The 144179-nt window shown below is 39.6% G+C and overlaps 1 protein-coding gene across 1 annotated transcript; it reads right to left on the bottom strand.

Annotated features, from left to right (window-relative positions):
- Nucleotides 1-32076: 32076 nt before the first annotated feature.
- On the bottom strand, nucleotides 32077-134843 carry DDX21 (DExD-box helicase 21). The gene is made up of 17 exons (XM_053691860.1): nucleotides 134714-134843; nucleotides 132397-132525; nucleotides 132077-132280; nucleotides 129693-129848; nucleotides 129209-129284; nucleotides 108633-108811; nucleotides 104796-104913; nucleotides 104533-104718; nucleotides 67684-67829; nucleotides 67449-67601; nucleotides 48201-48362; nucleotides 38557-38676; nucleotides 37690-37763; nucleotides 34549-34708; nucleotides 34220-34354; nucleotides 32624-32668; nucleotides 32077-32398 (listed from the first exon to the last, which is right to left on the bottom strand). The coding sequence occupies exons 1-17, from the start codon at nucleotides 134735-134737 to the stop codon at nucleotides 32165-32167; spliced, it is 2301 nt and encodes a 766-aa protein (XP_053547835.1). The 5' UTR covers nucleotides 134738-134843; the 3' UTR covers nucleotides 32077-32164.
- Nucleotides 134844-144179: the final 9336 nt, after the last annotated feature.

Genomic DNA, 144179 nt, shown 5'->3' with positions numbered 1-144179 from the left:
AAAAATTCCAGAATCCTGAGATTCCAGAATTCTAAGTTAAGTTCGCTACTTAATGTTGACCTCCACTTGGAGGAATTTACAATGTTGAATAGAAAATAGGTCAAGGGTCCACGATGTGAAGACTTAACTCCTATAATTTTATTTATTGTTGGACATTTTCCAAACCTGTTAGTTAAAATGTATAGATGTAGTGTCTAATTCTTCCTAAATCTAGATACTTGCTTTGTGTTCATTATGCTTTGTCACTCCTAGCCTTTAAAAATTAAGAGTAAATCTATATAATGTCTCTAATAACATTTAACTGAGATTAACACAGCCGAAATTACTTTCCCTACAATTTACTTCAGAATAATGCCGGAGCGGATGGAGGTGACCCCTCGGGGTTGTATCAATGTGCTACGTCATTACAGGCCATCTTTGCCTGGTTCTGATATGTTTGCTTTAAATACATTGTTTATTGTTGCATTTATGATTTTTCATCACTCCACACACACAGATGTTAAAATTGATCTTATTTTCATTTGATGCCCAATATGGAACCTAATCCCCGTAAACTGTCCCTTGCCACTCAAAATGTCAAAGGATTTCACTCCCCTAGTAAAAGACATAATGCATTATTGGATTTAGCTAAATGAGGGGCAAATATACTCTTCCTGCAAGAGACCCATTAAAAAAAAAAATATAAGGAACCCAAATATTTTGGAACCCACTACACCCAACACTACTATAGCTCAGCTGGGGTCAAGAAAAGAGGGTTTATCAGTAAAAACATACCATTTACACTTCAAAAGTTAGATAGAGACAATGATGGCAGATTCCTTGGCCCCTATTTATCAAAGGTCTTGCGGACCTGATCCAACAGTGCGGATCAGGTCCGCAAGACCTCGCTAAATGCGGAGAGCAGTACGCTCTCTGCATTTAACATTGCACCAGCAGCTCACAAGAGCTGCAGGTGCAACGCCGCCCCCTGCTGACTCACAGCCAATCGGCCGCCAGCAGGGGGGTGTCAATCAACCCGAATGTACTCGATCGGGTTGATTTCCGGCGATTCCTGTCCGCCTGCTCAGAGCAGGCGGACAGAGTTATGAAGCAACGGTCTTTAGACCGCTGCTTCATAACTTGTGTTTCTGGCGATAACACGGCCCTTCAAGCTCCATACGGAGCTTGATAAATATGGGCCCTAGGATTAACAGGACTATATAACTATAGTGATAATCCCAGAACATATAACCATAAGTATGAAATAGGTTATGTAATTCTAAAATATATTAGGTATAGCATAAAGACTTCCAGAAGGGAACTTATCCAGGCATAGTATAGGGTAGTAAATTACTCACGGCTGCCAACCGCAGGGCTGAAGTTAAGCCAGGGACTCCATAATGCCAACCAATATAGGATCTATTTATTTATAAGTCCCTTATAAAAAAACTAACTATATGTACTTAAGTGGGACTAATTGGACTGTAGCTTATGGCGATATGTCCCTAAACATATCAAAGATTGTTATAGACACGCTTGAAAATATATAATGAGCACATCAAGCCATAATTTTTAAGTGACGTCATAATCATAACCTGTGAGTGAAACAAGAGGACTAAAGCAATCTTGTAAGTGAACAGAAAATTCCCACAAAGTAGTACAAAGTCCTGACACTCAGAGTCAAACGCTAACTTTGGTTGGTAGGACCCATTAGATAAGTAGGTACTCATTAACAACAAGCCAGAGAAAACACTATCTTATGATGTCTTATGATGTCTTATGGTGTCTTATGATGTCTTATGGTGTCTTATGATGTCTTATGATGTCTTATGGTCTCTTATGGTGTCTTATGATGTCTTATGTTGTCTTATGATGTCTTATGGTGTCTTATGATGTCTTATGATGTCTTATGATGTCTTATGGTGTCTTATGATGTCTTATGGTGTCTTATGGTGTCTTATGATGTCTTATGATGTCTTATGGTGTCTTATGGTGTCTTATGATGTCTTATGTTGTCTTATGGTGTCTTATGATGTCTTATGATGTCTTATGATGTCTTATGTTGTCTTATGATGTCTTATGGTGTCTTATGATGTCTTATGGTGTCTTATGGTGTCTTATGGTGTCTTATGATAGGTTGCGTGGGAGGCCTAGATCCCCTAGAAAGTAATGTTCAGCTGAAATGTAACTTTAGGAACAGGCTTATATAAAACAATACTAAACATACAATATTGACTGAACCATATAAACATCATACAGAGTTAGATGCAGATTTTTTTTATTTATTTATAGTGATCAGGATCATAGCATGAATTAACATCTTAACTTAAGGGTAAATTAAAGCTACAGTCATAGCGGAAATATAAATATGTAATTGCGCATCTATAAACTATGGTAAAAACAAATTAGGGTTGAATGTTAACCCCTTAATGACAATGGCTATTTTTACATTTCTGCAGTGTTTGTGTTTAGCTGTAATTTTCCTCTTACTCATTTACTGTACCCACACATATTATATACCGTTTTTCTCGCCATTAAATGGACTTTCTAAAGATACCATTATTTTCATCATATCTTATAATTTACTATAAAAATTTTTTATAAAATATGAGGAAAAAATGAAAAAAAAACACACTTTTTCTAACTTTGACCCCAAAAATCTGTTACACATCTACGACCACCAAAAAACACCCATGCTAAATAGTTTCTAAATTTTGTCCTGAGTTTAGAAATACCCAATGTTTACATGTTCTTTGCTTTTTTTGCAAGTTATAGGGCCATAAATAAAAGTAGCACTTTGCTATTTCCAAACCACTTTTTTTCAAAATTAGCGCTGGTTACATTGGGACACTGATATCTTTCAGGAATCCCTGAATATCCCTTGACATGTATATATTTTTTTTTAGAAGACAACCCAAAGTATTGATTTATGCCCATTTTGGTATATTTCATGCCACCATTTCACTGCCAAATGCGAGCAAATAAAAAAAAATCGTTCACTTTTTCACAAATTTTGTCACACACTTTAGGTTTCTCACTGAAATTATTTACAAACAGTTTGTGCAATTATGGCACAAATGGTTGTAAATGCTTCTCTGGGATCCTCTTTGTTCAGAAATAGCAGACATATATGGCTTTGGCATTGCTTTTTGGTAATTAGAAGGCCACTAAATGCCGCTGTGCACCACACGTGTATTATGCCCAGCAGTGAAGGGGTTAATTAGGGAGCTTGTAGAGACCTTGAAGGGTTAATTTTAGCTTTAGTGTAGTGTAGTAGACAACCCAAAGTATTGATCTAGGCCCATTTTGGTATATTTCATGCCACCATTTCACCGCCAAATGCGAGCAAATAAAAAAAAAAGTAAAATTTTTCACAATTTTAGGTTTCTCACTGAAATTATTTACAAACAGCTTGTGCAATTATGTCACAAATGGTTGTAAATGCTTCTCTGGGATCTCCTTTGTTCAGAAATAGCAGACATATATGGCTTTGGTGTTGCTTTTTGGCAATTAGGAGGCCACTAAATGCTGCTGCGCACCACACTTGTATTATGCCCAGCAGTTAAGGGGTTAATTAGGTAGCTTGTAGAGAGCTTGCAGGGTTAATTTTAGCTTTAGTGTAGAGATCAGCCTCCCACCTGACACATCCCACCCCCTGATCCCTCCCAAACAGCTCTCTTCCCTCCCCCACCCCACAATTGTCCCCGCCATCTTAAGTACTGGCAGAAAGTCTGCCAGTACTAAAATAAAAGGTGTTTTTTTTTTTTTTTAATTATTCATCTGTGATGGACCCCTGCCTTAGCCCCCAACCTCCCTGATCCCCCCCAAACAGCTCTCTAACCCTCCCAACCTACCTATTTGCCACCATCTTGGGTACTGGCAGCTGTCTGCCAGTACCCAGTTTTTCCCAAAAAAGCAAGGTTGATTTTTTTTGTTTTTATTTTCTTAAATAGCAGTTTTCTGTAGTGTAGCTGCCCCCCCACCTAACCCCATCCCCCTACCTTAGCAGATCGTATTATTTTTTTAAAAAAAAAACGTTTTCTGCCCCCCTCTCTCTTCTCATTAGTCATTGGTGGCAGTGGTTGCTGCGCGCGCGCGCGCCCGCAGGCCCCCCTCCACACGCTCCCTGCATCCGGCGTGCACATAGCACTTGAAGGAACCGGATGCCGGGGAGCGATGGGCCGCCCACCCGCCTCCCTTGTAAGCGACCACCCACCCACCAACGGCACCATCGCTACCGGTGCAGAGAGGGCCACAGAGTGGCTCTCTCTGCATCGGATGCTTTTTAAAGGGTATTGCAGGATGCCTCAATATCGAGGCATCACTGCAATACCCTGAGAGCTGCTGGAAGCGATTGCGATCGCTTCCAGCACTCTCTTAGACAACTGACGTACCAGGTACGTCCATTGTCATTAACTGACAGTTTTTGCTGGACGTACCTGGTACGTCAGTTGTCATTAAGGGGTTAATGTCTCCCAAACATCAGACATAGTTATTATTAGGGTAATACTAAACTGGACTGTGTAGAATTGTGTCCCAGAACTATACTCATATTTAGCAGTAAGGGAAGGCCAATAGGTAGTTATGGCGTAGTTTGTTGCCCGCATATATTTACTGCTGATGATCTTATGTTGCCAGTCTTGCAGCAGTTTGAGGGATTCAAGGAACCAAACTGCCTTTTACTGTCTGTAACAGACCCTCCAACTACAATCAGGCAAAGGCTTGGATCAAGATCGATATTTATATGGCCGTGTTGGGCTCCTAATATTGTGGCAAGTCTGATTTTGTAAATAATTGTGCTTTCTGTCATATGGGGCTTCTTAGAGCTTAGGATAGACTCACGTTCCTTGGTGTGTTTAGATCCTTCTGTTTGTCTATCCTCTTCTCGTGCCTCAGTGCCAGGAACTAGGAACCACTTGTCCCTTAGTGCGGTGGCGATATCGCTCACAGCCGTTGACTCGGTTTTTAGTTGTGAAGCCGTAATAAGTTTTATCACGCTGCAAACACCTCCTTGGCTATAGGGCTCAGCATCAGTAGTTTCACTGTTTGTAACTCGTCACAGACTTTGCCGTGGTGTAGGGGATTTAGCATGTTCCTCCACAGAGGTATCGTAGGTTTTGCCTAAACATCCCTTTACTAACTGGTGAAGCTTAAGAAAATGTTCCTCTAGCAACCTGAACAGTGTTGCTTCCAAATTCTGCATCTCCATATTTGAATGAGCCTTGCAAACTAGCTTGTACTGTTCTACCGGGATCACCAGGATGGGGGGATGGGGAGCCCGACACGAGGACGTCGCCTAGGATTTAGTTTTAAAGTTTGGCCTGCATTATCACCTTTAGGGGCCTTTTATCTGTCACTTATAGGAGGATCTCTCAGGAAGGATTGCAATATAAACCTTGGTATCGTATTATTTATAACATGTTGTCACACCAAGTCTGTTTCCAGTTAATTGGCCATCTGTATGTTGTTGTGATGCCGGTTCATTATGAGCCGCTGCGTCAAACAGGTCTGATCTTCGTTGAATGCTTAATCGGCTAGCCACAGTGCGGACCCATTATGTGTCAATGCAGATAGTGCCCCATTTACTGACAGAGTAGTACTCTCTGAGCCTGAACATGGTGTGTGGTCTCTGTACTAGGCCTATCAGGTGCAATCGTCCTTGGTCTACAGAAAGCCTTCTCAGCCTCTTAGTTGGTAATCACCGGTTTCTGCAAACGGGCTATCCAGAGTAGCTCATATGAGGTGGGAAATGGAAAGTGTTTAAATGGCGAAAAGACAAGAAAAGCTTATATTATTTTGACGTTTAGACGGAGCTCCGCCAAAACAGGTCTGCTCACTCTGGCCGCTAGCTCCGCCCCCTCAACTCTGGTTTCATTTTAATACAGCCTGCATAATTTAAATAACTATATTACAATGTGTAATCTGCTGTGTTTTATATGAATGTGAACAAATACTCAAATGAACATTTTAACAACATTATTTCTTTCATTTCAGGCACCTAGTAAGTACACATATAACTGGTATTTTAAATAATATCCTCTGTGTTTTATACATACAGATATGAAATATGAATCTGTATGGGACAATAATCCAATGTAGATATAATTGTGTATGTGATGTTGAGCGGATGGCTGAAGAAGGAAAGGGAATCTAGGATGAAGATATTATAATATATAAATAGTAAAAAGAGAGTAGATTCCACAAAATAAGTGAAATCTAAAAGTCTAGGAAGATAGCACATAAAAGAGGACAATTCATTAAAGAAAAACAAACGAATATGTTAAGTGCAAAATACTTTATGTAAATTCATGATATGAACATAGAGAAATAATAAAACCATTCATACATACACTCACACACAACAGTGGGGTCCCCCTATTGCAAACAGAGCAAAGATATGGATAAGTGGTGCACCACAGAAAAGTCCAGTAAACTGCAGATATAAATATGCAAAAGAGCAAAGCCAGGCATTAAGATGTTAAAGCATAAGTATTGCATAGAAGCAGTAAACTGGACTGAAAAGCTGTTCCAGACAGGTGCAAAGTCAGGCCGTCATGTAGTGCAAAAATTGTGGTCAATATCAAATCAAACACAATTGCTCTGTTAACAGATTATTGTTTCATGAGACACAGATATACTTGAAACGTGTGTGTGGTAGACCGAGCGCTAGTATTTTACAGCCTTATGCTCACTGGCAAAAGTCCCCTAGTGGACTTGGGATGTGATTACAATTGTGTGATATAGTGAGCGCTGGGAAGCTTAAAAGGACTGTGAGGTATGGATATGTTAAAAATGGAATGTATTTATTACAGTTAATATACAATGAAAATACAATATAATACATACAAATTAAAAAGCTTCTAAAATTCTTCCTAAAATCTCTATGGATCCATGAGATATAAGTCTTAAGGATATAGTGTTACCTATATCCGTGGTGTTGGAACAAATATTACGTTAGCTCCGACAACAGTCTAAGATCATAGTATTATGGTCTATAAAGTGCAGTTTAAGCACAGATATTTACAAACAGCAGATGTGATGTAAATGGCCAAAATTGGCGTAGTACAATGTCAATAATACAGATGTCAACAATACAGATGCAGTATAAAAGTATAAGTGATAGAAATACAATATAAATAAAAGTGTAGGAGAAATCCAATTGTGTAAAAATGGAAATAGAATTTGTTGAAAAAATGAAGAAATTTATGTCTCTCAAATAGTTTCTTAAAAAATGTCTCTTTGGAAAATCACAGTGTTCCAAAAAAAAAAAATATATATCAGAGTGTTCCACAAAAATTGCAAAAGTGTTCCACAAAAATTGTAAAAAATTAATCCACAAATAAATATCAAAGTGTTCAAAAAATATGGTGGGTAAGTGCGTTCAAAGAAATCCTAGATGATTAACTTCCAAAATAAAGTCCAATAGCTGTGGTAGACGTGAAGGAGATTATAAGAATGCAGAATATAAAAAATATATAAAAAATGTAGACTATAAAAATGCAGAAGAAAAAAAAAAGTACAATAATGTGGCGGGTAGGTCCAAAGTCGTCCTCCTAATCTGTGGGTGAAATAAAGTGCAATAGTGTAATAACGTCTAGATGTGGTATAATAAAATCAGAAATTTGCTCACCAGTATGTCGACGCGTTTCGGCCCTCCTAGGCCTTTCTCAAGACAATACTGGTCTGTATGTCTCTGGGAGCTTTATACCCTAATACCATAGGTGATTGGTTCTATTTTGGCGCCAAAAGTCGGGGTCTGCCCTTTCCTGTTTAGCCCAGTGTTACATGGGAAATATAGTTTTTTTTTTTTTGTTTTTTTGTTGTCTCTTATGTTTTAAAAGATATCTGTATTTGATTCACTTCATACGTGTTTATTATTTATATCGTATGTGTTATTGTTTGGGGGCATCTCTTATCTTACTATTGTAATGTATATCAGGCGGTGTATCTTATTTTTGATATCCCCACTTCCGGGGTGTTTAACTTACTATCCCTTCCGGTTCTTTTATCTGTAGCTTAACATCCGTTTTCGCTACTTCCGGTTTCGCTCTCGCTAATTCCGGTTTCGCTTTTACCGGAAGTGTGTATTTATTCTTATCCGGTTGTACTATTGCCGGATGTTTATCTAATTTGGAACCTTAGTCTTGTCTGGACCCTTTCTATATGGCCTGCATGACTATATAATGGGTTAGGGGTCCATCGTTGTCCTAATTGTGTCTATATAAGCCAGTGTTTGATTCTTTAATGCATATATACAAAACAGCCTTAACGTATATGTGTAGATGCTGATTATTGTATGTGCTATGATCGGTGCGTATTTCACAAATACCTAGGGATTTAAAACTGTAAAATATCATAAAAAATCGTAAAATATGTAAAAAATCTCTTCAAGGGCATTTAGAGTTGTTAAAAGTTCTCTGAAAATTCTCTAAAAGTTATATATGTACATATCACAAATATAGAAATTTGTGTGAATAAGTCACATGTTGAAAATGCGGGGTTTACTTAGAATTTGTTCCGTGGATGTAAAAGAGTATATGAAATAAGGATTGGGTTTTGCATATAATAAAGAGGCTTTTTAGGAAGCGTGTGGGGGTCAGGTCTCGCATTAGTTTAAAGAGGTTGTTAAACCTATTGGAGTTGGCATAAATGAATTTTGATAGTTAAAGTCGCTTGTCTGCAGTAATTTGGACGTCTTTATTTAAATTATTTGTACATGGAGGAGAGAATGGTTTTTGCTGGTGTACTTCAGGGAGAGAACCTCTCCGGTGTATATTGTATTTTGTATTCTAGGTGCTTAGGAAGGGAGTTTAGTTAGTTATATATTTTCGGAGCTAACGTAATATTTGTTCCAACACCACAGATATAGGTAACACTATATCCTTAAGACTTATATCTCATGGATCCATAGAGATTTTAGGAAGAATTTTAGAAGCTTTTTAATTTGTATGTATCACACAGATATACTTGGTAATACTCCACTGGTTGCCCTCAATGAAAGTGAGTCAAAGCAAACCACATATAGCTTGATTATGCAAATCTTCCATGAACCAAGTGCCACAGTTGCTGCGGATAGTTACATAACACACGCATCCGGCGGTGTCTTTGATATTCAGAAAAGAAGTTATACTTATCCACGCAAGGAATTCATCAACGGCACAGTTCCTATAAGCACAGAGGGTCAACAGGATAAGACGGGGATTTTCCCAAAGGTATGAGGTAGCGACCGACCAACGCGTCCCTGTGCACGTTTCGCTCCGCTCTCGTGGTCGCTCGGAGCTTCTTCCGGGTTCTGACATCACTTCGCTAAACAGCTCTTTTTATTGGACTTGATGAACATCTGATTTAAAGCAATACCATAATTCACAAAGGGCCCGTATGTTACTACACACACTACACACTTATTGGTTAGATCCTTAAAGAGGCAACATGTTAATAATTTCTTAAATAGCTGCTGAACTCGATGTCAGAAAAATAATAAAAGATTACTCACTCATAACAACATTCATACAAAATTCTTAAATATCGTAATATTGCCTTCTAAAGCTAACAGGAACAGTTAAATTTCCAAAAATAATGTACAGTTAATTTATATTGATTTGTAATTGAGGCAATAAAGTATTCACCCACAGACTGTCGATATCTCAAAACAGCACGACAATGTACCTAACTTTTCGCTTACAGAGGTCAAAGAACAAAGGGTGTCAGTTGAAAAAGGAGGCAAACTCCATTTTTTCATTTAACCCATAAGGGGATAATGTGTTTAAATGGTACATCCATCGGGTTTCTTTTTGTAAAAGTATTGTATCAATATTGCCACCTCTTTTACTAGCTTTTACAGACTCAGGCCCCTATTTATCAAAGGTGTTGCGGACCTGATCCAACAGTGCGGATCAGGTCTGCAACACCTCGCTAAATGCGGAGAGCAATATGCTCTCCGCATTTAACATTGCACCAGCAGCTCACAAGAGCTGCTGGTGCAACGCCGCCCCCTGCTGACTCGCGGCCGCCAGCAGGAGGTGTCAATCAACCCGATCGTACTCGATCGGGTTGATTTCCGGCGATTCCTGTCCGCCTGCTCAGAGCAGGCGGACAAGGTTATGTAGCAGCGGTCTTTAGACCGCTGCTTCATAATTTGTGTTTCTGGCGAGTCTTCGGAGCTTGATAAATGGGCCCCTCAATCCCAACAATTTTCAAACTTTCTATTTTTGATTGGTGGTACTGGGCAAAATGCCTAGCAATAGGGCTGTCAATATTGAAATCTTTGATGTCGTCACGGTGTTCAGTTATGCGAGAGCGAAACTCTCTGTATGTTTTTCCCACATAAACATGACAAGAGGTATATAACCCCTGTAGTTGAACAATTAATAAAGGATTTAATATGATAGATTTTCTTTGTATTGCTTGCAAATGTTCACAACACACACAGTGATTACAAGGAGAGCATCCTACAATTTTTTGAGAGTGCGCCTCTAACCAATTAATGTTTTTAACCTGATTAAATTCACTGCTAACCAGAAAATCTTAAATTGTTGGCCCTTCGTGCCGTCATAAGGGGATAGTTCCCAACATATTCCTGTAAAACAGGATCAAGTGAAAGAAGGTGCCAGGTTTTTTTGTAAGATACTTTTAACCTTTTCCCAATGGGAATTAAATTTAGTAATAAATCTAATTTTGGTAGCTGCAACATCACTTTTAGGTGCTCTATTTTGAAAGAGAAGATCTCTCCTATTGATGTTTTTTTGCTCTAAAAAGAACAGGAACTGTTGCAATTTGTATCTATCCTTAACCAAAATGACTTGAATATTTTTCTTACATGTAACTATAATGCCAATAAAATTGGTTTTCTGGACCTCCTTGTTGCTAAACAAGGAAACATGGTGGTAACTGAAGTATATCGTAAACCTGCAGCCTCTAATAGCCTTCTTTTGGGATCCATCCTGAAAATCTAAAGAAAAGTATCCCTTATGGGCAATTTTTGAGATTGCGTAGAATATGTACTGATGAACAGACCTTCAACAGACAGGCTGTTGAGATGGCTGGTAAATTCTATGATAGGGGGTACTCTAAAAGATGTGTAAAAAGAGCTCTTTTTAGAGCAAAAAACATCAATAGGAGAGATCTTCTCTTTCAAAATAGAGCACCTAAAAGTGATGTTGCAGCTACCAAAATTAGATTTATTACTAAATTTAATTCCCATTGGGAAAAGGTTAAAAGTATCTTACAAAAAAACCTGGCACCTTCTTTCACTTGATCCTGTTTTACAGGAATATGTTGGGGGCTCTTCCCTTATGACGGCACGAAGGGCCAACAATTTGAAAGATTTTCTGGTTAACAGTGAATTTAATCAGGTTAAAAACATTAATTGGTTAGAGGCGCACTCTCAAAAAATTGTAGGATGCTCTCCTTGTAATCACTATTCTAACAAAATTAATTAAATCTTATTAACTAAAGTATTCCTATTTAAAACTAAATACCTGTAAAATAAACCCTAAACTAGCTATAATATAACAAATAATTATATTGTAGCTATTTTAGGATTAATATTTATTTTACAGGCAACTTTGTATTTATTTTAACTAGGTACAATAGCTATTAAATAGTTATTTACTATTTAATAGCTACCTAGTTAAAATAATTACAAAATTACCTGTAAAATAAATCCTAACCTAAGTTACAATTAAACCTAACACTACACTATAATTAAATAAATGAAATAAATGACCTTATATATGTCTCTTTAAGACGTAACCGTCCGTAGAGTACCACACATACAGATGATACGTCAGTCCTCTAATGAGATGCAGCAATACATATTAGATCCTTATATATGTCTCTTTAAGATGTAACCGTCCGTAGAGTAGCACACATACAGATGATACGTCAGTCCTCTAATGAGATGCAGCAATACATATTAGATCCTTCTATATGTCTCTTTAAGACGTAACCGTCCGTAGAGTACCAAACATACAGATGATACGTCAGTCCTCTAATGAGATGCAGCAATACATATTAGATCCTTCTATATGTCTCTTTAAGACGTAACCGTCCGTAGAGTAGCACACATACAGATGATACGTCAGTCCTCTAATGAGATGCAGCAATACATATTAGCTGCTACATCTATGTCTCTTTAAGACGTAACCATCCTTAGAGTACCAAACATACAGATGATACGTCAGTCCTCTAATGAGATGCAGCAATACATATTAGATCCTTCTATATGTCTCTTTAAGACGTAACCGTCCGTAGAGTAGCACACATACAGATGATACGTCTGTCCTCTAATGAGATGCAGCAATACATATTAGATCCTTATATATGTCTCTTTAAGATGTAACCATCTGTAGAGTAGCACACATACAGATGATACGTCAGTCCTCTAATGAGATGCAGCAATACATATTAGCTGCTACATATATGTCTCTATAAGACGTAACCGTCCGTAGAGTAGCACACATACAGATGATACGTCTGTCCTCTAATGAGATGCAGCAATACATATTAGATCCTTATATATGTCTCTTTAAGATGTAACCATCTGTAGAGTAGCACACATACAGATGATACGTCTGTCCTCTAATGAGATGCAGCAATACATATTAGATCCTTATATATGTCTCTTTAAGATGTAACGGTCCTTAGAGTAGCACACATACAGATGATACGTCAGTCCTCTAATGAGATGCAGCAATACATATTAGCTGCTACATATATGTCTCTTTAAGATGCAACCGTCCGCAGAGTAGCACACAAAGATGATACGTCAGTCCTCTAATGAGATGCAGCAATACATATTAGCTGCTACATATATGTCTCTTTAAGATGTAACCATCCGTAGAGTAGCACACATACAGATGATACGTCAGTCCTCTAATGAGATGCAGCAATACATATTAGCTGCTACATATATGTCTCTTTAAGATGTAACCGTCCGCAGAGTAGCACACATACAGATGATACGTCAGTCCTCTAATGAGATGCAGCAATACATATTAGCTGCTACATATATGTCTCTTTAAGATGTAACCGTCCGTAGAGTAGCACACATACAGATGATACGTCAGTCCTCTAATGAGATGCAGCAATACATATTAGATCCTTCTATATGTCTCTTTAAGATGCAACCGTCCGTAGAGTACCACACATACAGATGATACGTCAGTCCTCTAATGAGATGCAGCAATACATATTAGCTGTTACATATATGTCTCTTTAAGATGTAACGTCCGTAGAGTAGCACACATACAGATGAAACGTCAGTCCTCTAATGAGATGCAGCAATACATATTAGATACTTATATATGTCTCTTTAAGATGTAACCGTCCGTAGAGTAGCACACATACAGATGATACGTCAGTCCTCTAATGAGATGCATCAATACATATTAGCTGCTACATATATGTCTCTTTAAGATGTAACCTTCTGTAGAGTAGCACACATACAGATGATACGTCAGTCCTCTAATGAGATACAGCAATACATATTAGCTGCTACATATATGTCTCTTTAAGACGTAACCGTCCGTAGAGTACCACACATACAGATGATACGTCAAACCTCTAATGAGATGCAGCAATATATATTAGCTGCTACATATATGTCTCTATAAAACGTAACCGTCTGTAGAGTAGCACACATACAGATGATACGTCTGTCCTCTAATGAGATGCAGCAATACATATTAGATCCTTATATATGTCTCTTTAAGATGTAACCGTCCGTAGAGTAGCACACATACAGATGATACGGCAGTCCTCTAATGAGATGCAGGAATACATATTAGATACTTATATATGTCTCTTTAAGATGTAACCGTCCGTAGAGTAGCACACATACAGATGATACGTCAGTCCTCTAATGAGATGCATCAATACATATTAGCTGCTACATATATGTCTCTATAAGACGTAACCGTCTGTAGAGTAGCACACATACAGATGATACGTCTGTCCTCTAATGAGATGCAGCAATACATATTAGATCCTTATATATGTCTCTTTAAGATGTAACCGTCCGTAGAGTAGCACACATACAGATGATACGGCAGTCCTCTAATGAGATGCAGGAATACATATTAGATACTTATATATGTCTCTTTAAGATGTAACCGTCCGTAGAGTAGCACACATACAGATGATACGTCAGTCCTCTAATGAGATGCATCAATACATATTAGCTGCTACATATATGTCTCTATAAGACGTAACCGTCTGTAGAGTAGCACACATACAGATGATACGTCTGTCCTCTAATGAGATGCAGCAATACATATTAGATCCTTATATATGTCTCTTTAAGATGTAACCGTCTGTAGAGTAGCACACATACAGATGAAACGTCAGTCCTCTAATGAGATGCAGCAATACATATTAGATACTTATATATGTCTCTTTAAGATGTAACCGTCCGTAGAGTAGCACACATACAGATGATACGTCAGTCCTCTAATGAGATGCATCAATACATATTAGCTGCTACATATATGTCTCTTTAAGATGTAACCGTCTGTAGAGTAGCACACATACAGATGATACGTCAGTCCTCTAATGAGATACAGCAATACATATTAGCTGCTACATATATGTCTCTTTAAGACGTAACCGTCCGTAGAGTACCACACATACAGATGATACGTCAAACCTCTAATGAGATGCAGCAATATATATTAGCTGCTACATATATGTCTCTATAAGACGTAACCGTCTGTAGAGTAGCACACATACAGATGATACGTCTGTCCTCTAATGAGATGCAGCAATACATATTAGATCCTTATATATGTCTCTTTAAGATGTAAACGTCCGTAGAGTAGCACACATACAGATGATACGGCAGTCCTCTAATGAGATGCAGGAATACATATTAGATCCTTAGCTATGTCTCTTTAAGACGTAACCGTAAGTAGAGTAGCACACATACAGATGATACGTCTGTCCTCTAATGAGATGCAGCAATACATATTAGATCCTTCTATATGTCTCTTTAAGACGTAACCGTCCGTAGAGTAGCACACATACAGATGATACGTCAGTCCTCTAATGAGATGCAGCAATACATATTAGCTGCTACATCTATGTCTCTTTAAGACGTAACCATCCTTAGAGTACCAAACATACAGATGATACGTCAGTCCTCTAATGAGATGCAGCAATACATATTAGATCCTTCTATATGTCTCTTTAAGACGTAACCGTCCGTAGAGTAGCACACATACAGATGATACGTCTGTCCTCTAATGAGATGCAGCAATACATATTAGATCCTTATATATGTCTCTTTAAGATGTAACCATCTGTAGAGTAGCACACATACAGATGATACGTCAGTCCTCTAATGAGATGCAGCAATACATATTAGCTGCTACATATATGTCTCTATAAGACGTAACCGTCCGTAGAGTAGCACACATACAGATGATACGTCTGTCCTCTAATGAGATGCAGCAATACATATTAGATCCTTATATATGTCTCTTTAAGATGTAACCATCTGTAGAGTAGCACACATACAGATGATACGTCTGTCCTCTAATGAGATGCAGCAATACATATTAGATCCTTATATATGTCTCTTTAAGATGTAACGGTCCTTAGAGTAGGACACATACAGATGATACGTCAGTCCTCTAATGAGATGCAGCAATACATATTAGCTGCTACATATATGTCTCTTTAAGATGCAACCGTCCGCAGAGTAGCACACAAAGATGATACGTCAGTCCTCTAATGAGATGCAGCAATACATATTAGCTGCTACATATATGTCTCTTTAAGATGTAACCGTCCGTAGAGTAGCACACATACAGATGATACGTCAGTCCTCTAATGAGATGCAGCAATACATATTAGCTGCTACATATATGTCTCTTTAAGATGTAACCGTCCGCAGAGTAGCACACATACAGATGATACGTCAGTCCTCTAATGAGATGCAGCAATACATATTAGCTGCTACATATATGTCTCTTTAAGATGTAACCGTCCGTAGAGTAGCACACATACAGATGATACGTCAGTCCTCTAATGAGATGCAGCAATACATATTAGATCCTTCTATATGTCTCTTTAAGATGCAACCGTCCGTAGAGTACCACACATACAGATGATACGTCAGTCCTCTAATGAGATGCAGCAATACATATTAGCTGTTACATATATGTCTCTTTAAGATGTAACGTCCGTAGAGTAGCACACATACAGATGAAACGTCAGTCCTCTAATGAGATGCAGCAATACATATTAGATACTTATATATGTCTCTTTAAGATGTAACCGTCCGTAGAGTAGCACACATACAGATGATACGTCAGTCCTCTAATGAGATGCATCAATACATATTAGCTGCTACATATATGTCTCTTTAAGATGTAACCTTCTGTAGAGTAGCACACATACAGATGATACGTCAGTCCTCTAATGAGATACAGCAATACATATTAGCTGCTACATATATGTCTCTTTAAGACGTAACCGTCCGTAGAGTACCACACATACAGATGATACGTCAAACCTCTAATGAGATGCAGCAATATATATTAGCTGCTACATATATGTCTCTATAAAACGTAACCGTCTGTAGAGTAGCACACATACAGATGATACGTCTGTCCTCTAATGAGATGCAGCAATACATATTAGATCCTTATATATGTCTCTTTAAGATGTAACCGTCCGTAGAGTAGCACACATACAGATGATACGGCAGTCCTCTAATGAGATGCAGGAATACATATTAGATACTTATATATGTCTCTTTAAGATGTAACCGTCCGTAGAGTAGCACACATACAGATGATACGTCAGTCCTCTAATGAGATGCATCAATACATATTAGCTGCTACATATATGTCTCTATAAGACGTAACCGTCTGTAGAGTAGCACACATACAGATGATACGTCTGTCCTCTAATGAGATGCAGCAATACATATTAGATCCTTATATATGTCTCTTTAAGATGTAACCGTCCGTAGAGTAGCACACATACAGATGATACGGCAGTCCTCTAATGAGATGCAGGAATACATATTAGATACTTATATATGTCTCTTTAAGATGTAACCGTCCGTAGAGTAGCACACATACAGATGATACGTCAGTCCTCTAATGAGATGCATCAATACATATTAGCTGCTACATATATGTCTCTATAAGACGTAACCGTCTGTAGAGTAGCACACATACAGATGATACGTCTGTCCTCTAATGAGATGCAGCAATACATATTAGATCCTTATATATGTCTCTTTAAGATGTAACCGTCTGTAGAGTAGCACACATACAGATGAAACGTCAGTCCTCTAATGAGATGCAGCAATACATATTAGATACTTATATATGTCTCTTTAAGATGTAACCGTCCGTAGAGTAGCACACATACAGATGATACGTCAGTCCTCTAATGAGATGCATCAATACATATTAGCTGCTACATATATGTCTCTTTAAGATGTAACCGTCTGTAGAGTAGCACACATACAGATGATACGTCAGTCCTCTAATGAGATACAGCAATACATATTAGCTGCTACATATATGTCTCTTTAAGACGTAACCGTCCGTAGAGTACCACACATACAGATGATACGTCAAACCTCTAATGAGATGCAGCAATATATATTAGCTGCTACATATATGTCTCTATAAGACGTAACCGTCTGTAGAGTAGCACACATACAGATGATACGTCTGTCCTCTAATGAGATGCAGCAATACATATTAGATCCTTATATATGTCTCTTTAAGATGTAAACGTCCGTAGAGTAGCACACATACAGATGATACGGCAGTCCTCTAATGAGATGCAGGAATACATATTAGATCCTTAGCTATGTCTCTTTAAGACGTAACCGTAAGTAGAGTAGCACACATACAGATGATACGTCTGTCCTCTAATGAGATGCAGCAATACATATTAGATCCTTCTATATGTCTCTTTAAGACGTAACCGTCCGTAGAGTAGCACACATACAGATGATACGTCAGTCCTCTAATGAGATGCAGCAATACATATTAGCTGCTACATCTATGTCTCTTTAAGACGTAACCATCCTTAGAGTACCAAACATACAGATGATACGTCAGTCCTCTAATGAGATGCAGCAATACATATTAGATCCTTCTATATGTCTCTTTAAGACGTAACCGTCCGTAGAGTAGCACACATACAGATGATACGTCTGTCCTCTAATGAGATGCAGCAATACATATTAGATCCTTATATATGTCTCTTTAAGATGTAACCGTCTGTAGAGTAGCACACATACAGATGATACGTCAGTCCTCTAATGAGATGCAGCAATACATATTAGCTGCTACATATATGTCTCTATAAGACGTAACCGTCCGTAGAGTAGCACACATACAGATGATACGTCTGTCCTCTAATGAGATGCAGCAATACATATTAGATCCTTATATATGTCTCTTTAAGATGTAACCATCTGTAGAGTAGCACACATACAGATGATACGTCTGTCCTCTAATGAGATGCAGCAATACATATTAGATCCTTATATATGTCTCTTTAAGATGTAACGGTCCTTAGAGTAGCACACATACAGATGATACGTCAGTCCTCTAATGAGATGCAGCAATACATATTAGCTGCTACATATATGTCTCTTTAAGATGCAACCGTCCGCAGAGTAGCACACAAAGATGATACGTCAGTCCTCTAATGAGATGCAGCAATACATATTAGCTGCTACATATATGTCTCTTTAAGATGTAACCGTCCGTAGAGTAGCACACATACAGATGATACGTCAGTCCTCTAATGAGATGCAGCAATACATATTAGCTGCTACATATATGTCTCTTTAAGATGTAACCGTCCGTAGAGTAGCACACATACAGATGATACGTCAGTCCTCTAATGAGATGCAGCAATACATATTAGATACTTATATATGTCTCTTTAAGATGTAACCGTCCGTAGAGTAGCACACATACAGATGATACGTCAGTCCTCTAATGAGATGCATCAATACATATTAGCTGCTACATATATGTCTCTTTAAGATGTAACGTCCGTAGAGTAGCACACATACAGATGAAACGTCAGTCCTCTAATGAGATGCAGCAATACATATTAGATACTTATATATGTCTCTTTAAGATGTAACCGTCCGTAGAGTAGCACACATACAGATGATACGTCAGTCCTCTAATGAGATGCATCAATACATATTAGCTGCTACATATATGTCTCTTTAAGATGTAACCTTCTGTAGAGTAGCACACATACAGATGATACGTCAGTCCTCTAATGAGATACAGCAATACATATTAGCTGCTACATATATGTCTCTTTAAGACGTAACCGTCCGTAGAGTACCACACATACAGATGATACGTCAAACCTCTAATGAGATGCAGCAATATATATTAGCTGCTACATATATGTCTCTATAAAACGTAACCGTCTGTAGAGTAGCACACATACAGATGATACGTCTGTCCTCTAATGAGATGCAGCAATACATATTAGATCCTTATATATGTCTCTTTAAGATGTAACCGTCCGTAGAGTAGCACACATACAGATGATACGGCAGTCCTCTAATGAGATGCAGGAATACATATTAGATACTTATATATGTCTCTTTAAGATGTAACCGTCCGTAGAGTAGCACACATACAGATGATACGTCAGTCCTCTAATGAGATGCATCAATACATATTAGCTGCTACATATATGTCTCTATAAGACGTAACCGTCTGTAGAGTAGCACACATACAGATGATACGTCTGTCCTCTAATGAGATGCAGCAATACATATTAGATCCTTATATATGTCTCTTTAAGATGTAACCGTCCGTAGAGTAGCACACATACAGATGATACGGCAGTCCTCTAATGAGATGCAGCAATACATATTAGATACTTATATATGTCTCTTTAAGATGTAACCGTCCGTAGAGTAGCACACATACAGATGATACGTCAGTCCTCTAATGAGATGCATCAATACATATTAGCTGCTACATATATGTCTCTATAAGACGTAACCGTCTGTAGAGTAGCACACATACAGATGATACGTCTGTCCTCTAATGAGATGCAGCAATACATATTAGATCCTTATATATGTCTCTTTAAGATGTAAACGTCCGTAGAGTAGCACACATACAGATGATACGGCAGTCCTCTAATGAGATGCAGGAATACATATTAGATCCTTAGCTATGTCTCTTTAAGACGTAACCGTAAGTAGAGTAGCACACATACAGATGATACGTCTGTCCTCTAATGAGATGCAGCAATATATATTAGATCCTTATATATGTCTCTTTAAGATGTAACCGTCCGTAGAGTAGCACACATACAGATGATACGTCAGTCCTCTAATGAGATGCAGCAATACATATTAGCTGATACATGTCTCTTTAAGATGCAACCGTCCGCAGAGTAGCACACATACAGATGATACGTCAGTCCTCTAATGAGATGCAGCAATATATATTAGATCCTTATATATGTCTCTTTAAGATGTAACCGTCCATAGAGTAGCACACATACAGATGATACGTCAGTCCTCTAATGAGATGCAGCAATACATATTAGCTGCTACATATATGTCTCTTTAAGATGCAACCGTCCGCAGAGTAGCACACAAAGATGATACGTCAGTCCTCTAATGAGATGCAGCAAAAAACATACAGAAAGGGGAAAGATTAACCACATATATATATACTGTGATTGATGATAAAAGAAAACTATACTCAAATAAATATAAGTATAAACAGGACAGAGATATTCCAACAGTATAAATAAAAAAAAGTAGCAATACAAACAGACTTAATAACTGGACGTCCAGCGTAAAAACCAGGGGTTAAAACAGAATTAACCTGAAAGTGCACTATAGTGAACGAAAACACTCGTGACTAGATGATCATACTAATAGCATTGGATCAAGCTAATGGGCGAGTGAGGTACCTTGCGCTAATCTGTGGAGCACAGATTGAATATTGTTCGTCCTGTAGGTGGGTGGTCTTCTGGAGGTGGGTGTGTACTCCTAGCGTAGTCCGCTTACATCACCCTTTCTGAAAATGTCCAGCTGATTTCTGGAGAAACGGAACGTAAACGATCTCCAGGGAAATAGCAATCCTTTAGATGATGGTAGATAGTAACTTCAAGGCACTCTTATTCCGTGGTGCTTAGTGCAGGTACTAGATCATCTGGCAGTATATTCAATTCGTAGACTGGTGTGCTCCCTCAGAGGGCTGTATTCAAATTCACAGACCTTGGGAGTAGTGAGCCAGGCGTTGGTAGTTGTCCTGTGTGCTTTTTCAACACGATAGCGATCCTTTCGGCAGCTGTATCAAGTTCACAAGCCTTAAAGGAGTTCAGCTTAGCAGTAGTTCTTCTTGTAGGAAATGAGACACAGTCATCAACCGGTTTCTCCCCTCACTTGGGGCTTTTTCAAGATGTGTTCTCATTGCAGGCAGGTATTCCTTTATAGGGCTATCCTGTATCCTTATTGGTTAGTTCAAAAGGGGTGTGTGATCCCAGTTAAGGTGGAAATTGAGTTATATCCCTTAAACTTTTAAGGAGGTATCTTATTGTCTCTTGTAGTTTTTGGAAATGTCCCGTTGTTAATTTTAGTTTAACAACCAGTATACTAAAAGTACATATTGCTCCGGAAAGAAACAACCATACGTTTAATATGGTCACATCCATGGTGTCAAGTGAAAGAGACTTAAATTATGAGTAAAGTCTGTTCAAGAGTTAGTATTTTTTGAAGTCCTCAATTTGATTAAACACATAGGTAGAGGTAAAAGACATATGTCAGTATTGTATCTATCAGTTCCGCCTGGGGATCCCTGGACCTAGACTCTTATCTCGGATGCTTGGCATTCTGACGAGATGCCATGAGATCTAACTCCGGCCGACCCCATTTGAGAATCAGGCTGGAGAACACTTCCGGATGGAGTTCCCACTCTCCCGGATGAAAAGTCTGCCTGCTCAGAAAGTCTGCCTCCCAGTTGTCCACCCCTGGGATGTGGAGCGCTGACAGATAGCAAGAATGGGCCTCCGCTCACCGGATTATCTTGGCTACCTCGGTCATCGCTAAGGAACTCCTCGTTCCTCCCTGATGATTGATGTAAGCCACTGTTATGTTGTCCGACTGGAATCTGATAAACTGGGCCGAAGCCAACTGAGGCCAGGCCAGAAGAGCATTGAAGATCGCTCTTAGTTCCAGGATGTTTATAGGAAGAACAGACTCCGCCTGAGTCCACACTCCCTGAGCCTTTAGGGATCCCCAAACAGCTCCCGACCCCAGAAGGCTGGCATCTGGTCACAATCACCTAGGACGGTCTGCGAAAGCAGGTTCCCTGGGATAGATGATCCAGAGACAACCACCATTGAAGTGAGTCCCCCGTCTCCTGTCCCAGGGTTATCCGAGGAGACAAGTCTGCATAATCTCCATTCCACTGCCTGAGCATGTTTAACTGCAGAGGTCTGAGGTGGAACCGAGCAAACGGGATGATGTCCATTGACACCGTCACCATCAGTCCGATTACTTCCATGCACTGAGCCACTGACGGCAGAGGAGTGGACTGAAGGGCTCGACAGGTATCTAGAACCTTTGATTTCCTGACTTCTATCAGAAAAATCCTCATGGATATAGAATCGATTAGAGTTCTCAAGAAAGTCACCCTTGTCTTCGGGATTAAGGAACTCTTTTCCAGATTTACCTTACACCCGTGAGTTCTTAGGAAGGATAGCACAACGTTGGTATAAGATCTTACTTGTTGACAAGATGGCGCCTGGATTACAATATCGTCCAGATAAGGTGCCACCGCAATGCCCCGCAGTCTTAGAACTGCCAGTAGAGACCCCAGAACTTTGGTGAAAATTCTGGGTGCCGTGGCCAGACCGAAAGGAAGAGCCACAAACTGAAAGTGTTTGTCCAGAAAAGCAAACTCAGGAACCTGTGATGATCTCTGTGGATAGGAACATGTAGATATGCATCCTTTAAATCCACTGTTGTCATAAATTGACCCTCCTGGATCAATGGAAGAGTGGTACGAATAGTTTCCATCTTGAATGATGGAACTCTGAGAAACTTATTTAGACTCTTAAGGTCTAAGATAGGTCTGAAGGTTCCCTCCTTTTTGGGAACCACAAACAGATTTGAATAAAAACCCTGCCCCTGTACTGGAACGGGAACAATCACTATCAGGGAGGAGAGGTCTCGTACACAATGTAAGAATGCCTCTTTCTTTATCTGGTTTGCAGATAATCTTGAAAGAAGAAATCTTCCTCTGGGAGGAAAATTTTTGAGCTCCAGTTTGTATCCCTGAGACACTATTTCTACTGCCCAAGGAACCTGAACGTCCCGAACCCAAGCCTGAATGAAGAAAGTCTGCCCCCAACAGATCCGGTCCCAGATCGGGGGCATGCCCTTCATGCCATTTTGGATTCAACAGCATGCTTCTTGGATTGTTTACCCTTGTTCCAAGACTGGTTGGGTCTCCAAGTAGGCTTAGATTGTTCTAGTTTAGAGGAAGAGAAAGAATTTCCGTTGAAATTTCAAAAGGAACGAAAATTACTCTGGCGTCCTTTCTGTTTGCTTCTCTTATCCTGAGGAAGGAGATGACCTTTACCTCCCGTGATATCAGAGATAATTTCTGTAAGGGCAGGTCCAAACAAGGTCTTCCCCTTGTAAGGAATAGCTAGAAACTTAGACTTAGATGACACGTCCGCAGACCAAGGTTTTAATCATAAGGCTCTGCGGGCTAGGATAGAGAACCCCGAACTCTTAGCTGCCAATTTAGTAAATTTGCAGAGAAGTGTCCGTAATAAAAGCATTAGCTAACTTTAGAGCTTTAATCCTACCTTGGATCTTCTCTAAGGGAGTCTCGGTCCTGAGAAACTCAGACAAAGCATCAAACCAATATGCTGCCGCACTAGTGACAGTAGCAATGCACACAGCTGGCTGCAATAGCAGACCCTGGTGAACATAAATCTTTTTAAGTAGACCCTCCAACTTTTTGTCCATGGGATCTTTAAAAGCACAACTATCCTAAATGGGAATAGTAGTTCACATGGCTAAGGTGGAAATAACCCCATCCACCTTAGGAACCGTCTGCCAAGTCTCCCTGACAGAGTTCAGCTATAGGAAACATTTTCTTGAAAATAGGAGAGTGGGAGAAGGGAATACCTGGTCTCTCCCATTCCTTGGAAACAATCTCTGAAGCTCGCTTTGGCACTGGAAAAACGTATGAGTAAGAGGGAACTTCAAAATATCTGTCCAATTTACTCGACTTCGGAGGAGCAACCACTACTGTAGAATCACAGTCGACTAAAGTAACCAAAACCTCCCTAACAGGCGGAGGTGTTCTAGTTTAAACCTGAAAGATACAACCTCTGAATCAGTCAAAGGCAATTAACTTTTTGAGTCTTTTCTAATACCTAACTTTACCTCTTCCTAGCACTAACGTAGGCAAAGAGAATGACTGGAGTGGGAGGGAAGGGAGGAGCTATTTAACAGCTCTGCTGTGGTGCTCTTTGCCGCCTCCTGCTGACCAGGAGGTGAATATCCATAAGCAATGAAGATGATCCGTGGACTCATTGTGTCTTTAAAAAGAAATATATATATATATATATATATATATACACATACACACACACAGGTATACCCCCGCTCATACAGTGGGTTAGGGAACAGAGCCCCGCTGTAAAGTGAAAACCACCTTAAAGTGAAACAAGGCAGTTTTAGCTTACTTTTCACTTGCCAGTGTGTTTAAAAAGAAAAAATTATGCTTACCTGATAAATGTATTTCTTTTTTGACACAATGAGTCCACAGATCATCTTAATTACTAATGTGATATTCACCTCCTGGTCATCAGGAGGCGGCAAGGAGCACCACAGCAGAGCTGTTAAATAGCTCCTCCCTTCCCTCCCACTCCAGTGATTCGACCGAAGTTAGGAAGAGAAAGGAAATGCCAAGGTGCAGAGGTGTCTGAAGTTTACAATAACCCACAACCTGTCTAAAAGAAAAGGGCGGGCCGTGGACTTGTGTCAAAAAATAAATAAATCAGGTAAGAATAAATTTTCTTTTCTTTAAGACACAATGAGTCCACGGATCATCTTAATTACTAATGGGATTCCATATCCAAGCTAGAGTACACAGATGATATGGGAGGGACAAGACAGGGAACCTAAACAGAAGGCACCACTGCTTGAAGAACCTCTCTCCCAAAAGCGGCCTCAGCCAAGGCAAAAGTGTCAAATTTGTAGAACTTTGAAAAAGTGTGAACAGAGGACCAAATTGCAGCCTTGCAAATCTGTTCCACAGAAGATTAATTTTTTAAACGCCCATGAGAAAGCAACAGCCCTCGTGGAATAAGCCGTAACTCTCTCGGGAGTCTGCTGTCCAGCAGTCTCATATGCAAAACGTATGATACTCTTCAGCCAAAAAGAAAGAAGTAGCCATAGCTTTCTGTCCCTTGCGTTCTCCTGAGAAAACCACAAACAAAGAAGACTGACGAAAGTCCTTAGTCGCCTGCCAATAAAACATTAAAGCACGGGCCACGTCCAAATTGTGCAGAAGTCTTTCCTTCTGAGAAGAAGGATTAGGACACAAAGAAGGAACAACAATCTCCTGAATAATGTTCCGATCAGAAACAAGCTTAGGAAGAAATCCTAATTTAGTATGTAAAAATACCTTATCCGAATGGAAAATAAGATAAGGAAACTCATACTGTAATTCCAAGAGCTCTGACACTCTCCGAACAGAAGAAATAGCAACATGAAATAAAACTTTTCAAGATAACTTAATATCGAGGGAATAAATAGGCTCAAACGGAGCCCCTTGAAGAACTTTGAAAACTAAATTCAGACTCCATGGAGGAGTAACTGGTTTGAACACAGGCCTGATCCTGACAAAATGATTGTACATCTGGGACATCTGCCAGACGTTTGTGTAATCATGGCTATGATTACGGCTGAGTGCCGAAACATGTAAGCCGTGGTGTCATGCTCACACACCCGATTTGCTTGCTATCACTGTATGCTGTTCATTTAGCCAACTTTGGCGTTTTAACTTTGCCAATAAAAATGGATTTTATTTGCATAAAGCTGGATCCTACCTCTCTTTTGTGACAAAATAGATAAAGGCAGAGATATGACCCTTTAGGAAACTTGTCGATAAACCTTTCTCCAAACCCTCTTGGAGAAAAGACAAAATTCTAGGAAACCTAACTCTACTCCATGAGTAGCCCATGGATTCACACCAATAGAGATATTTACACTATATCTTATGATAAATTTTTCTAGTGACAGGCGTACAAGCTTGAATCATGGTCTCAATGACCGAGTCAGAAAAACCCAGCATGGATAATATGAAAAGTTCAATCTCCAAGCAGTCCGCTTTAGAGAAACCAGATTTGGGTGAAGGAGGGGCCCTTGAACTAGAAGGTCCTTCCTCAACGGAAGTCTCCAAGGTGGTAGAGATGACAAGTCCACCAGATCTGCATACCAAATCCTACGAGGCTAAGCCGGTGCTATGAGGATCACCGATGCCCTCTCCTGCTTGATTCGAGCAATGACCCAAAGAAGAAGAGCAAACTAAGGAAATAGCTGGAGAACACTTCTGGATGGAGTTCCCACTCCTCCGGATGAAAGGTCTGCCAGCTCAGGAAATCTGCCTCCCAGTTGTCCACCTCTGGGATGTGGATCGCCGACAGGCAGCAAGAATGGGCCTCCGCCCACTGAATAATTTTGGATAGCTGTCATCACTAAGGAACTCCTTGTTCCTCCCTGATGATTGATGTAAGCCACTGACATTTTGTCCGAGTGGAACCTGATAAACTGGACCAAGGCTAACTGAGGCCAGGCCAGAATAACATTGTAGATCGCTCTCAGTTCCAGAATGTGTATAGGAAGAACAGACTCTGGCTGAGTCCAAACCCCCAGAACCCTTAGGGAGCTCCAGACTGCTCCCCTAGAAGGCTGGCGTCTGTTGTCACAATCACCCAAGATGGTCTAAGAAAGCAGGTTCCCTGGGAGAGATGATCCAGAGACAACCACCATTGAAGAGAATCCCTTATCTCCTGCTCCAGTAGTATTCGAGGAGACAAATCTGTATAATCTCCATTCCATTGCCTGAGCATGCTTCCGAGCAAAAAGGATGATGTCCATTCCCGCCACCATCAGCCCGATTACCTCCATGCACTGAGCCACTGAAGGCCGAAGAGAGGATTGAAGGACAAGGCAAGTATCGATAATCTTTGAATTCCTGACTGCTGTCAGAAAAATCTTCATTGATATGGAATCTATTATGGTACCCAAGAAAGTTACCACGGTGCTTTGGACTAAGGAACTCTTTTCCAAATTTACCTTCCACCTGTGAGATCGCGGGAAAGATAACATCTTTGTGAAATCTTGCTTGCTGTAAGGATGGCGCCTGGACTAGGATGTCGTCCAGATAGGGCACCACTGCAATGCCCCGTAACCAAAGCACCGCCAACAGAGATCCCAGAGCCTTTGTGAAAACTCAGAGCTGTAGCAAGACCAAAAGGAAGAGCCACGAACTGGAAACATTCGTCCAGTAAGGAAAAACTTAGAACTTGAGACGATTCTTGTGAATGGCACATGAAGGTACGCGTCCTTTAACTCCACTGTTGTCATAAATTGCCCCTTTTGGATCAAGGGAAGAATGGAATGAATAGTTTCCATCTTGAAGGACGGTATACTAAGAGATTTGTTTAAACTCTTGAGATCTAAAAAGTGGTCTGAAGGTTCCCTCTTTTTTGGGAACCACACACTGATTGGGATAAAAAACCCAGACCCTGTACCTGTATTGGAACAATCACTCCCAGGTCTGAGAGGTCTCCTACGCAGTGTAAGAACGCCTCTCCTCTTGTTTGATCTGCAGATAATCTTGAAAGCAGAAACCTGCCTCTGGGAGTGAAACTTTTTAACTCTAATTTGTATCCCTGGGACACTATTTCTACTGCCCAGGGATCCTCAACATCTCAAACCCAAGTCTGAACGAAGGAAAATCCACCCCCTACAAGATCCGGTCCCGGATCAGAGGCATTTCCTTCATGCTGTGTTTGATTCAACAGCAGGCTAATTGGATTTAATTTTTTTTGTTTAAATTCTTTAAATTTCAAGAGAGATTATTTCCGTCAAGCCAGGTCCCAACAAGGTCTTCCCCTTGTAAGGAATCGCTAAAAGCTTATATTCAGAGCATACATCCGTAGAACAAGGCCATAAGGCTCTGAGAGCTGGAACAGAGAAACCTGAAACCTATGCTCCCAGTTTGATAACTTAAAAAGTGCAAGAAGACAGTCGGTGAGGAGGCAGCCCACATATGAACATTGTATATCCCATTTTCTCCGGTCATTCGGTCTTACATTTCAAAGAAAGACTTTGATCTCTGTGTTATCCTTTATTCAAGGATTCAAAGGTTTTTTTATTTCATATATATATTTTTCATTTTTATTTTATTTTGTTTGGTCCTTGTGATATATGTACTGTTCTGTATTATCTACGCATAGTGATTCATTTTTGCATTGATTTACCCCTGCATCTTTAGCGCCCCCTCTATTTGGTTGTTACAGTTTGATAACTTGAAAGGAAGAATTCAAAATAAAGGAATTAGCCAATTTGCTTTTAACCTATCCTGGATTTTATCCAGGGAAGTTTCTGACTTAGTAGCATCAGGCCAATATGCCGTCGCACTAGTGACGGTAGCAAAGAGCTGGTTGCCATTGTAAGCCCTGGTGTACATCCCTTTTTTAAAACTTTAGTCCATAGGACCTTTGAAAACCCAACTATCCTCTAAGGGTATAGTAGTTCTCTTAGCTAAGCTGGAAACTACTTCTTCCACCCTAGAGAATATTTGCCCAGGCTCCTTAGCCGAGTCGGCTATGGGGAACATGTTTTCAAATATAAGGAATGCGGTCTCATCCATTCCTTATAGCTTACTGGACGCACTAGGATAGATTACGCCAGTAGTGAGGTAGTCACCCAGGGTAACAAATGGAGGTGTTCAACCTAAAAAACTGAAAGAAAAAACAACCTCAGGATCAAATAAATACATTATTCATCTGAGTCTGAGAATTCTCTCTGAGATAATCCCGAAGTATCTTCCTCTTTCAGTTAACAGGGAAGAACCATTCGGAATAGCAACTACTGAATCGATCACCCTAAATGATTGAAAATAATTCCTCTAGTAATGTTTTCTACCACGTGGGAAAAACATATAATGCATGAAATGCAGAGTAACTCCGGGTGGAGTGTGAGAGGAAACGCAGGACACTACATGTGGGCCATAAAATGTTTGTGAGACACTATAGGAGAAATTTGTGGCATAGATTGACCATTGTCAACAGATTCCTAAACAGCAAACGCCTGAGAAGGAGTAGGTTCAGAAAAAGTGACATTTTTTAATAAAAATTAACACATAAAAAAGCGTTACTGTCTCTTTAAATTTAAAAAAGTAACTTTTTTGTGCACTCTTGTTGCATCCTATCACAAAGGATGAATTAAACAGTTGAAACTCTTGTAATAAAAATTAAGATAAAAAAAAACGTTACTGTCTCTTTAAATTTTAAAAGTAATTTCTTATTTCTGTGCCCAGAAACAAGCAAATTAGCATGTCAACATTGCTGTCCATAGACATTGTCATGACATTAAGGAAACAATGTCTTGTGCCGCAATTCCAGATGGAAACAGAAAGGTACCGCAGGGCACTGCATGTGAGATAGAAAAATGAATGCACACTTGTTTAATCAACCTGCCTCATATATAGCAGAATAATGAAATAAAAAGAACTTAACCAATTGCAAATAAAATCAACATATGGCAAGTGGTACTGTCCCTTTAAATGTTAAAAAGAAAAACATCATTATTATTAAGTCAAACATTGAAGATGTATGAGGAACTTTCCATCTATACCCTCAGTTTGACCCAGCTGAAGCGTCAGACAACCTCAAAGCTGGACTCATTGTAGCGCTGACTGAAGCGCAATCATTTAGACAAAAATTCTCTGCGTCTTCCGATAACCGGAAGTGACAAGAAGGAAGAGTCTCTCTGTACGGTGCCATCCTCCACTCCTAGCGCATATCCTTTTAGAACTGTCAGGAGGGAGGGAAGCTTTTGGCGCCATTAAACAACTCCGCCCCTTGTGGGCGCCATCCAATTTACCTCCCGGTCGCCATTGTCTGAGTAAAGGTTCCGGGAGTAAAAGGCTAAAACCTAAGTCTCCAGTTAAAAGATGCAACACCGTTGTTATCGCAGTAACGCCGCACACACTGCACCTACACTGGTAGCCTATATGAATAAAAAAGGCAAACATGTAATCTCCCAGTCGCCATTGTCACCCCCGGTTAGGGTTGCCACCTCAGCCATGTTTTCCTGGACACTTAAAAGTTACACATGCTGCAGGGTGTGCAGGGAGGAACATGTATTGTGTTTCTGGACAGCACTATTTATATTCCTCCCTGTACACCCTGCAGCATGTGTAACTTATAAGTGTTCTGTATTTTAAGGGACAGGTGGCAACCCTACCCCCGGTATCAAGTAGACAGACTGACCAGCAACATGTGACTAAGTAGCTCAGTCCTTTAGTGTCCGGTTTATTTATCTGTGCCCAGCAGTGTATTAGGGGACCATGAGAAAAACACAATGCAAACCCAAATATAAATGTAAGCAGAAATACTGACTTTCACCCAGGGGAAAGACAAGCCAGTGCCTGCGTTCTGCCTAAATATCCCCTGCTAAATCTAGGGGAGTCTGAAGCCAAGTTAAATGAGGTTTTCAAATGTAAAGTTAAGAAAGTGCTCAAACTTTCTCTGAGATCTCTACCCCCAGAAAAAAGGCTAGCACTTACCTCATGTTCTGCCTGGCAGTAAGGCAGTTCCAGGTTTAAGAGATCCTCTCCCTCCCATGGACACGGAAAGAAATGAAAGTCCTGAGTAAAATCCCTCAGGTTTTCTTGGTAAGGGCAGCATCAGTATGGGAGGCGCAGTGAGAATTATGTCCCACAAGTTCCCATTGCTCTAAAGCCACCAATAGCTCTACTGACGAGACTGATATGGAGTACGGCTACACCCTAGAAGAAAGCAGCACACTCTGGCACTACTTTAAAAATAATAAACTCTTGATTGAAGAATCTAATCTAACACCTCACGTTACATCTTCCTATCACTAACATAAGCAAAGAGAATGACTGGAGTGGGAGGGAAGGGAGGAGCTATTTAACAGCTTTGCTGTGGTGCTCTTTGCTTCCTCCTGCTGACCAGGAGGTGAATATCCCATTAGTAGTTAAGATGATCCGTGGACTCATCGTGTCTTAAAGAAAACATGTTTGAACATATATAAGGGGTGCAATAGTGCTACGTTTAGTTTAACACTAACAAAGCATTCAATTAGTATTCAATAAATACTGTACCTGTAAAATAGTGACAATTACTGTAGTAAAATGTGCCAGACTATAGCACTGAGACACAGATTGTACTGTAATGCTGAAAACAGAGTGAACTAAGCATAAAAATATAGTGGCAGTCATTTTTCTCACAGTCTCACAATGATTACAGCACTGTGTCAAAATCCTTGGGAGGTTGAACTTCAGCTCCACAAAGCGCTGTAAAGTGAGGTATACCTGTACATACATACATAGGTAAAGCCTGGCACTCTCTTGTGTGTATACGGTAACTGTGTAGTGAATATATGATGAGGGTATATAGTGTGTGTGTGTAGTGTGCGTGTATATGGTAAGGGTGTGTAGTGTGAGTCTGTACTGCAGTGTGCTGATACTACAGCAAATAGGCAACACAGCGAGCAGTGTATGACGCCATCACATACTGATACTACAGCAGGTAGGTGACACAGCGAGCAGAGTATGACGCCATCACATACTGATAGTACAGCAGGTAGGTGACATAGCGAGCAGTATATGACGCCATCACATACTGATAGTACAGCAGGTAGGTGACATAGCGAGCAGTATATGACGCCATCACATACTGATACTACAGCAGGTAAGTGACAGTTACGGTTTTTGTTCATGTTCTCAGGGTCACATCAGACCTGTAAAATACCCAGCACTGTCTTATAAACAAACGCAGAGATCAGATTAATAAGGATATTTTAATAAGATCTTTACATGGCATAAAAAAAAGCAACTCAGTCCGGAGAGGTTTTATAAACCCAGGGTCTTTAGCGCCGTCTTCCTCTGCCGCCTCCTCCTCTGCCACCACCTCCTCTGCCGCCTCCTCTGCTGCCGCCTCCTCTGCCGCCATTTCTGGAATTATTTCTTCTGTCAAACGGTCTCCTTCCTCGGCCTCCAAACTGCCTTTGCCGTGGGCCTTCCAGGTCTTGCTTTGTTAACTGAAGTTCCGGTAATTCTGTAGCAACAGAGAACTGCCACCGTCTGGAATCTTTCCATTTATCCTATTTAATAAAATGTTCGTTAGATTCAGCATCTGAAATAGGTCGGTTTAAATTAGCATTTTAGCAACAGCAGCCCAGATACGGAATGGAGAAGCCTGCAGTAAACACGCTAAGACAAGGAACAACATAATAGACTATATAGCCCACTACAGTAATATATTCAGCAGCATGAAATCACAGAGCAGAAATGACAGACACTGATTGTGAGAGAGTGCAGCAACTTACCTGCATCTGCTGAAGGATTTCAGGCTTCACATCAAAACACACCCCCTGGTGACAAAGAAAAAAAAAAAGTATAAATTAGATGTTCCACACTGACCCCTCCCAGTGCTGCTAGACACGGGCAGACGCGCTGCGCCACAAACAAGTCCGCCCTATTGAGAACTGATACTACACAAGTGCAGACCACAGCTCATTGTGTATTCATTTAATTTCCTGCTAACATGGGAAGGGTTTACTGGATGGATCCTTAAGAAGAAAATGAGTTCACTTCTGTGTTCTGCATAAATGTTATTTACATTGCCATCATAAGCAGCAGGGAGATCACATCTAATGTTACCTTAGAATCCTTCAAATGCACGCAATTTATTTATTTACATGAGCGGCAGGCAGATCATGTGATGTATTTACATGAGCGGCAGGCAGATCATGTGATGTATTTACATGAGCAGCAGGGAGATCATGTGATGTATTTATTTACATGAGCGGCAGGCAGATCATGTGATGTATTTACATGAGCGGCAGGCAGATCATGTGATGTATTTACATAAGCGGCAGGCAAATCATGTGATGTATTTACATGAGCGGCAGGCAAATCATGTGATGTATTTACATGAGCGGCAGGCAGATCATGTGATGTATTTACATGAGCGGCAGGCAGATCATGTGATGTATTTACATGAGCGGCAGGCAGATCATGTGATGTATTTACATGAGCGGCAGGCAGATCATGTGATGTATTTACATGAGCGGCAGGCAGATCATGTGATGTATTTACATGAGCGGCAGGCAGATCATGTGATGTATTTACATGAGCGGCAGGCAGATCATGTGATGTATTTACATGAGCGGCAGGCAGATCATGTGATGTATTTACATGAGCGGCAGGCAGATCATGTGATGTATTTACATGAGCGGCAGGCAGATCATGTGATGTATTTACATGAGCGGCAGGCAGATCATGTGATGTATTTACATGAGCGGCAGGCAGATCATGTGATGTATTTACATGAGCGGCAGGCAGATCATGTGATGTATTTACATGAGCGGCAGGCAGATCATGTGATGTATTTACATGAGCGGCAGGCAGATCATGTGATGTATTTACATGAGCGGCAGGCAGATCATGTGATGTATTTACATGAGCGGCAGGCAGATCATGTGATGTATTTACATGAGCGGCAGGCAGATCATGTGATGTATTTACATGAGCGGCAGGCAAATCATGTGATGTATTTACATGAGCGGCAGGCAGATCATGTGATGTATTTACATGAGCGGCAGGCAGATCACGTGATGTATTTACACAAGCGGCAGGCAGATCATGTGATGTATTTACACAAGCGGCAGGCAGATCATGTGATGTATTTACATGAGCAGCAGGGAGATCATGTGATGTATTTACATAAGCGGCAGGCAGATCATGTGATGTATTTACACGAGCAGCAGGGAGATCATGTGATGTATTTACATAAGCGGCAGGCAGATCATGTGATGTATTTACATAAGCGGCAGGCAGATCATGTGATGTATTTACATAAGCGGCAGGCAGATCATGTGATGTATTTACATGAGCAGCAGGGAGATCACGCCTGAGGTTACCTTAGAGTCCTTCAGACAACGCATGTGATGTATTTTGGAATCAATGTCTTCTCCCATCTGTTCTTTAATGGCTTTCCAGGCATAGCTCACTGTGTTCATGGCCACAGAGCACCTCAATATTACAGTTACGTAGCCCTGGAAAACACAAGCCACAAAAAGCTGACAATATAACAAAGAAACAGGGTATTCTTTTCTAGCTCGCTCCAGTGCAGCTACAGAAGAGCTACAAGCAGCTGCTAATCTACTAGACTTTCATGACTACAGGTATCATAAGACTCCTGCTATTCTCAAGCCCAATAAGCAAATCACGCATAGGGAGGTCGTCTCACCGGCTCCATGCTGAGCAGAGATCGTTGCTTAAGGGACGAAGCGCCAGATATTTGCGCCAACGCTGCAGCAAGAGCCTCCACCGCTCCTTTTTTCTCAATTAGCTCCTCAGCATACTCTCTAAAATGTTCAATCACATCAGCTGGTATAGACTCCAGAGACCTAGAAATAATAGCGACAGCTGTAAATGGACTTGTTCAAGCATCAACTGCACGGTACATGTTAAAGGTTTTATTAATGCTGGACGCTTACACAAGACAATCACCCCTCCCCCTTCTAATTGTCTATTTGGTTTAAAAAGTCTCAGAACCCTGGCAAGTCCTGTGCGGGGAACAAAACAGTCTCAGAACCCTGGCAAGTCCCGTACGGGGAACAAAACAGTCTCAGAACCCTGGCAAGTCCCGTGCGGGAACAAAACAGTCTCAGAACCCTGGCAAGTCCTGTACGGGGAACAAAACAGTCTCAGAACCCTGGCAAGTCCTGTACGGGGAACAAAACAGTCTCAGAACCCTGGCAAGTCCTGTACGGGGAACAAAACAGTCTCAGAACCCTGGCAAGTCCCGTACGGGGAACAAAACAGTCTCAGAACCCTGGCAAGTCCCGTGCGGGAACAAAACAGTCTCAGAACCCTGGCAAGTCCCGTACGGGGAACAAAACAGTCTCAGAACCCTGGCAAGTCCCGTACGGGGAACAAAACAGTCTCAGAACCCTGGCAAGTCCCGTACGGGGAACAAAACAGTCTCAGAACCCTGGCAAGTCCCGTACGGGGAACAAAACAGTCTCAGAACCCTGGCAAGTCCCGTACGGGGAACAAAACAGTCTCAGAACCCTGGCAAGTCCTGTGCGGGGAACAAAACAGTATCAGAACCCTGGCAAGTCCTGTACGGGGAACAAAACAGTCTCAGAACCCTGGCAAGTCCTGTGCGGGGAACAAAACAGTCTCAGAACCCTGGCAAGTCCTGTGCGGGGAACAAAACAGTCTCAGAACCCTGGCAAGTCCTGTGCGGGGAACAAAACAGTCTCAGAACCCTGGCAAGTCCTGTACGGGGAACAAAACAGTCTCAGAACCCTGGCAAGTCCTGTACGGGGAACAAAACAGTCTCAGAACCCTGGCAAGTCCTGTACGGGGAACAAAACAGTCTCAGAACCCTGGCAAGTCCTGTACGGGGAACAACAGTCTCAGAACCCTGTCAGGTCCTGTGCGGGGAACAAAACAGTCTCAGAACCCTGGCAAGTCCTGTACGGGGAACAACAGTCTCAGAACCCTGTCAGGTCCTGTGCGGGGAACAAAACAGTCTCAGAACCCTGGCAAGTCCTGTGCGGGGAACAAAACAGTCTCAGAACCCTGGCAAGTCCTGTGCGGGGAACAAAACAGTCTCAGAAGCCTGGCAAGTCCTGTGCGGGGAACAAAACAGTCTCAGAACCCTGGCAAGTCCTGTACGGGGAACAAAACAGTCTCAGAACACCGTTTATGCTTAACAGGGAAGAACAAAACAAAATAAGCTTGGTGAAAAGAGCCAAGGTACTGGCAGCAATTCTGATTTAATTTCTCTATCTCAACAGCACTCACTCAATTAGCAGCCAAACTCAAAATACAAGCGGATAGCAGAACATGAAAGCGCCATGTTTGTGTAATCATTAAAAAGCAGCAACAGTACATCAGTTACTTTACGCCAGTGTAAACATCTATATGTCGCTTGACACCTGTAAGGATGAGTCAAGATTAAGAGATTTTTTTGTGCGAAATGGTTTTCTTCACACCTCAGTAATCGGACAAAGACCTGCAGGTTCTGTCGGGTTCTTTTGAGAGTATTTTTTTTATCTAGAACTTATGTTCACTGCTGGTCTCTTCTCTTTCCCTGGCTTGGGCTACTTGATAAACTGAGCTGGTTCCAACTTTCTCTTCAGCCCTATGTCTATTGGCTTCTTGCTGTAGTTTCTGACCCATCCACACTATGTCGGAGATGAATACAGCACTGTTATTTGCTTTCTTGCCCATAGGGCAGTGTGCTTATACGCAGCCAATACTGTTTCTATGTAGCTTCACAATGAGCTATTGCTATGATCCTCAGTTGTCTGCACTACAGAGTTATACCTAAGACAGAGCTTGACAAATCCGGGCACCTAGGGGCCATGAAATTAACCCCCCCGCGCCCAGATTGTGATCCCCAAAGTTTCCTCCACCGTGCCTGACACTGGGCCAATCGCACCTAAATTTAGCCTGGTGCAGCCGTTTAATTTCAAGGCAACAATCAAGTGAACTGCAGGCACCAGAATGCTGCACGGGTAGAGAGGGTGGGGCACTGTGCGCTGTTCACTTGAGGCAGAGTGAGGTGAGAGAGGGGGAACATGCCGGTGAATTTTATGACACTTGCCTATACTATAGACACACATACAGTGAGTGTGGGAATGGCTCATACATAGATTTACCCTTCCCTGGCTACCTGCCGTGCGGTATAAACGGTCTGCTTTGTAAACAAAATACTAGCACAAGGAGCTGCTTTTCAATAAGTCACGGCCAGACAGGGAGCCAGGGAATGGTAAATATATACTACAGCATGTACGGGCCGGTCGCACACTGACAGGAGAACTGCAAACAAGCAGAGCACTGGTAATACCATCTCCAGCATTCCTCTGTGTGCCTCAGCGTGATGCCCTAACGCTTAACCCCTTATTGCTTGCTGTGTGAGCCTCAGTGAAGATTAGTAGTTATTTAGGAGTGTGCCAAATGTTTAAAAGGGACATCAAAAAATATGGATAAATAATCAATCTAGAGAGATGTATATTAAAAAAAAAAAAAAAAAAAAAAAAGGGGGGGATCCTGGACAGGGAATCACAAAATGAATAGAATATAGCTGAATATGCCTCCTTATCTTGTATTTGTCTTGTGGATGTTTGGAGTGAGCATTCTATTGCTCACTTTTGCCTAATGCACGTTTATGCCCCTTACACTTTCACCTGTGTAGTTCAGTGTCTCTGTTCATGTACATGACTGAGAATATGTTTGTGTGCGTCTATTATAGCTGCTAGCACATGCAGAAACACACAGACACCACACATGTATCTGCGTATGTATGTACTAATCACACACACACAAACCTGGCTCCGAACATATTTGTCAAGCAGTGGCCTAAGATACTTACTTGATGGCATCAGCACTGGAGGACTTGGCAACATTTAATACAGAGGGAATGCCAACATGCTTGAATTTGATTCCCTAGAAATAGAGAAAAATACTATGAATAAATTGCAATTCAAACAACAGCATTTTGCCTACAGAAGAGTATGAGGGGTGCAGAGAGAGAAGAGAAGAGAGAAGAGAGAGAGCGAGAAGAGCGAGAGCGAGAAGAGCGAGAGCGAGAAGAGCGAGAGCGAGAAGAGCGAGAGAAGAGGAAGAGCGAGAGAGAAGAGAGAAGAGGGAAGAGGAAGAGCGAGAGAGAGAAGAGAGAAGAGGGAAGAGGAAGAGCGAGAGAGAGAAGAGAGAAGAGGGAAGAGCGAGAGAGAGAAGAGGGAAGAGCGAGAGCGAGAAGAGAGAAGAGGGAAGAGCGAGAGAGAGAAGAGAAAGAGCGAGAGAGAGAAGAGCGAGAGAGAGAAGAGCGAGAAGAGCGAGAGAGAGAAGAGCGAGAGAAGAGGAAGAGCGAGAGAGAGAAGAGAGAAGAGGGAAGAGGAAGAGCGAGAGAGAGAAGAGAGAGAAGAGGAAGAGCGAGAGAGAGAAGAGAGAAGAGGGAAGAGGAAGAGCGAGAAGAGGGAAGAGGAAGAGCGAGAGAGAGAAGAGAGAAAAGAGAGAAGAGGGAAGAGGAAGAGCGAGAGAGAGAAGAGGAAGAGCGAGAGAAGAGAGAGAAGAGAGAAGAGAGAAGAGAGAGAAGAGAGAGGAGAGAGAGAAGAGAAGAGAAGAGAAGAGAAGAGAAGAGAAGAGAGAGAGAGAGAGAGAGAGAGAGAGAGAGAGAGAGAGAGATATCTGTAAGGACCAATCACAATGTTCTCCATGCATAACTCCATGTTATCTTTACCGTGCTATGCTCCACATTGCGCAAGTAATGACGTTCCCAGGGTTCACAGAGAGAAATACAGACTCCAGTGCGACCAGCTCTGCCCGTGCGCCCTGATCGATGAACGTAGGAATCGGCTTCCTGAGGACAGAAGCATAAAGTCATCACAAGATAAGCAACTTTTCACTTTCATTCTGATTTCCTATTGCTGCTCACGCTCCCTATGATAATCCCTGAGAGATTAATGCCACTTATGCTTAGCACCTACAGGTAAGTCCCTTTCTCACAAATCCATCTGAACCTCCCAGTGCCTCTGACACACACACCTCTCTGTGTTTGGGTTACGTCAAACAGCAATCTCCAATGTATATGGAATAAACACAGTAATCAGCCTCCAAAAAGGTATGTTACTCACGGCAAACTGAATATCGTCTGGACTTCCCTTGGTCCTTTACTTCTGGTCTTACCAGCTGATCTCTGTGGAGACTCTACCTGTTGCAGATGTCCGGTCATCTGACTCCAGCGTTCATTCTCTTCCCTCGGCTGAATGCGTGTGGCTTGTGACGTAAGCGGCAAACCTTTGGTCACGTGACCAGCAGTGGGGGTGCAAGGGAACCAATCCCAGCGAGTGCTCACTGGTATTCCAACGGATTAAATTAAACAAAAAAGGGAAGGAGCACCTCCACGGGATAAATTAAAAATAAACTTTATTTCAAAGATCAAATTAAAATCTTCTGTAACAGCAAAGGTCGGAGGATACTGGCTAAATCCCAATGATCCACTGACGTGTTTTGGCTGATGAGCCGTAATTGTAGTGTGGTCATATGGCCTTTCCGGCCCCTTTTAAAACTAAAAGATTAATTACAATGGGTTAAAACCAAAAATGGGATTTAACCCTTATTCCAATTCTTCCAAGAATACACATTAACAACCTCTTTACCATTATAACAGTGGTTATAGTTTGCGAATGGAGCAAAATAGATTACCTATATGTGTACTATACATAATATATTAGTAATTATTGAATAGAGAAGCTTTAGCACATGACGGAATAGCATTTAACAACACAAGTACATAAATGTATATTCACAAAGCATATTCTAATTAGGCTTCTCATTTACGTGTTAACATTTGCCATCATATCGGAGTGTTAAACTTGTATCTAACTTAAATGTCAAAAATATATAGACACCTGCATTGCAAGAAACAGATGGATAAACAGACATTGATAGGAAATCTTAACGTATACTATACATTATTTAACAAACCTATTCATGTAAGGATGTACAGATAAATGTATACCCGCATAGTATAGTTAGGCTTCTTTTTGATACCATAATAACGAAGCATTAAAAACCATATTTCCATATTTAACATGAATGTGGATGAATCTATTGTATACAAGGCACTATTTCTTATTCTGGATACACAGACTAAGACCTACTGCCAGAAATTAAATCATAATCTGAATTTAAACCATAAGGTATTCTAGTCTTCAGTCTGTGTACCCAGAAAAATCTCTTGCCCAAAATGGACTCCCTATCACCTCCCCTATTATTGGGTTTGATAGTTTCCACTATGGTCCATCTAAGAGAGCTACCGTTTTTATTGGGTTTTTAAAATGAAGGACTAATGGTGTAGTCAGTTTGCCCAGCTTAATGCTAGATAGATGCCCGCGTATTCTATAACCTCCCTTGGGGTGAGGCCTATATATTGTACATCACATTCTATACAGGTTAAAAGGTAAATAGAATATGTGGCCCTACAGTTGGCATAGCTTAAAATGTTTAAATGACTCCCCTGTCACACTGCTTTTAAAGCCTTCTCTCCTATCCAGACTATCACAGGCTTTGCACTGAAAATTACTACATCTGTAGACTCCTCTGTGTTGTAGCCATGAACTGGTCCTAAGGACCTCCCGCTCTGAGTTGAGTAGGTGCTATTATGTTACCAATAGACATCCCCTTTATAAAGGCAAATCTGCACTGATTAGGACCAATTTCTTCCAGTCCATCATCAGATTTGGTAAAATTGGTTACTATATTAGGTAACAAATGTAACACCATTGAATTCTCCCTCTCCTCTTATGACTTTTATACTTAAAGGGACACTGAACACAATTTTTTTTCATGATTCAGATAGAGCATTCAATTTTAAGCAACTTTCTAATTTACTCCTACTACCAAATTCTCTTCATTCTCTTGGTATCTTTATTTGAAATGCAAGAATGTAAGTTTAGAAGCCGGCCCATTTTTGGTGAACAACCTGGGTTGTCCATGCTGATTGGTGGATAAATTCATCCAGCAATAAAAAAACAGAATTTATGTTTACCTGATAAATTACTTTCTCCAACGGTGTGTCCGGTCCACGGCGTCATCCTTACTTGTGGGATATTCTCTTCCCCAACAGGAAATGGCAAAGAGCCCAGCAAAGCTGGTCACATGATCCCTCCTAGGCTCCGCCTACCCCAGTCATTCGACCGACGTTAAGGAGGAATATTTGCATAGGAGAAACCATATGTTACCGTGGTGACTGTAGTTAAAGAAAATAAATTATCAGACCTGATTAAAAAAACCAGGGCGGGCCGTGGACCGGACACACCGTTGGAGAAAGTAATTTATCAGGTAAACATAAATTCTGTTTTCTCCAACATAGGTGTGTCCGGTCCACGGCGTCATCCTTACTTGTGGGAACCAATACCAAAGCTTTAGGACACGGATGAAGGGAGGGAGCAAATCAGGTCACCTAAATGGAAGGCACCACGGCTTGCAAAACCTTTCTCCCAAAAATAGCCTCAGAAGAAGCAAAAGTATCAAATTTGTAAAATTTAGAAAAAGTGTGCAGTGAAGACCAAGTCGCTGCCTTACATATCTGATCAACAGAAGCCTCGTTCTTGAAGGCCCATGTGGAAGCCACAGCCCTAGTGGAGTGAGCTGTGATTCTTTCAGGAGGCTGCCGTCCGGCAGTCTCATAAGCCAATCGGATAATGCTTTTAATCCAGAAGGAGAGAGAGGTAGAAGTTGCTTTTTGACCTCTCCGTTTACCAGAATAAACAACAAACAAAGACAAAGTTTGTCTGAAATCCTTAGTAGCTGCTAAGTAAAATTTGAGAGCACGAACTACATCCAAGTTGTGCAACAAACGTTCCTTCTCTGAAACTGGATTAGGACACAAAGAAGGCACAACTATCTCCTGGTTAATGTTTTTGTTAGAAACAACTTTTGGAAGAAAACCAGGTTTAGTACGCAAAACCACCTTATCTGCATGGAACACCAGATAAGGAGAAGAACACTGCAGAGCAGATAATTCTGAAACTCTTCTAGCAGAAGAAATTGCAACCAAAAACAAAACTTTCCAAGATAATAACTTAATATCAACGGAATGTAAGGGTTCAAACGGAACCCCCTGAAGAACTGAAAGAACTAGGTTGAGACTCCAAGGAGGAGTCAAAATTTTGTAAACAGGCTTGATTCTAACCAGAGCCTGAACAAAGGCTAGAACATCTGGCACAGCTGCCAGCTTTTTGTTAAGTAACACAGACAAGGCAGAAATCTGTCCCATCAAGGAACTTGCAGATAATCCTTTTTCCAATCCTTCTCGAAGGAAGGATAGACTCTTAGGAATCTTAACCTTGTCCCAAGGGAATCCTGCAGATTCACACCAACAGATATACCAAATTATGTGGTAATTTTTCTGGTTACAGGCTTTCAGGCCTGAACAAGAGTATTAATAACAGAATCTGAGAACCCTCGCTTTGATAAGATCAAGCGTTCAATCTCCAAGCAGTCAGCTGGAGTGGGTCGAACGGACCTAGAACAAGAAGGTCTCTCAAAGGTAGCTTCCATGGTGGAGCCGATGACATATTCACCAGATCTGCATACCAAGTCCTGCGTGGCCACGCAGGAGCTATCAAAATCACCGACGCCCTCTCCTGATTGATCCTGGCTACCAGCCTGGGGATGAGAGGAAACGGCGGGAACACATAAGCTAGTTTGAAGGTCCAAGGTGCTACTAGTGCATCCACTAGAGCCGCCTTGGGATCCCTGGATCTGTACCCGTAGTAAGGAACTCTGAAGTTCTGACGAGAGGCCATCAGATCCATGTCTGGAATGCCCCACGGTTGAGTGACTTGGGCAAAGATTTCCGGATGGAGTTCCCACTCCCCCGGATGCAATGTCTGACGACTCAGAAAATCCGCTTCCCAATTTTCCACTCCTGGGATGTGGATAGCAGACAGGTGGCAGGAGTGAGACTCCGCCCATAGAATGATTTTGGTCACTTCTTCCATCGCTAGGGAACTCCTTGTTCCCCCCTGATGGTTGATGTATGAACTTGGCCCTCGCTAGCTGAGGCCAAGCTTTGAGAGCATTGAATATCGCTCTCAGTTCCAGAATATTTATCGGTAGAAGAGATTCTACCCGAGACCAAAGACCCTGAGCTTTCAGGGATCCCCAGACCGCGCCCCAGCCCATCAGACTGGCGTCGGTCGTGACAATGACCCACTCTGGTCTGCGGAAGGTCATCCCTTGTGACAGGTTGTCCAGGGACAGCCACCAACGGAATGAGTCTCTGGTCCTCTGATTTACTTGTATCTTCGGAGACAAGTCTGAATAGTCCCCATTCCACTGACTGAGCATGAACAGTTGTAATGGTCTTAGATGAATGCGCACAAAAGGAACTATGTCCATTGCCGCTACCATCAAACCTATCACTTCCATGCACTGCGCTATGGAAGGAAGAGGAACGGAATGAAGTATCCGACAAGAGTCTAGAAGTTTTGTTTTTCTGGCCTCTGTCAGAAAAATCCTCATTTCTAAGGAGTCTATTATAGTTCCCAAGAAGGGAACCCTCGTTGACGGGGATAGAGAACTCTTTTCCACGTTCACTTTCCATCCGTGAGATCTGAGAAAGGCCAGGACAATGTCCGTGTGAGCCTTTACTTGAGGAAGGGACGACGCTCGAATCAGAATGTCGTCCAAGTAAGGTACTACAGCAATGCCCCTTGGTCTTAGCCCCGCCAGAAGGGACCCTAGTACCTATGAGAAAATCCTAGGAGCAGTGGCTAATCCGAAAGAAAATGCCACGAACTGGAAATGCTTGTCCAGGAATGCAAACCTTAGGAACCGATGATGTTCCTTGTGGATAGGAATATGTAGATACGCATCCTTGAAATCCACCTTGGTCATGAATTGACCTTCCTGGATGGAAGGAAGAAGTGTTCGAATGGTTTCCATCTTGAACGATGGAACCTTGAGAAACTTGTTCAAGATCTTGAGATCTAAGATTGGTCTGAACGTTCCCTCTTTTTTGGGAACTATGAACAGATTGGAGTAGAACCCCATCCCTAGTTCTCCTAATGGAACAGGATGAATCACTCCCATTTTTAGCAGGTCTTCTACCCAATGTAAGAATGCCTGTCTTCTTATGTGGTCTGAAGACAACTGAGACCTGTGGAACCTCCCCCTTGGAGGAAGCCCCTTGAACTCCAGAGAATAACCTTGGGAGACTATTTCTAGCGCCCAAGGATCCAGAACATCTCTTTCCCAAGCCTGAGCGAAGAGAGAGAGTCTGCCCCCCACCAGATCCGGTCCCGGATCGGGGGCCCGCATTTCATGCTGTCTTGGTAGCAGTGGCAGGTTTCCTGGCCTGCTTTCCTTTGCTCCAGCCTTGCATAGGTCTCCAGGCTGGATTGGCTTGAGAAGTATTACCTTCCTGCTTAGAGGACGTAGCCCTTGGGGCTGATCCGTTTCTGCGAAAGGGACGAAACTTAGGTTTATTTTTGGTCTTGAAAAGACCTATCCTGAGGAAGGGCGTGGCCCTTGCCCCCAGTGATATCAGAGATAATCTCTTTCAAGTCAGGGCCAAAGAGTGTTTTCCCCTTGAAAGGAATGTCAAGCAATTTGTTCTTGGAAGACGCATCCGCTGCCCAAGATTTTAACCAGAGCGCTCTGCGCCACAATAGCAAACCCACAATTTTTTCGCCGCTAACCTAGCCAATTGCAAGGTGGCGTCTAGGGTGAAAGAATTAGCCAATTTAAGAGCACGAATTCTGTCCATAATCTCCTCATAAGAAGAAGAATTACTAATAATCGCCTTTCCTAGCTCATCAAACTAGAAACACGCGGCTGCAGTGACAGGGACAATGCATGCAATTGGTTGTAGAAGGGAACCTTGCTGAACAAACATCTTTAGCAGACCTTCTAATTTTTTATCCATAGGATCTTGGAAAGCACAACTATCTTCTATGGGTATAGTGGTGCGCTTGTGTAGAGTAGAAACCGCCCCCTCGACCTTGGGGACTGTCTGCCATCAGTCCTTTCTGGGGTCGACTATAGGAAAACAATTTTATAAATATGGGGGGAGGTACTAAAGGTATACCGGGCCTGTCCCATTCTTTACTAACAATGTACGCCACCCGCTTGGATATAGGAAAAGCTTCGGGGGGCCCCGGGGCCTCTAAGAACTTTTCCATTTTACATAGTGGTTCTGGAATGACCAGATAATCACAATCATCCAAATTGGATAACACCTCCCTAAGCAGAGCGCGGAGATGTTCCAACTTAAATTTAAAAGTAATCACATCAGGTTCAGCTTGTTGAGAAATGTTTCCTGAATCTGAAATTTCTCCCTCAGACAACACCTCCCTGGCCCCCTCAGACTGGTGTAGGGGCCCTTCAGAAACCATATCATCAGCGTTCTCATGCTCTACAGAATTTTCTAAAACAGAGCAGTCGCGCTTTCGCTGATAAGTGGGCATATTGGCTAAAATGTTTTTGATAGAATTATCCATTACAGCCGTTAAATGTTGCATAGTAAGGAGTATTGGCGCACTAGATGTACTAGGGGCCTCCTGTATGGGCAAGACTGGTGTAGACGAAGGAGGGGATGATGCAGTACCATGCTTACTCCCCTCACTTGAGGAATCATCTTGGGCATCATTTTTACTAAATTTTTTTATGACATAAAATACATATAGTTAAATGAGAAGGAACCTTGGTTTCCCCACAGTCAGAACACAATCTATCTGGTAGTTCAGACATGTTAAACAGGCATAAACTTGATAACAAAGCACAAAAAACGTTTTAAAATAAAACCGTTACTGTCACTTTAAATTTTAAACTAAACACACTTTATTATTGCAATTGCGAAAAAGTATGAAGGAATTGTTCAAAATTCACCAAAATTTCACCACAGTGTCTTAAAGCCTTAAAAGTATTGCACACCAAATTTGGAAGCTTTAACCCTTAAAATAACGGAACCGGAGCCGTTTTTATATTTAACCCCTTTACAGTCCCTGGAATCTGCTTTGCTGAGACCCAACCAAGCCCAAAGGGGAATACGATACCAAATGATGCCTTCAGAAAGACTTTTCTATGTATCAGAGCTCCACACACATGCAGCTGCATGCCATGCTGTCCTCAAAAACAAGTGCGCCATACCGGCGCGAAAATGAGGCTCTGACTATGATTAGGGAAAGCCCCTAAAGAATAAGGTGTCTAAAACAGTGCCTGCCGATATAATCATATCAAAATACCCAGAATAAATGATTCCTCAAGGCTAAATATGTGTTAATAATGAATCGATTTAGCCCAGAAAAAGTCTACAGTCTTAATAAGCCCTTGTGAAGCCCTTATTTACTATCTTAATAAACATGGCTTACCGGATCCCATAGGGAAAATGACAGCTTCCAGCATTACATCGTCTTGTTAGAATGTGTCATACCTCAAGCAGTAAGAGACTGCACACTGTTCCCCCAACTGAAGTTAATTGCTCTCAACAGTCCTGTGTGGAACAGCCATGGATTTTAGTTACGGTGCTAAAATCATTTTCCTCATACAAACAGAAATCTTCATCTCTTTTCTGTTTCTGAGTAAATAGTACATACCAGCACTATTTTAAAATAACAAACTCTTGATTGAATAATAAAAACTACAGTTAAACACTAAAAAACTCTAAGCCATCTCCGTGGAGATGTTGCCTGTACAACGGCAAAGAGAATGACTGGGGTAGGCGGAGCCTAGGAGGGATCATGTGACCAGCTTTGCTGGGCTCTTTGCCATTTCCTGTTGGGGAAGAGAATATCCCACAAGTAAGGATGACGCCGTGGACCGGACACACCTATGTTGGAGAAAGTGCTATCCAGAGTTCTGAATCCAAAAAAAAAAAAAAAGCTTAGATGCCTTTTTCAAATAAACATAGCAAGAGAACGAAGAAAAAAAAATAGGAGTAAATTAGAAAGTTGCTTAAAATTGAATGCTCTATCTGAATCATGAAAAAAAAAATTGTGTTCAGTGTCCCTTTAAGGAAATCTGACCTATCCTTATCTATATTGGCACTGATTGAGTCAATATCTCTGTTTATATCCTCTAATAGTTTTTTTTGTAAGATTCGTAGCATGTTTGATATAACGGTTTTTATTCGTACAATTTCTTTTTAGCCGTATAAACTGGCCTCTCATTATGGATTTAAATACTCTTCTAGTATGGTTACTTTGGGCATGTAATAGGGTGTTGCCTGAGATAGGCTTTCGAAATACTTCTATATCAACTTTCCCTGAATTATCCCCTTTTAAAGTCACATTCAGGTAGTTTATACTTTCAGTGCTAAATTCAAGACTGAATTTGATCCCAATATCATTTCTGTTGAGACCATCCACAAATTTCACTGCCTCAGAAGGACCCCCACGCCAGATAAAAATGAGATTGTCTATATACCTTCGGTAATAGATTATGCGTTCTTTAAAATCGGGGAAATTACCTCCAAAGATGTGAGACAGCTCCCACCAACCCATGAATAGGTTTGCGTAGCAGGGGGTGAATTTGGCCCCCATAGCTGTCCCACACCTCTGGAGGTAAAACTCTCCCTCAAAGGCAAAAAATATTGTGGGTCAACAAAAATTCTGTTACACGTAAGATATCTTTACAATCATCACTAAAATGTTGATTTCTTCATAGAAAAAAAATTCAGGGCTTCTAAACCCTTGTCATGTTGTATGGAAGAATAAAAGATGTGACATCCACAGTCAGTCGAAACGAGTCAGTGGGGTTTAGCCAGTATCCTCCGACCTTTGCGGTTTCAGAAGATTTTAATTTGATCTTTGGAATAAAGTTTATTTTAACTTATCCCGTGGAGGTGCTCCTTCTCTATGTTTTTAATCCCCGAGAGATGCCTGTGCTTCGTGTGACCAATTCATCAGAACTTCCTGCTTACTTTGGGACCAGCCTGGCAGACAGCGTCACATGTTCAGTGGGCCGTGCAGTCACCAATGGGAACTGGTTAAAGCAACAACCGTTTGTGGGGGGAATCTTTACAAGCAGCAGATATGTTTGTACAAACATGCCATGGTCTCTGCTAAGGCTTCAGATTCCCCATCTACAAAAGTACCGGAGTGTCATTACTGTATAAAATGTCAACGCTTTCCCTATCATTGCTTTGTGCCTCGTGCATAAGCTAAGACATTGATTCCCCCTAAACAAGGAGAGACTTACTGTACCAAATACCCTGAACAGTCAGAAAGAACATCACCCTTATATTTATGGGAGACAATACTGGGCACAGACCATTGGCATCTAGGCATGAATGTGAGGTAATGAGCAGAGCTTAGTTACTGTGAGACTTCAGCGGTCAGGCAATTCATGTGTTACATAACAGCGCACAAGTCTCACCTTTGGTGCAGAAAAAAGGAGAACAAGGTCGACCTCAGGGATATCCAGGCCACGAGCAGCTACGTTGGTTGCAATAAGAACTTCAAAGGAGCCCTGACGAAAGCCCTTTAAGATGACTTCACGTTCCTTCTGCTGGAGGTCTCCATGCAGTGGCTTTGCTGTCTGCAGTAACAGAAGGACAGGAACATCTCAGAAACATTAGTATAAGACAGAAGTTTTATTCTTGGGCTTTATATACAGCTAGCGACCCTGCACTACTGTACACCTGGTCCTGAGCAGTACTTCTACTGTGTGTTTAACCCCACAGAGCACGCCAAGTCCTGAGCAGTACTTCTACTGTGAGTTAAACGCATAGTAGTGCAGGCTCGCTAGAGCGTCATTTTCAGCTATTATGGCCCTTTAAGTATTCTTGCACCATGTGACAAGTGTGCACATTCACAGATCAGGGGTATTGTTGCCTTTTTGACAAGCCGTATAATGCGCACCACAGTTTTTGCATGCCTGTTATTCCTGAGGATTTTTATATATTTGTGGTGTAACCAAAAAAAAAAGAGAGAAAATTTATGCTTACCTGATAAATGTATTTCTTTTTTGACACAATGAGTCCACAGATCATCTTAATTACTAATGGGATATTCACCTCCTGGTCAGCAGGAGGAGGCAAAGAGCACCACAGCAAAGCTGTTAAATAGCTCCTCCCTTCCCTCCCACTCCAGTCATTCGACCGAAGTTAGGAAGAGAAAGGAAAAGCCAAGGTACAGAGGTGTCTGAAGTTTACAATAACCTACAACCTGTCTAAAAAGAACAGGGCGGGCCGTGGACTCATCGTGTCAAAAAATAAATAAATTTATCAGGTAAGCATAAATTTTCTTTTTTATGACACGATGAGTCCACGGATCATCTTAATTACTAATGGGATTCAATACCCAAGATAGAGTACACAGATGATACGGAAAGAAAGAGAAGTAGCCGTAGCTTTCTGTCCCTTACGTTTTCCTGAGAAAATCACAAACAAAGAAGACGACTGACAAAGTCCTTAGTCGCCTGCAGGTAAAACTTTAAAGCACGGACCACGTCCAAATTGTGCTCGTTCTTTCTGAGGAGGATTAGGACACAAGGAAGGAACAACAATCTCCTGATTAGTGTTCCGATCAGAAACAACCTTAGGAAAGAATCCTAATTTAGTATGTAAAACTACCTTATCCGAATGGAAAATAAGATACGGAGACTCATACTGTAATGCCGAGAGCTCTGACACTCTCCGAGCAGAAGGAATAGCAACAAGAAATAAAACTTTCCAAGATAACAACTTAATATCTAAGGAATGCATAGGCTGAAACAGAGACCCTTGAAGAAACTTTGAGAACTAAATTAAGACTCCATGGAAGAGTAACTGGTTTGAATACAGGCCTGATCTGGGCCAAGGCCTGACAAAAAGATTGTACATCTGGGACATCCGCCAGACGTTTCTGTAACAAAATAGATAATGCTGAGATTTGACCTTTTAGGGAACTTGTCGATAATCCCTTCTCCAAACCCTGTTGGAGAAAAGACAAAATTCTAGGAATCCTAACTTCTCCATGAGTAGCCCTTGCATTCGCACCAATAGAGATATTTATGCCAAATCGTATGGTAAATATTTCTAGTTACAGGCTTACGAGCCTGAATCATGGTCTCTATGACCGGGTCAGAAAAACCCCCGCTTGGATAAAATTAAGCGTTAATCTCCAAGCAGTTAGCTTCAGAGAAACTATATTAGGATGAAAGAAGGGTCCTTGAAGTAGAAGATCCCTCCTCAACTGACGTTTCCAAGGTAGCAGAATTGACATGTCCACCAGATCCGCATACCAAATCCTGCGAGGCCAAGCTGGTGCCACGAGGATCCCCGAGGTCCTCTTCTGCTTGATTCAAGCAATGACTCTAGGAAGAAGAGCCAAAGGAAGAAATAGGTATGCTAAACTGAAGATCCAAGGCACCGCCAGGGCAACTTCAGTACCACCTGAGGGTCCCTGAACCTTGACCCGAGCCTCGGAAGCTTGGCATTCTGCCGAGATGCTATGAGATCGAATTTCAGCTGACCACATCTGAGAATCAGACTGGAAAACACTTCCGGATGGAGTTCCCACTCTCCCAGATGAAAAATCTGCCTGCTCAGTAAGTCTGCCTCCCAGGTGTCCACCCCTGGGATAAGGATTGCCGACAGAACGCAAAAGTGGGCTTCCGCCCCCAGAATTATTTAGGTTGCCTCTATCATCGCCAGGAAACTCCTCGTTCCTCCCTGATAATAGATATAAGTCACTGAAGATATGTTGTCCGACTGAAAACTGATAAACTGGAACCGGGCTAACTGGGCCAGGCCAGAAGAACATTGAAGATCGCTCTCAGCTCCAGAATGATTATGGTTAGAACAGAATCAGACTGAGTCCAGACTCCCTGAGCCTTTAGGGAGCCCCAGACTGCTCCCCATCCTAGAAGCTGGCATCTGTTGTCAATCACCCAGGAAGGACTGTGAAGCAGGTTCCCTGGAAGGGATGATCCAAAGACAAACCCCATGCTCCCGTATTATTTATTTGAGCAGACAAATCCGCATAATCTCCTGTACTGAGCCACTGATGGCCAAGGAGTGGACTGCAGAACTAAATAAGAATCAAAATCTTTAAATTCCTGACTTCTGTCAGAAAAAACTACCTTGGTAGGGAATTTAATGTTCCTAAACAAGATACCCTTGAGTTTGGAACTACGCAGCTCCTTTTTCAAATTAACCTTCCACCAAGAGATCACAGGATGGAAGACCACAATGTCGAGAGGAATCTTGCTTGTTGAAAAGATGGCGCCTGGACCAGGATAACGTCCAGATAGGGCACCGCTGCAATGCCTTTTAACCGAAGCACCGCCAACAGAAAAGGGGAAGAGCCCCAAATAGAAAGTGTTTGACTAGAAAGATAAACCTTAGAAACTTGTGATCATCCTTGAGAATAAGAAAATGTAGGAACACGTCCTTTAAATTCTATTGTTGTCATGAATTGACCCTCTTGAGTCCAAGGAAGAATGGAACGAATAGTTTCCATCTTGATAAAACTCACAAATAAAATTAGACTGATGGTTCCCTCTTGGGAACCACGAACAGAACGTGATAGAAACCCAGACCTCGATCCTGCCTTGGAAGAGAAACTATCACTCCCAGGTCGGAGAAGTTCCATACAAGTGTAAAAACGCCTCTCCTTCTGTCCGGACTATAGAAAATCTTGAAGGCAGAAGCTGTTCCTGGGGAGGAAAAATCTTAAAATACAGTTGCAACTTGAATGAAGAAGGAAAGACTGCCCCCCCACAAGATCTGGTCTCGGATCGGAGGTAGGCCTCCATGAAGGCTTGGACTTGGAAGAGGGAGTAGAAGTATTTTCCTTAAAATGTGAAAGGAAAGAAAATTAATCTGATGTCCGCTTTATATTTCCGTAATACCAGAGATATCACCGTCAAATCAGGCCCAAACAAGGTCCTTCCCTTGTAAGGATTACCAAAAATTTAGACTCAAATGAGACATCCGCAGACCCGGATCTTAACCCTAAGGCACTGCGGGTCATTATAGTAAATAGACAAAAGATTGTTCCAGCTACCAGTAATGTAAAAGACCTTTATTGTCTCATATTCTTGGGTCTAAGTAAAAAATACAACGTTTCAGGTCTGCTATAGGCCCTTAGTCATGTATACTTAGAATACTCAGGTTCATCATTTAAATACCCTACACTTGTTCACTCATTCACCTGTTCTCACGTGACTTCCCATTCTTTTGCAACAGTGCCATCTTGTGGACAACCAGAATATACATTTCTTTTTTAGTTGCAATAGACATTCTGACTAATCACACGAGAAAAGTTCAAAACAATAAGTCAAATTTTTTAAAGATAAAACCATATGTACAAATTAAAATAGAAGAGATATTGCACATAATAAGCAGATCAAAGATAAATATTTCATCAATTTTAGTTATATAAACCAATTCATTATAAATGTCTCTTACTTGATTGGAAAAAATTCAATTTCATTCAGCATAATACAGGTGATTGCCCATGGTATAGATAACAGTATTTCACTACTCTTAAGAAAGGGAAATTCTTTTATGCATCTGTGTTTCACAACTCAGCCCATTAAAGAGGGTTTTCAAAAAAAATTAAAAAACATAATTTATGTAAGAACTTACCTGATAAATTCATTTCTTTCATATTAACAAGAGTCCATGAGCTAGTGACGTATGGGATATACATTCCTACCAGGAGGGGCAAAGTTTCCCAAACCTTAAAATGCCTATAAATACACCCCTCACCACACCCACAAATCAGTTTAACGAATAGCCAAGAAGTGGGGTGATAAGAAAAAAGTGCGAAGCATATAAAATAAGGAATTGGAATAATTGTGCTTTATACAAAAAAATCATAACCACCACAAAAAAGGGTGGGCCTCATGGACTCTTGTTAATATGAAAGAAATGAATTTATCAGGTAAGTTCTTACATAAATTATGTTTTCTTTCATGTAATTAACAAGAGTCCATGAGCTAGTGACGTATGGGATAATGAATACCCAAGATGTGGATCTTTCCACACAAGAGTCACTAGAGAGGGAGGGATAAAATAAAGACAGCCAATTCCTGCTGAAAATAATCCACACCCAAAATAAAGTTTAATGAAAAACATAAGCAGAAGATTCAAACCGAAACCACTGCCTGAAGTACCTTTCTACCAAAAACTGCTTCAGAAGAAGAGAATACATCAAAATGGTAGAATTTAGTAAAAGTATGCAAAGAGGACCAAGTCGCTGCTTTGCAAATCTGATCAACTGAAGCTTCATTCCTAAACGCCCAGGAAGTAGAAACTGACCTAGTAGAATGAGCTGTAATCCTCTGAGGCGGAGTTTTACCCGACTCAACATAGGCAAGATGAATTAAAGATTTCAACCAGGATGCCAAAGAAATGGCAGAAGCTTTCTGACCTTTTCTAGAACCAGAAAAGATGACAAATAGACTAGAAGTCTTTCGGAAAGATTTAGTAGCTTCAACATAATATTTCAAAGCTCTAACAACATCCAAAGAATGTAACGATTTCTCCTTAGAATTCTTAGGATTAGGACATAATGAAGGAACCACGATTTCTCTACTAATGTTGTTGGAATTCACAACCTTAGGTAAAAATTCAAAAGAAGTTCGCAACACCGCCTTATCCTGATGAAAAATCAGAAAAGGAGACTCACAAGAAAGAGCAGATAATTCAGAAACTCTTCTGGCAGAAGAGATGGCCAAAAGGAACAAAACTTTCCAAAAAGCAATTTAATGTCCAATGAATGCATAGGTTCAAACGGAGGAGCTTGAAGAGCTCCCAGAACCAAATTCAAACTCCATGGAGGAGAAATTGACTTAATGACAGGTTTTATACGAACCAAAGCTTGTACAAAACAATGAATATCAGGAAGAATAGCAATCTTTCTGTGAAAAAGAACAGAAAGAGCAGAGATTTGTCCTTTCAAGGAACTTGCGGACAAACCCTTATCTAAACCATCCTGAAGAAATTGTAATATTCTCGGAATTCTAAAAGAATACCAAGAAAAATGATGAGTAAGACACCAAGAAATATAAGTCTTCCAGACTCTATAAGATATCTCTCTAGATACAGATTTACGAGCCTGTAACATAGTATCAATCACAGAGTCAGAGAAACCTCTTTGACTAAGAATCAAGCGTTCAATCTCCATACCTTTAAGTTTAAGGATTTCAGATCCGGATGGAAAAAAGGACCTTGCGACAGAAGGTCTGGTCTTAACGGAAGAGTCCATGGTTGGCAAGATGCCATCCGGACAAGATCCGCATACCAAAACCTGTGAGGCCATGCCGGAGCTATTAGCAGAACAAACGAGCATTCCCTCAGAATCTTGGAGATTACTCTTGGAAGAAGAACTAGAGGCGGAAAGATATAGGCAGGATGATACTTCCAAGGAAGTGATAATGCATCCACTGCCTCCGCCTGAGGATCCCGGGATCTGGACAGATACCTGGGAAGTTTCTTGTTTAGATGAGAGGCCATCAGATCTATCTCTGGAAGTCCCCACAATTGAACAATCTGAAGAAATACCTCTGGGTGAAGAGACCATTCGCCCGGATGCAACGTTTGGCGACTGAGATAATCCGCTTCCCAATTGTCTACACCTGGGATATGAACCGCAGAGATTAGACAGGAGCTGGATTCCGCCCAAACCAGAATTCGAGATACTTCTTTCATAGCCAGAGGACTGTGAGTCCCTCCTTGATGATTGATGTATGCCACAGTTGTGACATTGTCTGTCTGAAAACAAATGAACGATTCTCTCTTCAGAAGAGGCCAAAACTGAAGAGCTCTGAAAATTGCACGGAGTTCCAAAATATTGATCGGTAATCTCACCTCCTGAGATTCCCAAACTCCCTGTGCCGTCAGAGATCCCCACACAGCTCCCCAACCTGTAAGACTTGCATCTGTTGAAATTACAGTCCAGGTCGGAAGAACAAAAGAAGCCCCCTGAATTAAACTATGGTGATCTGTCCACCACGTTAGAGAGTGTCGAACAATCGGTTTTAAAGATATTAATTGAGATATCTTCGTGTAATCCCTGCACCATTGGTTCAGCATACAGAGCTGAAGAGGTCGCATGTGAAAACGAGCAAAGGGGATCGCGTCCGATGCAGCAGTCATAAGACCTAGAATTTCCATGCATAAGGCTACCGAAGGGAATGATTGTGACTGAAGGTTTCGACAAGCTGTAATCAATTTTAGACGTCTCTTGTCTGTTAAAGACAGAGTCATGGACACTGAATCTATCTGGAAACCCAGAAAGGTTACCCTTGTTTGAGGAATCAAAGAACTTTTTGGTAAATTGATCCTCCAACCATGATCTTGAAGAAACAACACAAGTCGATTCGTATGAGACTCTGCTAAATGTAAAGACTGAGCAAGTACCAAGATATCGTCCAAATAAGGAAATACCACAATACCCTGTTCTCTGATTACAGACAGAAGGGCACCGAGAATCTTTGTGAAAATTCTTGGAGCTGTAGCAAGGCCAAACGGTAGAGCCACAAATTGGTAATGCTTGTCTAGAAAAGAGAATCTCAGGAACTGAAAATGATCTGGATGAATCGGAATATGCAGATATGCATCCTGTAAATCTATTGTGGACATATAATTCCCTTGCTGAACAAAAGGCAATATAGTCCTTACAGTTACCATCTTGAACGTTGGTATCCTTACATAACGATTCAATAATTTTAGATCCAGAACTGGTCTGAAGGAATTCTCCTTCTTTGGTACAATGAAGAGATTTGAATAAAACCCCATCCCCTGTTCCGGAACTGGAACTGGCATAATTACTCCAGCCAACTCTAGATCTGAAACACAATTCAGAAATGCTTGAGCTTTCACAGGATTTACTGGGACACGGGAAAGAAAAAATCTCTTTGCAGGAGGTCTCATCTTGAAACCAATTCTGTACCCCTCTGAAACAATGCTCTGAATCCAAAGATTGTGAACAGAATTGATCCAAATTTCTTTGAAAAAACGTAACCTGCCCCCTACCAGCTGAACTGGAATGAGGGCCGTACCTTCATGTGAACTTAGAAGCAAGCTTTGCCTTTCTAGCAGGCTTGGATTTATTCCAGACTGGAGATGGTTTCCAAACTGAAACTGCTCCTGAGGACGAAGGATCAGGCTTTTGTTCTTTGTTGAAACGAAAGGAACGAAAACGATTGTTAGCCCTGTTTTTACCTTTAGATTTTTTATCCTGTGGTAAAAAAGTTCCTTTCCCACCAGTAACAGTTGAAATAATAGAATCCAACTGAGAACCAAATAATTTGTTTCCCTGGAAAGAAATGGAAAGTAGAGTTGATTTAGAAGCCATATCAGCATTCCAAGTCTTAAGCCATAAAGCTCTTCTGGCTAAGATAGCTAGAGACATAAACCTAACATCAACTCTAATAATATCAAAAATGGCATCACAGATAAAATTATTAGCATGCTGAAGAAGAATAATAATATCATGAGAATCACGATTTGCTACTTGTTGCGCTAGGGTTTCCAACCAAAAAGTTGAAGCTGCAGCAACATCAGCCAATGATATAGCAGGTCCAAGAAGATTACCTGAACACAGATAAGCTTTTCTTAGAAAGGATTCAATTTTTCTATCTAAAGGATCCTTAAACGAGGTACCATCTGACGTAGGAATGGTAGTACGTTTAGCAAGGGTAGAAATAGACCCATCAACTTTAGGGATTTTGTCCCAAAATTCTAACCTGTCAGGCGGAACAGGATATAATTGCTTAAAACGTTTAGAAGGAGTAAATGAATTACCCAATTTATCCCATTCTTTGGAAATCACTGCAGAAATAGCATTAGGAACAGGAAAAACTTCTGGAATAACCGCAGGAGCTTTAAAAACCTTATCCAAACGTATAGAATTAGTATCAAGAGGACTAGAATCCTCTATTTCTAAAGCAATTAGTACTTCTTTAAGTAAAGAGCGAATAAATTCCATCTTAAATAAATATGAAGATTTATCAGCATCAATCTCTGAGATAGAATCCTCTGAATCAGAAGAGTCCAAAGAATCAGAATGATGGTGTTCATTTAAAAATTCATCTGTAGAGAGAGAAGATTTAAAAGACTTTTTACGTTTACTAGAAGGAGAAATAACAGACAAAGCCTTCTTTATGGATTCAGAAACAAAATCTCTTATGTTATCAGGAACATTCTGCACCTTAGATGTTGAGGGAACTGCAACAGGCAATGGTACATTACTAAAGGAAATATTATCTGCTTTAACAAGTTTGTCATGACAAATATTACAAACAACAGCTGGAGGAATAGCTACCAAAAATTTACAGCAGATACACTTAGCTTTGGTAGATCCAGCAGGCAGTGATTTTCCTGTAGTATCTTCTGGCTCAAATGCAACGTGAGACATCTTGCAATATGTAAGAGAAAAAACAACATATAAAGCAAAATAGATCAAATTCCTTATAAGACAGTTTCAGGAATGGGAAAGAATGCCAAATATCAAGCTTCTAGCAACCAGAAGCAAATGAAAAATGAGACTGAAATAATGTGGAGACAAAAGCGACGCCCATATTTTTTAGCGCCAAATAAGACGCCCACATTATTTGGCGCCTAAATGCTTTTGGCGCCAAAAATGACGCCACATCCGGAACGCCGACATTTTTGGCGCAAAATAACGTCAAAAAAATGACGTAACTTCCGGCGACACGTATGACGCCGGAAACGGAAAAGAATTTTTGCGCCAAAAAAGTCCGCGCCAAGAATGACGCAATAAAATGAAGCATTTTCAGCCCCCGCGAGCCTAACAGCCCACAGGGAAAAAAGTCAAATTTTTGAGATAAGAAAAATATGATAATTCAATGCATAATCCCAAATATGAAACTGACTGTCTGAAAATAAGGAAAGTTGAACATTCTGAGTCAAGGCAAATAAATGTTTGAATACATATATTTAGAACTTTATAAATAAAGTGCCCAACCATAGCTTAGAGTGTCACAAAAAATAAGACTTACTTACCCCAGGACACTCATCTACATGTTTGTAGAAAGCCAAACCAGTACTGAAACGAGAATCAGTAGAGGTAATGGTAAATATAAGAGTATATCGTCGATCTGAAAAGGGAGGTAAGAGATGAATCTCTACGACCGATAACAGAGAACCTTATGAAATAGACCCCGTAGAAGGAGATCACTGCATTCAATAGGCAATACTCTCTTCACATCCCTCTGACATTCACTGCACGCTGAGAGGAAAACCGGGCTCCAACTTGCTGCGGAGCGCATATCAACGTAGAATCTAGCACAAACTTACTTCACCACCTCCCTTGGAGGCAAAGTTTGTAAAACTGATTTGTGGGTGTGGTGAGGGGTGTATTTATAGGCATTTTAAGGTTTGGGAAACTTTGCCCCTCCTGGTAGGAATGTATATCCCATACGTCACTAGCTCATGGACTCTTGTTAATTACATGAAAGAAATTAAGAAATATTCAAAAAGAAAGGTATGATGTCATACAATACAAGATAATATGAAACAATTGCCATAATATATGTATATATATCCCACTACTCAGCCCATTAAAAAGGTTTTTTTTTGTGTAAACATATAAACTCCTGAGAATACAATAGAATGTTTGCAGAATACAAATTTAAAGGAATAGACTCCAATCAAAGTCTTTATTCATTCCTTTAGGTATTAAGCTTTCCAATTTATATATCCAAAACATTTCTCTTGTTTTCAATATATGTTCCCTATCACCTCCCCTTCTTGGTCTATCAATTTGTTCTATTATTTGAAATCTGAGTTGACTAATATTATGACCCATAGAGAGTAAATGAATTTAGAGAAAGTCCAATGACAGCATATAAAAGGAATAGGAACATCAAAGATTCTCTTGTACATTGTGATATAGGAAGTAACAGATTAAGCTCACAAAAAACTATAGGCCCAAAGAGGGGTGGATGTTACCCTTGCTTAAACTGCAGTTCAATGATTTAAGGCGATATTTTTATCACCCCATAAATGGTAAGAAATACAAGATAAATAAATATTTAACTTGCAGGTCATGTTATTGTATCTACCTTATTAAGTGTCCATGTGGATTAATTTACTTGGGTGAGACCTGTAGAGAGGTAAGGGAGAGGATAACAGAACACAAGTCCAACATCAGATGTAAAAACAAAGAGGCTCCTGTTTCCTCTCACTTCCTCTCTATGGGTCATATTAGTCAACTCAGATTTCAAATACCCCCTTTTAATGGGCTGAGTAGTGGGATATATATACATATATTATGGCAATCGTTTCATATTATCTTGTATTGTATGACATCATACCTTTCTTTTTGAATATTTCTTAAAACATTTTTTTTGGAATAACCCTCTTTAATGGGCTGAGTTGTGAAACACAGATGCATAAAAGAATTTCCCTTTCTTAAGAGTAGTGAAATACTGTTATCTATACCATGGGCAATGACCTGTATTATGCTGAATGAAATTGAATTTTTTTCCAATCAAGTAAGAGACATTTATAATGAATTGGTTTATATAACTAAAATTGATGAAATATTTATCTTTGAAAGTTTAAGTTTAAAAAGGAACAAATCAAGGTAAAATAGAAATGAAGAGATAACTGCCTAAGCATACGTATGCTAATGTCTATCTCTAGTGGCTAACATCACAGGGTATATATTATTATATAGTAGAAGGAAGCAGCACTCTTAATCCATTGTCCATAAAATCCAAAAGTTTATTACAAGCCGTTTAAAACAATGATTAAGTGCTGCATAGCACGAAACATGTAAGGATTTGCTCCCCCTCCACTTGTGTAGCTTGTACTGTGCTGGTCTACTTGTTTTAAACGGCTTGTAATAAACTTTTGGATTTTATGGACAATGGATTAAGAGTGCTGCTTCCTTCTACTATTTACTATTGGATTTGGCTTGATTCTTGTTTAAGCTGGCACCACGCCAACAGTGCTTTTCTCTGTGCCGACATTCTGGGGCTGTAATTGGACAACAGCGCACACACCCTCCCCAGGCTGTAGCAACGTCATTTTCCTACTCACTATATATTATTATATGCATATATATTATTGTATACGCAGCTAATCAAGCGTGCAAATATCACACTGTGAAACATAAGATAGAAGGGTATATTTCATTAAAAAGACAAAGCAGGATGAGAGCATATACAGGCTTAAAGATATACAATTCACAGCCTATTAATCAAACGGTGCATACACTTCAGATTAAAGCAAGAATAGTCCGTATAATGAAATACGTATACACAAGTTCCATGTGTGACAAGGTGTAGGAAATTATATCCTTGCAAAACAGGCAAACTTAGCTTTTGTGTTTTGGTAACCTCTTAGCGGGTGCACCGCTCACACGAAGACTGTGTGTTGGCGTCTGACGTCACAAGAGAGGAGTTTCCCAGTTGTCACCGAAATCCAATCCGTGGCTTGTTCGCAAAGGGGTGTGTATGTAGGCTCGGCAAACGGCTGATGAGAAAAAGAACCAGGCTTCTCCCAAAGCTTTGTATTGTGAGGGATATTGTGATATTAGAGTAATACCACAAATCCCCTATAGGAGGCGCTAATGACTAAGGGCAGAGTATAGTACTAGAATAAAAAATACAATCAAAATGCCCCTAGTGATACCAAATATGTGATTAAAATTGTAAAACAATGAATAAAATAAATAATAATAATAAAATGTATATAATATATATAAAATATAAAATATAAAAAAGGGTTAAAATATATATGAGAATACAGACGTATCAAATGGTGAAATGGGAAAAAATCCCAACTGAAGTCCAAATGAGTCCAAAAAATAGAAATAGAAGGCAGCTCTCGGTCTTCACCCAAACGATGGTGTATCTTCAGAAAGAGGTTAACTGCAAGGAAAACAGAAACAGAGGCGCCACATGTGTGGATCAATCAAAACAGACAATATCCAAGTGAGATGAGATACAGGGTACTCACAAACGTAAAGGCACTCTCTTGTGCCTGTAGGGGCGGGCTGGTATTTGAACAGCAAACCAGCAGGCTGTACCAAGGGATCCCCGTCAGGATATCCTACAGTTATGGTTGATCTTGCAACAGCAACTCTTCACTAGATTGCTTCCAGCAAAAAGGAAAAAATGTCCAGAGGGGAGGAAGGCTAAGCAGCCTTATGGTTACACAAAAAACATACACTTTCCACCACTTGCATTCGCTTGTGTTATAGCTGATAGCTGATAGATGAGATAACTCTGTGTCCGGCTATACTGGGAAGAAACCAGGTCTCCCCTCAGCGCTGCTCACTGAAAAGCCGTTACTCTCTACCAAGATGTACCGTCACTTGAAGCGCAGCTCTCCCAACTGCTTAAATCACTTGCACCGTTGCAGGAAATAGAGAGGGATTAGGTTGAGTTCTCCATCTCACAGTTTACTGCCCGAAGGGAAGTAGATAGGGCAGCACTCCATTCAAAACTGGTATAGGGTAGCCATGCAAGCTAGAAAACCATATTGTGACCAAGAAATGTTCATGAAAATGCAGGAGTTAAGTCGACCTTGCTCCTGAAACAACACCCATAAGTGTTGCAAACACAACAATACCAACGACCGTTTCACCCCCACAGCCAGTGTGTGTCTCAGGGGTTCATCAGGGTATACTAAAGTCCACTCCGGACTTACTCTATTTAAAGGCTCACCTGGTATCCCAGGCGAACCTAATCACATGCTAAAATTGCTCTTCTCAGAGCTGCAGTAGCATTACTACCCTTAATTAGCTATTAAGTTTCAAACAAAATAGATATGGATAAAGGGGGCTAGCCTAATTCCTTAACAAAGCCCCAAATCTCATCCATTTAAAACTAAAGTTACCTATATGGCATATACTCCATCCCAAATATATTAAGATTAAGAATTATATAGTTTTACAAGAAGCTGGCATATTCAAGTTTATCATTTAGACCTACTGGGTATCTGGTTCCTAGTTTGTAAATCCATCTACTCTCTTTTTGTAACAAAACCTTCTCATTGTTACCACCCCTTCCGTTTGTGATACCTTTATCAATTATAGTGAATTTCAAAGAATCCACATTACCATTGTGGAAAGAACAAAAGTGTCTTGCCACATTGGTATCCCTAGCATGTAGAATGTCATCTCGATGTTCTTGTACCCAGTCCTTTACGAGTCTTTTGGTTTTTCCCACGTAAAAGACCGGGCACGAACAGCGAAGGAGATAAATAACTCCCTCAGATTGGCAGTTAAAGAAAAATTTAATGTCATAGGAGATTCCCTCTTGGGTGGAGAATTTCTTGGTGCTATCCATGTGGGCACAGTACACACAGTGCCCACAGGGATAGCTATCTTTTATTCCCCTATCTTTCCTCAGCCAATCAGAGTTGGAGTGGCCTCTAGTGAATTGACTTTTCACTAAGATATCCCTTAAGCTTCGTGCTTTCTTAGCCGTCATAAGTGGTTTTTCGCCCACTGCATATTTGACCTTTTCATCTAGCATTAGAATATGCCAGTTTTCATTCATTAGTGATCTAATCCCATGCCAATGGTCATTAAATCTCGTAATGAATCTAATCTGGCTCTTATCTGTGTTTACTTTCTTATTATACAGAAGAGCATCCCTTGGGGTCTTACGTGCTTTCCAAAGTGCCCTTTTCAGGCATTTGTTGGAATACCCCCTTTTGAGGAATCTAAGCTTCATAAGATCTGCATGTTTATCAAACTTTGCCAAGGAGGAACAGTTTCTCCTCAAACGGAGAAACTGTCCATATGGAATCCCCTTGATCAAATGGGAGGGATGGCCACTGCCTGCATGCAAAATGCTATTTGTGGCATTTTTCTTTCGAAAGTTCTCTGTAACAATTTTCAAGCCTTCCTTTTTAATCGTTAAGTCAAGAAAATTTAACTCTTTACTGTTAGTTTCAGAGGTAAGGATGATGTTCCTGTCATTATTATTTAGTTGTCTGACAAACTCATTTAATTCCTCAATGGATCCGTCCCAAAGGACAAGAACATCATCCACATATCTTACCCACATCAATATTTTCTCAGTGAAAATATCATTGTGAAGTTCAAAGATATCCGTTTCCCAGGCACCTAGATGGAGGCAAGCGTACGTAGGAGCGCATACTGCCCCCATCGCCGTTCCTCGTATCTGTCTATAAATTTGTCCATCAAGCGAAAAGACATTGTTCTGAAGGACAAATTTTAATAGAGAGATCACAAATTCTGAATGATCAGAAGAACGAGGCCCTTTAGTGTCAAGGAACTTCCTAATGGCCTGCAGACCAATCTCATGAGGTATGGAGGAGTAAAGCCCCTCCACGTCCAAGGAAGCTAATAGTGTGTTTTCATTAACCACAACTCCATCCAACTTTCTAAGAAGGTCAGATGTGTCCTTGACATATGAGGGTAATGTCAGGAGGAAAGGTCTCAAAAATGTATCAACATATTCCCCGATGTTCTCTGTCATGCTACCCAACCCCGAGACTATCGGTCTCCCTGGTGGGCATTTAAAATTTTTGTGCACTTTCGTCAAGATATAAAATACAGGCATGACAGGGAACAGGAATTTAAACTCCTTAAGATCAATTATACCCTTACTTTTCGCATCATTCAACATCTTAAATAATAGATTCTGTATTTTGCCCAGGGGATTGTGATCCAATTTAGTATACTGATTTTTGTCATTTAATTGACGCTTAGCTTCATTAACATAAAGTTGTTCGTCAATTAAAACTAAATTCCCGCCCTTATCTGCGGGCTTGATCACCAAACCCCTGGCCATACACAGATCCTTTAACGCTTTCCTCTCTCTCTAGGTTTCAAATTATCCTCCATTTGTTCAACATTTAACAAATCAATATCTTTCTCCATTTTTTTCACAAAGAGGTTAACTGCTGGAACCAGAGAGAGGGAAGGCATATATGAAGATTTCGGTTTAAAAATGGGTTTCACTAGATCAGATGCTACTGAGTCGTCGGGGGGTTCCTCATCGTTATCTATAAGCAAAGATTCTAAATCCATTAGAGCTTGTTGGTCACTTGGACCCAAAGTATTAGACTGTTTAGATTCCATCATTAAAGATAAAACGATTTTTCTAGCAAAAAGATGTAAGTTTTTTTGGAGTTCAAATTTGTCTATTCTAGCAGTTGGTCTCTTCTATTTTAATTTGTACATATGGTTTTATCTTTAAAAAATTTGACTTATTGTTTTGAACTTTTCTCGTGTGATTAGTCAGAATGTCTATTGCAACTAAAAAAGAAATGTATATTCTGGTTGTCCACAAGATGGCACTGTTGCAAAAGAATGGGAAGTCACGTGAGAACAGGTGAATGAGTGAACAAGTGTAGGGTATTTAAAGGGACAGTAAACCTTAAAAATAATGTTGAATAATTCTGCACATAGTGCAGAATTATATAAAATTATTTAAGTGCTATAGTTCTAAACGCCTTTTTTCCCTTTTAATATGTAAAAATTATGGCGCTTTTACAGACCCGCTCTCTGCTGAGCGGGTCTGTAATATTTAGTCAGCGCATCGGGCCAGCTGTATAGTCACAGCCCGGCCCGACCGCGCCATAGCACTAAGTGCAGCTCGCTCCTGTCACAGGAGCGAGCTCCACTTAGTCTTATGGCGCGGTCGGGCCGGGCTGTGACTATACAGCTGGCCCGATGCGCTGACTAAATATTACAGACCCGCTCAGCAGAGAGCAGAGAGCGGGTCTGTAAAAGCGCCATAATTTTTACATATTAAAAGGGAAAAAAGGCATTTAGAACTATAGCACTTAAATAATGTTATATAATTCTGCACTATGTGCATAATTATATAACATTATTTTTAAGGTTTACTGTCCCTTTAAATGACAAACCTGTGTATTCTAAGTATACATGACTAAGGGCCTATAGCAGGCCTGAAACATTGTATTTTTTACTTAGACCCAAGAATATGAGACAATAAAGGTCTTTTACATTACTGGTAGCTGGAACAAACTTTTGTCTATTTGGAGTACCTGCAGGACAAGGCAGACCCTGGGTTCCGTGCCCCATAAACCACATACACTGAGGTGCTGTCTTCCAAACCACTATTGAAGGTCATTATAGTAAGCCTGAAATCTTGACTCCCGCTGAAGGCAAGTATCTGCAGAAAACAGGATGGATAACATCAATGCCCCCCAGTCCTGGATATTCTTGAGGGGAGTGTGTCTGACCTTAGAGATAGACAACACATTAATCCATTATGTTTCCACACTAGAGATACTACCACTGCAGGTAGTCATTGTAAACCTTAGTGTACTACTCCACCAAGACTCCTCCATAGAGTCTGACATAGGAAGCGCCCATTAAAGTTAGGTAATGGAGAAAAAGGGGTACCCTGTCTTTCTGGTACCAACAATACTGGTTTCGTTTAACTGTACTGATTAGGATTGACTACCCCAATTATGTTAGAGAACCTCCTTAGGAAGCAAACGGAGGTGTTCAAGATTAAACTGAAACAACTTCAGTAACTCGATAAAAGGTACAACCCAGACAGAGTCAGAGATTTTTTTCCATATGCTACCGAAGTATCTTCCTCCTTCAGTCTTCAGGAAGAAACATTCGGAACTAAATACACTTCATCAAGCGTATTTCTTGCTTAGCATGGGAAAAGCAGACAATGTAACAGATATCGCTAATGACTTTATAGGAGCGATGTTTTGCAAAGCAACTCCAGATGGAGTTTGCGAGGAAGCGCAGGGCACTGCATGTGTGGCTACCAAATTTATTTATTTTTAACACTTGAGGAAAAAATTCTCTATCCCTTTAGTAAAGTTCACTCTACAACATAATGAATTGGTAGTGCCACATTGTTCCAAAAACATAAGGAGACATTTTTAGGGTCTCTAGGGATTCACATATGGATGACAATCAAATAAAAAAACTTAACATTGACTGTTACTGTCTCTTTAAATCTTAGAGAGTAACTTCTTTATTTAAATTGGCAGAAATGGCTGAATAGAAAACAAGCGGTAGATAAGTACAGCAAACCCCCTCTACACCTAAGCTTAACCCAGCTGAGGTGTCTGTCAGCCCTTCTGCTCAAATTCTTGGCTCAGCTGAAAAACGCTGTCTTTTAAGCGCAAAAACTGACATAAAATTACAGGTCATTCCGATAACCGGAAACACTAAGAGAAAGGTGCTTCTACTAAGCTGAACACCCTCTGACTAAAATACCCTGTTCCTTCCATAACCGGAAGCCTAGTAAAGGGATGCGCAACTAAACTGGCACCACACAAGCTCCGCCCCTCGTGGGCGTTTCAAAAGTCATCTTCCGATCGCCATTATTATTTTGTTAAGTTGAGCCACTGGGAGAAATAAACTGTGCAGACTCTTAGAATAGGTAGTTGCTTAGCCTTTTGTTAATCTAATCGTGAAGCACCGTCACACTGAGCTCATACCTTGCATTACAGCGCACACACAAGCTCCGCCCCCCATGGGCATATCAATATTCATCTCCCGGTCGCCATTATTCTTTTAATAAGTTGAGTCACCGGGAGAAATAACCAACAGAGCAGTCTCAGATTAGGAAGTTGCTTAGCCCGCTTGTTAATCTAACAGTGAAGCCCTCTCACACTGAGCTCGCATTACAGGACATCTGTTAATAGTGAATCTCTTACTGAGCTTGCACTCTGCATCGTTGCCCGTATCAAATCTCCCGATCGGCTACTATTAGTCATGAGAACCACCGGGAGAAGAGAGTCACAATACATACTGCCATAGTAACCCCTAGTACACTAGGAGAATCTATCTACCATTATTACCATGAGGTCTGTATATAGAAAATAAAGTGCCCAAACTTATTCCGAGTTTTTTATCCCCAGAAATAAAGTTAGCACTTACCTCATCTTCTGCCTGGCAGCAAGGCAGTTCCCAGGTTTGAGAGGTCCTCTCCCTCCCATGGACCTGTAAATGAACGAAAGTCCTGAGTAAAATCCCTCAGGTTTTCAGTGTAAGGGCAGCATCAGTATATGGGAGGCGCAGTGAGAATTATGTCCCACAAGTTCCAATTGCTCTAAAGCCACCAATGCTCTACTGAAGAGACTGATATGGACTACGGCTACACCCTGGAACAAAGCAGCACAATCTTGCACTACTTTAAAAATAATAAACTCTTGATTGAAGAATCTATTCTAACACCTAACTTTACCAATTCCTTGCTCTAACATAGGCAAAGAGAATGACTGGGGTGGGAGGGAAGAGAGGAGCTATTTAACAGCTTTGCTGTGGTGCTCTTTGCCGTCTCCTGCTGACCAGGAGGTGAATATCCCATTAGTAATTAAGATGATCCGTGGACTCGTGTCATAAAAAAGAAAAGTTACTTTTGTTTTCTACTATGTAAGCAAATCCAAAATGCAAAGTACCGCTGACAAAAAACCAGCGTCACTGATCTGTGAAGCCTATCTCAGGATGCAACAAGATGGCGGCTCCCAGTGTAAAGATACAGAGTTCAGAGCTTTACCAACTGGTTTCTCTAACAGCTGCAGTACAGGAGGAAACCAGTCTGGTGAGCAATAGCCATGTTACTGGATTTGTGCCCAGCATGAAATGGTTGTAAATACGGTCTGTACGGTGATGCCACAGGGTGAATAGCAATGTCAGGAACCGGTCGTTAAATAGAACTAATTAGCATGCTGGTACACACCTGCTTTAGAGATCCGCAGTTTGTTGATAACTCATGAGCTTCTATCTTGGAGTCACAAAACACAATGGTTCTCCCATAACTGCCGCTGTAGACCTGAATAATGTCCCCGAGGATCGAGGCCTTCTGATGCCTGGTGCATTCAATGACCAAATGCTGCAAAACAAGAGCACAAATATATATATCACAAGGGCCACAAACTGCCCAATGCTAAATGCAGTCCCCTCTGTGTACTGACCTCAACAGTAATGGCTGCCCGCTGACTCCTGTGCCCGACAAGATCAATCTTCTCATACACTTTTTGCATGTATTTCTTAGCAACGTTGTACATCCAAGCAGGACATGTTGCAGAGAAGAGAAGAGTTTGTGGGTTCTCTGCCGGATCTATAATGGTAAGAAAAAGGAGAGTCGGTTTAGAATAAGCCTCCAGAGACTAGTTAATGTTTTGAGAATGAAATGGGTAAAGACCCCACTAGTGGAGAATACACATATAGCACTCTATAATGTCTAATCACCATGTGAATTGTATTGTGTATATGACGACAGATAATCCCTACTGATAAGGAAGGGAAACAATTTGACGCTTAAAAGTGATGGTAAACTCAGATGGAGTGCTAAATAAAATTGAATGTAAAATTAAAATTATTAGTTTAATTCATGAAAAACAACTTTTGGATTCTAACTTAGGTATTCCCTTTTCTAACTGCTACTGTCCTAATGACTGACATTTTAGATGGACGATTTCAATAGAGCTTGCACAGACAACATATTGAACGTAAGCATCGCGTCATGAATAATTACAGAGCGGGTGGGACAGAAATCAAGATCACACATATTGAATAGGGAAATTGAATGGGGCGGAGCGTGTCAATGATGGTGTATAATATAAAGTACGTTGTTTTATATATATATATATATATATATATATATATATATATATATATATATATATATAATGAACTATTATATTTAAAAAAATATGTAGCAACTGAAGCATGTAATAGTATGTAAATTCATTTGTGAAGGTTTGGATAGGATAAATTTACCATCACTTTAAAACATAACTTAACGTTTAAGCTAAAAAAAATAAGGGAAGGATACTTAAAACACACACACTTGTGTATAGCTCTGCATGTGCTTGGGTTTACATATATAATGGATTTGTGCTTAGATGCCACTGTTGACAAGGAGAATAAATGTTATCACAGAATATAAGGTTCAGTAACTTGCCCCTGGGCAAAATGTAAACTTATATAGTTTATAGTATTAGATAGCTAACCTAGGTATAATTCATACACTCCTAGATCGTTTCCTCTGTAAGGGTTTAGATAGTTGTACAATTTGTCAGGTTATCGATATGTTTATTATATTATTATTAGCCAGATAAATACATTATCAGGTCGTTCTAGGAATCCTGACAATCATCAGATAATAGAAACCTGGTAACGGAAGGCACCTCACCTCTGCTTGAAAAACCTTTCTCTCAAAAAAGGCCTCAGCCGAGGCAAGAGAGTCAAACGTATAGAAGTTTGAAAAATTGTGAAGAGAGGACCAGGTTGCAGACTTGCAAATCTGTTCCATAAAAGGCTTCATTGTGAATGCCAACAAGGTAAAATAAGTAGCCGTAGCCTTCTGTCTTTAACGTTTAACAGAAGACTGATGAAAATCCTTAGTCGTCTGTACAAAGAATCATAATGCACGTACCACGTCCTGCAAAGGAGGATTATGACACAAGGAAGGAAGGAACAACAATCTCTTAATGTTCCGTTCCTAAACTACTTTAGGGAGAAACCCTAATTTAGTACGTAAAAACCCACCTTATCCAATGAACATGAAGGTAAGGAGGCTCATACTGTAAAGCCGAGAGCACGGACTCCACGAGCAGAGGAAATAGCAACAAGAAACAAAACTTTCCAAGAAAACTTGAAATCTAAGGAATGCAGCGGCTCAAACTGAGCCCCTTGAAGAACCTTAATAACTAAATTAAGACTCCAAGGAGAAGTAACTGATTTGAACACAGGCCTGATCCTGACCAAACGATTGTATGTCTAGGAAATCCACCAGACGTTTATGTAACACAATAGACAAGGCAGCTATTTGACCCTTTAGGGTACCTTGCCGATAATCCCTTCTCCAAACCTTCTTGGAGAAAGGACATTATAGGAATCGGAACTCTACTCGAAGAGTAGCCTTTGGATTCACACCAGTATAAAATATTTATGCCATATCTTATGGTAAATTTTCCTAGTCACAGGATTACGAGCCTGAATTATGGTCTCAATGACCGATTCCGAAAATCCACACTTGGATAAAATAAAGCGTTCATCTTCAGGTAGTCAGCTTCAGAGAAACTAGACTTGGATGAAAGAAGGGTCCTTGAAATAGAAGGTCCTTCCTCAACGGAAGTCTCCAAGGTGGAAGAGGCAACATGTCCACCAGGACTGCATACTAAATCCTGCGAGGCCACGCCGGTGTAAAGAGGACCACCGACGCCCTCTCCTGCTTAATTCGAGCCATAACTCGAGGAAGAGAAGCAAACAGAGGAAATAAGTAGGCGAGACTAAAAAAACCAAGGTACCACCAGAGTGTCTATCAGTACAGCCTGAGGGTTCCTTGACCTCGACCCGTACCTCGGAAGCTTGGCATTCTGTCGAGAAGCCATGAGATCCAATTCCAACTGACACCATTTGAGAATCAGGCTGGAAAAACACTTCCGGATGGAGTTCCCACTGCCCCGGGTGAAAGGTCTGCCTGCTTAAGAAGTCCACGTCCCAGATGTCCACTTCTGGAATGTGGATCGCTGACAGACAGCAATTGTGGGTCTAGGCCCACTGAATGATCTTTGGCTACCTCTGTCATGGCCAAGGATCTCTGAGTTCCTCCCTGACGTTGATGTAAGCCATTGAGGTTATTTTGCCCGACTGCAACCTGATGAACCAGACCGAAGCTAACTGATGCCAGGCCAGAAGGGGATTGAAGATTGCTCTTAATTCCAGATTGTTTATGGGTAGAACAGACTCCAAGTCCATTGCTCCCCAGCCCAAAAGGCTGGCATCTGTTGTCACAATCACCCAGGAAGAACTGCGAAAGCAGGTGCCCTGGGAGAGAAGATCCTGAGACAACCACCAAAGTAGAAAATCCCTTGTCTCCTGCTCCAGCTGTAACCGCAGAGACAAATCTGCATACTCTCCGTTCCACTACCTGAGTATGCTTAACTGCCGAGGTGGAAACGGGCGAACGGGATGATGTCCAATGCCACTACCATCAGCCCAATTACCTCCATGCACAGGGCCACTGATGGCCAAAGAGAGGACTGAAGTGCTAGGCAAGAATAGAAAATCTTTGATTTCCTGACTAATGTCAGACTTCATTGATGAGGAAACTAATATAGTTCTACAAGGAAACTATTCCAAATATTCCTTCCATCCGTGAGACCGCAGGAAAGATAACCACTGTGAGTGATCTTGCTTATTGAAAGTAAGGCGCCTGAACCAGAAATTCGTCCAGATAAGGTGCCACTGCAATGTCCCGCAATCGGAGCACCCCCAGCAGGGATCCTAAAACCCTTGAGAAAATTCTGGGAGCTGTGGCAAGGCCAAATGGAAGAACCACAAACTGGAAGTGTTTGTCTAGAAAAGCAAACCTTAGAACTTGAGATGGTCCCTGTAGATGGGAACATGCAAATAAGCGTCCTTTAAATCCACCGTGGTCATAAACAGACCCTCTTGGACCAAAAGAACAATGGAACAAATAGATTCCATCTTGAAGGACAGCACTCTGAGAAACTTGTTTAGACTCTTGAGATCTAAAATTGGTCTGAAGGTTCCCTCCTTTTTGGGAACCACGAACAGATTGGAATAGAATCCCAGACTTCGTTCCTGCATTGGAACAGAACTATCACTCCCATGTCGGAGTGGTTCTATACACAGTGTAAGAACGCCTCTTTTTCTGCAGATAATCTTGAAAGCAGAAACCTGCCCCTGGGAGAAAAAGTCTTGAACACTAGTTTGTATCCCTGGGACACACTGTCCACCGCCCAGGGATTTTGAACATCTCGAACCCAAGCCTGAGCGACAAAGGAAAGCCTGTCCCCCACAAGATCCGGTCCCGGATCATGGGCAGGCCCTTCATGCTGTCTTTGTTCAACAGCAGGCATCTTGGATTGCTTTCCCCTATTCCAAGACTGACTGGGTCTCCAGGAAGGCTTAGACTGCTCCTGCTTGGAAGGAGTAGAAGGATTTCCCTTGAAATTTCGAAACGTCCTTTTTGTTTATTTCTCTTATCCTGAGGGAGGGAATGTCCCTTACCTCCCGTAATATCAGAAGTATCTCCATCAAACCAGGTCAAACAAGGTCTTTCCATTGTAAGGAATCGCCAAAAGTTTAGACTTAGATGAGGCATCCGCAGACCAATATTTTAACCATAACGCTCTGCGGGCCAATATGGCAAAGCCTGAAATCTTAGCTCCCAGCTTAATAACCTGAAGGGAAGCATCTGTAATAAAGGAGTTGGCTAACTTAAAGGCCTTTATCCTATCCTGGATTTCTTCAAGAGGAGTGTCAGTCCGAATAAAATCCGACAACACATCAAACCAGTACGCCGCCGCACCGGTGACAGTAGCAATACAAACCGCAGGTTGCCATTGTAAACCCTGATACATTCCCTGGGTACCGTCTGCCAAGACTCCTTGATAGAGTCTGCTATAGGAAACTTTATTAAAAAAAAAAAAATAGGACATGCTACTACTGTATCAGCAACGTTATTCACAGATTAAATACATTTCCTTGAGCGCTTTCCCTGCAGCATGGGAAAAGCAGACAATGCATCAGATACCGCCGATGACATTAGAGAAGCGATGTCTTGCAAAGTAACTCCAGGTGGAGTTTGAGAGGAAGTGCAGGGCACTGCATGTGTGCGCTATAAATTTTTTGGACACTTGAGAAATTTGCGGCATATATTGAGCACTGTCAATCGACTCCTAAACAGCATCCACCTTAGCAGGAGTTGGCTCAGAATTCTTTTTTTATCCTTATATTTAAAGTTCTCTCACAACATAAGGAACAGAAAAAGGGATTGGTGGTTCCACATTTGTATCAAAAAACATAAGGTGACACTTGGCAGGGCCTCATGGTCCATTCTGACTCGCATATGGATGATTAAACAAAGAAGTTAAATTTTTTAATAAAAAAGAAAATTTATGCTTACCTGAAAAATGTATTTCTTTTGACACGATGAGTCCACGGATCATCTTAATTACTAATGGGATATTCACCTCCTGGTCAGCAGGAGGAGGCAAAGAGCACCACAGCAGAGCTGTTAAATAGCTCCTCCCTTCCCTCCCACTCCAGTCATTCGACCGAAGTTAGGAAGAGAACGGAAAAGCCAAGGTGCAGGGGTGTCTGAAGTTTACAATAACCCTTAACCTGTCTATAAGAACAGGGTGGGCCGTGGACTCATCGTGTCAAAAAAGAAATACATTTATCAGGTAAGCATAAATTTTCTTTTTTTAAGACACGATGAGTCCACGGATCATCTTAATTACTAATGGGATTCAATACCCAAGCTAGAGTACACAGATGATACCGGAGGGACAAGACAGGGAACCTAAACGGAAGGCACCACTGCTTGAAGAACTTTTCTCCCCAAAACAGTCTTAGCCGAGGCAAAAATGTCAAATTTGTAAAACTTTGAAAAAGTGTGAAGAGAGGACCAAGTTGCAGCCTTGCAAATCGGTTCCACAGAAGCTTCATTTTTGAATGCCCATGAGGAAGCAACAGCCCTTGTGAAAGGAGCCATAACTCTCTCAGGAGGCTGCTATCCAGCAGTCTCATATGCAAAACGTATGATGCTCTTCAGACAAAAAGAAAGTAGCAGCCGTAGCTTCCTGTCCCTTGCGTTTTCCTGAGAAAACCACAAACAAAGAAGAAGGCTGACGAAAGTCCTCAGTCACCTGCAGGTAAAACTTTAAAGTACGGACCACGTCCAAATTGTGCAAAAGTCTTTCCTTCTTAGAAGGATTAGGACACAAAGAAGGCACAACAATCTCCTGATTAATGTTCCGGTCAGAAACAACCTTAGGAAGAAATCCTAAGTTAGTACGTAAAACTACCTTATCTGAATGGAAATAAGATAAGGAGACTCATACTGAAATGCAGAGAGCTCTGACACTCTACGAGCAGAAGAAATATCAAGAAATAAAAATTTCCAAGATAACTCAATATCTAAAGGAAAGAATAGGCTCAAACGGGGCCCCTTGAAGCTCTGAAAACTAAATTCAGACTCCATAGAGGAGTAACTGTGATGAACACCGGCCTGATCCTGACCAAGGCCTGACAAAATGATTGTACATCTGGGAAATCTACCAGACGTTTGAGTAACAAAATAGAGAAAGAGAGTTTTTACCCGTTAGGGAACTTGACGATAAACCTTGGAAAAAAGACAAAATTCTATGAATCCTATCTACTCCATGAGTAGTCCATGGATTCACACCAATAGAGATATTTACGCCATATCTTATGATAAACTTGACTAATAACAGGCTTTCGAGCCTGAATCATGGTCCCAATGTCAGAGTCAGAAAAACCCTGCTTGGATAATAAGTGTTCAATCTCCAAGCAGTCAGTTTCAGTTAAACCAGATTTGTGTGAAGGAGGGGCCCTTGAATTAGAAGGTCCTTCCTCAACAGAAGTCTCCAAGGTGGCAGAGATGACATGTCCACCAGATCTGCATACCAAATCCTACAAGGCGAAGTCGGTGCTATGAGGATCACCGAAACCCTCTCCTGCTTGATTCGAGCAATCGTCCGAGGAAGAAAAGCAAAACGGAGGAAAAAGCTGGAGAACACTTCCGGATGGAATTTCCACTCTCGTGGATGAAAGGACTGCCTGCGCAGGAAATCCGCCCAAATGTTCCACCCCTGGGATGTAGCTCACCAACAGGCAGCAAGAATGGGCCTCCGCCCACTGAATTATTTACCTCTGTCATTGAAAAGGAACTCCTCGTTTCTCCCCGATGATTGATGTAAGCCACTGACATCATTTTAATCAACTGGAACCTGATAAACTGGACCAAGGCTGAAGCCATGCCAGAAGAACATGGTAGATCGCTCTCAGCTCCAGAATGTTTATAGAAAGAAAAGACTCTGGCTGAGTCCAAACCCCCTGAGCCCTTAGGGAGCCCCAGACTGCTCCCCACCCTAGAAGGCTAGTGTCTGTTGTCACAAACACCCAAGATGGTCTGCGAAAGCAGGTTCCCTGGGAGAGATGATCCAGAGACAACCACCACTGAAGAGAATCCCTTGTCTCCTGCTCCAGTAGTATTCGAGGAGACAAATCTGTATGATCCATTGCCTGAGCATGCTTAACTGCAGAGATCTGAGATGGAACCGAGCAATGTCCATTGCTGTCACCATCAGCCCGATTACCCACTGAGCCACTGAAGGCCGAGAAGTGGACTGAATGACTACAAGTATCGATAATCTCTGATTTCCTAACATTCCGTCATTCGCCATTGATACGGAATCTATTATGGTTTCCAAGAAAGTTACCCTTGTCATGGGACTAAGGAACTCTTCTCCTAATTTACCTTCCACCCATAAGACCACGGGAAGGATAACACCAAGTCCGTGTGTGGCGCCTGGACTAGAATGTCATCCAGATAGGATGCCACTGCAATGCCCCGTAACCAAAGCACCGCCAACAGCGCTTTCAGAGCTGTGGCAAGACCGAAAAGAAGAGCCACGAACTGGAAGCGTTTGTCCAACTTGTGAATGGCACATGAAGGTACGCGTCCTTTAAATCCACTTTTGTCATCAATTGACCCTCTTGGATCAAGGGAAGAATGGAACGAATAGTTGCCATCTTGAAGGACGGTACACTAAGAAAATCTGTTTAGACTCTTGAAATCTAAAAAGTGGTATGAAGGTTCCCTCTTTTTTGGGAACCACAAACTGATTGGTATAAAAAAAAAAAAACAGACCCTGTACCTGTATTGGAACTGGAACTATCACTCCCAGGTCTGAGAGGTCTCCTACGCAGTGTAAGAACGCCTCTCCTCTTGTTTGATCTGCAGATAATCTTGAAAGCAGAAACCTGCCTCTGGAAGGAAAACTCTTGAACTCTAATTTGAATCCCTGGAGCACTATTTTCTATTGCCCAGGGATTCTGAACATCTCGATCCCAAGCCTGAGCGAAGACTGAAAGTCTGCCCCCTACAAGATCCGATCCCGGATCGGGGGCATGTCCGTCATGCTGTCTTTGATTCAACAGCAGGCTATTTGGATCTTTTTTTTCTTTTCTTTTTAAATTTAAAATTTCAAAGGAGATTATTTCCGTCAAGCCAGGTTCCAACAACTTCTTCCCCTTGTAAGGGATCGCTAAAAGCTTAGACTTAGAGCATACATCCGTAGAACAAGGTTCTAACCATAAGGCTATGTGAGCTGAAACAGAGAAACCTGAAATCTATGCTCCCAGTTTGATAACGAAGGGAAGAATTTGAAACAAAGGAATTAGCCAATTTAAAAGCTTATATCCTAAGCTTTTATCCAGGGGAGTTTATGACTTAGTAGCATTAAACAACGCATCAAACCAATATGCCGTCTCACTAGTGATGGTAGCAAAGTACAGAGCAGGTTGCCTTGGAAACCCTTGTGTACATCCCTTTTCTAATTTTTTGTCCCTAGGACCTCTAAGGGTATAGTAGTTCTCTTAGCTAAGCTGGAAACTACTCCATCCTGAAGTGGCTATGGGAAACATTACAGGGAGTGCAGAATTATTAGGCAAGTTGTATTTTTGAGGATTTCATTATTGAACAACAACCATGTTCTCAATGAACCCAAAAAACTCATTAATATCAAAGCTGAATAGTTTTGGAAGTAGTTTTTAGTTTGTTTTTAGTTATAGCTATTTTAGGGGGATATCTGTGTGTGCAGGTTACTATTACTGTGCATAATTATTAGGCAACTTAACAAAAAACAAATATATACCCATTTAAATTATTTATTTTTACCAGTGAAACCAATATAACATCTCAACATTCACAAATATACATTTCTGACATTCAAAAACAAAACAAAAACAAATCAGTGACCAATATAGCCACCTTTCTTTGCAAGGACACTCAAAAGCCTGCCATCCATGGATTCTGTCAGTGTTTTGATCTGTTCACCATCAACATTGCGTGCAGCAGCAACCACAGCCTCCCAGACACTGTTCAGAGAGGTGTACTGTTTTCCCTCCTTGTAAATCTCACATTTGATGATGGACCACAGGTTCTCAATGGGGTTCAGATCAGGTGAACAAGGAGGCCATGTCATTAGATTTTCTTCTTTTATACCCTTTCTTGCCAGCCACGCTGTGGAGTACTTGGACGCGTGTGATGGAGCATTGTCCTGCATGAAAATCATGTTTTTCTTGAAGGATGCAGACTTCTTCCTGTACCACTGCTTGAAGGTGTCTTCCAGAAACTGGCAGTAGGACTGGGAGTTGAGCTTGACTCCATCCTCAACCTGAAAAGGCCCCACAAGCTCATCTTTGATGATACCAGCCCAAACCAGTACTCCACCTCCACCTTGCTGGCGTCTGAGTCGGACTGGAGCTCTCTGCCCTTTACCAATCCAGCCACGGGCCCATCCATCTGGCCAATCAAGACTCACTCTCATTTCATCAGTCCATAAAACCTTAGAAAAATCAGTCTTGAGATATTTCTTGGCCCAGTCTTGACGTTTCAGCTTGTGTGTCTTGTTCAGTGGTGGTCGTCTTTCAGCCTTTCTTACCTTGGCCATGTCTGAGTATTGCACACCTTGTGCTTTTGGGCACTCCAGTGATGTTGCAGCTCTGAAATATGGCCAAACTGGTGGCAAGTGGCATCTTGGCAGCTGCACGCTTGACTTTTCTCAGTTCATGGGCAGTTATTTTGCGCCTTGGTTTTTCCACACGCTTCTTGCGACCCTGTTGACTATTTTGAATGAAACGCTTGATTGTTCGATGATCACGCTTCAGAAGCTTTGCAATTTTAAGAGTGCTGCATCCCTCTGCAAGATATCTCACTATTTTTGACTTTTCCGAGCCTGTCAAGTCCTTCTTTTGACTCATTTTGCCAAAGGAAAGGAAGTTGCCTAATAATTATGCACACCTGATATAGGGTGTTGATGTCATTAGACCACACCCCTTCTCATTACAGAGATGCACATCACCTAATATGCTTAATTGGTAGTAGGCTTTCGAGCCTATACAGCTTGGAGTAAGACAACATGCATAAAGAGGATGATGTGGTCAAAATACTAATTTGCCTAATAATTCTGAACTCCCTGTATATTAAATATAGGGAATGCGGTTTCTTCCATTCCTTATCACTTACTGGATGCACTAGAATAGATTACACCATTCGTAATAGCCACTACTGAATCAATCACCCTAAATGATTGAAAATAATTCCTCTAGAAATGTTGTCTACCACGTGGTAAAAACATATAATGCATGAAATGCAGAGCAACTACAGGTGGAGTGTGAGAGGAAGCGAAGGGCACTGCATGTGAGCTTCCACAGACTCCTAAACAGCAAACGCCTTTGAAGGAGTAATTTCAGAAAAAAGGTATTAAAAAGGTATTAAAAATTGACACATAAAAACACGTAACTGTATCTTTAAACTGTAAAAGTAACTTATTTCAGTGGGCAGAAGCAAGCTAAATTAGCATGCCAATATAGCTGCTTATAGACATCGCCATGACATTAAAGAAGCAATGTCTTGTGCAGCAGTTTCAGATGGGAACTGCAAGGAACCGCAGGGCACTGCATGTGACTGTCTTTAAAATTTAAAAGTAATTTCTTATTTCTGTGTGCAGAAGCAAGTAAATCAGTATGTCAACATTGCTGTTCATAAACTCAGTTGTTAATAAAACTCAACATATAGCAAGTGACACTGGCTTTTTAAAGTCACAAAAAATAAAAAAATAACATCTTTATTTTCCTAGGTCGAACATTGAAGATGTATGAGGGAATTACAAAACCCTATCAATATCTCAGCTTCTTCTGAAGGACGGTACTGAGGCGTCAGACAGCCTGACTATACCAAAAGAACTGAGCACATAATAGTGCTGACTGATGCGCAATCTTTTAGACAGAAAATCCTTTGCGTCTTCCGATAACCGGAAGTGACAGAAAGGAAGAGATTACTATACGGCGCCATCCTCCACTCCTAGCTTATACTCATAACTGACAAGAGGGAGGAAAGAAAACATTGGCGCCGTTTTTTGTTTTTTTTAATACCAACTCCGCCCCTCATGGGCGTCACCCAAGTAATCTCCCGGTCACCATTGTTTTCTCAGTAAAGGCGCCGGGAGCAAAGTCTAAACCTCACTGAAGTGAGTAAAGCTCCATCTCTAGTTAAAAGATGCAACACCGCTGTAACACCACATTTTCTGAAGCGGAGTGAAAATGGCGCGTAAATACTTTCCGCCCACTGTGGGCGTGGCTAAGAAAAAAATCTCCCGGTCGGCACCAAAGTTACCAACCCGCTGGGAGAACTGTTGCAACGCTGCCCGATAAATCCCAGGGCCTGCTGCTACACTGACTCCTCGCCCCTATGTCTAAGGGGAGACTATGCGATAACAATAAGGCATCTCCCATGTACAAAGAAATAAATAGTCTCCTTTATCTCGTCCCAGGCACAAGTAAATAGTCTCCTTTATCTCGTCCCATGCACAAGTAAATAGTCTCCTTTATCTCGTCCCATGCACAAGTAACTAGTCTCCTTTATCTCGTCCCAGGCACAAGTAAATAGTCTCCTTTATCTCATCCCATGCACAATTAAATAAAGAGTCTCCTTTATCTCGTCCCATGCACAATTAAATAGTCTCCTTTATCTCGTCCCATGCACAATTAAATAAAGAGTCTCCTTTATCTCGTCCCATGCACAATTAAATAGTCTCCTTTATCTCGTCCCATGCACAATTAAATAGTCTCCTTTATCTCGTCCCATGCACAAGTAAATAAAGAGTCTCCTTTATCTCGTCCCATGCACAAGTAAATAGTCTCCTTTATCTCGGTCCCATGCACAAGTAAATAGTCTCCTTTATCTCGTCCCATGCACAAGTAAATAGTCTCCTTTATCTCGTCCCATGCACAAGTAAATAGTCTCCTTTATCTCGTCCCATGCACAAGTAAATAGTCTCCTTTATCTCGTCCCATGCACAAGTAAATAGTCTCCTTTATCTCATCCCATGCACAAGTAAATAGTCTCCTTTATCTCGTCCCATGCACAAGTAAATAGTCTCCTTTATCTCGTCCCATGCACAAGTAAATAAAGAGTCACCTTTATCTCGTCCCATGCACAAGTAAATAAAGAGCATCCTTTATCTCGTCCCATGCACAAGTAAATAAAGCGTCTCCTTTATCTCGTCCCATGCACAAGTAAATAAAGAGTCTCCTTTATCTTGTCCCATGCACAATTCAATAAAGAGTCTCCTTTATCTTGTCCCATGCACAATTCAATAAAGAGTCTCCTTTATCTCCGAGACTACTGAAGCCCCAGTGCCTGCTGCAAAACTGCCCAAATGTCCCCTATGGGGGGGACTATGAAAGTAATAATGAGGCTTATGTATTAAATAAATGAAGTGCCCTCCTTTATTTCTGAGACTTTCCAATTCCCCAAGAAATAAAGTCAGCACTTACCTCATCTTCTGCCTGGCAGCAAGGCAGATTCCAGGTTTAAGAGGACCTCTCCCTCCCATGGACCTGAGAATGAAGAGAAAGTCCCGAGTTAGAATCTCTCAGGTTTTCCAGAGGCAGGGCAGCAACAATATATGGGAGGCGCAGTGAGAATTATGTCTCACAGGTTCCCATTGCTCTAAAGCCACCAAAGCTCTACTGAAGAGACTGATATGGACTACAGCTAAACCCTAGAACAAAGCAGCACAATCTTGTATTACTTTAAAAATAATAAACTCTTGATTGAAGAATCTAATCTAACACCTCACGTTACCTCTTCCTATCACTAACGTAGGCAAAGAGAATGACTGGAGTGGGAGGGAAGGGAGGAGCTATTTAACAGCTCTGCTGTTGTGCTCTTTGCCGCCTCCTGCTGACCAGGAGGTGAATATCCCATTAGTAATTAAGATGATCCGTGGACTCATCGTGTCTTAAAAAAGAAATTAAAGCAGAAAAAAACGTTACCGTCTCTTTAAATTTTAAAATGTAACTATTTATGTGTTAAGAAATGGCTAAATAGGTACAAATACTGCAGAACCCCTCTACATCTCAGCTTAACTTTGCTGAGGTGCCTGCTAGCCCTTCTGACACTGGTTAAAATCTCAGTAAAAAAATCCGGAACTCAGATGTAGCAATGTCCGATCCTATTTGTAAACACTGATTTAAAACCCTCCGTTCCTTTCAATAACCGGAAGTGCTAGGAAAGTGGTGCGCAACCCAAATTGGCGCCACATGTAGCTCCACCCATCGTGGGCGTTTCAATAGCAATCTCCCGGTCGCCATTGTTATTTTATTGAAGTGAAACCACCGGGAGAATAATTAACAGTCTGACCAGCTTCAGCTTTCTAGGCAGCTGCTTAGGCCGTGTGCTATAAGATATCAGTGAAACCACCTCACACTGAGCAGTTAAAAACCACCACATCTACAGTCTCTCCTCAGCCCCAGTGCCTGCCTAAAAAAGTGCTGTAGATAATGCCCCTCCTTTTATCTGTAGGAGGCTCTATGTCCAAGGAAAATAAAGTGCTCCACTTCCTGAGATCTTTTATCTTTTCCCAGACCCAAAATAAAAAGTCAGCACTCACCTTGTAATTCTGCTAGACAGCAGGGCAGCTCACTAGGTTTGAGAGGTCCTCTTCCTCACATAGCCCTGTGGAAAAAAACATAATTTATGTAAGAACTTACCTGATAAATTCATTTCTTTCATATTAGCAAGAGTCCATGAGCTAGTGACGTATGGGATATACATTCCTACCAGGAGGGGCAAAGTTTCCCAAACCTCAAAATGCCTATAAATACACCCCTCACCACACCCACAAATCAGTTTAACGCATAGCCAAGAAGTGGGGTGATAAGAAAAAAGTGCGAAAGCATAAAAAATAAGGAATTGGAATAATTGTGCTTAATACAAAAAAAATCATAACCACCGCAAAAAGGGTGGGCCTCATGGACTCTTGCTAATATGAAAGAAATTAATTTATCAGGTAAGTTCTTACATAAATTATGTTTTCTTTCATGTAATTAGCAAGAGTCCATGAGCTAGTGACGTATGGGATAATGACTACCCAAGATGTGGATCTTCCACGCAAGAGTCACTAGAGAGGGAGGGATAAAATAAAGACAGCCAATTCCGCTGAAAATAATCCACACCCAAAATAAAGTTTAAATCTTATAATGAAAAAAAACTGAAATTGTAAGCAGAAGAATCAAACTGAAACAGCTGCCTGAAGTACTTTTCTACCAAAAACTGCTTCAGAAGAAGAAAACACATCAAAATGATAGAATTTAGTAAAAGTATGCAAAGAAGACCAAGTTGCTGCTTTGCAAATCTGATCAACCGAAGCTTCATTCCTAAACGCCCAGGAAGTAGAAACTGACCTAGTAGAATGAGCTGTAATCCTCTGAGGCGGGGATTTACCCGACTCCACATAAGCATGATGAATTAAAGATTTCAACCAAGATGCCAAAGAAATGGCAGAGGCCTTCTGACCTTTCCTAGAACCGGAAAAGATAACAAATAGACTAGAAGTCTTTCGGAAAGTCTTAGTAGCTTCAACATAATATTTCAAAGCTCTAACTACATCCAAAGAATGCAATGATCTCTCCTTAGAATTCTTAGGATTAGGACATAATGAAGGAACCACAATTTCTCTACTAATGTTGTTAGAATTCACAACCTTAGGTAAAAATTTTAAAGAAGTTCGCAACAACGCCTTATCCTGATGAAAAATCAGAAAAGGAGACTCACAAGAAAGAGCAGATAATTCAGAAACTCTTCTAGCAGAAGAGATGGCCAAAAGAAACAAAACTTTCCAAGAAAGTAATTTAATGTCCAATGAATGCATAGGTTCAAACGGAGGAGCTTGAAGAGCCCCCAGAACCAAATTCAAACTCCAAGGAGGAGAAATTGACTTAATAACAGGTTTTATACGAACCAAAGCTTGTACAAAACAATGAATATCAGGAAGATTAGCAATCTTTCTGTGAAAAAGAACAGAAAGAGCAGAGATTTGTCCTTTCAAGGAACTTGCAGACAAACCTTTATCCAAACCATCCTGAAGAAACTGTAAAATTCTCGGAATTCTAAAAGAATGCCAGGAAAAATGATGAGAAAGACACCAAGAAATGTAAGTCTTCCAGACTCTATAATATATCTTCCTAGATACGGATTTACGAGCCTGTAACATAGTATTAATCACAGAGTCAGAGAAACCTCTGACTAAGAATCAAGCGTTCAATCTCCATACCTTTAAATTTAAGGATTTGAGATCCTGATGGAAAAAAGGACCTTGCGACAGAAGGTCTGGTCTTAACGGAAGAGTCCACGGTTGGCAAGAGGCCATCCGGACAAGATCCGCATACCAAAACCTGTGAGGCCATGCTGGAGCCACCAGCAGAACAAACAAGCATTCCTTCAGAATCTTGGAGATTACTCTTGGAAGAAGAACTAGAGGCGGAAAGATATAGGCAGGATGATGCATCCACTGCTTCCGCTTGAGGATCCCTGGATCTGGACAGATACCTGGGAAGTTTCTTGTTTAGATGAGAGGCCATCAGATCTATTTCTGGAAGTCCCCACATTTGAACAATCTGAAGAAATACCTCTGGGTGAAGAGACCATTCGCCCGGATGTAACGTTTGGCGACTGAGATAATCCGCTTCCCAATTGTCTATACCTGGGATATGAACCGCAGAAACTAGACAGGAGCTGGACTCCGCCCATACCAGTATTCGAGATACTTCTTTCATAGCCAGAGGACTGTGAGTCCCTCCTTGATGATTGATGTATGCCACAGTTGTGACATTGTCTGTCTGAAAACAAATGAACGATTCTCTCTTTAGAAGAGGCCATGACTGAAGAGCTCTGAAAATTGCACAGAGTTCCAAAATATTGATTGGTAATCTCACCTCCTGAGATTCCCAAACCCCTTGTGCTGTCAGAGACCCCCAAACAGCTCCCCAACCTGTAAGACTTGTATCTGTTGAAATTACAGTCCAGGTCGGAAGAACAAAAGAAGCCCCCTGAACTAAACGATGGTGATCTGTCCACCACGTCAGAGAGTGTCGTACAATCGGTTTTAAAGATATTAATTGAGATATCTTTGTGTAATTCCTGCACCACTGGTTCAGCATACAGAGCTGAAGAGGTCGCATGTGAAAACGAGCAAAGGGGATCGCGTCCGATGCAGCAGTCATAAGACCTAGAATTTCCATGCATAAGGCTACCGAAGGGAATGATTGTGATTGAAGGTTTCGACAAGCTGAGATCAATTTTAGACGTCTCTTGTCTGTCAGAGACAGAGTCATGGACGCTGAATCTATCTGGAAACCTAAAAAGGTTACCCTTGTCTGAGGAATCAATTAACTTTTCGGTAAATTGATCCTCCAACCATGATCTTGAAGAAACAACACAAGTCGATTCGTATGAGATTCTGCTAAATGTGAAGACTGAGCAAGTACCAAGATATCGTCCAAATAAGGAAATACCACAATACCCTGTTCTCTGATTACAGACAGAAGGGCACCGAGAACCTTTGTAAAAATTCTTGGAGCTGTTGCTAGGCCAAAACGGCAGAGCCACAAACTGGTAATGCTTGTCTAGGAAAGAGAATCTCAGAACCTGATAGTGATCTGGATGAATCGGAATATGCAGATATGCATCCTGTAAATCTATTGTGGACATATAATGCCCTTGCTGAACAAAAGGCAGGATAGTCCTTATAGTTACCATTTTGAATGTTGGTATCCTTACATAACGATTCAATATTATTAGATCCAGAACTGGTCTGAAGGAATTCTCCTTCTTTGGTACAATGAAGAGATTTGAATAAAACCCCAGCCCCTGTTCCAGAACTGGAACTGGCATAATTACTCCAGCCAACTCTAGATCTGAAACACATTTCAGAAATGCTTGAGCCTTCGCTGGATTTACTGGGACACGGGAAAGAAAAAATCTCTTTGCAGGAGGCCTTATTTTGAAGCCAATTCTGTACCCTTCTGAAACAATGTTTTGAATCCAAAGATTGTGAATTGAATTGAACCAAATTTCTTTGAAAAATCGTAATCTGCCCCCTACCAGCTGGGCTGGAATGAGGGCCGCACCTTCATGTGGACTTGGGAGCTGGCTTTGGTTTTCTAAAAGGCTTGGATTTATTCCAGACTGGAGATGGTTTCCAAACTGACACCGCTCCTGTGGGTGAAGGATCAGGCTTTTGTTCCTTATTGTGACGAAAGGAACGAAAACGATTATTAGACCTAAATTTACCTTTAGATTTTTTATCCTGTGGTAAAAAAGTTCCTTTCCCTCCAGTAACAGTTGAGATAATAGAATCCAACTGAGAACCAAATAATTTATTACCCTGGAAAGAAAGGGAAAGCAAAGTTGACTTAGAAGACATATCAGCATTCCAAGTTTTAAGCCATAAAGCTCTTCTAGCTAAAATAGCTAGAGACATATACCTGACATCAACTCTAATGATATCAAAGATGGCATCACAAATAAAATTATTAGCATGTTGAAGAAGATTAAACAATGCTATGAGAATTATGATCTGTTACTTGTTGCGCTAAAGCTTCTAACCAAAAAGTTGAAGCTGCAGCAACATCCGCTAAAGATATAGCAGGTCTAAGAAGATTACCCGAACATAAGTAAGCTTTTCTTAGAAAGGATTCAATCTTCCTATCTAAAGGATCCTTAAAGTACTATCTGCCGTAGGAATAGTAGTACGTTTAGCAAGAGTAGAGACAGCCCCATCAACCTTAGGGATTTTGTCCCAAAATTCTAATCTGTCAGATGGCACAGGATATAATTGCTTAAAACGTTTAGAAGGAGTAAATTAATTACCCAAATGATTCCATTCCCTGGAGATAACTTCAGAAATAGCATCAGGGACAGGAAAAACTTCTGGAATAACTACAGGAGATTTAAAAACCTTATTTAAACGTTTCGATTTTGTATCAAGAGGACCAGAATCCTCTATTTCTAATGCAATTAAGACCTCTTTAAGTAAAGAACGAATAAATTCCATTTTGAATAAATATGAAGATTTATCAGCATCAACCTCTGAACCAGAGGAACCACTATCAGAATGATGATGTTCATTTAAAAATTCATCTGAAAAATGAGAAGTTTTAAAAGACCTTTTACGTTTACTAGAAGGGGGAATAACAGACATAGCCTTCTTAATGGATTTAGAAACAAAATCTCTTATGTTATCAGGAACACTCTGAGTATTAGATGTTGACGGAACCGCAACAGGTAATGTAACATTACTAAAGGAAATATTATCTGCATTAACAAGTTTGTCATGACATTCATTACAAACAACAGCTGGAGGAACAGATACCACAAGTTTACAACAGATACACTTAACTTTGGTAGATCCAGCACCAGGCAGCGTTTTTCCATAAGTATCTTCTGACTCAGTGTCAATCTGGGACATCTTGCAATATGTAATAGAAAAAACAACATATAAAGCAAAATTGATCAAATTCCTTAAATGACAGTTTCAGGAATGGGAAAAAATGCCAGTGAACAAGCTTCTAGCAAACAGAAGCAATAAATAATGAGACTTAAATAATGTGGAGACAAAAGTGACGCCCATATTTTTTAGCGCCAAAAAAGACGCCCACATTATTTGGCGCCTAAATGCTTTTGGCGCCAAAAATGACGCCACATCCGGAACGCCGACTCTTTTGGCGCAAAAAAAGTCAAAAATGAAGCAACTTCCGGCGACACGTATGACGCCGGAAACAGAAAAAAAAATTTGCGCCAAAAAAGTCCGCGCCAAGAATGACGCAATAAAATGAAGCATTTTCAGCCACCGCGAGCCTAACAGCCCACAGGAAAAAAAAGTCAAATTTTAAGGTAAGAAAAAAATTGATTTATTCATATGCATTATCCCAAATATGAAACTGACTGTCTGAAATAAGGAACGTTGAACATCCTGAGTCAAGGCAAATAAATGTTTGAATACATATATTTAGAACTTTATATAAAAGTGCCCAACCATAGCTTAGAGTGTCACAGAAAATAAGACTTACTTACCCCAGGACACTCATCTACATGTAGTAGAAAGCCAAACCAGTACTGAAACGAGAATCAGTAGAGGTAATGGTATATATAAGAGTATATTGTCGATCTGAAAAGGGAGGTAAGAGATGAATCTCTACGACCGATAACAGAGAACCTATGAAATAGACCCCATAGAAGGAGATCATTGAATTCAAATAGGCAATACTCTCCTCACATCCCTCTGACATTCACTGCACGCTGAGAGGAAAACCGGGCTCCAACCTGCTGCGGAGCGCATATCAACGTAGAATCTAGCACAAACTTACTTCACCACCTCCATAGGAGGCAAAGTTTGTAAAACGGATTTGTGGGTGTGGTGAGGGGTGTATTTATAGGCATTTTGAGGTTTGGGAAACTTTGCCCCTCCTGGTAGGAATGTATATCCCATACGTCACTAGCTCATGGACTCTTGCTAATTACATGAAAGAAAAAGATAAAGCCCGAGTAATCTTACTTAGGCTATCAGGATTAGGGCAGCATCAATATATGGGAGGCGCAGTGAGAATTATGTCCCTCAAGTTCCCATTGCTCTAAAGCCACCAAAAGTTCTACTGAAGAGACTGATATGGACTATGGCTACACCCCAGAACAAAGCAGCACAATCTTGTACTACTTAAAAAATAAACTCTTGATTGAAGAATCCTTTACTAACACCTCACTTTACCGTGTCATTGCTCTAACGTAGGCAAAGAAAATGACTGGTGTGGGAGGGAAGGGAGGAGATATTTAACAGCTCTGCTGTGGTGCTCTTTGCCGCCTCCTGCTGGGCAGGAGTGATATTCTCAACAGTAATTGATGATCCGTGGACTCATTGTGTCATAAGAAATACTAATGGCTCAAAGATTAAAATTAGAAAAAATATTCTAAAATTAGACACACAAACATGTTCTCAATGTGTACTGAAATATTGACAAGCCGAGTGCCATGATTACACTTCTTAAATACCCCGTGTGATTAGTGTGGAGCCAATCCAATATGAGATGTATAACACACCTCTCTATTAATGTATCCCAGCTCGTTTCTGTCAAAGAAATCAGTGATCAGGTGTCTTTTCCGATTGGTCTTAGAAAATATCCTCTTGTCCTATTGGCTGACGTTTACACCAAGCCTGTGTAAAGTACGGCTAAAATATAACAGCCAAATATGTTCACTGTCATTCCTGATAGGGAGAATGAGTGTATTAATAGCGATTATCTGGAATAGAGTGTGTAATACGGCAAAATCTAATTAAACGTGCACATAATCTGATAACCTACTGCCACAAAAGTAAATAAGATAGAATGCTGATACTGTATAACTATACAATAGTACAGTGTCCCATTACCTCGATTAGGAATGAAGTGGCTGAAATGGTAAATTCAACTAATGAAGATTACCTGTAGGATTTAAGTGAATATGGTTCCAGGGACACATAAGGCTGATTTATCAGTATTGAGACAAATCGCTGACATCACAGGAACATAATTATCAAAGCAATCCTAATACTGCTGTATAAGTGTATGATAGCGATCGTCTCATATGCTAGATATTGTATCAATGCATACTTGATGTAACCTAATTCATTATGCTCAACACACTTCATATCTTTGTTTCATATGATTAATTCCTTTGACATTTTTCTATACAGTACGAGTTTTTTGAAATTATATTTTAATATACTTAATGAATTAGGTTACATCAAGTATGCATTGATACAATAATTGTATACATTTGGCTGTTATATTTTAGCCGTATTTAACCCAGGCTTGGTGTAAACGTCAGCCAATAGGACAAGAGGATATTCTCTAAGACCAATTGGATGAGACACCTGATCACGAGCTGGGATACATTAATAGAGAGGTGTGTTATACATCTCATATTGGATTGGCTCCAGAGTAATCAAACGGGGTATTTAAGAAGTGTAATCACAGCACTCGGCTTGTCAATATTTCAGTACACATTGAGAAAGGCCGGATAAAGGCCGAAACGCGTTTATGTGTCTAATATTAGAATATTTTTTCTCATTTTAATCTTTGAGCTATTAGTATTTTTTTGGAAACACAGCCTGAGCTACCCCTGTCACCTGAAGCCGACGTTTCCAGCTATCGGACAGGAACAAGGGGGTGTTTCGGTTGTATTTCTTATAGCTCTTTACGCTTTGTAAGGATGACTAGGTTTCACCTTCATTAGTAGTTTGTAATCTTTATTACAATCCTCATTTTAGCCTTAACTGTTAATAAAGTTAGTATTTTAATACTTTACTCTCACATTCCTCCTTTTAGCTAAGATTACTAATTATATAGGTCTGAGTGCTTAATAAACCCTACTTGTCACACTTCCCTTGTCCTGTATTATCTCATTGTATCTTAGGGGCAGCGCCGAGGTTTAATTCTACCCATTACTTTATCACAGTGCCAGCATATTTTTTCTAAATTTGTACAGCGAATGTTATCAGGTTTAAATAAGCTGTGGCAGTAGTAATAGCTTTTCCAGTTATAAGATTGCTATAAGAGCATAAGTATTGCTAGTAATAAGGTGGCGCCGCCTGTAATACCCTTTGAGAAAGCGGTTCACATGGCGAAACATGTTAGGGACCTGTTTTTGAGTCACTGGGAACTCCTGCTTTTTAACGGCCACTGTATATCGGCAAACGACATCCAACTTTACAATATGAATTCTAGCTGATCTAAATGCTAACTTGCACAGCTACTTAGTCCGGAATTATTTACTCAAATATATTACTCATTTGCTACTTTTTAGATACAAATTAGGCAGCCTATGTAAGGCAAGCAACATTGGATACAATTTATACGCCTGATATTCTCTAATATCAGCAACACACACACTTTGTAATCTGTGTTACTTTCAAGCATTGATTAACTAATGTGCTTTAATAAACCAGACTAAGCAACAGGCAGAAAGAGTACAGTGATTACTAGCAATACTTATGTTCTTACAGCAATCTTAGAACTGAAAAAGCCATTACTACTGCCACAAACACACAGCTATATTCAAGGTATAACTGTTAAACTTAACTGCAGCTAGTAGCATTATACTGAAACACTTTTCTGATTGTATATAAATTGTTATATGCAGGTAATACTTCTCTATATGGGTCACTACATATCATTGCAGCTTATTTAAACCTGCTAACATTCGCTGTACGTCACAAGCCTGTCATATATGTACAACTACCAACAGGAAACCATACCAGGATTCTATTATCTTCAAGTACATACATTTGGTGTATTGTCAGGATTCCTAGAACGACCTGATAATGTATTTATCTGGCTAATAATAATAATAATAATAATAATAATAATAATAATAATAATATAGTAAACATCTCGACACCTGACAAATTGTACAACTATCTAAACCCTTACAGAGGAAACGATCTATGAGCTTATGAATTAACAGGAGAGTCCGTATAATTCATCTACACAGAGACCCCAATAACAGGAGAGTCCGTATAATTCATCTACACAGAGAGCCGAATAACAGGAGAGTCCGTATAATTCATCTACACAGAGACCCCAATAACAGGAGAGTTTGTATACTTCATCTACACAGAGACCCCAATAACAGGAGAGTCCGTATACTTCATCTACACAGAGAGCCGAATAACAGGAGAGTCCGTATAATTCATCTACACAGAGACCCCAATAACAGGAGAGTCCGTATACTTCATCTACACAGAGAGCCCAATAACAGGAGAGTCCGTATACTTCATCTACACAGAGAGCCGAATAACAGGAGAGTCCATATAATTCATCTACACAGAGACCCCAATAACAGGAGAGTCTGTATAATTCATCTACACAGAGACCCCACAAACCTAACTGTAAATACCAAAATAAGTCACAGAACTGCTAAGGATCAAAGTGACAAATCTAAAGGTAAAAACAAGTGATTGTGTTCTATTTTCGGTCTAGTGCCACTTGACTCCCACAGAGGGAGTCTACACACACACACAAAGCCACAACACAGTTGCCAGGCAACAAGTCATCAGCCGTGTCCTGCTCACATACTACAATTTGCTGACGCACACAAGCGGGTCTTTAGTGGTGTTCTACGGTACAGAAGGGACTGAGCACTGCCGTGTGTTCACAGGGCGTCCCAATGCTTTACTGCCTGCAAGTACTGAGCTCATCACTGTAGCTGCACAAGCGGATGTTATAGTACATAGCTTTTATATTTAAACACTCTCCATTCAGTTATATTGTACGTCCAGATGAGCTGGTATTGAATTACATGAGTATTTCAGTACATGGATTCTATAATGTCCATTCAGTTATATTGTACGTAGAGACGAGCTGGTATTGAATTACATGAGTATTTCAGTACATGGATTCTATAATGTCCATTCAGTTATATTGTACGTCCAGACGAGCTGGTATTGAATTACATGAGTATTCCAGTACATGGATTCTATAATGTCTATTTAGTTATATTGTACGTAGAGACGAGCTGGTATTGAATTACATGAGTATTCCAGTACATGGATTCTATAATGTCTATTTAGTTATATTGTACGTAGAGACGAGCTGGTATTGAATTACATGAGTATTCCAGTACATGGATTCTATAATGTCTATTTAGTTATATTGTACGTAGAGACGAGCTGGTATTGAATTACATGAGTATTCCAGTACATGGATTCTATAATGTCTATTTAGTTATATTGTACGTCCAGATGAGCTGGTATTGAATTACATGAGTATTCCAGTACATGGATTCTATAATGTCTATTTAGTTATATTTTACGTAGAGACGAGCTGGTATTGAATTACATGAGTATTCCAGTACATGGATTCTATAATGTCTATTTAGTTATATTGTACGTCCAGGTGAGCTGGTATTGAATTACATGAGTATTCCAGTACATGGATTCTATAATGACTATTTAGTTATATTGTACGTAGAGACGAGCTGGTATTGAATTACATGAGTATTCCAGTACATGGATTCTATAATGTCTATTTAGTTATATTGTACGTCCAGACGAGCTGGTATTGAATTACATGAGTATTCCAGTACATGGATTCTATAATGTCTATTTAGTTATATTGTACGTCCAGACGAGCTGGTATTGAATTACATGAGTATTCCAGTACATGGATTCTATAATGTCTATTTAGTTATATTGTACGTCCAGATGAGCTGGTATTGAATTACATGAGTATTTCAGTACATGGATTCTATAATATCTATTTAGTTATATTGTACGTCCAGATGAGCTGGTATTGAATTACATGAGTATTTCAGTAAATGGATTCTATAATGTCCATTCAGTTATATTGTACGTCCAGACGAGCTGGTATTGAATTACATGAGTATTTCAGTAAATGGATTCTATAATGTCCATTCAGTTATATTGTACGTCCAGACGAGCTGGTATTGAATTACATGAGTATTTCAGTAAATGGATTCTATAATGTCCATTCAGTTATATTGTACGTCCAGACGAGCTGGTATTGAATTACATGAGTATTCCAGTACATGGATTCTATAATGTCCATTCAGTTATATTGTACGTCCAGACGAGCTGGTATTGAATTACATGAGTATTCCAGTACATGGATTCTATAATGTCTATTTAGTTATATTGTACGTAGAGACGAGCTGGTATTGAATTACATGAGTATTCCAGTACATGGATTCTATAATGTCCATTCAGTTATATTGTACGTCCAGACGAGCTGGTATTGAATTACATGAGTATTCCAGTACATGGATTCTATAATGTCCATTCAGTTATATTGTACGTCCAGACGAGCTGGTATTGAATTACATGAGTATTCCAGTACATGGATTCTATAATGTCCATTCAGTTATATTGTACGTCCAGATGAGCTGGTATTGAATTACATGAGTATTCCAGTACATGGATTCTAAAATGTCTATTTAGTTATATTGTACGTAGAGACGACCTGGTATTGAATTACATGAGTATTCCAGTACATGGATTCTATAATGTCCATTCAGTTATATTGTACGTCCAGATGAGCTGGTATTGAATTACATGAGTATTCCAGTACATGGATTCTAAAATGTCTATTTAGTTATATTGTACGTCCAGACGAGCTGGTATTGAATTACATGAGTATTCCAGTACATGGATTCTAAAATGTCTATTTAGTTATATTGTACGTAGAGACGAGCTGGTATTGAATTACATGAGTATTTCAGCACATGGATTCTATAATGTCCATTCAGTTATATTGTACGTCCAGACGAGCTGGTATTGAATTACATGAGTATTCCAGTACATGGATTCTATAATGTCTATTTAGTTATATTGTACGTCCAGACGAGCTGGTATTGAATTACATGAGTATTCCAGTACATGGATTCTATAATGTCTATTTAGTTATATTGTACGTCCAGACGAGCTGGTATTGAATTACATGAGTATTCCAGTACATGGATTCTATAATGTCTATTTAGTTATATTGTACGTCCAGACGAGCTGGTATTGAATTACATGAGTATTCCAGTACATGGATTCTATAATGTCTATTTAGTTATATTGTACGTAGAGACGAGCTGGTATTGAATTACATGAGTATTCCAGTACATGGATTCTATAATGTCTATTTAGTTATATTGTACGTCCAGATGAGCTGGTATTGAATTACATGAGTATTCCAGTACATGGATTCTATAATGTCTATTTAGTTATATTGTACGTAGAGACGAGCTGGTATTGAATTACATGAGTATTCCAGTACATGGATTCTATAATGTCTATTTAGTTATATTGTACGTAGAGATGAGCTGGTATTGAATTACATGAGTATTCCAGTACATGGATTCTATAATGTCTATTTAGTTATATTGTACGTAGAGACGAGCTGGTATTGAATTACATGAGTATTCCAGTACATGGATTCTATAATGTCTATTTAGTTATATTGTACGTCCAGACGAGCTGGTATTGAATTACATGAGTATTCCAGTACATGGATTCTATAATGTCTATTTAGTTATATTGTACGTCCAGATGAGCTGGTATTGAATTACATGAGTATTCCAGTACATGGATTCTATAATGTCTATTTAGTTATATTGTACGTAGAGACGAGCTGGTATTGAATTACATGAGTATTCCAGTACATGGATTCTATAATGTCTATTTAGTTATATTGTACGTCCAGACGAGCTGGTATTGAATTACATGAGTATTCCAGTACATGGATTCTATAATGTCTATTTAGTTATATTGTACGTCCAGACGAGCTGGTATTGAATTACATGAGTATTCCAGTACATGGATTCTATAATGTCTATTTAGTTATATTGTACGTCCAGATGAGCTGGTATTGAATTACATGAGTATTCCAGTACATGGATTCTATAATGTCTATTTAGTTATATTGTACGTCCAGACGAGCTGGTATTGAATTACATGAGTATTCCAGTACATGGATTCTATAATGTCTATTTAGTTATATTGTACGTAGAGACGAGCTGGTATTGAATAAAATGAGTATTTCAGTACATGGATTCTATAATGTCTATTTAGTTATATTGTACGTCCAGATGAGCTGGTATTGAATTACATGAGTATTCCAGTACATGGATTCTATAATGTCTATTTAGTTATATTGTACGTAGAGATGAGCTGGTATTGAATTACATGAGTATTCCAGTACATGGATTCTATAATGTCTATTTAGTTATATTGTACGTAGAGACGAGCTGGTATTGAATTACATGAGTATTTCAGTACATGGATTCTATAATGTCTATTTAGTTATATTGTACGTCCAGACGAGCTGGTATTGAATTACATGAGTATTCCAGTACATGGATTCTATAATGTCTATTTAGTTATATTGTACGTCCAGGTGAGCTGGTATTGAATTACATGAGTATTCCAGTACATGGATTCTATAATGTCCATTCAGTTATATTGTACGTCCAGATGAGCTGGTATTGAATTACATGAGTATTCCAGTACATGGATTCTATAATGTCTATTTAGTTATATTGTACGTCCAGGTGAGCTGGTATTGAATTACATGAGTATTCCAGTACATGGATTCTATAATGTCTATTTAGTTATATTGAACGTCCAGACGAGCTGGTATTGAATTACATGAGTATTCCAGTACATGGATTCTAAAATGTCTATTTAGTTATATTGTACGTAGAGACGAGCTGGTATTGAATTACATGAGTATTCCAGTACATGGATTCTATAATGTCCATTCAGTTATATTGTACGTAGAGACGAGCTGGTATTGAATTACATGAGTATTTCAGTACATGGATTCTATAATGTCCATTCAGTTATATTGTACGTCCAGATGAGCTGGTATTGAATTACATGAGTATTCCAGTACATGGATTCTATAATGTCTATTTAGTTATATTGTACGTAGAGACGAGCTGGTATTGAATTACATGAGTATTCCAGTACGTGGATTCTATAATGTCTATTTAGTTATATTGTACGTAGAGACGAGCTGGTATTGAATTACATGAGTATTCCAGTACATGGATTCTATAATGTCTATTTAGTTATATTGTACGTAGAGACGAGCTGGTATTGAATTACATGAGTATTCCAGTACATGGATTCTATAATGTCTATTTAGTTATATTGTACGTCCAGACGAGCTGGTATTGAATTACATGAGTATTCCAGTACATGGATTCTATAATGTCTATTTAGTTATATTGTACGTAGAGACGAGCTGGTATTGAATTACATGAGTATCCCAGTACATGGATTCTAAAATGTCTATTTAGTTATATTGTACGTAGAGACGAGCTGGTATTGAATTACATGAGTATTCCAGTACATGGATTCTATAATGACTATTTAGTTATATTGTACGTCCAGACGAGCTGGTATTGAATTACATGAGTATTCCAGTACATGGATTCTAAAATGTCTATTTAGTTATATTGTACGTCCAGACGAGCTGGTATTGAATTACATGAGTATTCCAGTACATGGATTCTATAATGTCTATTTAGTTATATTGTACGTCCAGACGAGCTGGTATTGAATTACATGAGTATTTCAGTAAATGGATTCTATAATGTCCATTCAGTTATATTGTACGTCCAGACGAGCTGGTATTGAATTACATGAGTATTTCAGTAAATGGATTCTATAATGTCCATTCAGTTATATTGTACGTCCAGACGAGCTGGTATTGAATTACATGAGTATTCCAGTACATGGATTCTATAATGTCCATTCAGTTATATTGTACGTCCAGACGAGCTGGTATTGAATTACATGAGTATTCCAGTACATGGATTCTATAATGTCTATTTAGTTATATTGTACGTAGAGACGAGCTGGTATTGAATTACATGAGTATTCCAGTACATGGATTCTATAATGTCCATTCAGTTATATTGTACGTCCAGACGAGCTGGTATTGAATTACATGAGTATTCCAGTACATGGATTCTATAATGTCCATTCAGTTATATTGTACGTCCAGACGAGCTGGTATTGAATTACATGAGTATTCCAGTACATGGATTCTATAATGTCCATTCAGTTATATTGTACGTCCAGACGAGCTGGTATTGAATTACATGAGTATTCCAGTACATGGATTCTAAAATGTCTATTTAGTTATATTGTACGTAGAGACGAGCTGGTATTGAATTACATGAGTATTCCAGTACATGGATTCTATAATGTCCATTCAGTTATATTGTACGTCCAGATGAGCTGGTATTGAATTACATGAGTATTCCAGTACATGGATTCTAAAATGTCTATTTAGTTATATTGTACGTCCAGACGAGCTGGTATTGAATTACATGAGTATTCCAGTACATGGATTCTAAAATGTCTATTTAGTTATATTGTACGTAGAGACGAGCTGGTATTGAATTACATGAGTATTTCAGCACATGGATTCTATAATGTCCATTCAGTTATATTGTACGTCCAGACGAGCTGGTATTGAATTACATGAGTATTCCAGTACATGGATTCTATAATGTCTATTTAGTTATATTGTACGTCCAGACGAGCTGGTATTGAATTACATGAGTATTCCAGTACATGGATTCTATAATGTCTATTTAGTTATATTGTACGTCCAGACGAGCTGGTATTGAATTACATGAGTATTCCAGTACATGGATTCTATAATGTCTATTTAGTTATATTGTACGTAGAGACGAGCTGGTATTGAATTACATGAGTATTCCAGTACATGGATTCTATAATGTCTATTTAGTTATATTGTACGTCCAGATGAGCTGGTATTGAATTACATGAGTATTCCAGTACATGGATTCTATAATGTCTATTTAGTTATATTGTACGTAGAGACGAGCTGGTATTGAATTACATGAGTATTCCAGTACATGGATTCTATAATGTCTATTTAGTTATATTATACGTAGAGATGAGCTGGTATTGAATTACATGAGTATTCCAGTACATGGATTCTATAATGTCTATTTAGTTATATTGTACGTAGAGACGAGCTGGTATTGAATTACATGAGTATTCCAGTACATGGATTCTATAATGTCTATTTAGTTATATTGTACGTAGAGACGAGCTGGTATTGAATTACATGAGTATTCCAGTACATGGATTCTATAATGTCTATTTAGTTATATTGTACGTCCAGACGAGCTGGTATTGAATTACATGAGTATTCCAGTACATGGATTCTATAATGTCTATTTAGTTATATTGTACGTCCAGACGAGCTGGTATTGAATTACATGAGTATTCCAGTACATGGATTCTATAATGTCTATTTAGTTATATTGTACGTAGAGACGAGCTGGTATTGAATTACATGAGTATTCCAGTACATGGATTCTATAATGTCTATTTAGTTATATTGTACGTACAGACGAGCTGGTATTGAATTACATGAGTATTCCAGTACATGGATTCTATAATGTCTATTTAGTTATATTGTACGTCCAGACGAGCTGGTATTGAATTACATGAGTATTCCAGTACATGGATTCTATAATGTCTATTTAGTTATATTGTACGTCCAGACGAGCTGGTATTGAATTACATGAGTATTCCAGTACATGGATTCTATAATGTCTATTTAGTTATATTGTACGTCCAGACGAGCTGGTATTGAATTACATGAGTATTCCAGTACATGGATTCTATAATGTCTATTTAGTTATATTGTACGTAGAGACGAGCTGGTATTGAATTACATGAGTATTTCAGTACATGGATTCTATAATGTCTATTTAGTTATATTGTACGTCCAGACGAGCTGGTATTGAATTACATGAGTATTCCAGTACATGGATTCTATAATGTCTATTTAGTTATATTGTACGTAGAGACGAGCTGGTATTGAATTACATGAGTATTCCAGTACATGGATTCTATAATGTCTATTTAGTTATATTGTACGTAGAGACGAGCTGGTATTGAATTACATGAGTATTTCAGTACATGGATTCTATAATGTCTATTTAGTTATATTGTACGTCCAGACGAGCTGGTATTGAATTACATGAGTATTCCAGTACATGGATTCTATAATGTCTATTTAGTTATATTGTACGTCCAGACGAGCTGGTATTGAATTACATGAGTATTCCAGTACATGGATTCTATAATGTCTATTTAGTTATATTGTACGTCCAGACGAGCTGGTATTGAATTACATGAGTATTCCAGTACATGGATTCTATAATGTCCATTCAGTTATATTGTACGTCCAGATGAGCTGGTATTGAATTACATGAGTATTCCAGTACATGGATTCTATAATGTCTATTTAGTTATATTGTACGTCCAGGTGAGCTGGTATTGAATTACATGAGTATTCCAGTACATGGATTCTATAATGTCTATTTAGTTATATTGTACGTAGAGACGAGCTGGTATTGAATTACATGAGTATTCCAGTACGTGGATTCTATAATGTCTATTTAGTTATATTGTACGTAGAGACGAGCTGGTATTGAATTACATGAGTATTCCAGTACATGGATTCTATAATGTCTATTTAGTTATATTGTACGTAGAGACGAGCTGGTATTGAATTACATGAGTATTCCAGTACATGGATTCTATAATGTCTATTTAGTTATATTGTACGTCCAGACGAGCTGGTATTGAATTACATGAGTATTCCAGTACATGGATTCTATAATGTCTATTTAGTTATATTGTACGTAGAGACGAGCTGGTATTGAATTACATGAGTATCCCAGTACATGGATTCTAAAATGTCTATTTAGTTATATTGTACGTAGAGACGAGCTGGTATTGAATTACATGAGTATTCCAGTACATGGATTCTATAATGACTATTTAGTTATATTGTACGTCCAGACGAGCTGGTATTGAATTACATGAGTATTCCAGTACATGGATTCTAAAATGTCTATTTAGTTATATTGTACGTCCAGACGAGCTGGTATTGAATTACATGAGTATTCCAGTACATGGATTCTATAATGTCTATTTAGTTATATTGTACGTCCAGACGAGCTGGTATTGAATTACATGAGTATTCCAGTACATGGATTCTATAATGTCTATTTAGTTATATTGTACGTAGAGACGAGCTGGTATTGAATTACATGAGTATTCCAGTACATGGATTCTATAATGTCTATTTAGTTATATTGTACGTAGAGACGAGCTGGTATTGAATTACATGGATTCTATAATGTCTATTTAGTTATATTGTACGTCCAGACGAGCTGGTATTGAATTACATGAGTATTTCAGTACATGGATTCTATAATGTCTATTTAGTTATATTGTACGTAGAGATGAGCTGGTATTGAATTACATGAGTATTCCAGTACATGGATTCTATAATGTCTATTTAGTTATATTGTACGTCCAGACGAGCTGGTATTGAATTACATGAGTATTCCAGTACATGGATTCTATAATGTCTATTTAGTTATATTGTACGTTCAGACGAGCTGGTATTGAATTACATGAGTATTCCAGTACATGGATTCTATAATGTCTATTTAGTTATATTGTACGTCCAGACGAGCTGGTATTGAATTACATGAGTATTCCAGTACATGGATTCTATAATGTCTATTTAGTTATATTGTACGTTCAGACGAGCTGGTATTGAATTACATGAGTATTTCAGTACATGGATTCTATAATGTCTATTTAGTTATATTGTACGTCCAGACGAGCTGGTATTGAATTACATGAGTATTCCAGTACATGGATTCTATAATGTCTATTTAGTTATATTGTACGTAGAGACGAGCTGGTATTGAATTACATGAGTATTCCAGTACATGGATTCTATAATGTCTATTTAGTTATATTGTACGTCCAGACGAGCTGGTATTGAATTACATGAGTATTCCAGTACATGGATTCTATAATGTCTATTTAGTTATATTGTACGTCCAGACGAGCTGGTATTGAATTACATGAGTATTCCAGTACATGGATTCTATAATGTCTATTTAGTTATATTGTACGTTCAGACGAGCTGGTATTGAATTACATGAGTATTCCAGTACATGGATTCTATAATGTCTATTTAGTTATATTGTACGTAGAGACGAGCTGGTATTGAATTACATGAGTATTCCAGTACATGGATTCTATAATGTCTATTTAGTTATATTGTACGTAGAGACGAGCTGGTATTGAATTACATGAGTATTCCAGTACATGGATTCTATAATGTCTATTTAGTTATATTGTACGTCCAGACGAGCTGGTATTGAATTACATGAGTATTCCAGTACATGGATTCTATAATGTCTATTTAGTTATATTGTACGTCCAGACGAGCTGGTATTGAATTACATGAGTATTCCAGTACATGGATTCTATAATGTCTATTTAGTTATATTGTACGTAGAGACGAGCTGGTATTGAATTACATGAGTATTTCAGTACATGGATTCTATAATGTCTATTTAGTTATATTGTACGTCCAGACGAGCTGGTATTGAATTACATGAGTATTCCAGTACATGGATTCTATAATGTCTATTTAGTTATATTGTACGTCCAGACGAGCTGGTATTGAATTACATGAGTATTCCAGTACATGGATTCTATAATGTCTATTTAGTTATATTGTACGTCCAGACGAGCTGGTATTGAATTACATGAGTATTCCAGTACATGGATTCTATAATGTCCATTCAGTTATATTGTACGTCCAGATGAGCTGGTATTGAATTACATGAGTATTCCAGTACATGGATTCTATAATGTCTATTTAGTTATATTGTACGTCCAGGTGAGCTGGTATTGAATTACATGAGTATTCCAGTACATGGATTCTATAATGTCTATTTAGTTATATTGAACGTCCAGACGAGCTGGTATTGAATTACATGAGTATTCCAGTACATGGATTCTAAAATGTCTATTTAGTTATATTGTACGTAGAGACGAGCTGGTATTGAATTACATGAGTATTCCAGTACATGGATTCTATAATGTCCATTCAGTTATATTGTACGTAGAGACGAGCTGGTATTGAATTACATGAGTATTTCAGTACATGGATTCTATAATGTCCATTCAGTTATATTGTACGTCCAGATGAGCTGGTATTGAATTACATGAGTATTCCAGTACATGGATTCTATAATGTCTATTTAGTTATATTGTACGTAGAGACGAGCTGGTATTGAATTACATGAGTATTCCAGTACGTGGATTCTATAATGTCTATTTAGTTATATTGTACGTAGAGACGAGCTGGTATTGAATTACATGAGTATTCCAGTACATGGATTCTATAATGTCTATTTAGTTATATTGTACGTAGAGACGAGCTGGTATTGAATTACATGAGTATTCCAGTACATGGATTCTATAATGTCTATTTAGTTATATTGTACGTCCAGACGAGCTGGTATTGAATTACATGAGTATTCCAGTACATGGATTCTATAATGTCTATTTAGTTATATTGTACGTAGAGACGAGCTGGTATTGAATTACATGAGTATCCCAGTACATGGATTCTAAAATGTCTATTTAGTTATATTGTACGTAGAGACGAGCTGGTATTGAATTACATGAGTATTCCAGTACATGGATTCTATAATGACTATTTAGTTATATTGTACGTCCAGACGAGCTGGTATTGAATTACATGAGTATTCCAGTACATGGATTCTAAAATGTCTATTTAGTTATATTGTACGTCCAGACGAGCTGGTATTGAATTACATGAGTATTCCAGTACATGGATTCTATAATGTCTATTTAGTTATATTGTACGTCCAGACGAGCTGGTATTGAATTACATGAGTATTCCAGTACATGGATTCTATAATGTCTATTTAGTTATATTGTACGTAGAGACGAGCTGGTATTGAATTACATGAGTATTCCAGTACATGGATTCTATAATGTCTATTTAGTTATATTGTACGTAGAGACGAGCTGGTATTGAATTACATGGATTCTATAATGTCTATTTAGTTATATTGTACGTCCAGACGAGCTGGTATTGAATTACATGAGTATTTCAGTACATGGATTCTATAATGTCTATTTAGTTATATTGTACGTAGAGATGAGCTGGTATTGAATTACATGAGTATTCCAGTACATGGATTCTATAATGTCTATTTAGTTATATTGTACGTCCAGACGAGCTGGTATTGAATTACATGAGTATTCCAGTACATGGATTCTATAATGTCTATTTAGTTATATTGTACGTTCAGACGAGCTGGTATTGAATTACATGAGTATTCCAGTACATGGATTCTATAAATGTCTATTTAGTTATATTGTACGTCCAGACGAGCTGGTATTGAATTACATGAGTATTCCAGTACATGGATTCTATAATGTCTATTTAGTTATATTGTACGTTCAGACGAGCTGGTATTGAATTACATGAGTATTTCAGTACATGGATTCTATAATGTCTATTTAGTTATATTGTACGTCCAGACGAGCTGGTATTGAATTACATGAGTATTCCAGTACATGGATTCTATAATGTCTATTTAGTTATATTGTACGTAGAGACGAGCTGGTATTGAATTACATGAGTATTCCAGTACATGGATTCTATAATGTCTATTTAGTTATATTGTACGTCCAGACGAGCTGGTATTGAATTACATGAGTATTCCAGTACATGGATTCTATAATGTCTATTTAGTTATATTGTACGTCCAGACGAGCTGGTATTGAATTACATGAGTATTCCAGTACATGGATTCTATAATGTCTATTTAGTTATATTGTACGTTCAGACGAGCTGGTATTGAATTACATGAGTATTCCAGTACATGGATTCTATAATGTCTATTTAGTTATATTGTACGTAGAGACGAGCTGGTATTGAATTACATGAGTATTCCAGTACATGGATTCTATAATGTCTATTTAGTTATATTGTACGTCCAGACGAGCTGGTATTGAATTACATGAGTATTCCAGTACATGGATTCTATAATGTCTATTTAGTTATATTGTACGTCCAGACGAGCTGGTATTGAATTACATGAGTATTCCAGTACATGGATTCTATAATGTCTATTTAGTTATATTGTACGTCCAGACGAGCTGGTATTGAATTACATGAGTATTCCAGTACATGGATTCTATAATGTCTATTTAGTTATATTGTACGTAGAGACGAGCTGGTATTGAATTACATGAGTATTCCAGTACATGGATTCTATAATGTCTATTTAGTTATATTGTACGTCCAGATGAGCTGGTATTGAATTACATGAGTATTCCAGTACATGGATTCTATAATGTCTATTTAGTTATATTGTACGTTCAGACGAGCTGGTATTGAATTACATGAGTATTCCAGTACATGGATTCTATAATGTCTATTTAGTTATATTGTACGTAGAGACGAGCTGGTATTGAATTACATGAGTATTCCAGTACATGGATTCTATAATGTCTATTTAGTTATATTGTACGTAGAGACGAGCTGGTATTGAATTACATGAGTATTCCAGTACATGGATTCTATAATGTCTATTTAGTTATATTGTACGTAGAGACGAGCTGGTATTGAATTACATGAGTATTCCAGTACATGGATTCTATAATGTCCATTCAGTTATATTGTACGTCCAGACGAGCTGGTATTGAATTACATGAGTATTCCAGTACATGGATTCTATAATGTCTATTTAGTTATATTGTACGTCCAGGTGAGCTGGTATTGAATTACATGAGTATTCCAGTACATGGATTCTATAATGTCTATTTAGTTATATTGTACGTCCAGACGAGCTGGTATTGAATTACATGAGTATTCCAGTACATGGATTCTATAATGTCTATTTAGTTATATTGTACGTAGAGACGAGCTGGTATTGAATTACATGAGTATTCCACTACATGGATTCTATAATGTCTATTTAGTTATATTGTACGTAGAGATGAGCTGGTATTGAATTACATGAGTATTCCAGTACATGGATTCTATAATGTCTATTTAGTTATATTGTACGTAGAGACGAGCTGGTATTGAATTACATGAGTATTCCAGTACATGGATTCTATAATGTCTATTTAGTTATATTGTACGTCCAGACGAGCTGGTATTGAATTACACGAGATCATTATTATGGTGTTTACATAACGGAGTGTTTCAGTACATGGATTCAGCTATATTGTAGGTACAGATGAATGATAACTAAATTCTGTTTTCACTAAATATACATTTCTATCGCGTCACATCACATGTAGATCAGTCACATTTGTTCAAGGGGTATTCAGTGGAGCCAACTCTCAAGGAATCAAAAAGCTTTCACCATAATGTAGCGTAAGAAAATGCAACTACTTCTGTATATCATGGTGCAGACATCTCAGCAGTGAGAGACAAACGCACGAGAAACTTACCAGACTTGTAGCGCACGGACAAGATTTCTTCCACCTGCTCAGAAAAGCCCATATCAAACATCATATCCACCTCGTCCAAAACCACATGCTTGAGAATCCGCAGATTCAGACTATGGTTCTGGATAAGATCCCTCACACGTCCGGGAGTCCCAACAAGGATATCAAGGCCGTCCTTTATAGTGAATACTGAAAGAAAAGCCTGGGTCAGATCCTGCTCAGGAGGCAATAAATAGGGGGGGCATAGATCAGCACTAGGTACTCACACTGCTGCTGGTACGGTGTTCCTCCATAGAAACAAGCCACTTTCAGCTTCTTAGTGATGCTGCGGATTTCATTCATGATCTGTATCGCCAGCTCTCTGGTGGGCGTAAGAATAAGCACCTGAGGAACAAGGTGAGGAACAGTAATCACCACCAAATACAGAGGGAACACAACTAGCGCCTTGTGTGTGACCTCATGACTTGTATAAAACCGCTGCTGCAGCAGATAAATGCGCTCAACATTAAAGGGATAGAAAAGCCAATTTTTTTTATTTCATGATTCAGATAGAACTTTCTAAGTTACTCCTATAATCAATTTGTCTTCGTTCTCTTGGTATCATTTGTTGAAGGAGCACTACTGGTTTCTAACTGAACACATGAGTGAGCAAATGACAAATTGTATGTTCTGTCTGAATCATGAAAGACAATTTTGGGGGTTTAAGTGCAAAATTCTATTAAAAAAGGGACATGACAAAATTCAGACAAAACTATTTTAAACAACTTTCCAATTTTCTTATATTTAATTTGCTTTGTACTCAAATTCCTTTGTTAAAAAGCATATCTGGTTAGGATCAGGAGTAATGAACTACTGGGAGCTAGCTGTTTATTGGTGGCTGCACAAATATGTCATTGGCTCATCTGATATGCTTAGTTAGCTCTTACAGGCTATGATTGTATACTCTTTATGAACCATAAAAGATAAATGTAAAGTTTCATGTCCCTTTAAAGTGCCATACATAGCTTAAAGGGACAGTGCATCTTATTCTTCTGAGATTTGTATTTGCGAGCCATTGGCTGCCTGTGACTGTTTATAGGCGGTGCATCTTATTCTCACGAGATCGGTTTGCGAGCTATTGGCTGCCTGTGACTGTTTATAGGCGGTGCATCTTATTCTCACGAGATCGGTTTGCGAGCTATTGGCTGCCTGTGACTGTTTATAGGCGGTGCATCTTATTCTCACGAGATCGGTTTGCGAGCTATTGGCTGCCTGTGACTGTTTATAGGCGGTGCATCTTATTCTCACGAGATCGGTTTGCGAGCTATTGGCTGCCTGTGACTGTTTATAGGCGGTGCATCTTATTCTCACGAGATCGGTTTGCAAGCTATTGGCTGCCTGTGACTGTTTATAGGCGGTGCATCTTATTCTCACGAGATCGGTTTGCGAGCTATTGGCTGCCAGTGACTGTTTATACGCGGTGCATCTTATTCTCACGAGATCGGTTTGCGAGCTATTGGCTGCCTGTGACTGTTTATAGGCGGTGCATCTTATTCTCACGAGATCGGTTTGCGAGCTATTGGCTGCCTGTGACTGTTTATAGGCGGTGCATCTTATTCTCACGAGATCTGTTTGCGAGCTATTGGCTGCCTGTGACTGTTTATAGGCGGTGCATCTTATTCTCACGAGATCGGTTTGCGAGCTATTGGCTGCCTGTGACTGTTTATACGCGGTGCATCTTATTCTCACGAGATCGGTTTGCGAGCTATTGGCTGCCTGTGACTGTTTATAGGCGGTGCATCTTATTCTCACGAGATCGGTTTGCGAGCTATTGGCTGCCTGTGACTGTTTATACGCGGTGCATCTTATTCTCACGAGATCGGTTTGCGAGCCATTGGCTGCCTGTGACTGTTTATAGGCGGTGCATCTTATTCTCACGAGATCGGTTTGCGAGCTATTGGCTGCCTGTGACTGTTTATACGCGGTGCATCTTATTCTCACGAGATCGGTTTGCGAGCCATTGGCTGCCTGTGACTGTTTATAGGCGGTGCATCTTATTCTCACGAGATCGGTTTGCGAGCTATTGGCTGCCTGTGACTGTTTATAGGCGGTGCATCTTATTCTCACGAGATCGGTTTGCGAGCTATTGGCTGCCTGTGACTGTTTATAGGCGGTGCATCTTATTCTCACGAGATCGGTTTGCGAGCTATTGGCTGCCTGTGACTGTTTATACGCGGTGCATCTTATTCTCACGAGATCGGTTTGCGAGCCATTGGCTGCCTGTGACTGTTTATAGGCGGTGCATCTTATTCTCACGAGATCGGTTTGCGAGCTATTGGCTGCCTGTGACTGTTTATAGGCGGTGCATCTTATTCTCACGAGATCGGTTTGCGAGCTATTGGCTGCCTGTGACTGTTTATAGGCGGTGCATCTTATTCTCACGAGATCTGTTTGCGAGCTATTGGCTGCCTGTGACTGTTTATACGCGGTGCATCTTATTCTCACGAGATCTGTTTGCGAGTTATTGGCTGCCTGTGACTGTTTATACGCGGTGCATCTTATTCTCACGAGATCTGTTTGCGAGTTATTGGCTGCCTGTGACTGTTTATAGGCGGTGCATCTTATTCTCACGAGATCTCTGCTTGTGAGCTATTGGCTGCCTGTGACTGTTTATACGCGGTGCATCTTATTCTCACGAGATCTCTGCTTGCGAGCTATTGGCTGCCTGTGACTGTTTATACGCGGTGCATCTTATTCTCACGAGATCTCTGCTTGCGAGCTATTGGCTGCCTGTAATAAACGTACACTTGAATTATAGCTGCGCTTTCTTCTGTGTTTGGTTTTGAATGCTAAACAAATGTTTTACAAAGCAAACGATTCAGACAACGTGATTTCAAGCAACTTTTCAATCTACTTTCATTAAATTTGCTTTGTTCACTTGAATCCTTTGTTTCAGAGTAAAGTTAGGTAGGCTGATAGGCGCTCGGGAGTGTGCACGTGTCTTTAGCAGTCTATGGCTGCATTGTTTGCAAGTATGTTTAGTATTGCTATAAACATTGCTGCAAAAACTGCGGCCACCACGCTACTGAGGTAACCTGCAATTACCCTTTACAATATAAGAAAACTCTATGCAACCCATGTCACCTGGCTTGTCTGTCGCTTATAACTATAGAACCGATTAACCTTTACTTGCTGCAGTTGTTTAATGGTTAAACTCATCCTACTGGTTTCCTTGTGTGCAGGAGAAACTCTGTACAGAAAAAACCCTACAAATTAGGGACAGATATGTGGCAGGGTTAGGTATGAGCCTATTTGATTTTCCAGCTTAAAAAGGGACACTCAGAATAAAGAAAACTTTTATGACTCAGAAAGAGCAGAATTTTTCACACTTTCCAAATTACTTCAATTTTGCACAGTCTATTTAAGAACAGTTTTTGGGGAACAAGCTCCTACAGAGCACGTGCACAAGATCACAGGGTATACGTATACTAGTCTGTGATTGGCTGGTGTGTCACATGATACAAGGGGCCGGAAAATGGGAGAGAAAAAAATAAAAAGTTAAGAAAAACTACGGCTTATTAGAAATTCAGAGTAGGCGTTAAATCATTGTCTTTATTATGCACTTCTACTGCATTGAGTGGTCAGTTAAACTACAGCAAAAGGGGCAAAATAAATAATGAAAGGATGTTGCATTACAGCATATTACAACCTAAGCGTTTTTAAAACAAATAAAGGGGGCTTTAATACATGAAGTATAAGATTGCTGTTCTTAGCTGCTAACGAAGCCCACGGCAAAAACATTTTTTGCCAAGAGGTGACTTTTTCACCTCTTGGCAAATAGCCGTGCGGAAAATCCGGCTCCCAAGGGTGCACTGCTAAGCTGGATTTACCGCACAGCAATTGGCTAAAAGGTGAAAACGTCACCTCTCAAGCAAAACAGCAATCTGCCGTGGGCTTACTTAGCAGATCAGAACGCGAACGCTTGAAAAAAAATAAAGGAGCTTTCTACATGAAGTATCAAGTCCCCTTTATTGGTTTCAACAGTCAAGCCTAGTGTTTCACTTTAAGGGGTGTACTATCCCTTAGAAAATTCAGCGGACAAGTGATATATAGCGGACACATACCCTGGGTGCTCTTCCTCTGACCAGCGGTTCCGTCTCCAGCTTTAGCTTTTCTATAAGCGGGAGGGCGAATGATAAGGTTTTCCCAGTGCCAGTCCGCGACTGCACCACCAGATCTTTACCGCTGTTCACAACATGGAATGTTTTGACTTGAATAGGGAAGAGATAAGTGACGCCTTTAGCTACAGGGGGATAAAAACAAAAAAAAAAAAGTGTCATGTGATGCTGAGACAAGACAGGCAATACATTAGTATCCAGAGTAACCCCACACCAGCGTTACACATTCAGGCATTAAAGGGAACTTGCTTCAGACACAGTACATTAGAGCAGCGACCACTGGTGGTCCACGAGAAGATGTTGGTGGTCCTTGACACCATCAAGCAGGAATTAATCTCCTCTGATAGTATCACCCCTGTCACACAGCAAATCCCTACAGTGCCTGGTTGGACATCAGTGAAAACCGACGGAGGAGTTAAATTACAAATTTCCCTATGCACATTGCGTAGTACTGCGCACCTTGCGTAGCTAGATTGTATTTTTAACTCCTCCCGCCCGGCGTGCTGCTCGGAGGAAGATGCATCCATTCTAAAGCCAGCAGAGGTTGGTAAAGTCTTGGCTTAGAATAGTGTAATTAAAGTAGAGCTGCAACAACTAATCGGCATAATCGATAATAATCGATTATGAAAATAGTTGTCAACGAATCTCATAATCGATTAGTTGGTCTGTGCACAGCACCAGCTGCTTCACTCCAATGAGCTCCTGCACAGGGTATTGTGTTTTATGTCCTTAGCCTAAAGGACGTCTACAGACATCTACTTTTCACTTTTTCAGGACAGTATAAGTTTACAACTACCCCTGGCTTATATGCAACCCAGATATAAAATAGTCATCATTTGGATTGTTTATATTAAATCTGGTGATATGGAACTATGCTTTTAACCTATCCCCTAGATTGATGGGAGCTATTTAAATTGATGTGCACTATTATCTGTTTGCACAATTATTAGCGTATTGCTTGCTATTGCTGATTATATGTACTGTATAAACAAACGTGTAAGGCTTTGTCCTGTTATTGATGTATAGGGGCATATGTATCAAGCTCCGTATGGAGCATGATTCCCCGTGTTTCTGGCGAGCCTGCAGGCTCGCCAGAAACAGCAGTTATGAAGCAGCGGTCACAAGGACCGCTGCTCCATAACCTGTCCGTCTGCTCTGAGCAGGCGGACACACATAGTCGGAAATCAACACGATCGAGTACGGGTTGTGAGCTGCTGGTGCAATGCTGAATACGGCGAGCGTATTGCTCGCCGTATTCAGCGAGATCTGGCGGACCTGATCCGCAGTGTCGGATCAGGTCTGCCAGACCATGATAACTAGAGGCCATTGTCCTTAGCGCTTTTGATTTGTTTTTTTATTGTTATAATATGTATCAGATTCAACCTTTATAAATATATATCTTATTTTTAGAGCGGACTAGATATTTTCCCCTAACCTTATAGCTGGTTATTTACCATTGCATATAGATATTCAAGATATTGTATATGTTAGAATGAAGTAAAGGGTTACTTTATTGAGAGGCCCCTTGCCAAGGTGGAAATCCCACTTTGGTGAAATTGGCAAAACCCTACTTATACATCTCAAGCACATCAACACCATCTTAGTGCCTTATTCTCTGCTGCAGGAAATATAGCTGCAAACAGAGAACCAGCCTTAGCCAGAAGCATGTTGACACGTTGAGATTTTTTCATTTCAATGCAAAGTTTCTGAAAGAGTGAATAACAGAATGTTATTAACAGTGATAGTCTAACTCTTTCTAGTTCTACCTCTTTTCAAACAGTTTGTGGTTTTGTTTAATTATAAAACTGTGCTCTGCTGCTTAAAAATTGATCAAACAGTTGTGTTGATGTAAAGTTTTAGTCTGAAGTTTATATTTGTAACACTCAGTGTGTGTATTTTATTTTAAAAAATAGGAAACAATTAATAAAAAAAATTTTATCCGATTAATCGAAAAAAATAAAATCGGCCGATTAATCGATTATGAAGATAATCGTTAGTTGCAGCCCTAAATTAAAGTATATAAAAAAAGAAAATCTTAAAAAACATCTCTCTTATATTTCATTTATTTTCTTTACCAGTCTCTTTGTAGTAATTTTCCTAATTCCTTCAGATGGACTTACATTACTGTTTGTCTTCCTCTCCTCCATCTTTTTTTTTTTTAATATTAAATAATTTTTCTGCGCACAAAGCCATTCCACCTGAATTCCAGTAATTGTCATCCAACAGGTCAGCTATATCCCACCAGTATTACAGTAATTGCCAGTAACATCAGTCGTGGTTAGCTCACATACATATTGAGAGCTTTCTGATATAAACTTAATTTATGACACCAATGTCTGTCCATGACCATAAGTAGTTTTGAATAATTCCTAACTGGGGAGGTCACTTAGAAGTCTTGTGCCCAGAGGCAGAACTTTACTTCACTTTCTGCAATGAGATTTGTTTTTGTGAAAAATGTTCTGCAGGTCATTTTGAAATAAAATAACATTTTGAATTAGGGAGTTACACAAAAGCACCAGTTCAGCTGCAATGTGTTGTTTAACTGGAAAGTCAAGACATTTTTAACTTTTATAATATAGGGCAGCAGTTGAAAGTTGCATTGCAAATTAGCTGCAGACAAATAAAAATGTAAGTTTTGAAAATATCTCAAATTTGTTTCCTTTTCTCTTAGCTCACAAGAACATTTTACATTAAAAAGTCACAGCTTTGCAGACTGGAAAAGGCTAGGGTTGCGTGATTAAAAAAATTCCCTGACAGCCACTCACTGCTGCTTTGCAGCGCTGCTCCATATTAGACTGTTCTCTTCAAACAGCACTTTTCTCTGGATGCACTGTGTTAAGGAAAACTTACACAATGCAGCCACAGCAAAGCTCTGTTTGAAGAGAACAGTCTAATGTGGAGCAGCACTGCAAAGCAGCAGTGAAAGTTAAAGCGCTAACAGGTCCGCCATGTGTCCTGTTCTTTCTGCAGACATGATGCATTTTCTGCGATGACATCTCAGATCACAGCAGGTTCTGCCATGGGGGTCTTGTGGTTCTTTTAAACAATTATTTTTTCCCCACTTTCTGCCTCTGTTTCCAGCTCAAAGTTGGAACTCACTCTTCATCTGTGATTTAGAAGTCCTCTCTCAGTTCTGTCATTCAGTTAGTTAATTCCAAAAAATACATTTTTAAAAATGTGTAAATATATACATAATGTAAACTTAGCTATGGTTATACTAGTTATGTACAGTATGTGTATAAATATATACATAATGTAAACTTAGCTATGGTTATACTAGTTATGTACAGTGTGTGTATAAATAAATACATAATGTAAACTTATCTATGGTTATACTAGTTATGTACAGTATGTGTGTGTATAAATATATACATAATGTAAACTTAGCTATGGTTATACTAGTTATGTACAGTGTGTGTATAAATATATACATAATGTAAACTTAGCTATGGTTATACTAGTTATGTACAGTGTGTGTATAAATATATACATAATGTAAACTTAGCTATGGTTATACTAGTTATGTACAGTGTGTGTATAAATATATACATAATGTAAACTTAGCTATGGTTATACTAGTTATGTACAGTGTGTGTATAAATATATACATAATGTAAACTTAGCTATGGTTATACTAGTTATGTACAGTGTGTGTATAAATATATACATAATGTAAACTTAGCTATAGTTATACTAGTTATGTACAGTGTGTGTATAAATATATACATAATGTAAACTTAGCTATGGTTATACTAGTTATGTACAGTGTGTGTATAAATATATACATAATGTAAACTTAGCTATAGTTATACTAGTTATGTACAGTGTGTGTATAAATATATACATAATGTAAACTTAGCTATAGTTATACTAGTTATGTACAGTGTGTGTATAAATATATACATAATGTAAACTTAGCTATGGTTATACTAGTTATGTACAGTGTGTGTATAAATATATACATAATGTAAACTTATCTATGGTTATACTAGTTATGTACAGTGTGTGTATAAATATATACATAATGTAAACTTATCTATGGTTATACTAGTTATGTACAGTGTGTGTATAAATATATACATAATGTAAACTTAGCTATGGTTATACTAGTTATGTACAGTGTGTGTATAAATATATACATAATGTAAACTTAGCTATGGTTATACTAGTTATGTACAGTGTGTATAAATATATACATAATGTAAACTTAGCTATGGTTATACTAGTTATGTACAGTGTGTGTATAAATATATACATAATGTAAACTTAGCTATAGTTATTTATACTAGTTATGTACAGTGTGTGTGTATAAATATATACATAATGTAAACTTAGCTATGGTTATACTAGTTATGTACAGTATGTGTGTGTATAAATATATACATAATGTAAACTTAGCTATGGTTATACCAGTTATGTACAGTGTGTGTATAAATATATACATAATGTAAACTTAGCTATGGTTATACTAGTTATGTACAGTGTGTGTATAAATAAATACATAATGTAAACTTATCTATGGTTATACTAGTTATGTACAGTGTGGGTATAAATATATACATAATGTAAACTTAGCTATAGTTATACTAGTTATGTACAGTGTGTGTATAAATATATACATAATGTAAACTTAGCTATGGTTATACTATTTATGTACAGTGTGGGTATAAATATATACATAATGTAAACTTAGCTATGGTTATACTAGTTATGTACAGTGTGGGTATAAATATATACATAATGTAAACTTAGCTATAGTTATACTAGTTATGTACAGTATGTGTGTGTATAAATATATACATAATGTAAACTTATCTATGGTTATACTAGTTATGTACAGTGTGTGTATAAATAAATACATAATGTAAACTTATCTATGGTTATACTAGTTATGTACAGTGTGTGTATAAATATATACATAATGTAAACTTAGCTATGGTTATACTAGTTATGTACAGTGTGGGTATAAATATATACATAATGTAAACTTAGCTATGGTTATACTAGTTATGTACAGTGTGGGTATAAATATATACATAATGTAAACTTAGCTATAGTTATACTAGTTATGTACAGTATGTGTGTGTATAAATATATACATAATGTAAACTTAGCTATAGTTATACTAGTTATGTACAGTATGTGTGTGTATAAATATATACATAATGTAAACTTAGCTATAGTTATACTAGTTATGTACAGTGTGTGTATAAATATATACATAATGTAAACTTAGCTATAGTTATACTAGTTATGTACAGTATGTGTGTGTATAAATATATACATAATGTAAACTTAGCTATGGTTATACTAGTTATGTACAGTGTGGGTATAAATATATACATAATGTAAACTTAGCTATAGTTATACACAGTGTGTGTATAAATATATACATAATGTAAACTTAGCTATGGTTATACTAGTTATGTACAGTGTGGGTATAAATATATACATAATGTAAACTTAGCTATAGTTATACTAGTTATGTACAGTGTGTGTATAAATATATACATAATGTAAATGTAACTATGGTTATACTAGTTATGTACAGTATGTGTATAAATATATACATAATGTAAACTTAGCTATGGTTATACTAGTTATGTACAGTGTGTGTATAAATATATACATAATGTAAACTTAGCTATGGTTATACTAGTTATGTACAGTGTGTGTATAAATATATACATAATGTAAACTTAGCTATGGTTATACTAGTTATGTACAGTGTGTGTATAAATATATACATAATGTAAACTTAGCTATGGTTATACTAGTTATGTACAGTGTGTGTATAAATATATACATAATGTAAACTTAGCTATGGTTATACTAGTTATGTACAGTGTGTGTATAAATATATACATAATGTAAACTTAGCTATAGTTATACTAGTTATGTACAGTGTGTGTATAAATACATACATAATGTAAACTTAGCTATAGTTATACTAGTTATGTACAGTGTGTGTATAAATATATACATAATGTAAACTTAGCTATAGTTATACTAGTTATGTACAGTGTGTGTATAAATATATACATAATGTAAACTTAGCTATGGTTATACTAGTTATGTACAGTGTGTGTATAAATATATACATAATGTAAACTTAGCTATAGTTATACTAGTTATGTACAGTGTGGGTATAAATATATACATAATGTAAATGTAACTATGGTTATACTAGTTATGTACAGTGTGTGTGTATAAATATATACATAATGTAAACTTAGCTATGGTTATACTAGTTATGTACAGTGTGTGTGTATAAATAAATACATAATGTAAACTAAGCTATGTTTATACTAGTTATGTACAGTGTGTGTGTATAAATATATACATAATGTAAACTTAGCTATAGTTATACTAGTTATGTACAGTGTGTGTGTATAAATATATACATAATGTAAACTTAGCTATAGTTATACTAGTTATGTACAGTGTGTGTGTATAAATATATACATAATGTAAACTTAGCTATGGTTATACTAGTTATGTACAGTGTGGGTATAAATATATACATAATGTAAACTTAGCTATAGTTATACACAGTGTGTGTATAAATATATACATAATGTAAACTTAGCTATGGTTATACTAGTTATGTACAGTGTGTGTGTATAAATATATACATAATGTAAACTTAGCTATAGTTATACTAGTTATGTACAGTGTGTGTGTATAAATATATACATAATGTAAACTTAGCTATAGTTATACTAGTTATGTACAGTGTGTGTGTATAAATATATACATAATGTAAACTTAGCTATGGTTATACTAGTTATGTACAGTGTGGGTATAAATATATACATAATGTAAATGTAACTATGGTTATACTAGTTATGTACAGTGTGTGTATAAATATATACATAATGTAAACTTAGCTATGGTTATACTAGTTATGTACAGTGTGGGTATAAATATATACATAATGTAAACTTAGCTATGGTTATACTAGTTATGTACAGTGTGGGTATAAATATATACATAATGTAACTATGGTTATACTAGTTATGTACAGTGTGTGTATAAATATATACATAATGTAAACTTAGCTATGTTTATACTAGTTATGTACAGTGTGTGTATATAAATATATACATAATGTAAACTTAGCTATGGTTATACTAGTTGTGTACAGTGTGTGTATAAATATATACATAATGTAAACTTAGCTATGGTTATACTAGTTATGTACAGTATGTGTGTGTATAAATATATACATAATGTAAACTTAGCTATGGTTATACTAGTTATGTACAGTGTGTGTATAAATATATACATAATGTAAACTTATCTATGGTTATACTAGTTATGTACAGTGTGTGTATAAATATATACATAATGTAAACTTAGCTATGGTTATACTAGTTATGTACAGTGTGTGTATAAATATATACATAATGTAAACTTAGCTATGGTTATACTAGTTATGTACAGTGTGTGTATAAATATATACATAATGTAAACTTAGCTATAGTTATACTAGTTATGTACAGTGTGTGTATAAATATATACATAATGTAAACTTAGCTATAGTTATACTAGTTATGTACAGTGTGTGTATAAATATATACATAATGTAAACTTAGCTATGGTTATACTAGTTATGTACAGTGTGTGTATAAATATATACATAATGTAAACTTAGCTATGGTTATACTAGTTATGTACAGTGTGTGTATAAATATATACATAATGTAAACTTAGCTATAGTTATACTAGTTATGTACAGTGTGTGTATAAATATATACATAATGTAAACTTAGCTATGGTTATACTAGTTATGTACAGTGTGTGTATAAATATATACATAATGTAAACTTAGCTATAGTTATACTAGTTATGTACAGTGTGTGTATAAATATATACATAATGTAAACTTAGCTATGGTTATACTAGTTATGTACAGTGTGTGTGTATAAATATATACATAATGTAAACTTAGCTATAGTTATACTAGTTATGTACAGTGTGTGTATAAATATATACATAATGTAAACTTAGCTATAGTTATACTAGTTATGTACAGTGTGTGTGTATAAATATATACATAATGTAAATGTAACTATGGTTATACTAGTTATGTACAGTGTGTGTGTATAAATATATACATAATGTAAACTTAGCTATGGTTATACTAGTTATGTACAGTATGTGTATAAATATATACATAATGTAAACTTAGCTATGGTTATACTAGTTATGTACAGTGTGTGTATAAATAAATACATAATGTAAACTTATCTATGGTTATACTAGTTATGTACAGTGTGTGTATAAATATATACATAATGTAAACTTATCTATGGTTATACTAGTTATGTACAGTGTGTGTATAAATATATACATAATGTAAACTTAGCTATAGTTATTTATACTAGTTATGTACAGTGTGTGTATAAATATATACATAATGTAAACTTAGCTATGGTTATACTAGTTATGTACAGTATGTGTGTGTATAAATATATACATAATGTAAACTTAGCTATAGTTATACTAGTTATGTACAGTGTGTGTGTATAAATATATACATAATGTAAACTTAGCTATGGTTATACTAGTTATGTACAGTGTGTGTATAAATATATACATAATGTAAACTTAGCTATGGTTATACTAGTTATGTACAGTGTGGGTATAAATATATACATAATGTAAACTTAGCTATAGTTATACACAGTGTGTGTATAAATATATACATAATGTAAACTTAGCTATGGTTATACTAGTTATGTACAGTGTGTATAAATATATACATAATGTAAATGTAACTATGGTTATACTAGTTATGTACAGTGTGTGTATAAATATATACATAATGTAAATGTAACTATGGTTATACTAGTTATGTACAGTATGTGTATAAATATATACATAATGTAAACTTAGCTATGGTTATACTAGTTATGTACAGTGTGTGTATAAATATATACATAATGTAAACTTAGCTATGGTTATACTAGTTATGTACAGTGTGTGTATAAATATATACATAATGTAAACTTAGCTATGGTTATACTAGTTATGTACAGTGTGTGTATAAATATATACATAATGTAAACTTAGCTATGGTTATACTAGTTATGTACAGTGTGTGTATAAATATATACATAATGTAAACTTAGCTATAGTTATACTAGTTATGTACAGTGTGTGTATAAATATATACATAATGTAAACTTAGCTATAGTTATACTAGTTATGTACAGTGTGTGTATAAATATATACATAATGTAAACTTAGCTATAGTTATACTAGTTATGTACAGTGTGTGTATAAATATATACATAATGTAAACTTAGCTATAGTTATACTAGTTATGTACAGTGTGTGTATAAATATATACATAATGTAAACTTAGCTATGGTTATACTAGTTATGTACAGTGTGTGTATAAATATATACATAATGTAAACTTAGCTATAGTTATACTAGTTATGTACAGTGTGGGTATAAATATATACATAATGTAAATGTAACTATGGTTATACTAGTTATGTACAGTGTGTGTGTATAAATAAATACATAATGTAAACTTAGCTATGTTTATACTAGTTATGTACAGTGTGTGTGTATAAATATATACATAATGTAAACTTAGCTATAGTTATACTAGTTATGTACAGTGTGTGTGTATAAATATATACATAATGTAAACTTAGCTATAGTTATACTAGTTATGTACAGTGTGGGTATAAATATATACATAATGTAAACTTAGCTATGGTTATACTAGTTATGTACAGTGTGTGTGTATAAATATATACATAATTTAAAACATAGCTATGGTTATACTAGTTATGTACAGTGTGGGTATAAATATATACATAATGTAAACTTAGCTATAGTTATACTAGTTATGTACAGTGTGTGTGTATAAATATATACATAATGTAAACTTAGCTATGGTTATACTAGTTATGTACAGTGTGTGTATAAATATATACATAATGTAAATGTAACTATGGTTATACTAGTTATGTACAGTGTGTGTATAAATATATACATAATGTAAACTTAGCTATAGTTATACTAGTTATGTACAGTGTGTGTATAAATATATACATAATGTAAACTTAGCTATAGTTATACTAGTTATGTACAGTGTGTGTATAAATATATACATAATGTAAACTTAGCTATGGTTATACTAGTTATGTACAGTGTGTGTATAAATATATACATAATGTAAACTTAGCTATAGTTATACTAGTTATGTACAGTGTGTGTATAAATATATACATAATGTAAACTTAGCTATGGTTATACTAGTTATGTACAGTGTGTGTATAAATATATACATAATGTAAACTTAGCTATAGTTATACTAGTTATGTACAGTGTGTGTATAAATATATACATAATGTAAACTTAGCTATGGTTATACTAGTTATGTACAGTGTGTGTATAAATATATACATAATGTAAACTTAGCTATGGTTATACTAGTTATGTACAGTGTGTGTATAAATATATACATAATGTAAACTTAGCTATAGTTATACTAGTTATGTACAGTGTGTGTATAAATATATACATAATGTAAACTTAGCTATAGTTATACTAGTTATGTACAGTGTGTGTATAAATATATACATAATGTAAACTTAGCTATAGTTATACTAGTTATGTACAGTGTGTGTATAAATATATACATAATGTAAACTTAGCTATAGTTATACTAGTTATGTACAGTGTGTGTATAAATATATACATAATGTAAACTTAGCTATGGTTATACTAGTTATGTACAGTGTGTGTATAAATATATACATAATGTAAACTTAGCTATGGTTATACTAGTTATGTACAGTGTGTGTATAAATATATACATAATGTAAACTTAGCTATAGTTATACTAGTTATGTACAGTGTGTGTATAAATATATACATAATGTAAACTTAGCTATAGTTATACTAGTTATGTACAGTGTGGTGTATAAATATATACATAATGTAAACTTAGCTATGGTTATACTAGTTATGTACAGTGTGTGTGTATAAATATACATAATGTAAACTTAGCTATGGTTATACTAGTTATGTACAGTGTGTGTGTATAAATATATACATAATGTAAACTGTAGCTATGGTTATACTAGTTATGTACAGTGTGTGTGTATAAATATATACATAATGTAAACTTAGCTATGGTTATACTAGTTATGTACAGTGTGTGTATATAAATATATACATAATTTAAACTTAGCTATGGTTATACTAGTTATGTACAGTGTGTGTGTATAAATATATACATAATGTAAACTTAGCTATGGTTATACTAGTTATGTACAGTGTGTGTGTATAAATATATACATAATGTAAACTTAGCTATAGTTTATACTAGTTATGTACAGTGTGTGTGTATAAATATATACATAATGTAACTTAGCTATAGTTATACTAGTTATGTACAGTGTGTGTGTATAAATATATACATAATGTAAACTTAGCTATAGTTATACTAGTTATGTACAGTGTGTGTGTATAAATATATACATAATGTAAACTTAGCTATAGTTATACTAGTTATGTACAGTGTGTGTGTATAAATATATACATAATGTAAACTTAGCTATAGTTATACTAGTTATGTACAGTGTGTGTGTATAAATATATACATAATGTAAACTTAGCTATGGTTATACTAGTTATGTACAGTGTGTGTGTATAAATATATACATAATGTAAACTTAGCTATGGTTATACTAGTTATGTACAGTGTGTGTGTATAAATATATACATAATGTAAACTTAGCTATGGTTATACTAGTTATGTACAGTGTGTGTATAAATATATACATAATGTAAACTTAGCTATGGTTATACTAGTTATGTACAGTGTGTGTATAAATATATACATAATGTAAACTTAGCTATAGGTTATACTAGTTATGTACAGTGTGTGTGTATAAATATATACATAATGTAAACTTAGCTATGGTTATACTAGTTATGTACAGTGTGTGTATAAATATATACATAATGTAAACTTAGCTATGGTTATACTAGTTATGTACAGTGTGTGTGTATAAATATATACATAATGTAAACTTAGCTATGGTTATACTAGTTATGTACAGTGTGTGTATAAATATATACATAATGTAAACTTAGCTATGGTTATACTAGTTATGTACAGTGTGTGTATAAATATATACATAATGTAAACTTAGCTATGGTTATACTAGTTATGTACAGTGTGTGTATAAATATATACATAATGTAAACTTAGCTATGGTTATACTAGTTATGTACAGTGTGTGTATAAATATATACATAATGTAAACTTAGCTATGGTTATACTAGTTATGTACAGTGTGTGTATAAATATATACATAATGTAAACTTAGCTATGGTTATACTAGTTATGTACAGTGTGTGTATAAATATATACATAATGTAAACTTAGCTATGGTTATACTAGTTATGTACAGTGTGTGTATAAATATATACATAATGTAAACTTAGCTATGGTTATACTAGTTATGTACAGTGTGTGTATAAATATATACATAATGTAAACTTAGCTATGGTTATACTAGTTATGTACAGTGTGTGTATAAATATATACATAATGTAAACTTAGCTATGGTTATACTAGTTATGTACAGTGTGGGTATAAATATATACATAATGTAAACTTAGCTATGGTTATACTAGTTATGTACAGTGTGTGTATAAATATATACATAATGTAAACTTAGCTATGGTTATACTAGTTATGTACAGTGTGTGTGTATAAATATATACATAATGTAAACTTAGCTATGGTTATACTAGTTATGTACAGTGTGGGTATAAATATATACATAATGTAAACTTAGCTATGGTTATACTAGTTATGTACAGTGTGGGTATAAATATATACATAATGTAAACTTAGCTATGGTTATACTAGTTATGTACAGTGTGGGTATAAATATATACATAATGTAAACTTAGCTATGGTTATACTAGTTATGTACAGTGTGGGTATAAATATATACATAATGTAAACTTAGCTATAGTTATACTAGTTATGTACAGTGTGTGTATAAATATATACATAATGTAAACTTAGCTATGGTTATACTAGTTATGTACAGTGTGTGTATAAATATATACATAATGTAAACTTAGCTATAGTTATACTAGTTATGTACAGTGTGTGTATAAATATATACATAATGTAAACTTAGCTATAGTTATACTAGTTATGTACAGTGTGTGTATAAATATATACATAATGTAAACTTAGCTATGGTTATACTAGTTATGTACAGTGTGGGTATAAATATATACATAATGTAAACTTAGCTATGGTTATACTAGTTATGTACAGTGTGTGTATAAATATATACATAATGTAAACTTAGCTATGGTTATACTAGTTATGTACAGTGTGTGTATAAATATATACATAATGTAAACTTAGCTATGGTTATACTAGTTATGTACAGTGTGTGTATATAAATATATACATAATTTAAACTTAGCTATGGTTATACTAGTTATGTACAGTGTGTGTGTATAAATATATACATAATGTAAACTTAGCTATGGTTATACTAGTTATGTAGAGTATGTGTGGGTATAAATATATACATAATGTAAACTTAGCTATGGTTATACTAGTTATGTACAGTGTGTGTATAAATAAATACATAATGTAAACTTATCTATGGTTATACTAGTTATGTACAGTATGTGTGTGTATAAATATATACATAATGTAAACTTAGCTATGGTTATACTAGTTATGTACAGTGTGGGTATAAATATATACATAATGTAAACTTAGCTATGGTTATACTAGTTATGTACAGTGTGTGTGTATAAATATATACATAATGTAAACTTAGCTATGGTTATACTAGTTATGTACAGTGTGTGTATAAATATATACATAATGTAAACTTAGCTATGGTTATACTAGTTATGTACAGTGTGTGTATAAATATATACATAATGTAAACTTAGCTATGGTTATACTAGTTATGTACAGTGTGGGTATAAATATATACATAATGTAAACTTAGCTATAGTTATACTAGTTATGTACAGTGTGTGTGTATAAATATATACATAATGTAAACTTAGCTATAGTTATACTAGTTATGTACAGTATGTGTGTGTATAAATATATACATAATGTAAACTTAGCTATGGTTATACTAGTTATGTACAGTGTGTGTATAAATATATACATAATGTAAACTTAGCTATAGTTATACTAGTTATGTACAGTGTGTGTATAAATATATACATAATGTAAACTTAGCTATAGTTATACTAGTTATGTACAGTGTGTGTGTATAAATATATACATAATGTAAACTTAGCTATGGTTATACTAGTTATGTACAGTGTGGGTATAAATATATACATAATGTAAACTTAGCTATGGTTATACTAGTTATGTACAGTGTGGGTATAAATATATACATAATTTAAAACATAGCTATGGTTATACTAGTTATGTACAGTGTGGGTATAAATATATACATAATGTAAACTTAGCTATGGTTATACTAGTTATGTACAGTGTGGGTATAAATATATACATAATGTAAACTTAGCTATGGTTATACTAGTTATGTACAGTGTGGGTATAAATATATACATAATGTAAACTTAGCTATGGTTATACTAGTTATGTACAGTGTGTGTGTATAAATATATACATAATGTAAACTTAGCTATAGTTATACTAGTTATGTACAGTGTGTGTATAAATATATACATAATGTAAACTTAGCTATGGTTATACTAGTTATGTACAGTGTGGGTATAAATATATACATAATGTAAACTTAGCTATGGTTATACTAGTTATGTACAGTGTGTGTATAAATATATACATAATGTAAACTTAGCTATGGTTATACTAGTTATGTACAGTGTGGGTATAAATATATACATAATGTAAACTTAGCTATAGTTATACTAGTTATGTACAGTGTGTGTATAAATGTATACATAATGTAAACTTAGCTATAGTTATACTAGTTATGTACAGTGTGTGTGTATAAATATATACATAATGTAAACTTAGCTATGGTTATACTAGTTATGTACAGTGTGTGTATAAATATATACATAATGTAAACTTAGCTATAGTTATACTAGTTATGTACAGTGTGTGTATAAATATATACATAATGTAAACTTAGCTATAGTTATACTAGTTATGTACAGTGTGTGTGTATAAATATATACATAATGTAAACTTAGCTATGGTTATACTAGTTATGTACAGTGTGTGTATAAATATATACATAATGTAAACTTAGCTATGGTTATACTAGTTATGTACAGTGTGTGTATAAATATATACATAATGTAAACTTAGCTATGGTTATACTAGTTATGTACAGTGTGTGTATAAATATATACATAATGTAAACTTAGCTATGGTTATACTAGTTATGTACAGTGTGGGTATAAATATATACATAATGTAAACTTAGCTATGTTTATACTAGTTATGTACAGTGTGTGTATAAATATATACATAATGTAAACTTAGCTATAGTTATACTAGTTATGTACAGTGTGTGTATAAATATATACATAATGTAAACTTAGCTATGGTTATACTAGTTATGTACAGTGTGTGTATAAATATATACATAATGTAAACTTAGCTATAGTTATACTAGTTATGTACAGTGTGGGTATAAATATATACATAATGTAAATGTAACTATGGTTATACTAGTTATGTACAGTATGTGTGTGTATAAATATATACATAATGTAAACTTAGCTATGGTTATACTAGTTATGTACAGTGTGTGTATAAATATATACATAATGTAAACTTAGCTATAGTTATACTAGTTATGTACAGTGTGTGTATAAATATATACATAATGTAAACTTAGCTATAGTTATACTAGTTATGTACAGTGTGTGTGTATAAATATATACATAATGTAAACTTAGCTATGGTTATACTAGTTATGTACAGTGTGGGTATAAATATATACATAATGTAAACTTAGCTATAGTTATACTAGTTATGTACAGTGTGGGTATAAATATATACATAATGTAAACTTAGCTATAGTTATACTAGTTATGTACAGTGTGGGTATAAATATATACATAATGTAAACTTAGCTATAGTTATACTAGTTATGTACAGTGTGGGTATAAATATATACATAATGTAAACTTAGCTATAGTTATACTAGTTATGTACAGTGTGTGTATAAATATATACATAATGTAAACTTAGCTATAGTTATACTAGTTATGTACAGTGTGGGTATAAATATATACATAATGTAAACTTATCTATGGTTATACTAGTTATGTACAGTGTGTGTATAAATATATACATAATGTAAACTTATCTATGGTTATACTAGTTATGTACAGTGTGTGTATAAATATATACATAATGTAAACTTATCTATGGTTATACTAGTTATGTACAGTGTGTGTATAAATATATACATAATGTAAACATAGCTATGGTTATACTAGTTATGTACAGTGTGTGTATAAATATATACATAATGTAAACTTAGCTATGGTTATACTAGTTATGTACAGTGTGGGTATAAATATATACATAATTTAAAACATAGCTATGGTTATACTAATATATATATATATAAAAATCATGTTAGTGGTCCCTGAGGGACAAAAGGTTGGCAACCCCTGCATTAGAGCACACTGAAGAAGGCGCGTGTATTGTGCGCTATATACATATATATACACTTCCACAGTGTGCTCTCATGGAAACAAGGCAACGGAAAAGGAGGCAAATTTCATCATACAAATTAACTGTAAAGTTTATTAAGCTACAGTACCCTGTGAATGAGCACCGTGCATATGCACACAGGGTTTATTAAGCTGCAGTACCCTGTGAGTGAGCACCGTGCATATGCACACAGGGTTTATTAAGCTGCAGTACCCTGTGAGTGAGCACCGTGCATATGCACACAGGGTTTATTAAGCTACAGTACCCTGTGAGTGAGCACCGTGCATATGCACACAGGGTTTATTAAGCTGCAGTACCCTGTGAGTGAGCACCGTGCATATGCACACAGGGTTTATTAAGCTGCAGTACCCTGTGAGTGAGCACCGTGCATATGCACACAGGGTTTATTAAGCTGCAGTACCCTGTGAGTGAGCACCGTGCATATGCACACAGGGTTTATTAAGCTGCAGTACCCTGTGAGTGAGCACCGTGCATATGCACACAGGGTTTATTAAGCTGCAGTACCCTGTGAGTGAGCACCGTGCATATGCACACAGGGTTTATTAAGCTGCAGTACCCTGTGAGTGAGCACCGTGCATATGCACACAGGGTTTATTAAGCTGCAGTACCCTGTGAGTGAGCACCGTGCATATGCACACAGGGTTTATTAAGCTGCAGTACCCTGTGAGTGAGCACCGTGCATATGCACACAGGGTTTATTAAGCTGCAGTACCCTGTGAGTGAGCACCGTGCATATGCACACAGGGTTTATTAAGCTGCAGTACCCTGTGAGTGAGCACCGTGCATATGCACACAGGGTTTATTAAGCTGCAGTACCCTGTGAGTGAGCACCGTGCATATGCACACAGGGTTTATTAAGCTACAGTACCCTGTGAATGAGCACCGTGCATATGCACACAGGGTTTATTAAGCTGCAGTACCCTGTGAATGAGCACCGTGCATATGCACACAGGGTTTATTAAGCTGCAGTACCCTGTGAGTGAGCACCGTGCATATGCACACAGGGTTTATTAAGCTACAGTACCCTGTGAGTGAGCACCGTGCATATGCACACAGGGTTTATTAAGCTACAGTAGCTTGTGAATGAGCACCGTGCATATGCACACAGGGTTTATTAAGCTGCAGTACCCTGTGAGTGAGCACCGTGCATATGCACAGGGTTTATTAAGCTGCAGTACCCTGTGATTGAGCACCGTGCATATGCACACAGGGTTTATTAAGCTACAGTACCCTGTGAGTGAGCACCGTGCATATGCACACAGGGTTTATTAAGCTACAGTACCCTGTGAGTGAGCACCGTGCATATGCACACAGGGTTTATTAAGCTACAGTACCCTGTGAGTGAGCACCGTGCATATGCACACAGGGTTTATTAAGCTACAGTACCCTGTGAGTGAGCACCGTGCATATGCACACAGGGTTTATTAAGCTACAGTACCCTGTGAGTGAGCACCGTGCATATGCACACAGGGTTTATTAAGCTACAGTACCCTGTGAGCAACGTGCATATGCACACAGGGTTTATTAAGCTGCAGTACCGTGAGTGAGCACCGTGCATATGCACACAGGGTTTATTAAGCTATAGTACCCTGTGAGTGAGCACCGTGCATATGCACACAGGGTTTATTAAGCTGCAGTACCCTGTGAGCACTGTGCATATGCACACAGGGTTTATTAAGCTGCAGTACCCTGTGAGTGAGCACCGTGCATATGCACACAGGGTTTATTAAGCTGCAGTACCCTGTGAGTGAGCACCGTGCATATGCACACAGGGTTTATTAAGCTGCAGTACCCTGTGAGTGAGCACCGTGCATATGCACACAGGGTTTATTAAGCTGCAGTACCCTGTGAGTGAGCACCGTGCATATGCACACAGGGTTTATTAAGCTGCAGTACCCTGTGAGTGAGCACCGTGCATATGCACACAGGGTTTATTAAGCTACAGTACCCTGTGAGCAACGTGCATATGCACACAGGGTTTATTAAGCTGCAGTACCTTGAGTGAGCACCGTGCATATGCACACAGGGTTTATTAAGCTATAGTACCCTGTGAGTGAGCACCGTGCATATGCACACAGGGTTTATTAAGCTGCAGTACCCTGTGAGCACCGTGCATATGCACACAGGGTTTATTAAGCTGCAGTACCCTGTGAGTGAGCACCGTGCATATGCACACAGGGTTTATTAAGCTACAGTACCCTGTGAGCAACGTGCATATGCACACAGGGTTTATTAAGCTACAGTACCCTGTGAGTGAGCACCGTGCATATGCACACAGGGTTTATTAAGCTACAGTACCCTGTGAGTGAGCACCGTGCATATGCACACAGGGTTTATTAAGCTGCAGTACCCTGTGAGTGAGCACCGTGCATATGCACACAGGGTTTATTAAGCTGCAGTACCCTGAGAGTGAGCACCGTGCATATGCACACAGGGTTTATTAAGCTGCAGTACCCTGTGAGTGAGCACCGTGCATATGCACACAGGGTTTATTAAGCTGCAGTACCCTGTGAGTGAGCACCGTGCATATGCACACAGGGTTTATTAAGCTACAGTACCCTGTGAGTGAGCACCGTGCATATGCACACAGGGTTTATTAAGCTACAGTACCCTGTGAGTGAGCACCGTGCATATGCACACAGGGTTTATTAAGCTGCAGTACCCTGTGAGTGAGCACCGTGCATATGCACACAGGGTTTATTAAGCTACAGTACCCTGTGAGTGAGCACCGTGCATATGCACACAGGGTTTATTAAGCTACAGTACCCTGTGAGTGAGCACCGTGCATATGCACACAGGGTTTATTAAGCTGCAGTACCCTGTGAGTGAGCACCGTGCATATGCACACAGGGTTTATTAAGCTGCAGTACCCTGTGAGTGAGCACCGTGCATATGCACACAGGGTTTATTAAGCTGCAGTACCCTGTGAGTGAGCACCGTGCATATGCACACAGGGTTTATTAAGCTATAGTACCCTGTGAGTGAGCACCGTGCATATGCACACAGGGTTTATTAAGCTACAGTACCCTGTGAGCAACGTGCATATGCACACAGGGTTTATTAAGCTGCAGTACCGTGAGTGAGCACCGTGCATATGCACACAGGGTTTATTAAGCTATAGTACCCTGTGAGTGAGCACCGTGCATATGCACACAGGGTTTATTAAGCTGCAGTACCGTGAGTGAGCACCGTGCATATGCACACAGGGTTTATTAAGCTATAGTACCCTGTGAGTGAGCACCGTGCATATGCACACAGGGTTTATTAAGCTATAGTACCCTGTGAGTGAGCAACGTGCATATGCACACAGGGTTTATTAAGCTATAGTACCCTGTGAGTGAGCACCGTGCATATGCACACAGGGTTTATTAAGCTGTACAGTAAAGGCGCCTTTTCATCCGTTTTTTGTTTTGTTTGTTTAACGGATGAATGAAGGTGGCCTTTATTTTGAGTGATAGTAAATCCTAGCGTTTGCGAAACACTAGTATTTAGCAACACTAAGTGATTTAGCATATGGCTATTATGTCCTGTTGCACACTGTTGCGGAGCTATGCAGCCGACATGACGCTAGAACACCCTTTAATGCAGACACCGTATCTTCCAACTCACTGCACCCAGTCACCTTTATCTGATCCCCAGCCTAAAGCTCACTGTGTAACCCCACACCAGCAACATTATCTCTTTCCGGTCCCATGATTTTGTGGGATAGTTAATTTCCAACAGACAACACGACCCTGCAACACATTATGCCGTTATCATATGACAAAGCTCCAGCACAAACTTAATACTTCACCTCTCAGATTAGTAGCAGTTTCCTCAGAAATAGGAAATTTAGAGAAGTCTCCCTCTGATTTCTCCAATGTGAGTGCCTGTGAAGAGAAGCAGAGCGTTTAGGAGCGCAGCGCGGGGATACAATCTTTAAAAAAAAAAAAAAAAAGCTTCCAATTTACTTCCATTATCAAATTGATTTCATTCTTGTGGTATTCTTTCTGGAAGAGATAACTAGGTAGGTAATGAGCACATTTATGAAGCTCTGCCAGTAAATTTAAATGACAGAAATAAATGGGAAAGATTGGTTTTTTGTTTTTTTTGTTTTTTAGATTTTACCCCCTTAAAGGGAAGAAAATGTTTGGTAAATCTGAATATTGCAGGACTGGCTATAGAAAACCTACGTACATAGGAGGCAGCAGCAGAAAGCAACGGGATGGGAGAGCAGGTTTGTGACGTAAGTGCACAGGGCACCGACATCTGATCTAGCAACACACAACGGATCCTACCTCATCCTCAAGCTCCTCTTTCTCTTCTGATTGGGCAGTCTGCAGCTCGGCACCTTCCTGCGATTGGTCCATTTTCTGCTTCTTGGCCGCTGGTCCTTCCTCTCCAGTTCCGCTGCCGGCAGTTTTCTTGGTTTTCAGCTTTGTTTTTGTGCCGTTCTATGCAGGAAACAAATTGTGCTTAATACAAACACTTGTAATAAATAACTAGCAGAAGCACAGACGGGTTGGCAAGAACCCAAAGGCAGAACATACAGTGTTCTGAGATGCCATCGCAGAAAATGCATCATGTCTGCAGAAAGAACAGGGCACATGCAGGAACTGTTAGAGATTTAACTTTGCAGCACTGCTACACATCAGGCTGTTCTCTTGAAACAGCGCTGTGCTCTGGCTGCACAGTGTAAGTTTTCCTTATCACAGTGCATCCAGAGCAAAGTGTTGTTTGAATATGCAGTAGATTTCTATATTAGACCATCTAATTTGCAATCAAATTTTCAAATTGCAATTAAAACGTGTGCTTAAGTGTAACTGCCTAATTTAAAATGTTATTTTATTTAAAAATGAGCTGCAGAAAATATTTCACTAAAAAAATATCATCGCAGAAAGTGAAAAAAGTTCTGCCTCTGGGGGCAAGAATATTAAAAGGGACGGGAGAAATTTTTGGGTCATGATTCAGATAGAACATTTTTAAACATCTTTCAAATTTACTTCTATCAGTTTTGCTTCATTCTTTTGGTATCCTTTATTATTACACTACAGAGAGCTAGCCGAACACATCCGGTGTGTGCAGCCACCAATCAGCAGCAAGCAAGCAGCTCCTGAGACTACCTACATATGTTTTAAAACAAAAGATTCAAAGAGAACGAGGTAAATTAGACGTAAATAGGAAACTTTTTTAAAACCTCATGCTCTATCTAAACCATGGGGAAAAAAAAATGGGTTTCATATCCCTTTAAGCCATAACATCTTTAGGACACTACAAGCCGACCTAAAACGCAGGGCTTAAACACCCATAGGACGGCATGGAACATCCTAACTAATATGGCGGAAGTGCCTAGCAATGCAGGCCGCCCCCAGAAGCAGCACCTTTATGAGTCACACGAGTACAGTGAAAAATCACCCGACTTCTGATTTGGCCCTTTGTTGATGTTCGCATCTGGGATGGATACGTACACCCTGAAGTAGTTAAGTTTGCTTCTTTTATTTATTTTTGTCCCCTTTCCTGTAATTTAATTATGGAAATGCTGTTCTTTCCAATTTCTGTTAAGAGTATACTTAATACTGCTATACATGTGAGATTATATAGCGAGATGCTGTACAGTCATGTCAGTCAGGTGGTGATCCCTAGCTAAGAGGAGGAGAGGCGCCAGTCAGGTGGTGATCCCTAGCTAAGAGGAGGAGAGGCGCCAGTCAGGTGGTGATCCCTAGCTAAGAGGAGGAGAGGCGCCAGTCAGGTGGTGATCCCTAGCTAAGAGGAGGAGAGGCGCCAGTCAGGTGGTGATCCCTAGCTAAGAGGAGGAGAGGCGCCAGTCAGGTGGTGATCCCTAGCTAAGAGGAGGAGAGGCGCCAGTCAGGTGGTGATCCCTAGCTAAGAGGAGGAGAGGCGCCAGTCAGGTGGTGATCCCTAGCTAAGAGGAGGAGAGGCGCCAGTCAGGTGGTGATCCCTAGCTAAGAGGAGGAGAGGCGCCAGTCAGGTGGTGATCCCTAGCTAAGAGGAGGAGAGGCGCCAGTCAGGTGGTGATCCCTAGCTAAGAGGAGGAGAGGCGCCAGTCAGGTGGTGATCCCTAGCTAAGAGGAGGAGAGGCGCCAGTCAGGTGGTGATCCCTAGCTAAGAGGAGGAGAGGCGCCAGTCAGGTGGTGATCCCTAGCTAAGAGGAAGAGAGGCGCCAGTCAGGTGGTGATCCCTAGCTAAGAGGAGACGAGGCGCCAGTCAGGTGGTGATCCCTAGCTAAGAGGAGGAGAGGCGCCAGTCAGGTGGTGATCCCTAGTTAAGAGGAGGAGAGGCGCCAGTCAGGTGGTGATCTCTAGTTAAGAGGAGGAGAGGCACCAGTCAGGTGGTGATCTCTAGTTAAGAGGAGGAGAGGCGCCAGTCAGGTGGTGATCTCTAGTTAAGAGGAGGAGAGGCGCCAGTCAGGTGGTGATCTCTAGTTAAGAGGAGGAGAGGCGCCAGTCAGGTGGTGATCCCTAGCTAAGAGGAGAGGCGCCAGTCAGGTGGTGATCCCTAGCTAAGAGGAGAGGCGCCAGTCAGGTGGTGATCCCTAGCTAAGAGGAGAGGCGCCAGTCAGGTGGTGATCCCTAGCTAAGAGGAGAGGCGCCAGTCAGGTGGTGATCCCTAGCTAAGAGGAGAGGCGCCAGTCAGGTGGTGATCTTTAGTTAACAGGACTCACCATTTCGGCATTGACTTTGGGTTCAGAAACTGATGTATCCTCTGGTGTTTCAGATTCATCAACACTCTTTTTCTTTTTCTTCTTTACTTTTTTCGGTGTTGGTGTATCAGGTTCTTCAGGCCCATCACTGTTACACTGCTCCGTGGGCTCAAGAGGACTTGATTCTTTCACAGATTTCTTCTTTTTCTTCAGTTTTGGAATCTTCTGCAAGAAGAAAAGGCAATAATATTAGTTTGTTAATTTAAATGTGGTTTAGGGATAATGTTCTGCTCACATTACAGTGTGTACCAGTCTTATGGAGATCAAAGCCTCGAGTATACCTGCTGGTTATTGTTAAGTTCTCCATTCTCTTGATGTTTCCCATTAACAGCCACCTGTTCCAGACCAAGTCCTGCTGCGTCCCCTTTCATAAGCTTTCTCTTCTTTGTTGTGAGGGTGTCAGAAGTAATCTGGGCAAAGAGCCACATAATTAATTCAACATTCAATTCCATGTTCACCCCCTGTACCCACTACTTCTCTATGATCTTGATTGCTTAGCGTTGTTTACTAAAACTATATGATCCGGTCTGCTTCCCCTCTGCAGCCCCCAGCTGTGCCCACCGCCCCTCTACGACCTATTCTGTTCCCCTCTGTGCCCGACACCCCCTCTGCGATCCCAACTGTACCCTCCACCTTTACTGTGATCTCGGCTGTGCCCGCAAGACCCTCTGCGATCTCAGCTGTGCCCGCAAGACCCTCTGCGATCTCAGCTGTGCCCGCAAGACCCTCTGCGATCTCAGCTGTGCCCGCAAGACCCTCTGCGATCTCAGCTGTGCCCGCAAGACCCTCTGCGATCTCAGCTGTGCCCGCAAGACCCTCTGCGATCTCAGCTGTGCCCGCAAGACCCTCTGCGATCTCAGCTGTGCCCGCAAGACCCTCTGCGATCTCAGCTGTGCCCGCAAGACCCTCTGCGATCTCAGCTGTGCCCGCAAGACCCTCTGCGATCTCAGCTGTGCCCGCAAGACCCTCTGCGATCTCAGCTGTGCCCGCAAGACCCTCTGCGATCTCAGCTGTGCCCGCAAGACCCTCTGCGATCTCAGCTGTGCCCGCAAGACCCTCTGCGATCTCAGCTGTGCCCGCAAGACCCTCTGCGATCTCAGCTGTGCCCGCAAGACCCTCTGCGATCTCAGCTGTGCCCGCAAGACCCTCTGCGATCTCAGCTGTGCCCGCAAGACCCTCTGCGATCTCAGCTGTGCCCGCAAGACCCTCTGCGATCTCAGCTGTGCCCGCAAGACCCTCTGCGATCTCAGCTGTGCCCGCAAGACCCTCTGCGATCTCAGCTGTGCCCGCAAGACCCTCTGCGATCTCAGCTGTGCCCGCAAGACCCTCTGCGATCTCAGCTGTGCCCGCAAGAACCTCTGCGATCTCAGCTGTGCCCGCAAGACCCTCTGCGATCTCAGCTGTGCCCGCAAGACCCTCTGCGATCTCAGCTGTGCCCGCAAGAACCTCTGCGATCTCAGCTGTGCCCGCAAGAACCTCTGCGATCTCAGCTGTGCCCGCAAGAACCTCTGCGATCTCAGCTGTGCCCGCAAGAACCTCTGCGATCTCAGCTGTGCCCGCAAGAACCTCTGCGATCTCAGCTGTGCCCGCAAGAACCTCTGCGATCTCAGCTGTGCCCGCAAGAACCTCTGCGATCTCAGCTGTGCCCGCAAGAACCTCTGCGATCTCAGCTGTGCCCGCAAGAACCTCTGCGATCTCAGCTGTGCCCGCAAGAACCTCTGCGATCTCAGCTGTGCCCGCAAGAACCTCTGCGATCTCAGCTGTGCCCGCAAGAACCTCTGCGATCTCAGCTGTGCCCGCAAGAACCTCTGCGATCTCAGCTGTGCCCGCAAGAACCTCTGCGATCTCAGCTGTGCCCGCAAGAACCTCTGCGATCTCAGCTGTGCCCGCAAGAACCTCTGCGATCTCAGCTGTGCCCGCAAGAACCTCTGCGATCTCAGCTGTGCCCGCAAGAACCTCTGCGATCTCAGCTGTGCCCGCAAGAACCTCTGCGATCTCAGCTGTGCCCGCAAGACCCTCTGCGATCTCAGCTGTGCCCGCAAGACCCTCTGCGATCTCAGCTGTGCCCGCAAGACCCTCTGCGATCTCAGCTGTGCCCGCAAGACCCTCTGCGATCTCAGCTGTGCCCGCAAGACCCTCTGCGATCTCAGCTGTGCCCGCAAGACCCTCTGCGATCTCAGCTGTGCCCGCAAGACCCTCTGCGATCTCAGCTGTGCCCGCAAGACCCTCTGCGATCTCAGCTGTGCCCGCAAGACCCTCTGCGATCTCAGCTGTGCCCGCAAGAACCTCTGCGATCTCAGCTGTGCCCGCAGACCCTCTGTGATCTCAGCTGTGCCCGCAAGACCCTCTGCGATCTCAGCTGTGCCCGCAAGACCCTCTGCGATCTCAGCTGTGCCCGCAAGAACCTCTGCGATCTCAGCTGTGCCCGCAGACCCTCTGTGATCTCAGCTGTGCCCGCAAGACCCTCTGTGATCTCAGCTGCTATGGGTCTATGGGCCTCGTACTGACGGGGCCCCGCCTACAGACCCAGATGACCGGTCAACCATGGACAACCTCCCGTGCTGTTCCCCGTTATCTCCCCCAGCCCCCGGTACTAACCTCACCGCCCTCGCACAGCTTCATAGCGCCGCTCTCGGTGTTTTCCTTCCGCACTCGGGGAAATGCAGCAGCCACGTTATAGAACGCAGCGTGAAAAGAAAGAGGAAGCCTGCGTCACTTCCGGTGCGTGTTTCAGCCATTACGTCACATGCGCGCGCGCATAACAACACTGACACGTGCGATGTAAAAGATAGTGCATGTATGCTTCTGTTAATGGTGCACACGGGCACTAAATGGCACCCATACCCACCCTATACTGTAACTAACCCACCCTATACTGTAACTAGCACCCACACCCACCCTATACTGTAACTAACCCACCCTATACTGTAACTAACCCACCCTATACTGTAACTAGCACCCACACCCACCCTATACTGTAACTAACCCACCCTATACTGTAACTAACCCACCCTATACTGTAACTAGCACCCACACCCACCCTATACTGTAACTAACCCACCCTATACTGTAACTAGCACCCACACCCACCCTATACTGTAACTAACCCACCCTATACTGTAACTAGCACCCATACCCACCCTATACTGTAACTAACCCACCCTATACTGTAACTAGCACCCACACCCACCCTATACTGTAACTAACCCACCCTATACTGTAACTAACCCACCCTATACTGTAACTAGCACCCACACCCACCCTATACTGTAACTAACCCACCCTATACTGTAACTAACCCACCCTATACTGTAACTAACCCACCCTATACTGTAACTAGCACCCACACCCACCCTATACTGTAACTAACCCACCCTATACTGTAACTAACCCACCCTATACTGTAACTAACCCACCCTATACTGTAACTAGCACCCACACCCACCCTATACTGTAACTAACCCACCCTATACTGTAACTAGCACCCATACCCACCCTATACTGTAACTAACCCACCCTATACCGTAACTAGCACCCATACCCACCCTATACCGTAACTAGCACCCATACCCACCCTATACTGTAACTAACCCACCCTATACTGTAACTAGCACCCATACCCACCCTATACTGTAACTAGCACCCATACCCACCCTATACTGTAACTAACCCACCCTATACTGTAACTAGCACCCATACCCACCCTATACTGTAACTAGCACCCATACCCACCCTATACTGTAACTAACCCACCCTATACTGTAACTAGCACCCACACCCACCCTATACTGTAACTAACCCACCCTATACTGTAACTAACCCACCCTATACTGTAACTAGCACCCACACCCACCCTATACTGTAACTAACCCACCCTATACTGTAACTAGCACCCACACCCACCCTATACTGTAACTAACCCACCCTATACTGTAACTAGCACCCATACCCACCCTATACTGTAACTAACCCACCCTATACTGTAACTAGCACCCATACCCACCCTATACTGTAACTAGCACCCATACCCACCCTATACTGTAACTAACCCACCCTATACTGTAACTAGCACCCATACCCACCCTATACTGTAACTAGCACCCATACCCACCCTATACTGTAACTAACCCACCCTATACTGTAACTAGCACCCATACCCACCCTATCCTGTAACTAACCCACCCTATACTGTAACTAGCACCCATACCCACCCTATACTGTAACTAGCACCCATACCCACCCTATACTGTAACTAACCCACCCTATACTGTAACTAGCACCCATACCCACCCTATCCTGTAACTAACCCACCCTATACTGTAACTAGCACCCATACCCACCCTATACTGTAACTAGCACCCATACCCACCCTATACTGTAACTAACCCACCCTATACTGTAACTAGCACCCATACCCACCCTATACTGTAACTAACCCACCCTATACTGTAACTAACCCACCCTATACTGTAACTAGCACCCATACCCACCCTATACTGTAACTAACCCACCCTATACTGTAACTAGCACCCATACCCACCCTATCCTGTAACTAACCCACCCTATACTGTAACTAGCACCCATACCCACCCTATACTGTAACTAGCACCCATACCCACCCTATACTGTAACTAACCCACCCTATACTGTAACTAGCACCCATACCCACCCTATACTGTAACTAACCCACCCTATACTGTAACTAGCACCCATACCCACCCTATACTGTAACTAACCCACCCTATACTGTAACTAACCCACCCTATACTGTAACTAGCACCCATACCCACCCTATCCTGTAACTAACCCACCCTATACTGTAACTAGCACCCATACCCACCCTATACTGTAACTAACCCACCCTATACTGTAACTAGCACCCATACCCACCCTATACTGTAACTAACCCACCCTATACTGTAACTAGCACCCATACCCACCCTATACTGTAACTAACCCACCCTATACTGTAACTAGCACCCATACCCACCCTATACTGTAACTAACCCACCCTATACTGTAACTAGCACCCATACCCACCCTATACTGTAACTAACCCACCCTATACTGTAACTAGCACCCATACCCACCCTATACTGTAACTAACCCACCCTATACTGTAACTACCACCCATACCCACCCTATACTGTAACTAGCACCCACACCCACCCTATCCTGTAACTAACCCACCCTATACTGTAACTAGCACCCATACCCACCCTATCCTGTAACTAACCCACCCTATACTGTAACTAGCACCCATACCCACCCTATACTGTAACTAGCACCCATACCCACCCTATACTGTAACTAACCCACCCTATACTGTAACTAGCACCCATACCCACCCTATACTGTAACTAACCCACCCTATACTGTAACTAGCACCCATACCCACCCTATACTGTAACTAACCCACCCTATACTGTAACTAGCACCCATACCCACCCTATACTGTAACTAGCACCCACACCCACCCTATCCTGTAACTAACCCACCCTATACTGTAACTAGCACCCATACCCACCCTATCCTGTAACTAACCCACCCTATACTGTAACTAGCACCCATACCCACCCTATACTGTAACTAGCACCCATACCCACCCTATACTGTAACTAACCCACCCTATACTGTAACTAGCACCCATACCCACCCTATACTGTAACTAACCCACCCTATACTGTAACTAACCCACCCTATACTTTAACTAGCACCCATACCCACCCTATCCTGTAACAAACCCACCCTATACTGTAACTAGCACCCATACCCACCCTATCCTGTAACTAACCCACCCTATACTGTAACTAGCACCCATACCCACCCTATCCTGTAACTAACCCACCCTATACTGTAACTAGCACCCATACCCACCCTATCCTGTAACTAACCCACCCTATACTGTAACTAGCACCCATACCCACCCTATACTGTAACAAACCCACCCTATACTGTAACTAGCACCCATACCCACCCTATCCTGTAACTAACCCACCCTATACTGTAACTAGCACCCATACCCACCCTATACTGTAACTAGCACCCATACCCACCCTATACTGTAACTAACCCACCCTATACTGTAACTAGCACCCATACCCACCCTATACTGTAACTAACCCATCCTATACTGTAACTAGCACCCATACCCACCCTATACTGTATCAAACCCACCCTATACTGTAACTAGCACCCATACCCACCCTATACTGTAACTAACCCACCCTATACTGTAACTAGCACCCACACCCACCCTATACTGTAACTAACCCACCCTATACTGTAACTAGCACCCATACCCACCCTATACTGTAACTAACCCATCCTATACTGTAACTAGCACCCATACCCACCCTATACGGTAACAAACCCACCCTATACTGTAACTAGCACCCATACCCACCCTATACTGTAACTAACCCACCCTATACTGTAACTAGCACCCATACCCACCCTATACTGTAACTAACCCACCCTATACTGTAACTAGCACCCATACCCACCCTATACTGTAACTAACCCACCCTATACTGTAACTAGCACCCATACCCACCCTATACTGTAACTAACCCACCCTATACTGTAACTAGCACCCATACCCACCCTATCCTGTAACTAACCCACCTTATACTGTAACTAACCCACCCTATACTGTAACTAGCACCCATACCCACCCTATACTGTAACTAGCACCCATACCCACCCTATACTGTAACTAACCCACCCTATACTGTAACTAGCACCCATACCCACCCTATCCTGTAACTAACCCACCTTATACTGTAACTAACCCACCCTATACTGTAACTAGCACCCATACCCACCCTATACTGTAACAAACCCACCCTATACTGTAACTAGCACCCATACCCACCCTATACTGTAACTAACCCACCCTATACTGTAACTAGCACCCATACCCACCCTATACTGTAACTAACCCAACCTATACTGTAACTAGCACCCATACCCACCCTATACTGTAACTAACCCATCCTATACTGTAACTAGCACCCATACCCACCCTATACTGTAACAAACCCACCCTATACTGTAACTAGCACCCATACCCACCCTATACTGTAACTAACCCATCCTATACTGTAACTAGCACCCATACCCACCCTATACTTTAACTAGCACCCATACCCACCCTATACTGTAACTAACCCACCCTATACTGTAACTAGCACCCATACCCACCCTATACTGTAACAAACCCACCCTATACTGTAACTAACCCACCCTATACTGTAACTAGCACCCATACCCACCCTATCCTGTAACTAACCCACCTTATACTGTAACTAACCCACCCTATACTGTAACTAGCACCCATACCCACCCTATACTGTAACTAACCCACCCTATACTGTAACTAGCACCCATACCCACCCTATCCTGTAACTAACCCACCCTATACTGTAACTAGCACCCATACCCACCCTATCCTGTAACTAACCCACCCTATACTGTTACTAGCACTCATACCCACCCTATACTGTAACTAGCACCCATACCCACCCTATACTTTAACTAACCCACCCTATACTGTAACTAGCACCCATACCCACCCTATACTGTAACTAATCCACCCTATACTGTAACTAGCACCCATACCCACACTATACTTTAACTAGCAGCCATACCCTCCCTATACTGTAACTAACCCACCCTATACTGTAACTAGCACCCATACCCACCCTATACTGTAACTAGCACCCATACCCACCCTATACTGTAACTGGCCTCCAAATCCATTTCTTCAGGGAAGCTAGAACAAATAAGAAAGGATACATATTTAGATACAGACCTTCAAGAAGTTATAAAGTACATAAAAGAAGGTTGGCCCAAGAACCGGAAAGTCTGGATATCTTTAAGTTCTTACCAGTCAGAGAGGTCGCAGCTCACGGAGCTGGATGGGTTGGTGCTGTTCCAGGACCGCATTGTTATTCCTGTTAGCATGTGGCAGGAGATGTTAAGCAGGATTCATGATGGTCACTTGGGCAATACAAAGTGTATAGAAAGGGCAGCTACGGCAGTATGGTAGCCTGGGATCAGTTCCGACATTGCAAGCCATGTGTCAAAATGTGCCTTTTGCCGGGAACGCTGACCTACTCAGAGAAGGGAGCCCTTGATTTCTACTCTGCTGCCTACAGGCCCGTGGCAGAAAATAGCTGCTGATTTGTGTGAACTGCACGGGAAAAAGTACCTAGTCGTGATTGATTACTATTCCAGGTATTTGGAGATTGCACCCTTGAATGATATCACAAGTCAAGCCGTTATCACTCGTCTCAAGAGCTTGTTCGCCCGGTGGGGCATACCAATGGAGTTAGTGAGTGATAACGGAATGCAGTTTGCTTCCACGGAGTTCCGTTCTTTTAGTAGGGAATATGATATTGTCCATTCCCCATTGAGTCCACATTACCTGCAGGCCAATGGAATGGCTGAAAGGGCAGTTCATTTTGAAGCAATCTGAGCCGTACCTGGCCCTCTTGTCCTATAGGGAGACTCCCATTCAAGCCACAGGTTTTAGCCCGGCACAGCTGATGCTAGGACGTCAGATTTGCACCACCTTACCGTCTGTGGGTGTCTTCCAGCCAACTAGCTCTATTCCTTGGGACAAGGTCCTTAGGAGGGATGAAGAGACAAAAAGGGGCTATCGATTCTTCTACGACAGGAGACATTCTGTGAGGCCCTTGCAGGAGCTGAATGCGGGGGGAAAGTGTCAGAATTAAACTGGATGATGAGAAGAAATGGAAGACGCCTGCTACGGTAATTGGACGCTCTCCAGAACCAAGGTCTTATGTAGTCCTTACTGATGGAGGGACAGTCACACGTCAAAATCGAAAACATCTTCAGCCTGTACCTGAGAGTTTGGAACTGGATGCCTCAGTACCACCGCCGGTGGGATTCCTGTTTTAAGAGGGGTGCCTTCCCCTCAGTAATATCACAGCTGGGATACGTCTTTGCCTCCAGCAGACTCTTAATCACCTTCTTCTGTATCAGAGGACAGTTCATGTAGAATGACATCAAGTGGAAGAGTGGTGAAACTTCCGGCCCGATATCGGGATTAGCACTAGTTAGAGCAGTGACCGGAAGTATGGGCAGAATAATCCCATGGTCACTGTGGACTAGGGTAGTCTACTCCGATGTTCAAGTCGGGATGTAATTCATGTTGTTTATACAGATATTCTCTTTAACCCTTTAAGGACACAGCTTTCAGTTTGCTCAATTGTTTTATGACGGAAAAATTCCGTCATATGTCCTTAAGAGGTTAACTTGTTATTTGTTATATACTAAACAAAACTGTTGTTGTATGCTTCTTGTATACCTTGTTATTTGATGTATTCAAATGAAAACAAAATGTATGCTTTGTCCTTTGAAAAGGGGGAAGATGTGATGAGAGTGGGAAGTGACGTCACCGGATGGGGGCGTGGTTTAGGTCCGTGATTGTCTATGTTGCAGTTACTAAGTGAGATGTATTGTAACAGGTGTATACTTCCATGCTCTGCCATAAAATAGTGTTGTACCTTCTATGCTGTGTCCTGCATCTCATGACACCCACCCCATACTGTAACTGGCACCCATACCCACCCTATACTGTAACTGGTAATATACACACCCCATACTGTAAGTAGCACCCATACCCACTCTTTACTGTAACTAGTAATATACACACCCTATGCTGTAACTGACACCCATACCCACCCTATACTGTAACTGGTAATATAAATACCCTATGCTGTAACTGACACCCATACCCACCATTTACTGTAACCGGTAATATACACACCTAGGGTTGCCACCTTCAATACAGAAAAATAAGGGACGCCTGCCGCAGCAGGGCCACTCCCCTCGGGGGCGGGGCCACGATGACCACAGCTCCGATGACGTGCCAGTGGTGTTAAATCACAACTTAAAACATATTAAGATTGATACATGGATATCTGCTATTGAAATCAGTGTGAACAGATGCACTCAGTCTCTCTCTATCACAACTCAAGTGGTCATGTCATCATAGCTGAATACACAGCTATGATGATAATAAACATAGGCCAACAAAGTTTGACAGTGTTTCTCGATTGGCGGGTATGTTTCTTGATTGGCGGGTATGTTTCTTGATTGGTGGGTATGTTTATCAATTGGTGGGTATGTATATTGATTGGTGGGTATGTTTCTTGATTGGCGGGTATGTTTCTCGATTGGTGGGTATGTATATTGATTGGTGGGTATGTTTATCAATTGGTGGGTATGTATATTGATTGGTGGGTATGTTTCTTGATTGGTGCGTCACGGGTATGTTTATTGATTGGTGGGTATGTTTATTGATTTAATTTGTGGGTATGTTTATTGATTGGTGGGTATGTTTCTTGATTGGTGAGTTACGGGTATGTTTATTGATTGGTGGGTATGTTTATTGATTGGTGGGTATGTTTATTGATTTAATTTGTGGGTATGTTTATTGATTGGTGAGTTACGGGTATGTTTATTGATTGCTGGGTATGTTTATTGATTGGTGGGTATGTTTATTGATTTGATTTCTGGGTATGTTTATTGATTGGTGGGTATTTTTATTGATGGGTGCCAGGTATCTTTATAACTGTAACTGTAAATTAATTTGTGCACTGTTTGTACACTGTTCTAAGCAATCACAGTTTAGTAGATAAGTATCTGGCTCAAACATTGTACAGTAAAGTTAGGTTTCAGAATTAGCCTTTCCATGGAGGTTGGGACAATAATAATTTTTACAGCAAAAGCAATGTATTTAAAAGAAAAAAAACAAGCAAATAAATAAATATATACTGTTTGCAATCCATTCTAGTTATTCATAGCACAAAACTTTGCAGTTCACCAGTCTCACTGGAGTACAACAAGCTGAGGGCCCACAGGCTGGCAAAGGGTGAGGTGAGCACAAGCTGAGGGCACATTGTAAGAACAAGCTGAGAGAACACGCATGTCACTGACCATCACATAACGCCTGTCCCGTTCTCGGTCACATAAGTCGCTTCTCGGGCTTTGCACTCAGCACCGCACGCCCGCACCCGCCTCCAGCACAATCCGGGGTCTTAGGAGAGGCCTATTTGCCCGCCCCGTATCCGGCAATACTGAGCCGTCCCGGACATAGCGACATGACCGCCGGAGAGAGAAAAAAAGTGACTGTGGTCACCACGACCACAAGCCAATTAGTAGGAAAGCATTTTAGCAGGAGGGCGGGTCATTTTGGGATTGCCATAAGAAAGGGTTTGATGAATTCTTGCAATGTAATACAAGTGTCTGATTGGCTGAGGGGTAAAGCCTTGGATTGGCTAATATATCTCTGTAAGCACTGACAGAAGGTGTGGGAACTCCAGGGGATGGTGTGTAATAAAAATACAAATTTTATTAATGCAAAACAAATAAAAACAGCAATAGCTGAATGCTCTTGTGAAGCCAAGATAAAGCTGACAGACAACAGGCATGGAGACTGACGCGTTTCGCGCCCCCTAGTGGAGATTATTCATAGACATAACTATTGCACTTACTATGCCCTCTTATAAAGGCAACACCTGTGGCTTATATTTTGCTAGAGAGAGGGGGTATCAACGGCACTACTTAGCCTATAGTGGCTTAAATATCTCTAATTCCCTATTTGGCCCCAATTTGTCCTTAATATATCTGGGGATAATTCCCCTATACAGATATGGACTGCTGAAGGTGTTTTGTAACATAGTAACATAGTAACATAGTAGATAAGGTTGAAAAAAGACTGAAGTCCATCGAGTTCAACCTATACAAATCTAAAATACTTACAAAAAGCTCCAGTTAAGCTTAAATAACCCCATTAAAATGTGACCCATTTAATACTAGCAATCATATCCATGAATTTTGTTTATATACAGAAATTTATCCAGACTGTTTTTAAATGTATCTATGGTATTGGCATTCACTACCTCCTTTGGTAATGAGTTCCACAATTTTATTGCTCTTACAGTGAAAAAACGTTTCCGTTGCAGGAGATTAAATCTCCTTTCCTCCAACCTTAAATTATGACCTCTTGTCAGAACCAATTTTCTTGGAA

This window comes from Bombina bombina, chromosome 9, assembly GCF_027579735.1.
Source record: "Bombina bombina isolate aBomBom1 chromosome 9, aBomBom1.pri, whole genome shotgun sequence".
NCBI classification, from domain to species: Eukaryota; Metazoa; Chordata; class Amphibia; order Anura; family Bombinatoridae; genus Bombina; species Bombina bombina.
This window is presented reverse-complemented; position numbering and strand designations above follow the sequence as displayed.

What these genes read in the sequence shown, in the direction of transcription:
- DDX21 (XM_053691860.1), bottom strand. Translation starts at nt 134,737, where the DNA reads ATGAAGCTGTGCGAGGGCGGTGAG. An exon ending in GCAATGTGGAGCATAGCACG is followed by an intron (nt 37,764 to 38,556) that starts GTAAAGATAACA and finishes CTCTATTTCTAG; the next exon opens with GGAATCAAATTCAAGCATGT. An exon ending in AAATCCTTCAGCAGATGCAG is followed by an intron (nt 32,399 to 32,623) that starts GTAAGTTGCTGC and finishes TTTATTAAATAG; the next exon opens with GATAAATGGAAAGATTCCAG.